Source organism: Ranitomeya imitator, chromosome 6, assembly GCF_032444005.1.
Source record: "Ranitomeya imitator isolate aRanImi1 chromosome 6, aRanImi1.pri, whole genome shotgun sequence".
Classification (NCBI taxonomy): Eukaryota; Metazoa; Chordata; class Amphibia; order Anura; family Dendrobatidae; genus Ranitomeya; species Ranitomeya imitator.
The window spans coordinates 298,599,739-298,743,917 of record NC_091287.1 but is presented as its reverse complement, the minus strand read 5'-3'; the positions used below and the strand labels follow the sequence as shown (position 1 = coordinate 298,743,917).

The 144,179-nt window shown below is 44.1% G+C and overlaps 1 long non-coding RNA gene across 1 annotated transcript; it reads left to right on the top strand.

Annotated features, from left to right (window-relative positions):
* The first annotated feature begins 33,824 nt into the window (after nucleotides 1-33,824).
* On the top strand, nucleotides 33,825-127,043 carry LOC138641381 (uncharacterized). Its single transcript, XR_011313806.1, has 3 exons — nucleotides 33,825-33,946; nucleotides 69,774-69,867; nucleotides 126,156-127,043. It is a non-coding gene; the product is annotated as an uncharacterized lncRNA (long non-coding RNA).
* The last annotated feature ends 17,136 nt before the right edge of the window (nucleotides 127,044-144,179 follow it).

Genomic DNA, 144,179 nt, shown 5'->3' with positions numbered 1-144,179 from the left:
AACCAATTTAAAAGTGCCTACAGCCAGCCCAAGTTTGTTATGTTAGGCCTTGGAAGCCTGTCTGCGGTCACTCCTTCCACTAGACTTCCACTGACCAGACCACTGCTGCCCGTGTACCCCTGGAACCAATTTAAAAGTGCCTACAGCCAGCCCAAGTTTGTTATGTTAGGCCTTCTAAGCCTGTCTGCGGTCCATTCTTTCAACTACTACTACACTGACCAGGTCACTGCTGCCCGTGTACCCCTGGAACCAATTTAAAATTGCCTACAGCCAGCCCAATTTTTTTATTTTAGGCCTTCGATGCCTGTCTGCGGTCCATTCTTTCAACTACTACTACACTGACCAGGTCACTGCTGCCCGTGTACCCCTGGAACCAATTTAAAATTGCCTACAGCCAGCCCAATTTTTTTATTTTAGGCCTTCGATGCCTGTCTGCGGTCCATTCTTTCAACTACTACTACACTGACCAGGTCACTGCTGTCCGTGTACCCCTGGAACCAATTTAAAATTGCCTACAGCCATGTGTTATTATTTTAGGCCTTCGATGCCTGTCTGCGGTCACTCCTTCCACTAGGCCTCCACTGACCACACCACTGCTGCCCGTGTACCCCTGGAACCAATTTAAAATTGCCTACAGCCAGCCCAATTTTTTTATTTTAGGCCTTCGATGCCTGTCTGCGGTCCATTCTTTCAACTACTACTACACTGACCAGGTCACTGCTGTCCGTGTACCCCTGTAACCAATTTAAAATTGCCTACAGCCATGTGTTATTATTTTAGGCATTCGATGCCTGTCTGCGGTCCATTTTTTCAACTACTACTACACTGACCAGGTCACTGCTGCCCGTGTACCCCTGGAACCAATTTAAAATTGCCTACAGCCATGTGTTATTATTTTAGGCCTTCGATGCCTGTCTGCGGTCACTCCTTCCACTAGGCCTCCACTGACCACACCACTGCTGCCCGTGTACCCCTGGAACCAATTTAAAAGTGCCTACAGCCAGCCCAAGTTTGTTATGTTAGGCCTTGGAAGCCTGTCTGCGGTCACTCCTTCCACTAGACTTCCACTGACCAGACCACTGCTGCCCGTGTACCCCTGGAACCAATTTAAAAGTGCCTACAGCCAGCCCAAGTTTGTTATGTTAGGCCTTGGAAGCCTGTCTGCGGTCACTCCTTCCACTAGACTTCCACTGACCAGACCACTGCTGCCCGTGTACCCCTGGAACCAATTTAAAAGTGCCTACAGCCAGCCCAAGTTTGTTATGTTAGGCCTTGGAAGCCTGTCTGCGGTCACTCCTTCCACTAGACTTCCACTGACCAGACCACTGCTGCCCGTGTACCCCTGGAACCAATTTAAAAGTGCCTACAGCCAGCCCAAGTTTGTTATGTTAGGCCTTGGAAGCCTGTCTGCGGTCACTCCTTCCACTAGACTTCCACTGACCAGACCACTGCTGCCCGTGTACCCCTGGAACCAATTTAAAAGTGCCTACAGCCAGCCCAAGTTTGTTATGTTAGGCCTTGGAAGCCTGTCTGCGGTCACTCCTTCCACTAGACTTCCACTGACCAGACCACTGCTGCCCGTGTACCCCTGGAACCAATTTAAAAGTGCCTACAGCCAGCCCAAGTTTGTTATGTTAGGCCTTCTAAGCCTGTCTGCGGTCCATTCTTTCAACTACTACTACACTGACCAGGTCACTGCTGCCCGTGTACCCCTGGAACCAATTTAAAATTGCCTACAGCCAGCCCAATTTTTTTATTTTAGGCCTTCGATGCCTGTCTGCGGTCCATTCTTTCAACTACTACTACACTGACCAGGTCACTGCTGCCCGTGTACCCCTGGAACCAATTTAAAATTGCCTACAGCCATGTGTTATTATTTTAGGCCTTCGATGCCTGTCTGCGGTCACTCCTTCCACTAGGCCTCCACTGACCACACCACTGCTGTCCGTGTACCCCTGGAACCAATTTAAAATTGCCTACAGCCAGCCCAATTTTTTTATTTTAGGCCTTCGATGCCTGTCTGCGGTCCATTCTTTCAACTACTACTACACTGACCAGGTCACTGCTGTCCGTGTACCCCTGTAACCAATTTAAAATTGCCTACAGCCATGTGTTATTATTTTAGGCATTCGATGCCTGTCTGCGGTCCATTTTTTCAACTACTACTACACTGACCAGGTCACTGCTGCCCGTGTACCCCTGGAACCAATTTAAAATTGCCTACAGCCATGTGTTATTATTTTAGGCCTTCGATGCCTGTCTGCGGTCACTCCTTCCACTAGGCCTCCACTGACCACACCACTGCTGCCCGTGTACCCCTGGAACCAATTTAAAATTGCCTACAGCCAGCCCAATTTTTTTATTTTAGGCCTTCGATGCCTGTCTGCGGTCCATTCTTTCAACTACTACTACACTGACCAGGTCACTGCTGCCCGTGTACCCCTGGAACCAATTTAAAATTGCCTACAGCCATGTGTTATTATTTTAGGCCTTCGATGCCTGTCTGCGGTCACTCCTTCCACTAGGCCTCCACTGACCACACCACTGCTGTCCGTGTACCCCTGGAACCAATTTAAAATTGCCTACAGCCATGTGTTATTATTTTAGGCCTTCGATGCCTGTCTGCGGTCCATTCTTTCAACTACTACTACACTGACCAGGGCACTGCTGGCCGTGTACCCCTGGAACCAACATCAGAAAATATAAAAATAAGTATTTTGCTTATAAAAAAGAAAATACTGGTGAGATATCAAATGCAGACATTTTAACATTAAAAACAAACACACAACTCTAATCTGGTACAGTACTAAAAATGGCCACCAGCTACAATTACTTTCTCCTGCAAGTAGTTAACTGAAAGTTTTTTTAAATTGAAAACACACATATGGCATCCACCGAGTGTTGTCCTGTCGCGTCTTCTTTATATTATTGCCGAGAAGATGCAAAATAATGAAAATAATAAAATCATTAATTACCAAAATAATAGAGAAAGTCAACACCACATTGCAAATAAACATTCATTCCAAATAAAGAAGCAGGGCGCGTCCGAGGGTGAGTATATACCTAATAAGAATATAATCACCCTCGGACGCGCAATGCTTATTTCCAACAGCCTTCCTTCCTAAGAATCAGCCCTTCCGTCGTGTAGAGAGACGTTGTGTTACACTCCAAGGTGTTCCCCAGGTTGCCTTTCCTGAGCTTCGATCTTCCGGCTCTCGTTTAGTAGTTCTTGGAAACTACTCTGCATTAGGCCTTCAAATTGGGTATGGGGTGTAGAGAGATGGTGTGTTCCACTCCAAGGTGTTCCCCAGGTTGCCTTTCCTGAGCTTCGATCTTCCGGCTCTCGTTTAGTAGTTGTTGGAAACTACGCTGCATTAGGCCTTCAAATTGGGTATGGGGTGTAGCGAGAGGGTGTGTTACACTCCAAGGTGTTCCCCAGGTTGCCTTTCCTGAGCTTCGATCTTCCGGCTCTCGTTTAGTAGTTCTTGGAAACTACACTGCATTAGGCCTTCAAATTGGGTATGGGGTGTAGAGAGAGGGTGTGTTACACTCCAAGGTGTTCCCCAGGTTGCCTTTCCTGAGCTTCGATATTCCGGCTCTCGTTTAGTAGTTGTCGGAAACTACGCTGCATTAGGCCTACAAATTGGGTATGGGGTGTAGAGAGAGGGTGTGTTACACTCCAAGGTGTTCCCCAGGTTGCCTTTCCTGAGCTTCGATCTTCATGCTCTCGTTTAGTAGTTGTCGGAAACTACGCTGCATTAGGCCTACAAATTGGGTATGGGGTGTAGAGAGAGGGTTTGTTACACTCCAAGGTGTTCCCCAGGTTGCCTTTCCTGAGCTTCGATCTTCCGGCTCTCGTTTAGTAGTTGTTGGAAACTACGCTGCATTAGGCCTTCAAATTGGGTATGGGGTGTAGCGAGAGGGTGTGTTACACTCCAAGGTGTTCCCCAGGTTGCCTTTCCTGAGCTTCGATCTTCCGGCTCTCGTTTAGTAGTTGTTGGAAACTACGCTGCATTAGGCCTTCAAATTGGGTATGGGGTGTAGCGAGAGGGTGTGTTACACTCCAAGGTGTTCCCCAGGTTGCCTTTCCTGAGCTTCGATCTTCCGGCTCTCGTTTAGTAGTTCTTGGAAACTACACTGCATTAGGCCTTCAAATTGGGTATGGGGTGTAGAGAGAGGGTGTGTTACACTCTAAGGTGTTCCCCAGGTTTCCTTGCCATTGCTTCGGTCTTCCGACTCTCGTTTAGTAGTTGTAGAAAAGTACACTGCATTAGGCCATACAAAATGGGTATGGGGTGGAGAGAGATGGTGTGTTACACTCCAAGGTGTTCCCCAGGTTGCCTTTCCTGAGCTTCTATCTTCAGGCTCTCATTAAATTGTGGTTAAATGGAACAACTGCATTTGGCGTACTAGTTGGTTTGGGGCCTACTATCGGTGTCTGCCACTCCTTGCTGTTCTCCTCCACTGAACAAAGCTGTGCCGCCTGTTTACTACGGTTGCCAATTTTGAACTGCATTTCGACTACTTACTGATTTGGCCCTACTCTCTGTGTCAGCCTCTCATTCCAGTTGTCCTCCACTGCAATGCCCCCTGGTTATTCCTGTGTTACCAATTTTGAACTGCATTTAGCCCACTTTCTTCTTTGGGCCTATATCTGTGTTTCCACTTCATCGTGCCCATTGCCCAGCCAGTGATAGATGAGTCTGCTGGTACATTGACCCATAACGCAACATTCCCCGTGCACGCTACACAACAACATTGTGACCCTGCTGAAAGTCAGGTTGCTCTTCCCGCATACCATACCACCTTACACGGGGACAAAGAGGAAGGTGCAGATGAAAGTGCAGGTTCCTTCATCAGGTGGGGGGAGGAATACTAGTTGGCGACGTCACTGGCACAGGGCCTCTCATAGTACGCAAAAGTGTTGCTGCCGGTGGGAGGCGCCCCCGCCGTGCAAACACACCGCTGTACTTTGAGGGGCCCTGTGCCAGTGCCAATGCCAACGAGTGGGCCCCCCCTGCTTGCTCAGGTTCACAGCACTTGCAAAGTTGAAATACTTACCTCTCCCTGCTCCACTGCCGTGACGTGGTCCAGATTTCCTGGGCCCACTAATTACTTGAACCAGCCCTACCCCCCACAACTTTAGCCAAATGACCCCCAATTTCAAATGCCTTCCAATTATTATAAGGTAAATTACGCTTGACAAGCTTCATTAAGAAGAATGGATGGTTTTGACATTAAAATGGCCACTCTAGGTGTTTTCCTGGCCCCCACTCACTGCCGACTATGCTGCCCCATTGACTTGCATTGGGTTTCGTGTTTCGGTCGATCCCGACTTTACGTCATAATCGGCCGATTTCACTCGACCCGACTTTGGACATAGTCGGGTTTCGCAAAACCCGGCTCGACTCTAAAAAGGTCAAGGTCGCTCAACTCTAGCTGTCATCGCTGGATCAGCGTGTGTGACGCCGATCCAGCGATGTGTTCACTTGTAACCAGGGTAAATATTGGGTTACTAAGCGCGGCCCTGCAGGAATGTGAGTATGTAGTGTTTTTTTTTAACTTTTACAATGATAACCAGGGTAAATATCGGGTTACTAAGAGCGGCCCTGCACTTAGTAACCCGATGTTTACCCTGGTTACCCGGGGACTTTGGCATCGTTGAAGACAGTTTCAACGATGCCGAAGTCTTTCCCCTGATCGTTGCTCGCTAGAGAGAGCTGTCTGTGTGACAGCTCCCCATCGACCACACAACGACTTACCAACGATCAAGGCCAGGTCATATCGCTGGTCGTGATCGTTGGTAAGTCGTTTAGTGTAACGGTACCTTTAGCTTCCCACATTATCTTGACATGTGCACAGATCTTTTACCTAGACGCTTTGCATAGTGTCTCTGTACATGCATTGCTTACTGAACCCCGAATCGGCATTCTGGTTATGTCTCCCTTTTTTCTTTCTATAATAGTTAATTATTTCTAATTATTTACATGTGATCTAGATTACTCAATACTATTTATTAGAAATACTACTTTACAACCTAGGAAGTCATAAGCGTGGGGATACTCTCCTCTTACTACTCCATCTTACTTGGTACAGGTTATGTGCATATAATTCTTCCTCTGTTTGTCTTCCCTATTATGGACTAATTGATTGGCTATCCATTGTTAATATATTATCTGTATCTTTAATCACTTGCATTCTTATATTAGCCACGTATACAGTCAGATCCACATATGATACTATATTTATGATTTAATTATATAGGTCAGAGCAACAAAATTATCCAATATAGACCATGACAGAAACACCCAACAACATATATAATTTGAACAGTGGAGTCAAAACTACTGTCTTTTTGATGATAAAATGTAATATTTATTCAATAGCAAAAATTAGAATATTAAAGTCACCATATACAAAAATGTAAAAAGCATATAATCATTTCAGGGTAACTACAAAAGCAAAGGATACAGATAACACCTCCACACATCCACACTAGTATCAAAAGATCCGACCTGAGGTACCAGATTCATAAAGTGTATAGGCCATATAATAACAGGCACTATATGTCCCAACAGATATCTAATCACACATATGTATAGGACTGATCCTCACCCGTCATGGTCGTAGAGTGGAAGTGGAATGCCAGCCCCCCGAAGAAGCCTACGCGAAACGCGCAAATTTTATTTTAATCTTTTTTACACATCTGAATATTTTTTTTCCGGATGCAGCCCCGTGGCCATTTTGGATCCAGGGCCTGCAGGGAGAAGAAGGTAGGAGACCCTCGGAGCAACGCGATCACATCGTGTTGCTCCGAGGGTCTCAGGGAAGCCCGCAGGGAGCCCCCTCCCTGCGCGATGCTTCCCTATATCGCCAAAACACTGCGATCATGTTTAATCACAGTGTGCTGGGGGTTAATGTGCCAGGGGTGGTCCATGACCGCTCCTGGCACATAGTGCCGGTAGTCAGCTGCGATAGTCAGCTGACACCTGGCCGTGATCACTCCCCCCGTGAGTGCGGCCGATCGCTATGACGTACTATCCCGTCGGTGGGCATACAGGCCCACCCCACCTCGACGGGATAGTACATCTAATGTCAGAAAGGGATTAAAAACAATACAGAAATAAAGTACGGTAACGACCTAAGTTTGGAGAAATTGTATTGATTAGATGAAATCTGAGTGGGTTGCAATCAAACACTGCTTGACTGCTGTCTGTGCTGGTGCTGGGATTAGGAAAGGAGAAAGACATTCAGTGTGTGAGATAAATATTGAATTCATCACCAAGTACATATATTTCTAAAGGTGATATTGACATGAAAATCTCACCAGATATTGATAACAACCCATCCAATCCTCACAGCAAAGAAATCAAAGCATAGTTGTCCATAAATTAAGTTGTGTGCAATAATGAGAAATGATATAAGGAAAAAGTATTGAACATGCTTACTGAAATTTAAATAATACTTCATACAAAAACCTTTGTTGTTGATGACATCTTCAAGACACCTCATATACCACCACCATATGTCAAGCCCTTCACTGGCTTCCTATCGCCCAGAGACTCCAGTTCAAAACCCTCACAATGACATACAAAGCCATCCACAACCTTTCTCCTCCATACATCTGTGACATGGTCTCCCGGTACCTACCTACACGCAACCTCCGATCCTCTCAAGACCTCCTTCTCTACTCCCCTCTCATCTCTTCTTCCCACAACCGCATCCAAGACTTCTCCCGTGCTTGCCCCATACTCTGGAACTCTCTACCCCAACACATCAGACTCTCGCCTACCATAGAAACCTTCAAAAAGAACCTGAAGACCCACCTCTTCCGACAAGCCTACAGCCTGCAGTGATCCTGAAGTTACTGAACCGCCGCGCAACCTGCCCTACCCTCTCCTAGTGTTTCATCACCCATCCCCTGCAGACTGTGAGCCCTCGCGGGCAGGGTCCTCCCTCCTTATGTACCCGTGTGCCTGTTATCTGCTCATGTTTAATGTATTTGTCTATATTTGCCTCGTATTCACATGTAAAGCGCCATGGAATAAATGGCGCTATAAAAATGTGTAATAATAATAATATATGGAGAAACTAGTCACATGAATTGCTCGGGTGTGATTTTGGCCCATTCTCCCACAAAAACACGCTATGAAATCAATTGTGAGCTTTCTTGGCTGTGTGTTTGAGATCATTGTCTTGCTGAAATGTCCACCCTCGTTTCGTCTTCATCGTCCTGGAAGATGACAGACATTTTTTTTCAATGGCTCAGTATATTTGTCCATTCATCCTTTCTTAAATCATATGAAGTTTGCCGATGCCATATGCTGATAAGCACCCCCACACCGTGATGTTCCCACCAACAAACTTCTCTGTTGGTATGGAATTTTTCGAGTGATATGCAGTGCCTTTTGGCCTGCAAACATGGTATGTATTTTGGCATCCAAAGAGTTACATTTTGGTCTCATCTGATCAGATTACATTCTCCCAGTATTTCACAGACTTGTCTAAATGTTGTTGAGCAAACGTTAAACGTGCTTGAACATGCTTTTTTTTCAGCAATGGAGTTTTACGTAGTGAGCATGCATAGAGGACATGGAGGATGAGTACATTACTTATTGTTTTGCTTGAAAAAAATGTATCTGCTGATTCCAGGTCTTTCTGTAGCTCTCCACAGGTGGTTCTTGAGTCTTGGACAACTCTTCTGATAATTATTTTCCTTCCTCTTTCTAAAATCTTGTAGGAAGCACCTGGTCCTGACCGGTTTACTCTGAAATTATATTCTATCCACTTCCTGGTTATGGCCACAACAATGCTCACTGGAACCTTTCTTTTTTTTTTTGTAAATCTGTATATTAGATTTTAAATTTTTCCAAAACAAACAAACAGTAGTAACAAAATGATTTTTGTAACCCATATCCCGCCCATACCCTTCCCAACCAAAAACCCTTTCTCTGCATGCGCACAACAACCAAAATGTGTTATGGAATTGGTGTATTGCCAGCTATCCGCAGTAATAAATACCATTGGGTGTTTACAAATTGCGCTCTCAACTTTTCCCTAGTCTTTAGAGGAAGAGATGGAATAAAAATAGACCATGTAGATAGGAATCTACCTGACATCTTCTCCTTGTTGGTCAATGCGTCCATCCACTCCATTCTAAATATGAACTGAATCTTGGTGTGGATAAGAGAGAGTGATGGGATTGTTGGATTCAACCATTGATGCAATATGCTTTTCCTGGTTGCCGAAGCCCATATCATGAGTGTTGCTTTGATGTGTCTGGGCAATTTGTGATGTGCCTCATCTAAAATGTTAAAAATGGCCCATTGTGGAGTAAGCGTGAAACGGATTCCACACAGTCTCTGCAGTTCATCATGAACAACACCCCATAACTCCTGAATCTTCGAACAGCTCCACAAGTGGTGGTATATATCAGTGTTGCGAGATTTGCATTTAGAACACAAGTAAATGGTGGAAGGAGACATCCTGGATTGCAGACAAGGCGTGATGTAGGCTCTGTATAATATTAAAAGTGCCATGTCAGTGCAGCTACTATATGACAAAATTTTTCTTTGCGCTATTGTAGCGTCAAGGAGATCTTCCACCCTGAGGCCCGGGAGGTCCCCTAACCACCTTGCCACTCCCGTGGTTTTCCCTTCCCATGACCATTTTTTGCATATCACCGAGTAAATGCTACTTATAGAAGCCGGTTGGGATCTTGCATTTCTGATAAACCCATCCAGGATTACCCAGGAATGGTTGATATGGGGATAGACCAGTCCTTAGTATACAGATCCTTCTACAGCGTCTCCAAGTCAGTATCGTTTGCCACAATGACGGGTGTTCCTGTATCTCCGTTGGAAGACCCTCCCCATTCAGATGTAACAAAGCCGACAATGAGATATATGGGTAGAATTGTTCCAGGCCGACATTAGCGAAATGAGAAATACCCCTTATCCAATTAATGGCATATCTAAAATTAGCTGCCAGGTTATATCTTCCTAAGTCGGGGAAATTGATTCCGCCTTCTGCCTTTGTCGCCTGCAGTTTTACAAGGCCTATGCGCGTTCTACCTCCAACCCCCCAAATAAATTTATGGAAATTTGAGTTTAATGAACTAAGATCTGTTCTAGACAGGAGGAGGGGCAGCATCTGAAAAGCATATAACAATTTAGGAAACACTATCATCTTAATTAAATGACATCTACCAGAGAATAACAATGTGAAATGTTTCCACGAATGAAGGAGACTAATTATGGAGGAAATTAGTGGTTTATAATTGACTCTAAATAAAATGGATGGGTCCGCAGGCAACCGTATCCCCAAATATTTAATAGATTCCTGACTCCAATGAAATGGGAACAAGGGATCACCCAACCTCCCAGTCCTGAAAACCGCCAGGGCCTCAGATTTGCCATAGTTAACCTTAAAACCAGAGCATTTGCCAAATTTCTCTAAAATATTGATGATAGCCGGGATTGCCTGAGCTGGGTTGGCAATGAATAAAAGAATGTCATCAGCAAAGGCTGAGATCTTTATAGATGCAGCTCCCACTCTTACCCCCTCAAATGTCGCCTCATTTTGCAGCGTCCTCAGGAATGGATCTAATGCTAAGTTAAACAGGAGGGGAGACAAAGGGCAACCCTGATGTGTCCCCCGTTGGATTTCAAAGGGCCTAGATAAAGTGTTATTTACAGACATCCTAGATATCGGGTTTTTATAAATTGATTTGACGGCCTCACAGAACCACGAGCCAAATTTTCTGAATGATAGCAAATCATACAGGTAGCCCCACGCCACCCTATTGAACGCTTTATCGGCGTCTAGGCTAACCACAATAGTTTTCATGTGTTTATGCACTCTACTATAGGATATGGCTCCCAGAGCCGTTCTGATGTTATATGTAATGGATTAAATTTGGGATAATTCTTTGTAATCTGTCAGCCAGAATTTTTGTAAAGATCTTAAAGTCCGAATTAAGTAGCGATATTGGTCTATAGCCCTCAACCTGCATGTGATCTTTGCCTGGCTTTGGAAGAACGATGACAACTGCCTCATTGAACCGATCAGGAAGGTGGCCATATTTAACTATATTGTTGCTCAACTCACACAGGTGAGAAGCTAGGCAGGTTCCCAGAATTTTATAGTGTTCATTGCTGAACCCGTCTGGGCCCGTGTCATGATTCCAATGGCAGGGAATCACAAAAGGACAAGCACCAACGAGCTCTAGGGTGATGGGACCTGAGCTGACCGCGACCCTAAACCTGAACACACAAATAACAATAGCCGGGGAACGTGCCTACGTTGATCCTAGACGTCTCGCACCAGCCGAAGATCTAAGTTCCGCTATTAGAAGAAACACAGACCTCTCTTGCCTCCAGAGAAATACCCCACAGAAATAGCAGCCCCCCCACATATAATGACGGTGAAATGAGAGGAAGGCACATACACAGTATGAAAACAGATTCAGCAAAATGAGGCCCGCTAAAACTAGATAGCAGAGGATACAAAAGTAAACTGCGCGGTCAGCAAAAAAACCCTTCAAAAAACCATACTGCAATTACTTGAACTCATGTTCCAACTCATGGAACATGAGGAGCAATTACAGCCCACTAGAGCAACCAGCAGCAAAGAAACAATTATATGCAAGCTGGACAAGACAAAAATAAAGCAAAACGTGGAACAAGAAAATCAAAAACTTAGCTTGTCCTGAAGATTACTGAAGCCAGAAGCTGAGGTAACAAAACACTCTGATAACCTTGATAGCCGGCGGGGAAATGACAAGAAAGCCCGGTTAAATAGGAAACTCCCAAATCCTAATAGAACAGGTGGACACCAGAGACAGCAGAACACAAATCACCCAGTACCATCAGTAACCACCAGAGGGAGCCCAAAAACAGAACTCACAACAGTACCCCCCCCTTGAGGAGGGGTCACCGAACCCTCACGAGAACCACCAGGGCGACCAGGATGAGCCCTATGAAAAGCGCGGACCAAATCATCAGCATGAACATCAGAGGCAACCATCCAAGAATTATCCTCCTGACCATAACCCTTCCACTTGACCAAATATTGGAGATTCCGTCTGGAAACACGAGAATCCAAGATCTTCTCTACAACATACTCCAATTCTCCCTCCACCAGCACCGGAGCAGGAGGCTCAAGCGAAGGAACAACAGGTACCTCATACCTCCGCAACAACGACCGATGGAACACATTATGAATAGCAAACGATGCCGGGAGATCCAAACGAAACGACACAGGGTTAAGAATTTCCAAGATCCTATAAGGACCGATGAACCGAGGCTTGAACTTAGGAGAAGAGACCTTCATAGGAACAAAACGAGAAGACAACCACACCAAGCCCCCAACACGAAGTCGAGGACCCACGCGGCGACGGCGATTAGCAAATTGCTGAGCCTTCTCCTGGGACAACTTCAAATTGTCCACCACATGACTCCAAATCCGATGCAACCCATCCACCACCATGTCCACTCCAGGACAATCAGAAGGCTCCACCTGACCAGAGGAAAAACGAGGATGAAACCCCGAATTACAAAAGAAAGGAGAAACCAAGGTAGCAGAACTAGCCCGATTATTAAGGGCAAACTCGGCCAGCGGCAAAAAGGTAACCCAGTCATCCTGATCAGCAGAAACAAAACACCTCAAATAAGTTTCCAAGGTCTGATTAGTTCGCTCCGTCTGGCCATTCGTCTGAGGATGGAATGCAGACGAAAAGGACAAATCAATGCCCATCTTAGCACAGAACGTCCGCCAAAATCTAGACACAAACTGGGATCCCCTGTCAGAAACGATGTTCTCCGGAATCCCATGCAAACGAACTACGTTCTGGAAAAACAGAGGGACCAACTCAGAGGAGGAAGGCAACTTAGGCAAGGGTACAAGATGAACCATTTTAGAAAAGCGGTCACACACAACCCAGATGACAGACATTTTTTGAGAGACAGGGAGATCCGAAATAAAGTCCATGGAAATGTGCGTCCAAGGCCTCTTCGGGATAGGCAAAGGTGACAACAATCCACTGGCTCGAGAACAGCAAGGCTTAGCCCGAGCACAAACCTCACAAGACTGCACAAAAGAACGCACATCCCTCGACAAGGAAGGCCACCAAAAAGACCTGGCCACCAAGTCTCTAGTACCAAATATTCCAGGATGACCTGCCAACGCAGAAGAATGGACCTCGGAAATGACTCTACTGGTCCAACTATCCGGAACAAACAGTCTCTCAGGCGGACAACGATCAGGTTTACCCACCTGAAACTCCTGCAAAGCACGTCGCAAGTCTGGGAAGACGGCCGACAAAATCACCCCATCCCTAAGGATACCAGTGGGCTCAGAATTTCCAGGGGAGTCAGGCACAAAACTCCTAGAAAGAGCATCCGCCTTCACATTCTTTGAACCTGGCAGGTATGAAACCACAAAATTGAAACGAGAGAAAAACAGTGACCAACGAGCCTGTCTAGGATTCAGACGCCTGGCAGACTCAAGGTAAATCAGATTTTTGTGATCAGTCAAGACCACCACACGATGTCTAGCACCCTCCAGCCAATGACGCCACTCCTCAAATGCCCACTTCATGGCCAAAAGTTCCCGATTACCCACATCATAATTCCGCTCAGCGGGCGAAAATTTTCTAGAAAAGAACGCACATGGCTTCATCACCGAGCAATCGGAGCTTCTCTGTGACAAAACCGCCCCCGCTCCAATCTCGGAAGCATCAACCTCAACTTGGAAAGGAAGCAAAACATCAGGCTGACGCAACACAGGAGCAGAAGAAAACCGGCGTTTAGGTTCCTGAAAGGCCTCCACAGCCGCAGGAGACCAATCAGCAACATCAGCACCCTTCTTAGTCAAATCCGTCAAAGGCTTAACAACACTAGAAAAATTAGTTATAAAACGACGATAGAAATTAGCAAAGCCCAAGAACTTCTGCAGACTCTTAAGAGATGCAGGCTGCGTCCAGTCACAAATAGCCCGAACCTTGACGGGATCCATCTCAATAGTAGAAGGGGAAAAAATATACCCCAAGAAAGAAATCTTCTGGACTCCAAAGAGACACTTTGAGCCCTTTACAAACAAGGAATTAGCCCGCAGGACCTGAAACACCTTCCTGACCTGCTGAACATGAGACTCCCAGTCATCAGAAAAAACCAAAATATCATCCAAATACACAATCATAAATTTATCCAGATATTCACGGAAAATATCGTGCATAAAGGACTGGAAGACTGAAGGAGCATTAGAAAGTCCGAAAGGCATTACCAAATACTCAAAATGGCCCTCAGGCGTATTAAATGCGGTTTTCCACTCATCACCTTGCTTTATTCGTATAAGATTATACGCACCCCAAAGATCAATCTTAGTGAACCATTTAGCCCCCTTAATGCGAGCAAACAAATCAGTCAACAAAGGCAAAGGATACTGATATTTTACGGTAATCTTATTCAAAAGACGATTATCTATACAAGGCCTCAAGGACCCATCTTTTTTGGCCACGAAAAAAAAACCTGCTCCCAAAGGGGACGAAGATGGACGGATATGTCCCTTTTCCAAGGACTCCTTAACATAATCCCGCATAGCAGTATGCTCTGGCACTGACAGATTGAACAAACGACCTTTAGGAAATTTACTACCAGGAATTAAATCTATAGCACAATCGCAATCCCTGTGAGGAGGAAGCGAACTGAGCTTAGGCTCCTCAAAAACATCCCGATAATCAGACAAAAATACAGGAACCTCAGAAGGAGTAGATGAAGCGATAGAAATCGGAGGTGCATCATCATGAACCCCCTGACATCCCCAGCTTAACACAGACATTGTTTTCCAGTCAAGGACTGGATTATGAGTTTGTAACCATGGCAGACCAAGTACTAGAACATCATGTAAATTATACAATACCAGGAAGCGAATCACCTCCTGATGAACGGGAGTCATACGCATGGTCACTTGTGTCCAGTACTGAGGTTTATTCATAGCTAAAGGTGTAGAGTCAATTCCCTTCAAAGGAATAGGGACTTCCAGAGGCTCAAGACTAAATCCACATCGCTTGGCAAATGACCAATCCATAAGACTCAGGGCAGCGCCTGAATCTACATAGGCATCGACGGAAATGGATGATAATGGACAAATCAGAGTCACAGACAGAATGAACTTAGACTGTAACGTACTAATGGCAACAGACTTATCAACTTTTTTTGTGCGTTTAGAGCATGCTGATATAACATGAGCTGAATCACCACAATAAAAGCACAACCCATTTTTCCGCCTATAGTTTTGCCGTTCACTTCTAGACTGAACTCTATCACATTGCATTGTCTCAAGTGCCTGTTCAGAAGACACCGCCAAATGGTGCACAGGTTTGCGCTCCCGTAAACGCCGATCAATCTGAATAGCCATAGTCATAGACTCATTCAGACCCGTAGGCGCAGGGAACCCCACCATAACATCTTTAATGGCCTCAGAAAGGCCATCTCTGAACTTTGCAGCCAGGGCGCACTCATTCCACTGAGTAAGCACTGACCATTTCCGAAATTTTTGACAATATATTTCTGCTTCATCTTGCCCCTGAGAGAGAGCTAATAAAGCTTTTTCAGCCTGAATCTCCTGGTTAGGTTCCTCATAGAGCAAACCCAATGCCAGAAAAAACGCATCCACATTAAGCAACGCAGGATCCCCTGGTGCCAATGCAAATGCCCAATTTTGAGGGTCACCCCGCAGGAAAGATATAATAATCTTAACCTGCTGAGCAGGGTCTCCAGAAGAGCGAGATTTCAAAGAAAGGAACAGCTTGCAATTGTTCCTAAAATTCAGAAAACTAGATCTATCTCCAGCAAAGAACTCTGGAATAGGAATTCTAGGAGCATGTACAACAAAATCTTGTATATTTTGAACCTTAGCAGCAAGATTATTCAAGCTGGAAGCTAAACTCTGGACGTCCATGATAAACAGCTAAGGTCAGAGCCATGCAAGGATTAAGAGGAGGAAAAAAAAAAAAAACAGCCAGGCTGCAATTAAGGCTAGGCAGCAACCTCAGAGGAGAGAAAAAAAAACAAAACTTCCTCAGACTACTTTTCCTCCTACTTCAGCCCAAACATTTTGGCCGGCTATACTGTCATGATTCCAATGGCAGGGAATCACAAAAGGACAAGCACCAACGAGCTCTAGGGTGATGGAACCTGAGCTGACCGCGACCCTAAACCTGCCTACGTTGATCCTAGACGTCTCGCACCAGCCGAAGATCTAACTTCCGCTATTAGAAGAAACACAGACCTCTCTTGCCTCCAGAGAAATACCCCACAGAAATAGCAGCCCCCCCACATATAATGACGGTGAAATGAGAGGAAGGCACATACACAGTATGAAAACAGATTCAGCAAAATGAGGCCCGCTAAAACTAGATAGCAGAGGATACAAAAGTAAACTGCGCGGTCAGCAAAAAAACCCTTCAAAAAACCATACTGCAATTACTTGAACTCATGTTCCAACTCATGGAACATGAGGAGCAATTACAGCCCACTAGAGCAACCAGCAGCAAAGAAACAATTATATGCAAGCTGGACAAGACAAAAATAAAGCAAAACGTGGAACAAGAAAATCAAAAACTTAGCTTGTCCTGAAGATTACTGAAGCCAGAAGCTGAGGTAACAAAACACTCTGATAACCTTGATAGCCGGCGGGGAAATGACAAGAAAGCCCGGTTAAATAGGAAACTCCCAAATCCTAATAGAACAGGTGGACACCAGAGACAGCAGAACACAAATCACCCAGTACCATCAGTAACCACCAGAGGGAGCCCAAAAACAGAACTCACAACAGGCCCGGTGCTTTGAACAGTTTGAGTTTATTTATGACCTGTAGAATCTCCGAGGGTGTTATGGGGGAATTGATGGCCTTCCTCTCATCTTCTGTGAGTGTCGGCGATAGGTGATCCTTGAGGAACTCCCCGCTCCCCTCTCCCCCCCGACTCTGATCTATACAACTCGCCAAAGAATGATCTAAATTCATTTACTATCTCCTCGTTGTTTGTTAGAATGTGACCGTTGCGTTGTTGTATTTTGTGTATTTTCGTCGCTTTCCTGTATGGACGTGTAAGGGACGCCAGCACCCTCCCTGGCTTGTTGCCCCATTTTAAATATTTATGTTTTTGATAGTCCAAATTGAACATGGCCGTCTCATGTGCCAGAGCGTCCGCCTCTTCCTTAGCCCTCAAAAACTTTTCCCTTGTCAGTGGAATGTTGTTTAGTTTAAAATCCTTGTAGGCTTGGGTTAGTGATTTTTGTGTATCTACCAACCTTTTCATTATATCTTTTCTTTTATGACTATCATAGGAGATAATTTTACCCCTTAACACAGCCTTAGAGGCCATCCAAAACAAATGTGCGTCGCCAAGCTCTCCAGCAATTTACTTGAAACTGTGCCTCAGGCGCATTAGGGGCATAGATATTAACCAGGCAGTGTATCAAGTACCTCATATTTAAGGCCATTGTGTATTAGTATGGCTACACCTCACTGTTTTTTTGAGTATGAAGCCTCGGCGCAAAGGGTATATTTCCTGCTAAGCAGAGAGGGGTGATTGTTTTTTATCCAGTGTGTTTCCTGTAGGAAAATGACGTGGAAATTTTGTTTTTGTAAAAAATTTAGAACCTTTTTCCTCTTAATTGGGGTATTTAACCCGTTAACATTCCACGAACACCATTGTAGGGAGCGGATTGTGGCACCTTTAGAACTGGCCTGATCAGCCATCAACCCACACCTTTGCGAACAACCATGTGACTTATGTACAGATGCTGTGAGTGAGACCCCCACCCATCCCAGCGAGTGAGCGTGAGATCTCCCAGAACCAGAGTATTATGTTTGCGCCTGCAGAGACCCTCCCCCCAACCCATACGCCCACACCATTTAAACTTTATAACTGTAACAAATGTGCTCAACCACAGAGTGAGCATTACATAGAAAATAAACATGCCGCATAAGGGCAAAAGAGTATCAACATAAACACGACATCACTGAAGAATGACAAGTTGGAGCAGCTCTACTCGTTCAGGTGTTGTCAGAGTTAGTATGTGCCCGGGATTCCTCCCGAAGAAATTTCAGAGCCCTTTCCAGGTTGCTGAAGGACCAATTTTTCCCCGCCATGCCAAAGCGCAAAATTGAAGGGTACTGCAAACTAAAGCGAATGTTTTTATCCACCAAGAGTTTGCAGGCAGGGTTAAAGGCTTTGCGTCTGGCAGCCAGGGCGGCCGAATAATCCTGGAACAAGAGTAGTTTGTGATTCTCATATAACAGGGAATGTTGTTTTCTGTATGCTGACAAAATGCGAACTTTATCTTGAAAGTCCAGGACTTTAAAGATGACTGGTCTTGGTCTGTCACCTTCCCCTCCCCTCGGGGGTCCCAACCTGTGTGCTATCTCAATGGCCATTGCACCTGATGTCGGTAGAACCTCAAGAGATTTTGGTAGCCATTCTTCATTTCATTTTGACCAGCTCCGAGGGGAGGATAGATTCTGGGAGGCCTATGAGTCTCAAGTTATTGCATCGAGACCTATTTTCAAGGTCATCCACTTTGTCCAGAAGGTCTGAGATGTCCTTTTCTTTGCCATCCAGTTTGTCCTTAAGGGCTTTAGCAGAGTCCTCTAAATCTGAGATTCTTTGTTCAGCATCTGCTATGCGTACTCCCTGAGTATTGACTTGTGAGACAATTGTGTCCAAGGAAGTCTGAAAAGCTGCTAGTCGGTTGTCAATCTCAGGCATCAACCATTCTATGATAGCATTTGCAATAGACTGTGGGTTCTCGGTATTAACATCAGCATTTTGTGACATAGAAGATGTGCCTGCCTAGTTACGTGTGGAACTTCTGCCAGACTTGGCATTTTTGCCCACAAATTTGTCCATGATGAGATAGATGCCTGAAGTATTAAGTGAAGTTGTCAGTGATATCGTTAGATACGTCGACTACATTTGAAGATAAATTGGGGAGTCTTGTGAATTAATACAGCTTTGCTGCCTTCCTCCACGCTAGGTGGGCCTTCCCATCAACCTCCCGCAGTTACTGTGCCAAAAGAATTTGTGGTGCCCTTCTTAAAGTTATAACAACCTCCAGCCGATAAGTAGCAGTGATCAGCGCTGGTGCAGGTTCAGGTTTGTGTTGTTGCACAATCAGCCTGTCAGAGGCTTACCAATGCCCGGCGCGCTTCCCTGCAAGATGGCGCCGGACGGCCTCCTGCTCCCACACCTTCTCCCTCTGTCACCGCTGCTATCACCTGCGGGTCAGGGATGCCGCGGTCTCTCTCCGACACCACTCACCTTCCTCCAGCAGCAGTTACAGTCCGGTGAGTCTCCTCTGTCTTCTGGGGGGGGGGGACTCGTGGCTCGCACTTCCCCCACTAGCTCCTTCTCCTGCTTCTGGCCTCTGGTGTGGCGCTGCCTGCGGCATGAGGCCTGGCGCGTTTTCCTGCAAGATGGCGCTGGACCGCCTCATCCTCCCACACCGTCTCCTTCCTTCAGCGCTGTTGTCACCTGCGGGCCAGGGACGCTGCGGTCTTTCTCCAATGCCGCTCACCTTCCTCCTGAGGCAATCCGGTGAGTCTATTCGGTCTTCTGAGGGTGCGCTTGGCTCGCCCTTCCCCCACCGACTCCCCCTGCTTCTGGCCTCTGGCCGTTGGGTATGTGCGGCGCTGCCTGCGCCTTGTGATCTGTGTTTGCTGATCCTTGTCCGGCCCTTATCCTGGCCTTTTCGTGGGTTAATTTGGCGTTTAACCGCTTGTAAAACACCCCCTGTCCAGGAGCTTTTTTAGAAAGCAGCCATCGTCAGGCTCCGCCTCCAGGAAGTCCCCCACTGGAACCTTTCACAACAATCAGATTGGGAAGGTCTTGAGACAGCTCACTGGTTTTACCCATCGCAAGATGTTTCTTGTGTGGCACTTTGGTAATGAGACACTTTTTTATAGGCTATGAGTTGAACCAGATGATGTTATTTTCACTGTGGCAGAACTGCTTTTTAATTACTGATAGATTTTAACTGGTGTCATGACTTTCCAGGGCTTTTTGCACCTCTCTTTTTCATGTGTTCAATATACTTTCTCTGCGTCATTCCTCATTATTATACATAACTTTTTTACTGACTTTATTCAAGTCAATGGGTAAAAAAAACGCTGAAAGAATTAACATGCTGCAGAATGAGACTCCAGAAATCTCATTCACTTTGCTGCTACTGTGACAAAAACAGTTTGTGGTGTTACATGGGACTACAGGTAACACTAACATCTACTACATTATTTGTACTTAACTATCACTGTGTTATCATGTTGTACATGTGGTTGCACTTCACATGCTGCTGTACAGTGCTACTCATGACACTGTGTAATGGAGGATAACAAGGTAATATGGAATCTGAAGGGACATAGCTAGTTTTCCTTTTGTCATAGCAATACAGTATCCAATAGAACATTTTCACATGCTAGGTATGAAACAAGAGCTGCCTATATTGAATATTGACAACCAGAGTTCAGTCCGGTGTTTTACACGCACCCATAGACTTAAAGGAGAGTGCGCAGTCCGAATTCTGGAGCCACTTTTTTCTTATTCCGAATTGGCATGAGAAACAAATAACAGATCTGCACTGCCCCATAGAGTAACATTGATTTGAATGCTATCCGATAAAACATTGCACAGCACTTGGCCGATGAATACGCTCGTGAGACAGAACGCTTCATTTCATGGTACCTATAATGATTCCAAACAACTGTCTACAAATCTTTCCTATGATTCAGACTTTGTATTCTGGTGATGCATAAAACTATACCAGCAATGCAAGAAGAAGAATATGGCAAAATGAATTATAAATACTACATGTACGGTAATTCTTTCTTTATTGTCGCTTTGAGATGATAAAAAAAATAACATCAGATGTACAGTATGCAACAAACGGGGAGGCATGGAAAATGTTTCAAAATAATTCTTATGGCATGGAGAATTCTGAGTGTTAATAAAGAAGATAACCCAAAGGCATCATCTGGTTTCTAAAAATAAAATTTAACGTAGAACTTTTATTAAGATGAGAAGCGGTAATGTAAACTGGTGGATTTGGTAATAAAAATGTGACAAAAATGAATAGATACCAAGCTCCAAATTAACTATGCACCGTATTTTTCGGACTATAAGATGCACCGGACCATAAGACGCACCCCAAATTTGGGGTGAAAATTGCAGAAAAAAAGATTTTTTATAAGATGGGGGTCCGTCTTATTGTCCGAATTTACAGTATCTTACCTGAGGGCTGGCGGTGGCAGAGCAGGGTCACAGGAGGCAAGGTGTTGGCAGAGGTGGGGTGATGCTGAGATAAGGAGGTGCTGGGATGAGAAGGTGCTGGGATGAGGAGGTGCTGGGATCAGGAGGTGCTGGGATCAGGAGGTGCTGGGATCAGGAGGTGCTGGGATGAGAAGGTGCTGGGATGAGGAGGTGCTGGGATGAGGAGGTGCTGGGATGAGGAGGTGCTGGGATGAGGAGGTGCGGGGATCAGGAGGTGCTGGGATCAGGAGGTGCTGGGATCAGGAGGTGCTGGGATCAGGAGGTGCTGGGATCAGGAGGTGCAGTGAGAGGTATGGCGTGAGAGGGGTCCCAGGCTTACCATGCAGGCTTACCGTGGCGGCAGAGGTGCGGTGGCAGAGGTGCGGTGGCAGAGGTGCAGCGGCAGAGGAGGCGCAGTAAGCGGGGTCCCTTTCCCCGGTATGGTGATACAGCAGCCCGGTAAGCAGCAGAGCCGGGTGAATCCTGTTGTTCCATCTGCGCACGCGCGGCCTCAGGAAAATGGCCGCCACCACCGATAACAACAGGATTCACCCGGCTCTGCTGCATACCGGGCTGCTGCATCACCTCACCGGAGAAAGGGACCCCGCTTACTGCGCCTCCTCTGCCGCCACACCTCTGCCGCCGCACCTCTGCCGCTGCACCTCTGCCGCTGCACCTCTGCCACCGCACCTCTGCCGCCACGGTAAGCCTGCATTGCGACTATTAGACGCACCCCCCATTTTCCCCCCTTTTTTTTGGGGAAAAAGTGCGTCTTGTAGTCTGAAAAATACGGTAGTTTATCTTTCCTGCATGCGGTGTTTTTTGGTAGGAGGCTGAAGGACAGGTCTGTTCACATGCTCCGCCATCAACCTCAATTGTGAGAACACTGGCTCTGAACAGTCAGTATAGAAAGCAGCAGTAACAGAGGGACACTGTAATACTTCCATATTAGTAAGTGCCCAAAAATCCTGTCCCCATCACAGTTGTTAAAACACAGAGAAAGTTACCAGCCCCCTTAAGTTTTTCTGAGCTGCCATACCAGTTCCCTCTGCCAATTTCCCTCACAACAAAAGTAGCAAATGCTTCATTGACCTCAACATTTGGTCAGGAGGCTGCTCTTGTAACATCTCTAAACATTGAAAGGTTCTCTGACATTATGAGGTTTCTTCTGACAAATGAAATTTAGTAAAATCGCAATATAAGGGTAAAAATTTTAGAATTTTATTTTTAAGATAAAATAACCATTTTTTTGTGCTGCCACCTACATGTATGTGGTATATCCTGATGAATAGGTCAATGTACCTCGAAACGCGTTAAATAAACAACACTTTAGTACGTGAACAATTCTCGATCTTCACTTATTCGGCATCGCAGATCAAATCCACGTTTTCCCATTCATCTATATAACTTTGTCACCCAGTGACTGGTGGATCTGCTGCAGCGGATAATCCTACATGCTCTAATAACCGCTCCATCTGGTGAGTACAATTTAATTGTATTAACCTTGAGTATCTCGGATAAGACCCTATTCTGCGCTATTTTCTCCAACAGCTATTATTTTATATAGTAGGTACTATTACGTGTTATTTCAGGTGCCAGTATGTGAAGTGGGCTTAGGAGTTGGACTTTCTTTTTAGGAATGTTGGTAATTTAGGGCTTATATTGGCAACTGGTCTTCTCTATGTAACAATTTACATCTGTCAGTTTAAAAAAAAGTTTTATTCTACATATTATGACTATCTACATAATTTTTTAAATCCAAATAGCACAGAATTGTCATATGAGTGAAGATCGCGGGACTCTGGTCTATAACCTAGGTCATTAGTCTTTGGCTGCTGTACAGGAAGCTTGTGAATCTCATACCTCCTGATTTCCCTGTTGCGGGTTTGATTAGTTGGGCTGATGCCACATCATCCCAGAACATAAGAGACTTGTAGATTGTAAGCTTGTGAGCAGGGACCTCACCCCTAATGTCACTGTTTAAATTGACTTAACTTATACTGAATTTATTGTCTGTACATGTCCCCGCTTAATTGTAAAGTGCTGCGGAATATGTTGGCGCTATATAAATAAAAATTATTTTTATTATTATTAGTATTTGTGAGCCTTCCATCCACTGGCCATAAACTGCTGAGCTGGCTGAAGAACAAGAGTCCTGCGATTCGATTGGCCCATCTCTAGTCAATTTATCTCTTCAACTAGAAGAGACAGACTTTCATTAATTCCTCTGCACATCATGATAAATTGTATAATCGTATATAACAACAACATAGTACAGATCTAAAGCGACGGAGTTATTGTCTGAAAATATATATTTATTCTTCAAACTTTCCAAATATAAATTCTCAAATCTAGGGGCAAATTTAGCCCCATGGCAGCTCCTCTACATGCTAAAAATAAGACTAATCAATCTACCGTATATACTCGAGTATAAGCCGAGATTTTCAGCCCAAATTTTAGGGCTGAAAGTGCCCCCCTCGGCTTATACTCGAGTCACGGTAGCGGTGGGGTCGGCGGGTGAGGGGGTGAGGGCGCTGAGGCATACTTACCTAGTCCCAGCGATCCTCGCGCTGTCCCTGCCGTCCCACGGGCTTCGGCGCTGCAGTTTCTTCCTCTCTTCAGCGGTCACGTGGGACCGCTCATTACAGAAATGAATAAGCGGCTCCACCTCCCATAGGGGCGGAGCCGCTTATTCATTTCTCTAATCAGCGGTGCCGGTGACCGCTGATAGAGAAAGAAGCTGCGGCACCGAAGACAGGAGGGGACAGCGCGAGGATCGCCAGGACTAGGTGAGTATAGCATATTCACCTGTCCTCGTTCCAGCCGCCGGGCGCCGATCCATCTTCCCGGCCGGCGCCTCCATCTTCCCGGCGTCTCTGCTCTCTGACTGTTCAGGCAGAGGGCGCGATGACGCATACAGTGTGCGCGGCGCCCTCTGCCTGATCAGTCAGAGCAGAGACGCCGGGAAGATGGAGGCGCCGGAACGAGACGCCGGGAGCTGCAATCAAGAGAGGTGAGTATGTGTTTTTTTTTCTTTATTGCGGCAGCGGCGGCACAAATTTATGTGGAACATCTATGGGGCACAGTGAACGGTGCAGAGCACCGTATATGGCACAGCACAGCTATGGGGCACAGTGAACGGTGCAGAGCACCGTATATGGCACAGCACAGCTATGGGGCACAGTGAACGGTGCAGAGCACCGTATATGGCACAGCACAGCTATGGGGCACAGTGAACGGTGCAGAGCACTGTATATGGCACAGCACAGCTATGTATGGGGCACAGTGAACGGTGCAGAGCACCGTATATGGCACAGCACAGCTATGGGGCACAGTGAACGGTGCAGAGCACCGTATATGGCACAGCACAGCTATGGGGCACAGTGAACGGTGCAGAGCACCGTATATGGCACAGCACAGCTATGGGGTACAGTGAACGGTGCAGAGCACCGTATATGGCACAGCACAGCTATGGGGCACAGTGAACGGTGCAGAGCACCGTATATGGCACAGCACAGCTATGGGGCACAGTGAACGGTGCAGAGCACCGTATATGGCACAGCACAGCTATGGGGTACAGTGAACGGTGCAGAGCACCGTATATGGCACAGCACAGCTATGGGGCACAGTGAACGGTGCAGAGCACCGTATATGGCACAGCACAGCTATGGGGTACAGTGAACGGTGCAGAGCACCGTATATGGCACAGCACAGCTATGGGGCACAGTGAACGGTGCAGAGCACCGTATATGGCACAGCACAGCTATGGGGCACAGTGAACGGTGCAGAGCACCGTATATGGCACAGCACAGCTATGGGGTACAGTGAACGGTGCAGAGCACCGTATATGGCACAGCACAGCTATGGGGCACAGTGAACGGTGCAGAGCACCGTATATGGCACAGCACAGCTATGGGGCACAGTGAACGGTGCAGAGCACCGTATATGGCACAGCACAGCTATGGGGCACAGTGAACGGTGCAGAGCACCGTATATGGCACAGCACAGCTATGGGGTACAGTGAACGGTGCAGAGCACCGTATATGGCACAGCACAGCTATGGGGCACAGTGAACGGTGCAGAGCACCGTATATGGCACAGCACAGCTATGGGGCACAGTGAACGGTGCAGAGCACCGTATATGGCACAGCTATGGGGCACAGTGAACGGTGCAGAGCACCGTATATGGCACATCTATGGGGCACAATGAACGGTGCAGAGCACCGTATATGGCACAGCTATGGGGCACAATGAACGGTGCAGAGCACTATATGGTTCACACCTATGGGGAAATATGAACGGTGCAGAGCACTATATGGCACAGCTATGGGGAAATAATGATCTATTTTTATTTTTGAAATTCACCGGTAAATGCTGCATTTCCACCCTAGGCTTATACTCGAGTCAATAAGTTTTCCCAGTTTTTTGTGGCAAAATTAGGGGGGTCGGCTTATACTCGGGTCGGCTTATACTCGAGTATAAACGGTAAGTGGTTTGTTATGGTCAATTCATAGTTTTTTTTTGTAAGCAAAATAATATGCATTTCACAATAAAAATCTTGTGTTTCACTTTAACCCGTTCACCCCGAAGCCTGTCACAATTGAAGTGACTTTGAGGGGCTTATATGACAGAAAATACCCAAAAGTGACACCATTCTAAAAACTGCAGCCCTCAAGGTACTCAAATCCACATTCAAGATGTTTATTAACCCTTCAGATGAATCACAAGAATTAATGGAATGTGGAAGGAAAAAATAAGCATTTCACTTTTTTAAACAAAAATTTTCCTTTAGACCTATTTTTTTCTTTTGCAAGGGTAATAGGAGAAAATAGACTATACAATTTGTTGTGCAATTTCTCCTGAGCATGCCGATACCTCATATGTGGGGAAAACCACTGTTTGGGCACACGGCATAGCTCAGAAGGGAAGGAGCGCCATTTCACTTTTTGAATGCAAAATTTGCTGGAATAATTAGCGGATGCCATGTCAAGTTTGGAGAGCCCCTGATGTGCCTAAACAGTAGAAACCCCCACAAGTGACCCCACTTTGGAAACTAGACCCCTACGGGAACTTATCTTGATGTGTATTAAGCACCTTGAACCCCCAGGTGCTTCACAAAAGTTTATAATGTTAAGCCGTAAAAATAAGAAAATCATATTTTTCCCACAAAAATCTTTTTAGTAGACCCAAAAATTTATTGTGCAATTTCTCCTGAGTTCACCGATACCCCATATGTGGTTGAAAACTACTTTTGAGGCACAGTGCAAAGCTCATAAGGGAAGTAGCGCAATATTACAGTGCAGATTTTGCTGCACTTGTTTGAGAGTGCTATGTTATATTGACAGAGCTCCTTAGGTGCCAGAACAGCAGAACCCCCATAAGTGACCCAATTTTACAAAGTAAACCTCTTAATTAATTCATCAGGGGTGCAGTGAATATATTGACACCACAGGTGTGTCACAGTCTTTTTTACCATTGGGCAGTGAAGAATGAATAATTTACATTCTTACCAGCAACATTGTGTGTTAGCCCCAAGTTTTACATTTTCATATTGGGAAATGGGTAAAAATGGCACCAAGGTTTATCCCACAATTTCTGCTGAATGTAAAAATACCCTATATATGGATGAACAGTTCTGATTAGCTATACGAAGAGACTCGGGAGGGACGTAGTGCTATTTGCCTCCTGGAGCATAGAGTTTCCTAAAATAATTTGTGGATTCCACATAAAGAGCCCCTAAGTGGTAGAAGAGCAGAATCCCCCCTCAAGTGATTCCATTTTGGAAATTATAACCCGTGGGAAATTTATCTACAGGTGTAGTGACAATTTTGACTCCATGGGTGTTTTCAGAAACATGCAGTAGTGGATGTGGCTGAGTGAAAATTTCAAATTGCCATTGTAGTGACCAGTACGCTGTAGTGACCAGTACGTTGCAGTCACCAGTACATTATGACCAGCTCATGCTTCTGGAGACACGCACGTGTAAATTAGGAGGGCTCTCATCACTACAGAAATGCCAAACGTGGGTGCTAACTGTGTTTAGGCACACTGGGGTTCAGAAGGGAGGGGGCATTTGGATTTGAGAGCGGAGAATTTGCTGAATTTCTTTTCGGAAGCGAGGAGTTATTTCACTTTTCCAGAGCCTTTGGGCTACCAGTAACGTGGAAGCCTACTATAATTCTGTTAACAGATGACTGACCTGAATGGGGACTTGCTTTTTTGTGAACTTAGTTGCAGCTTTTATTGGGAACATTTCACATAATGTTTGGGATCACATTTATGCAGCGCTCTACACTGACCAGTTACTTTATGTTTTCATATATACATGGTAAAATTGGTAAGGCAGCTTTATTCTTCGATTCAGTACGATTACAGCGATACCCCATTTATATCTTTTTTTATGTTTTGGCGCTTTTACACAGTAAAAACTATTTTATGCAAAAAAGTTAGATTTGCATTGCTTAATTCTGAGAGCTATAACTTTTTTATTTTTATGCTGATGGAGCTGTATGGCGGCTTTTTTTTTGCAGGACAAGATGATGTTTACAGAAGTACCATTTTTATTTAGATTCGTCTTTTTAATCGCATTTTATTGCACTTTTTGTTCAGCAGTATGATGATAAAGCATTGTTTCTTGCCTTGTTTTTTTTTTTACGGTGTTCACTGAAGGGGATAACTAGTGAGACAGTTTTATAGGTTGGACCGTTCCGGACACAGCGATACCAAATTTGTGTACTTTTTTTAGTTTAGTTTTTTTTTTTGCTTAAATAAATGTATTTATTGGAAAAATATTTATTTCTTTTTCTTTATTCTTTATTTTGGGGATTTAAAAAATATATATTTTTACACTTTTTAATATTTTTTTAAACTTTTTTACATTGTCCCAGGATGGGAAATTACTGTATAAGATCAGATCGCTGATCAGAAACTCTAAAATCCTTCTGCACTGCAGGACATCAGACCAGCATCTGACAGGCAGGGAAGAAGGTGTCCCAGGTCCTGCTCTGAGAAGGCACTGACACGCCACTTTCCTTGAAGGACCCCATGGCCATCTCCATTAGATGCGATTGCATTGTCCTGATGGAAGTGCGCATAGAACCAATTCCCTGCGCGATGCCCCTCGATGTCGCTGTCACTATTGACAGTGGCATTACAGGGGTTAAATGCCCGTGATCAGTGTTAGCATTGATCGTGGGTGTTGCTGCGGGCTTTTAGTTCTCACATAGACACCCTCACCCAATCTCCGAAGCGCTCAGCGTGAGCCTGCGTGATCGTGCCGCCGTACATATACTGTTCTTTGCGGGAATGCAGCTCCCACAAAGCAGTATATGTACAGCGCATGTCAGGAAGAGGTTAATAACACATCCAAAGTCAACCTATTCTCTAAAATCCTCTATAATCCTTTCTCTCATCTACATGTGGGGTGGAAATAGAAAGAGAAGTGACATTGCATGCGCAAAGAATCAGTTGTGCTCCCAAACCTTCAAAATCATGTAGGATATCTGCAAAGTGATGTGTATCGCTAAGATTTCATTTAATTTCCACAATATATTTTTGTAGATAGTAATCCCATTCCATACACTATAGGTCTGACAAGGGGATATATTAGGCTTTTATAGACCTTAAGTAAACTAAATTATAGGTATACTGGGGTGTTTTATTTTTCCTCGTGCGGTGATAAGGTGACATTATTATTCGGGTTGGTGCGATTACAGCGATACCAGATTTTTATTGGGTTTTTATGTTTTGCTTCTGTCACACACTAAAAGACGCTTTTTATTGTGAAAACTAGTATTTGCACCACCACATTTTGAGAGCAATCATTTTTCCATATTACAGCCGACAGAGTCATGTTATGGCTTGTTTTTTTGCGCAACGTATTGATGTTTATATTGGTACCATTTTCGGGCACATGGCATATTTTGATTGCTTTCTATTCTGATTTTTGGACTTCTGGTAAAATTGATAAGACCGCTATATTCTTCGGGTTACTATGATTACAGCGATACCCAATTTATATTTTTTTAATGTTTTGGCGCTTTTACACAATAAAAACTATTTTATAGAAAAAATAATTATTTTTGCATTGCTTTATTCTGAGAGCTATAACTTTTTTTTTGCTGATGGGAGCTTTATATGGCTTGTTTTTTGTGGGGCAAGATGCCGTTTCCAGCAGTACCATTTTTATTTAAATTTGTCTTTTTGATCGCATTTTATTGCAGTTTTTGTTCGGTGGTATGATGATAAAGCATTGTTTTTTTACTCTTTTTTACTGAAGGGATTATCTAGTGGGACAGTTTTATAGAGCGGGTTCTAACGGATGCGGTGATACCAAATATGTGTACTTTTATTGTTTTTTTATTTATATAAATAAATGTATTTAATGGAAAAATATTTGATTCTTTTTTTTCTTTACTTGGGGATTTTGTAAAAAATATTTTTAGCACTTTTTAATATTTAATTTTATTTTTTTTTTACTTTTATACATTGTCCCATCCTGGGAAATCACCGTATTACATCAGATCGCTGATTTGATGCTCTGCAATGCGTCTGCACTGCAGAACATCGGAGCAGCGATTGCTAGGCAGGGAAGGAGGCATCTCAGGTCCTGCTCTCTGAAAGCACTAGGAAGCCATCTTCTCTGCAGGACCCGGAAAGACCCCACAGCCATCTTAAGGCCTGGGGTCTCCATGGAGATCATCAGGATAACGCAATCCTATCATGTCCTGATGGAAGCGAGCAGGGAGCCCACACTCTGCGCGATGCTCATCTATGCCACTGTCACTACTAACAGCATCATCAGAGGGGTTTAATGCACGTGATCGGTGCTAGCACCGATAATGGACCTTGCTGCGGGGTGTCAGCTCTCACACAGAGCTGACACCCACCCATGATTGCCGCTGCGCTCAGCGTGAGGCCGCGCAATCATGCTGCAGTACATGTACTGCTCTTTGCGGGAACGTAGCTCCTGCATGTTGGGATAGGGTTAAAGGAACAGTCCCTTCTATCATTGCAATTACACCTATCTTTGTATCAAGTGGGGTTCTAAAGTGTAAAAAATCCATTAACCTTCTGCTATTATAATTATGTTTAATATGAACTTTTTTTAAATTAAAATAAACACATATGTGATTTACCAATGGCTGAATCGCATTGCACTCGGAGCACTGTTAAGCTATGGGGCAGCTCCCAGCAGCCGACTTTTTGTCGCCCGTTTTCCTCGGTCCCAGACAATCGCAGCATTCTGCGATTGTCTATGACCGAGGAAAACTCTCGGCTCACTCGCACCCATATAAGCCTATGGGTGCGAGTGAGACAGCGCACACCACTCGGATATCATCCGAGTGATGTGCGTTATAAGCGCACCCCAGCAATGGAGGAGATGGAGAAATTAATTTCTCTGCCTCCTCCGCAGCTGTGCTCCAATCCTCCCTGTGCGAGCGAATCAGAGCACAGACGCATGACACTCGGCTCCTGCTCTGCTGCGAGCAAGAGCCGAGTGTCATTAGCATATCGCATCCGATGATCTTGCATCGGATGCAATACGCCAGTGTGACGCCGGCCTTAGCCGGGTTTATCACAGAAAAATGACTGGCACATCCAGACTAGTGTGAATTGGTGAATACCAGGAGCAGCTACCTCCATAGACAATATACAAAAAAAGGTTGCACTCTATCGTGCCAAAGCATGTTGAATATGAAATACATGAAATATGAATAGCAAAAAGTCTTTTTGAACATTAGGAAAAAAATTTGAGAAGCTTTGCACAGAATTTGGCCAAATAGTGTGAGCCCATCAACCATCGTCAAGGTGGTCTCATTAATCTGATGGGTCCCTGACCTCCCTGTCCAAATCTGAACACTTACCGAAGGCTAATGTCTGCATGCATGGGTGAATGTGGACACCTCTCTCAGTAAATATGTATATTGTATATGGAGGTAGCTGCTCCTGACATGCATCTATTCACACTAGTTTGGATGTGCCAGTTGTTTTTCTGTCATTTCTATGTTAGCTTACTGACTGAGCACTCCTCCCGTCACCATGTGGTTTTTAATTACATCTAATCACACCTGGTTCCGGCCAACCTATATGTAGGCTTTGCTGATAGAGGTGTCCACATTCACCCAGGCATATAGACATTAGTCTTCGGTAAGTGTTCACATTTGGACAGGGAGGTCAGGGACCCATCAGATTAATGAGACCACCTTGACAATGATTGATGGGCTCACACTATTTGGCCAAATTCTGTGCAAAGCATCTCAAATATTTTTCCTAATGTTCAAAAAGCCATTTTGCTATTCATATTTCATGTATTTCATATTCGACATGCTTTGGCACGATGGAGTGCAAACTTTTTTTTGTATATTAGCCTGGTTTATGTCAGCCATCCTCCTATAAAATTCTACAGATGTTTTGCATCTTAAACTAATCCATGGGGAACATGTACATTCGAGGTTTTGTTACATATTACTGGTGTCAATGGTTGCAAAATCTAAAACAATAAATTGACAGCAAAGTCACAGGAAAATGACAGAAGCAAAGTCATGTTTTAAGGCCATTGGTATGTAACATTAAATAAAATCTATTGTCTTGAGTCTTAACTGTTGAGTAAATGCCAATGGCAGACATTGACTGTCTATTGCTATGTTGTGTAGGAACCCTGTTTCATTCTAAAGAAGTAAAACTTGAATATCACAGAAAAGGGACAACAAAATGATCAACTGGTCTACTTTCGTACAATGGTGCCTGTACTTTATCCTCTGTGACACTGTAATCTACTAACGTTCCTTACTCGATTTTTCTCTTTGCAATCTGGAAGAACAGATTCACCAGTGATTGTGCTCATTTATAAAGGCATCCAAAACAAAATTGAACCCCAAGGCTGATAAACTATAAAGATGCTGATCAGATCTGAGCGGAATTGACGACGCTTTGGGGCTTTGTCTGCTAAAGATGGCTGCAGAAGACTGATGGCTTTATAAACACAATTACAAACACCACAGCTTCATCGAATGAATAGAAAATATGATGCGTGTCCTTTATTAAGTATAGAATGGTATTTTGTGAAGATTTACTAAATTTCTTTAATCCATTTTCTGTCACATTATTTTTTCCTTTGGAAAACCTAATCAGATATTAGATTATAAAAAAAAAACTATATCATAAAATATAATATTATTATGATGTTAGTAAAGGAATAGACTTTATGATTTTTATCAGTGAGATTTACGGACTAGAAGTTGTCATCCATAACATCAACATAGAAAGGTTAATTTACTACAGTACTTCAACATGTATCTATTAATTAGATTCAAGCTACTCTTGTTACTGTTATCTATCTATCTATCTATCTATCTATCTATCTGTCCATCTATTATCTATCTATCTGTCTATCTATCTCTAGTAATAAGAAGTTTTGGCTACACAGTTTTTATTATTTATTTAGTTGAAAATTGTGTTCTTTTGAGTTGATCTTGGGTAGAAAATTTTCCAGCTCTAATAGAATGAATTGATTTCTGTTGGCATAACACGAATGTTACTTATGCCTGTAAATATATTTTGATAAGATAGAGTTTATAGAGTTTTTGGAAATTAATTTTAAGTGTAAATTATTGACAAACAGAACACATTTAATATTCAGTTAAATTAACCTTTTCAAGAATTGTTTATAGGACAGCTAAGTGGGTGCAGTGGTAGCGGCAACTCAAGAAGTACTCTCATCAAAATCTTTATCCTTTTAATTTATTGCAGTGGTCATATTATATGGCACTGTGTACTTACAATTGCTCATTTTGCCATTCTACCCAGATAATTCTTCTTTTTTCCATTAGGACATCACATGAAGGGCTATGTAGAAGTAGTTTATTTTCCCTGTATGAGTCATAAGTCACTGCAAAAGTCTCTGGCAGGGGGGAGGAAGGAGCAGCTGGGTTAGGAATAGAAGATCGGAATCATAAATGTAGGGACAAGATACCATATTTTTCTGACCATAAGACGCACTTTTTTCCCTCCAAATTTGGGAGGAAAGTGTGGGTGCTTCTTATGGTAGGGATGTAGCATGTGGGGAGGGGGGCAGCAGTGAGTGGGATCACACTGTTATCCCACTTCAGGATGTCCCAGCTGCCTGGAATCAGTGCTGGGGAAACCACATGGTCCCGATGATTAAGTGCAGTGAATATTCATTAGCTACTCCCCGCCCACCTATCAGCTGAGCAGTGAGCCAGGAAAGGCAAATGAATACTGCACTTAAGCAGGGACACACATGGCTTCCCCAGCACTGATTCCTGCAGCAGCTGGGGAGATCTGCTGGGGAGATCCGTGTGTCCGGGGGAGAGGAGGCAGCAGCAGCAGGGTCCGGGGGAGAGGAGATCGCTGTACCTTCCTGGGCTGGAGCTGAGTGCTGTGCAGTGTGCACAAGGAGGACCTGTGATGATGTCAGAAGTGGGCGGGCTGGAGCATCACATGGCAGCACAGAGCCCTCCCTCTTCTTGACATCATCACAGGTCCTTCAGACTCCCCACTAGAATCTGCTGGCTTCCATTACCTGTGCTGTGGAAAGGCAACAAGAGGGAGGGCTCTGTGTGCAGTCATGAGATGCTTTTACCTCACCACAGTGTGGCTGGCTGCCACAATTAAGAGGTTAGTCTTTCCAAAACACAATAAAGCACTCTGCCACTTCTTTAGTGAACTATAACTCCCAGCATGTCATAGGATCTGCAGGACATGCTGGGAGTTATAGTTCTCCCATTGGATTTTACAGCAGCACCCCAGTGTTATTTTGCAGTGCTGGAGTGGTGCTTTAAATATAAGCCCTGTGCCCCCATTCTTATACTCACCCTCCAGCATCTTCATATAGTACTGTACAGACACCACACTGGTCCCGCAGCTTCCAACATAATAACATACTATTATATGTGGTGTTATTATATATAATAGTATGTTATTAAATATTTTACCACATTTTTTTGCTTCAAATATTTTTTTCCCTATTTTCCACCTCTAAAACCTGGGTGCGCCTTATAGTCCGGTGCGTCTTATAGTCCGAAAAATACAATACATCCTGTTTTTACATAGAGCAGAGAAAAAGGGAATCATTTACTGAGTAGAAGGGCAAAATGAGTAATTGTAAGTACACAGTGCTATATAGTATGATAACTGCAATATATTAGGAATATAAAAATTTTGATGGGAGGAGCGCTTCTTAAAGACCATGACTTTTTGTCAATGGAAAAATGCTATTCTTTGGCAACAAGATCACAATATACCACATTTTATATTCTCTTCGAGGTTTCTTAGACCTTCTTCAGGCTATTTGCATAGCCAAATGCTTAGGCTATGTGCACAGGATGAGTTTTTGATGCATTTTCGTGGCTTTTTTTATGCACGTAAATGGTCCAAAAATGCAATGGAATACTAAAGCAAGGTAATTCAATGACATTCCTGAAGTGTTGTGCTCATGATCAGTAAATTTCCATCTGTATTTGAAGCATTTTATTTTTTGCAGCATGTCAATTCTTTTTGCTTTTCTGCAGTGATTTTTGACTCAGTGACTTCAATTGAGTCAGTCAAATCTGCAGCAAAAACACAGGTGTAAAAAGGTTTGTGTATTAGCTACAGATTTGCTGCCCAAAACGCAGTGAATTGTCAAGGGGAAATGATTTTAGAAGGAGGAAGAGTGTGTGGGCGGAGAATATATGTGTGTCTCTGTGTGTGGGCGGAAAATATGTGTGTGTCTCTGTGTGGGCGGAGAATATATGTGTGTCTCTGTGTGTGGGCGGAAAATATGTGTGTGTCTCTGTGTATGGGCAGAGAATATATGTGTGTCTCTCTCTGTGGGCGGAGAATATGTGCGTGTGTCTCTGTGTATGGACGGAGAATATGTGTGTGTGTCTCTGTGTGTGGGCGGAGAATATGTGCGTGTGTCTGTGTGTGGATGGAGAATATGTGTGTGTGTCTCTGTGTGTGGGCGGAGAATATGTGTGTGTGTCTCTGTGTGTGGGCGGAGAATATGTGCGTGTGTCTCTGTGTGTGGGCGGAGAATATGTGCGTGTGTCTCTGTGTGTGGGCGGAGAATATGTGTATCTGTCTGTGTGTGTCTGTGTATGTGTGGTGGAGAATATGTGCGTGTGTCTCTGTGTGTGGGTGGAGAATATGTGCGTGTGTCTCTGTGTGTGGGCAGAGAATATGTGTATCTGTCTGTGTGTGTCTGCGTGTGTGTGGCGGAGAATATGTGCGTGTGTCTCTGTGTGTGGGCGGAGAATATGTGCGTGTGTCTCTGTGTGTGGGCGGAGAATATGTGTATCTGTCTGTGTGTGTCTGTGTATGTGTGGTGGAGAATATGTGCGTGTGTCTCTGTGTGTGGGCAGAGAATATGTGTATCTGTCTGTGTGTGTCTGCGTGTGTGTGGCGGAGAATATGTGCGTGTGTCTCTGTGTATGGACGGAGAATATGTGTGTGTGTCTCTGTGTGTGGGCGGAGAATATGTGCGTGTGTCTGTGTGTGGATGGAGAATATGTGTGTGTGGATGGAGAATATGTGTGTGTGTCTCTGTGTGTGGGCGGAGAATATGTGCGTGTGTCTCTGTGTGTGGGCGGAGAATATGTGCGTGTGTCTGTGTGTGGGCGGAAAATATGTGTGTGTGTCTCTGTGTGTGGGCGGAGAATATGTGCGTGTGTCTGTGTGTGGGCGGAGAATATGTGTGTGTGTCTCTGTGTGTGGGCGGAGAATATGTGCGTGTGTCTGTGTGTGGATGGAGAATATGTGTGTGTGTCTCTGTGTGTGGGCGGAGAATATGTGCGTGTGTCTCTGTGTGTGGGCGGAGAATATGTGCGTGTCTCTGTGTGTGGGCGGAGAATATGTGTGTGTGTCTCTGTGTGTGGGCGGAGAATATGTGCGTGTGTCTGTGTGTGGGCGGAGAATATGTGTGTGTGTCTCTGTGTGTGGGCGGAGAATATGTGCGTGTGTCTCTGTGTGTGGGCGGAGAATATGTGTGTGTGTCTGTGTGTGTCTGTGTATGTGTGGCGGAGAATATGTGTGTGTGTCTCTGTGTGTGGGCGGAGAATATGTGCGTGTGTCTCTGTGGGTGGGCGGAGAATATGTGCGTGTGTCTCTGTGTGTGGGCGGAGAATATGTGCGTGTGTCTGTGTGTGGATGGAGAATATGTGTGTGTGTCTCTGTGTGTGGGCGGAGAATATGTGTGTGTGTCTCTGTGTGTGGGCGGAGAATATGTGCGTGTGTCTCTGTGTGGGCGGAGAATATGTGCGTGTGTCTCTGTGTGTGGGCGGAGAATATGTGCGTGTGTCTGTGTGTGGATGGAGAATATGTGTGTGTGTCTCTGTGTGTGGGCGGAGAATATGTGTGTGTGTCTCTGTGTGTGGGCGGAGAATATGTGCGTGTGTCTGTGTGTGGATGGAGAATATGTGTGTGTGTCTCTGTGTGTGGGCGGAGAATATGTGTGTGTGTCTCTGTGTGTGGGCGGAGAATATGTGCGTGTGTCTCTGTGTGTGGGCGGAGAATATGTGCGTGTGTCTCTGTGTGTGGGCGGAGAATATGTGTATCTGTCTGTGTGTGTCTGTGTATGTGTGGTGGAGAATATGTGCGTGTGTCTCTGTGTGTGGGTGGAGAATATGTGCGTGTGTCTCTGTGTGTGGGCAGAGAATATGTGTATCTGTCTGTGTGTGTCTGCGTGTGTGTGGCGGAGAATATGTGCGTGTGTCTCTGTGTGTGGGTGGAGAATATGTGCGTGTGTCTCTGTGTGTGGGTGGAGAATATGTGCGTGTGTCTCTGTGTGTGGGTGGAGAATATGTGCATGTGTCTCTGTGTGTGGGTGGAGAATATGTGCGTGTGTCTCTGTGTGTGGGCGGAGAATATGTGTATCTGTCTGTGTGTGTCTGTGTGTGTGTGGCAGAGAATATGTGCATGTGTCTCTGTGTGGAGAATATGTGGGTGTGTCTGTTTTTGGGCAGAGAATATTCGTGTGTGTCTCTGTGTGTGGGCAGAGAATATGTGTGTCTGTCTGTGTCTGTGTCTGTCTGTGTCTGTCTGTGTGTGTGTACCCATGCGATGAACAGCCCATAGTGATTGTACTTAGGCGTCGTCTGATGGGACTATTACTCCTATCCGGCTACGCCTTTTGTCACATATAACAGAGACAGCATGAGCTGATAATGGGAAAATAGTCTCATCATCCGGCGACAGTGATCAATAGTAAAAAAAAAAAAATCAAAACATTTACATATTCACATCCAAAATCCATACTCACCCAACGCATTATCCCCAATCGCCGTGACTCCTGCAAATAATTAAAAATAATAAACCAACATATACTCACCTTTCTACCTTAGTCCATTTAATACCGAGTGTCCCATGTCGATCTCAACCGGTCTCCGGCGATACACTGACAGGTGATCGGTCCCACAGTGTAACACTGAGCCACCGTGAGAGTTCACCGGAGTTCATCAGCTGATTAGCTCCAGTGCTCTCACGGCACCACTGCGTGGGAAAGTTCTCACACAGTGGTAGTGCCGTAAGTGAGAGCACCGGGGCTGATGAGCTCCGGTGAACTCTCACAGCGGCTCAGTGACACAGTGTGGGAATGATTACCTTCTGTCAGTGTATCACCAGAGACCGAGTAGAGTGGTCACATCTCCCGATGTAACTATTCTACATGTAAGATCGCCGTGGGACACTCGGTATTAAGTGGACTACGTCGGACAGGATAGTATTATATGATAGTATTATATGTTGGTTTATTATTTTTGATTGTTTGCAGGAGACGAGGGCATCAGGGATTAGGAGTTCAGTAAGTATGGTAAATTTAGATTCAGGTGTCTGTGTGATTATTTCAAATAAAGGACTTTACTTTACGTGTCTGTATTTTTATGCAATATCACTACAGGGTTAGTAATGGATAGGTGTCTTATAGACACTTCTCTAGTAATAAGCCGTTGGCTTGATGTCAGGTGACAATACAAAGCTGACATAAACCCCACAAATTTGAGTCCCACTTGCTACAGCTATAGGGCAAGTGGGAAGAGCGAGGCTAAGTGCCGGAATTGGTGCATTTATAAGATGTGCAATTTCTGGGGGGGGGGGGAAGAGCTGACAGCTGATGTTTTTAGCCTGGGGGATGCCAATATCCATGGCTCCTTCCCAGATTATTAATATCAGCCCGCAGCTGTCTGCCTACCCTTTGCTGGTTTGATTTTATAGGGGGGCCCCATATCAATTTTCTTCTGGAGTTCCCCTGTAGACTAGCCAGTAAAGGCTAAGCAAACAGCTGTGAGCTGATATTAATAGTCTGGAAACCTTTGGCTATTGGCTCCTTCCCAGAATATTAACATCAGCCATCACATACCCTCTGCTGGTTATGAAAATGAGGTGGGAGCCCACGCAATCTTTTTTTTTAAATTTTTTGAAAAATAAACAGATATTGCATTTCATGCAGATTTCTGACAGTTGCTTTTTTGTTACAGCATATGTAGGTTAATTATGCTAATGCTCCCACATAGGCTAGTGTGTGTTTGTGTGTGTGTGTCTTTATTTAATAATAATGAGGGTATCTGGCTGAAGAGGTAATTACATCACTATTCTTTTTTGTATTAATAATATATCTTTATTTAGCTCTATGGATTTACAAAAACGCATGAAAAAAACTCATTAAAAAATTGCGTATTTTCTGCTGTTTTTCTGCCAAGAGATGCAGAAACCTTGCAGAAATTTCTGCAGGCAAATACGCAATATGTGCACATAGCCTTAGGGTATGTGCACACGTTGGGGATTAGCCTGCGGATTTTTCTGCAGAGAATCCGCATCTCTTGGCAGAAAATGAGAGAGAGAGAAAGAGAATTTTTTTTCATGGAAACCGCTACTGCAGATCCGCAAAAAGAATTGACATGCTGTGGATGATAAAGCGCTGCCATTCCGTGCGAATGTTCCGCAGCATGTGCAAAGCATTTTTGCATTTCCCATTCATTAACATTGTGTGCACACATCCAAAAATGCTGCGGAAATGCATCAAAATCCGCAACGTGTGCACATACCCTAACTCTACTCAACAGCTCTCTGATTGCCCCCCAAAAACATGAATGCACAGATTGGCTGTCTATCTAAAGAATTATCTGCTTAACTTGGGGCATGCAACAACCATTGCTTGGAAGAGAACTGAACCAAATAAACCAAAGAGGTCATAAAATACAGATTACATAGGAATTGCATGCACTTACTGTATGTAAAGAGGTATACAGATGCAAAGGAGCAGAAGATGAAGACTCAGTGGTAATGGTAACATGAACCAAATTAATATTTTTTTTTACAAAAAGCAATTTAGATGAACATAAATTATACTAATTCACAATACTGGGGGTTATTATTTTAGGTATGTAAACAGTATCTTTGTTTCACAACACAGTTTTGAATCACAAAATTAACTAATATATATATATATATATATATATATATTAGCTGTTAACTATTATCTATATATAATAGTAACTAATATAGTAAATGACATTTCTACTGGTACCTTAGTCCATGGTTTGTCAATGTCCGTGTGGTAGTTGCCACCGTCGACACCTAAACGCTAAGTCTGTCATGGTAGTTACTGTAACAAGCCTCAACGAGAGTCACTTCTATTTCTTCATTAAGCCACAAGTCTATTGCTGTAGCATACTGATGACTCACTTCACCAACTTGGTTTCCACCCCCATCACTCAACTGAGACTGCCCTGACCAAAATCACTAACGACCTACTTACCGCCAAAGCTACTGGACAATACTCTGTACTCCTCCTTCTAGACCTGTCCTCTGCTTTCGACACAGTTGACCACTGCCTCCTACTGCAGATGCTCTCCTCCTTTGGCATCAAAGACCTCGCCCTATCCTGGATCGCCTCGTACCTTTCCAACCGCACATTCAGCGTCTCCCACTCCCATACTACCTCCTCATCCCACCCTCTCTCTGTTGGAGTCCCCCAAGGCTCTGTTCTAGGACCCCTACTCTTCTCAATCTATACACTTGGCTTGGGACAACTCATAAAGTCCCATGGATTCCAGTACCACCTCTATGCTGACGACACTCAGATCTACCTCTCTGGCCCAGACGTCACCGCTCTGCTGTCCAGAATCCCAGAGTGCCTATCAGCCATCTCCTCCTTCTTCTCCTCTTGCTTCCTCAAACTCAATGTGGTCAAATCTGAACTCATCATCTTTCCTCCATCCCACAAATCTTCCTTACCTGACCTATCTATCGCAGTCAATGACATCATGCTTTCCCCTGTACCCGAAGTCCGCTGCCTCGGAGTAACCTTCGACTCTGCCCTGTCCTTCAAACCACACATCCAAGCTCTTTCCACCTCCTGTCGCCTCCAGCTCAAAAATATCTCCAGGATCCGTCCCTTCCTCAACCCCCAATCTACTAAAATGCTTGTGCACGCCCTCATCATTTCCCGCCTTGACTACTGCAACATCCTATTCTGTGGCCTTCCTGTTAACACCCTTGCACCTCTCCAGTCTATCCTTAACTCTGCTGCCCGACTAATCCATCTCTCTCCTCGCTACTCCTCCGCTTCCCCCCTCTGCAAATCTCTTCACTGGCTCCCATTCCCTCAGCGTATCCAGTTCAAATTACTAATACTGACCTACAAAGCCATCCACAACCTGTCTCCTCCATATATCTCTGAACTAATCTCTCGATATCTTCCCTCACGTGATCTCCGGTCCTCCCAAGACCTCCTTCTCTCCTCCACACTTATTCGCTCCTCATCCAATCGCCTCCAAGACTTCTCCCGAATATCCCCCATCCTCTGGAACCCTCTGCCCCAACACGTCCGACTATCAACCACAGTCGGATCCTTCAGACGGAACCTGAAAACTCATCTCTTCAGGAAAGTCTACAGCCTGCACTGACACCGCTGCTGCCAAATCACTATCGAAGCTACCGCCTCACCAACACCGGAGCTACCGCCTCACCAACACCGGAGCTCCTGCAACCCTCAACCTACTGTTTCCTTCCCCATAATCCTGTAGAATGTAAGCCCGCAAGGGCAGGGTCCTCGCCCCTCTGTATCAGTCCGTCATTGTTAGTTTGTTTACTGTATGTAATATTTGTAACTTGTGTATGCAACCCCTTCTCATGTACAGCACCATGGAATCAATGGTGCTATATAAATAAATAATAATAATAATAATAATAACTTGTTGCTTCTGCTGCCTCCATCTCCTAAAGCGCAGCTCAGGTCCTCTCCATCTCATCACCTAGATCTCGATCTCCGGGTTTCAGCTCACCAGGTCTTCCAAATCTTCAACCACTCACTCGATTGTCCTTATCTCTTTAACAGATCAATGGATTTTCTGTTTCTCTTTAGAAGGCTTCCTGAACTTCACACTCACATGACCATCCCTTTAAAAAGGCTTCCTGCACTTCCAGCTCACACAATCATCCCTGTAAGAAGGCTTCCTGTACTTCCCACTCATATTACCATCCATTAAGAAGCCTTCCTGGGCTTACCGCTTGCATGACCATACTTTAAGAAGCCTTCCTGACCGTCCGTACCTTTAATAAAGCCTTCTGCCTTTAACTGGTCACAAGATAATCTTTTCCTTTAAGTAGACTTCCTGCCTTTAAACAGGCTTCTTCTTAGTCTTGGCCAGGGGTCTCATCCTGCTATTCTCAACTCTCAGGGGCTTTCATATTTTCTTAGTGCGACACAGCTTGTCACATGACCTTGTCCTATTGCATACCCCAACAGTGACAAACCACTGCCAATTAAGCCAATTATATTCAGGATGAAAAAGTTGAGTTGTCCTCTTTTGTATATCAGGTTGTCAGCTTAACCCTCACATAGAACCAAATAAAACCTGAATAACTAAGCTATAAATGTTCTCCAAATTTGTCATTTACATTTCGTCAGCATTTTAGAGTGGTCCATAAAACACAAATGACTGTGCACCCCTAAAAATGTATATATCTTTCTTTTTTTTTTTATAATTGTGTATTATATTGTAACAAATATATACTCTAACGAAAAATAACACTGGTTATGTAACTAAAAAAGACCTTCTAGATTTCTTTTCTTTTAAGATTTTGCCATCCAAATCATGTAAATTAAGAAGCTAATGGCCTGATCCCTTTTCCTTTGGCAGAAACCCGATAATGTACATTTTATCTTTGCTAGGACTGTGTGCCCCTATACATAATGCCACATACAGAATTGGACGGTCACACTGGCAGCAAAATCCTTTACTGGGACAAGGGACTGGAATCATCAGTTCCCCTGCTAAAGTGGACTCATACATACAGTAGGAATCTGTTGTATCCTTTCAGTGACCATGCTCTTACTAGCTAATGTACAACAATTTTCTTGTGTAATTTTGGCTACTATGAGGACAGACATATAGCTATAATAAAGTGCCTAAAATAACAATAAAACATGGTGGTGGCAGAGTCCTTATCTGGGGCTGCATGAATGCTACTGGTGTCAGGGAGCTACATTTCATGAATTCAGATGTCCTGCTCTATATTGAAAGAGAAGATGTTACCATCACTCCGTGCCCTTGATAGACGTGCACTTTTCCAAGAGGACAATGGTCCAAAACACACATCTACGGTCACATTTGCATTTCTGAAGAATAAAAAGGTGAAAGTGATTCAGTGGCCAAGTATGTTTCCTCATCTGAACCCAAACGAACACCAATGGGGTGAGTTCAGAAGAGATAAATTGAGCTTCACTCTCCATCCACCATCCAGGCTCTAAAAGAAGTTGTTATTGAAGAATGAAAATAGATAGATGTCTCAATATGACAGGAACTTGTCCATTCCAAGCCTAGTAGACTTGATGCTGTCCATACAAATCATGGAGGTTATACAAAATACTAGATGTAGTAGTTTTTGATGTGGGGTGTATTCACTTTTACATCAACTACAGTACAGACCAAAAGTTTGGACACACCTTCTCATTCAAAGATTTTTCTGTATTTTCACGACTATGAAAATTGTACATTCACACTGAAGGCATCAAAACTATGAATTAACACGTGTGGAATTATATACTTAACAAAAAAGTGTGAAACTACTGAAATTATGTCTTATACTCTAGGTTCTTCAAAGTAGCCACATTTTGCTTTGATGACTGCTTTGCACATTCTTGGCATTCTCTTGATGAGCTTCTAGAGGTAGTCACCTGGAATGGTTTTCACTTCACAGGTGTGCCCTGTCAGGTTTAATAAGTGGGATTTCTTGCCTTATAAATGGGGTTGGGACCATCAGTTGTGCTGTTCAGAAGTCTGGTGGATACACAGCTGATAGTCCTACTGAATAGACGGTTAGAATTTGTATTATTGCAAGAAAAAAGCAGCTAAGTAAAGAAAAGAGTGGCCATCATTACTTTAACCCCTTCATGACCCAGCCTATTTTGACCTTAAAGACCTTGCCGTTTTTTGCAATTCTGACCAGTGTCCCTTTATGAGGTAATAACTCAGGAACGCTTCAACGGATCCTAGCGGTTCTGAGATTGTTTTTTTGTGACAAATTGGGCTTCATGTTAGTGGTAAATTTAGGTCAATAAATTCTGCGTTTATTTGTGATAAAAACGGAAATTTGGCGAAAATTTTGAAAATTTCGCAATTTTCACATTTTGAATTTTTATTCTGTTAAACCAGAGAGTTATGTGACACAAAATAGTTAATAAATAACATTTCCCACATGTATACTTTACATCAGCACAATTTTGGATACAAAATTTTTTTTTGCTAGGAAGTTATAAGTGTTAAAATTTGACCAGCGATTTCTAATTTTTACAACGAAATTTACAAAACCATTTTTTTTAGGGACCACCTCAAATTTGAAGTCAGTTTGAGGGGTCTATATGGCTGAAAATACCCAAAAGTGACACCATTCTAAAAACTGCACCCTCATGGTGCTCAAAACCACATTCAAGAAGTTTATTAACCCTTCAGGTGCTTCACAGCAGCAGAAGCAACATGGAAGGAAAAAATGAACATTTAACTTTTTAGTCACAAAAATGATATTTTAGCAACAATTTTTTTATTTTCCCAATGGTAAAAGGAGAAACTGAACCACGAAAGTTGTTGTCCAATTTGTCCTGAGTACGCTGATACCTCATATGTGGGGGTAAACCACTGTTTGGGCGCACGGCAGGGCTTGGAAGGGAAGGAGCGCCATTTGACTTTTTGAATGAAAAATTGGCTCCACTCTTTAGCGGACACCATGTCACGTTTGGAGAGCCCCCGTGTGCCTAAAAATTGGAGCTCCCCCACAAGTAACCCCATTTTGGAAACAAAACGCCCCAAGGAACTTATCTAGATGCATAGTGAGCACTTTGAACCCCCAGGTGCTTCACAAATTGATCCGTAAAAATGAAAAAGTACTTTTTTTTCACAAAAAAATTCTTTTAGCCTCAATTTTTTCATTTTCACATGGGCAACAGGATAAAATGGATCCTAAAATTTGTTGGGCAATTTCTCCTGAGTACACCAATACCTCACATGTGGGGGTAAACCACTTTTTGGGCACATGGTAAGGCTCGGAAGGGAAGGAGCGCCATTTGACTTTTTGAATGAAAAATTATCTCCATCGTTAGCGGACACCATGTCGCGTTTGGAGAGCCCCTGTGTGCCTAAACATTGGCGCTCCCCCACAAGTGACCCCATTTTGGAAACTAGACCCCCCAAGGAACTTATCTAGATGCATATTGAGCACTTTAAACCCCCAGGTGCTTCACAGAAGTTTATAACGCAGAGCCATGAAAATAAAAAATAATTTTTCTTTCCTCAAAAATGATTTTTTAGCCTGGAATTTCCTATTTTGCCAAGGGTAATGGGAGAAATTGGACCCCAAATGTTGTTGTCCAGTTTGTCCTGAGTACGCTGATACCCCATATGTGGGGGTAAACCACTGTTTGGGCACACGGCAGGGCTCGGAAGGGAAGGCACACCATTTGGCTTTTTAAATGGAAAATTAGCTCCAATCATTAGCGGACACTATGTCACGTTTGGAGAGCCCCTGTGTGCCTAAACATTGGAGATCCCCCAGAAATGACCCCATTTTGGAAACTAGACCCCCAAAGGAACCAATCTAGATGTGTGTTGAGGACTTTGAACCCCCAAGTGCTTCACAGAAGTTTATAACGCAGAGCCATGAAAATAAAAAAAAAAAATTATTTTCTCAAAAATGATCTTTTAGCCTGCAATTTTTTATTTTCCCAAGGGTATCAGGAGAAATTTGACCCCAAAAGTTGTTGTTCAGCTTCTCCTGAGTACGCTGATACCCCATATGTGGGGGTAAACCACTGTTTGGGCACATGCCGGGGCTCGGAAGTGAAGTAGTGACGTTTTGAAATGCAGACTTTGATGCAATGCTCTGCGGGCGTCACGTTGCGTTTGCAGAGCCCCTGATGTGGCTAAACAGTAGAAACCCCCCACAAGTGACCCCATTTTGGAAACTAGACCCAGAAAGGAACTTAGCTAGATGTGTGGTGAGCACTTTGAACCCCCAAATGCTTCATAGAAGTTTATAATGCAGAGCCGTGAAAATAATAAATACGTTTTCTTTCCTCAAAAATATTTATTTAGCCCAGAATTTTTTATTTTCCCAAGGGTTACAGGAGAAATTGGACCCCAAGAGTTGTTGTCCAGTTTCTCCTGAGTACGCTGATACCCCATGTGTGGAGGTAAACCACTGTTTGGGCACATGCCGGGGCTCGGAATTGAAGTAGTGACTTTTGAAATGCAGACTTTGATGGAATGGTCTGCGGGCGTCACGTTGTGTTTGCAGAGCCCCTGGTGTGCCTAAACAGTAGAAACCCCCCACAAGTGACCCCATTTTAGAAACTAGACCCCCCAAGGAACTTATCTAGATATGTGGTGAGCACTTTGAACCCCCAAGTGCTTCACAGACATTTACAATGCAGAGCCGTGAAAATAAAAAATCATTTTTCTTTCCTCAAAAATGATGTTTTAGCAAGCATTTTTTTTATTTTCACAAGGGTAACAGGAGAAATTGGACCCCAGTAATTGTTGCGCAGTTTATCCTGAGTATGCTGGTACCCCAAATGTGGGGGTAAACCACTGTTTGGGCACACGTCGGGGCTCGGAATTGAGGGAGAACCATTTGACTTTTTGAATACGAGATTGGCTGGAATCAATGGTGGCGCCATGTTGCGTTTGGAGGCGCCTGATGTGCCTAAATAGTGGTAACCCCTCAATTCTACCTCCAACACTAACGCCAACACACCCCTAACTCTAATCCCAACTGTAGCCTTAACCCTAATCACAACCCTAACCCCAACACACTCCAAACCACAACCCTAACCCCAACATACCCCTAAACCTAACCACAACCCTAATTCCAACCCTAACCCTAAGGCTATGTGCCCACGTTGCGGATTCGTGTGAGATTTTTCAGCATCATTTTTGAAAAATCCGCGGGTAAAAGGCACTGCGTTTTACCTGTGGATTTTCCGCAGATTTCCAGTGTTTTTTGTGCGGATTTCACCTGCGGATTCCTATTGAGGAACAGGTGTAAAACGCTGCGGAATCCGCACAAAGAATTGACATGCTGCGGAAAATACAACGCAGCGTTTCCACACGGTATTTTCCGCACCATGGGCACAGCGGATTTGGTTTTCCATAGGTTTACATGGTACTGTAAACCTGATGAAACACTGCTGCGAATCCGCAGCGGCCAATCCGCACTGTGTGCACATAGCCTAATTCTAAAGGATCCGCAGCAGTTTCCCATTAGTTTACAGTTCAATGTAAACCTATGGGAAACAAAAATCGCTGTACACATGCTGCGGAAAAACTACACGGAAACGCAGCGGTTTACATTCCGCAGCATGTCACTTCTTTGTGCAGATTCCGCAGCGGTTTTACAACTGCTCAAATAGAAAATCGCAGTTGTAAAACCGCAGTGAAATGCGCAGAAAAAACGCGGTAAATCCGCCATAAATCCGCAGCGGTTTAGCACTGCGGATTTATCAAATCGGCAGCGGAAAAATCCGCAAAGAACCAGAATACGTGTGCACATACCGAAACCCTAGCCCTAACCCTAGCCCTAACCCTAGCTCTAACCCTACCCCTAACCCTAACCCTAGCCCTAGCCCTAACCCTAACCCTATTCTAACATTAGTGGAAAAAAAATTCTTTATTTTTTTATTGTCCCTACCTATGGGGGTGACAAAGGGGGGGGGGGGGGTCATTTATTATTTTTTTTATTTTGATCACTGAGATATAATCTATCTCAGTGATCAAAATGCACTTTGGAACGAATCTGCCGGCCGGCAGATTCGGCGGGCGCACTGCGCATGTGCCCGCCATTTTGGAAGATGGCGGCGCCCAGGGAGAAGACGGACGGACCCCGGCAGAATCGGTAAGTATGATGGGGGGGGGATCGGAGCATGGGGAGGGGATCAGAGCGTGGGGGGAGGGATCGGAGCGCGGGAGGGGGGGAACGGAGCATGGGGGGGTGGAACGGAGCACGGAGGGGTGGAACGGAGCACGGGGGGTGGATCGGAGTGCAGGGGGAGTGATTGGAGCACGGGGAGGGTGATTGGAGCATGGGGGGAGCGGACAAGAGCACGGGGGGAGCGGAGCACTGGACGGAGGGTGTTATGATTAGGTAATTCAGTACCACAATGTACATAGAAGTCAGATCACATACAGTGACCTGACAATAACCCAAAAACATAGAACGAGCTCTGAGACGTGGGAACTCTGCTGACCGCAATCCCTAATCCTCTCCAACCACACTAGAGGCAGCCGTGGATTGCGCCTAACGCTCCCTATGCAACTCGGCACAGCCTGAGAAACTAGCTAGCCTGAAGATAGAAAATAAGCCTACCTTGCCTCAGAGAAATACCCCAAAGGAAAAGGCAGCCCCCCACATATAATGACTGTGAGTTAAGATGAAAAGACAAACGTAGAGATGAAATAGATTTAGCAAAGTGAGGCCCGACTTTCTGAACAGAGTGAGGATAGGAAAGGTAACTTTGCGGTCAACACAAAACCCTACAAACAACCACGCAAAGGGGGCAAAAAGACCCTCCGTACCGACTAACGGCACGGAGGTACACCCTCTGCGTCCCAGAGCTTCCAGCAAGCAAGAAAAATCAAATACGCAAGCTGGACAGAAAAAACAGCAAACAAAAATAACACAAGAGCAACTTAGCTATGCAGAGCAGCAGGCCACAGGAACGATCCAGGAGGAAGCAAGTCCAATACTAGAACATTGACTGGAGGCCAGGATCAAAGCACTAGGTGGAGTTAAATAGAGCAGCACCTAACGACTTCACCACATCACCTGAGGAAGGAAACTCATAAGCCGCAGTACCACTCTCCTCCACCAACGGAAGCTCATAGAGAGAATCAGCCGAAGTACCACTTGTGACCACAGGAGGGAGCTCTGCCACAGAATTCACAACAGTACCCCCCCTTGAGGAGGGGTCACCGAACCCTCACCAGAGCCCCCAGGACAACCAGGATGAGCCATATGAAAGGCACGAACAAGATCGGGAGCATGGACATCAGAGGCAAAAACCCAGGAATTATCTTCCTGAGCATAACCCTTCCACTTAACCAGATACTGGAGTTTCCGTCTTGAAACACGAGAATCCAAAATCTTCTCCACAATATATTCCAACTCCCCCTCCACCAAAACCGGGGCAGGAGGATCAACAGATGGAACCATAGGTGCCACATATCTCCGCAACAATGACCTATGGAATACGTTATGGATGGAAAAAGAATCTGGAAGGGTCAAACGAAAAGACACAGGATTAAGAACCTCAGAAATCCTATACGGACCAATGAAACGAGGTTTAAACTTGGGAGAGGAAACCTTCATAGGAATATGACGAGAAGACAACCAAACCAAATCCCCAACACGAAGTCGGGGACCCACACAGCGTCTGCGATTAGCGAAACGTTGAGCCTTCTCCTGGGACAAGGTCAAATTGTCCACTACATGAGTCCAAATCTGCTGCAACCTGTCCACCACAGTATCCACACCAGGACAGTCCGAAGACTCAACCTGCCCTGAAGAGAAACGAGGATGGAACCCAGAGTTGCAGAAAGACGGTGAAACCAAGGTAGCCGAGCTGGCCCGATTATTAAGGGCGAACTCAGCCAAAGGCAAAAAGGACACCCAGTCATCCTGATCAGCAGAAACAAAGCATCTCAGATATGTTTCCAAGGTCTGATTGGTTCGTTCGGTCTGGCCATTAGTCTGAGGATGGAAAGCCGAGGAAAAAGACAAGTCAATGCCCATCCTTGCACAAAAGGCTCGCCAAAACCTCGAAACAAACTGTCAGAAACGATATTCTCTGGAATGCCATGTAAACGAACCACATGCTGGAAGAACAATGGCACCAAATCAGAGGAGGAAGGTAATTTAGACAAGGGTACCAAATGGACCATCTTAGAGAAGCGATCACAAACCACCCAAATGACTGACATCTTTTGAGAGACGGGAAGATCTGAAATAAAATCCATAGAGATATGTGTCCAAGGCCTCTTCGGGACCGGCAAGGGCAAAAGCAACCCACTGGCACGAGAACAGCAGGGCTTAGCCCGAGCACAAATCCCACAGGACTGCACAAAAGAACGCACATCCCGCGACAGAGATGGCCACCAAAAGGATCTAGCCACTAACTCTCTGGTACCAAAGATTCCAGGATGACCAGCCAACACCGAACAATGAACCTCAGAGATAACTTTATTCGTCCACCTATCAGGGACAAACAGTTTCTCCGCTGGGCAACGATCAGGTTTATTAACCTGAAATTTTTGCAGCACCCGCCGCAAATCAGGGGAGATGGCAGACACAACTACTCCCTCTTTGAGAATACCCGCCGGCTCAGATAAACCCGGAGAGTCGGGCACAAAACTCCTAGACAGGGCATCCGCCTTCACATTTTTAGAGCCCGGAAGGTACGAAACCACAAAGTCAAAACGGGCAAAAAACAGCGACCAACGAGCCTGTCTAGGATTCAACCACTTGGCAGACTCGAGATAAGTCAAGTTCTTATGATCAGTCAAGACCACCACGCGATGCTTAGCTCCTTCAAGCCAATGACGCCACTCCTCGAATGCCCACTTCATGGCCAGCAACTCTCGATTGCCAACATCATAATTTCACTCAGCAGGCGAAAACTTCCTGGAAAAGAAGGCGCATGGTTTCATCACCGAGCAATCAGAACTTCTCTGCGACAAAACAGCCCCCGCTCCAATCTCAGAAGCATCAACCTCGACCTGGAATGGAAGCGAAACATCTGGTTGACACAACACAGGGGCAGAAGAAAAACGACGCTTCAACTCTTGAAAAGCTTCCACAGCAGCAGAAGACCAATTGACCACATCAGCACCCTTCTTGGTCAAATCGGTCAATGGTTTAGCAATACTAGAAAAATTGCAGATGAAGCGACGATAAAAATTAGCAAAGCCCAGGAACTTTTGCAGACTTTTCAGAGATGTCGGCTGAGTCCAATCATGGATGGCCTGGACCATAACAGGGTCCATCTCAATAGTAGAAGGGGAAAAAGTGAACCCCAAAAATGAAACCTTCTGAACACCAAAGAGACACTTTGATCCCTTCACAAACAAAGAATTAGCACACAGGACCTGAAACACCGTTCTGACCTGCTTCACATGAGACTCCCAATCATCCGAGAAGACCAAAATATCATACAAGTATACAATCAGGAATTTATCCAGGTACTCTCGGAAGATGTCATGCATAAAGGACTGAAATACTGATGGAGCATTGGCAAGTCCGAATGGCACTACTAGGTACTCAAAATGGCCCTCGGGCGTATTAAATGCAGTTTTCCATTCATCGCCTCGCTTAATACGCACAAGATTATACGCACCACGAAGATCTATCTTGGTGAACCAACTAGCCCCCTTAATCCGAGCAAATAAATCGGATAACAGCGGCAAGGGGTACTGAAATTTAACCGTGATCTTATTTAGAAGGCGGTAATCTATACAAGGTCTCAGCGAACCATCCTTCTTGGCCACAAAAAAGAACCCCGCTCCCAATGGCGACGATGACGGGCGAATATGCCCCTTCTCCAAGGACTCCTTCACGTAACTCCGCATAGCGGCGTGCTCAGGCACAGATGAATTAAACAGTCGACCTTTTGGGAATTTACTACCAGGAATCAAATCGATAGCACAATCACAATCCCTATGCGGAGGTAGGGTATCGGACTTGGGCTCATCAAATACATCCCGGTAATCAGACAAGGACTCTGGAACCTCAGAAGGGGTGGATGACGAAATAGACAGAAATGGGACATCACCATGTACCCCCTAACAACCCCAGCTGGACACAGCCATGGATTTCCAATCTAATACTGGATTATGGACTTGTAGCCATGGCAACCCCAACACGACCACATCATGCAGATTATGCAACACCAGAAAGCGAATAAACTCCTGATGTGCAGGAGCCATGCACATGGTCAGCTGGGTCCAGTACTGAGGCTAATTCTTGGCCAAAGGCGTAGCATCAATTCCTCTCAATGGAATAGGACACTGCAAGGGCTCCAAGAAAAACCCACAACGTCTAGCATACTCCAAGTCCATCAAATTCAGGGCAGCGCCTGAATCCACAAATGCCATAACAGAATAAGATGACAAAGAGCAGATCAAGGTAACGGACAGAAGAAATTTTGACTGTACCGTACCAATGGTGGCAGACCTAGCGAACCGCTTGGTGCGCTTAGGACAATCAGAGATGGCATGAGTGGAATCACCACAGTAGAAACACAGCCCATTCTGACGTCTATGTTCTTGCCGTTCAACTCTGGTCAAAGTCCTATCGCACTGCATAGGCTCAGGTTTATGCTCAGATAATACCGCCAAATGGTGCACAGATTTACGCTCACGCAAGCGTCGACCGATCTGAATGGCCAAAGACATAGACTCATTCAGACCAGCAGGCATAGGAAATCCCACCATGACATGCTTAAGGGCTTCAGAGAGACCCTTTCTGAAAATCGCTGCGAGCGCACCTTCATTCCATTGAGTGAGTACGGACCACTTTCTAAATTTCTGACAATATACCTCTATCTCATCCTGACCCTGACACAGAGCCAGCAAATTTTTCTCTGCCTGATCCACCGAATTAGGTTCATCGTACAGCAATCTGAGCGCCAGGAAAAACGCATCAATATTACATAATGCAGGATCTCCTGGCGCAAGAGAAGATGCCCAGTCCTGAGGGTCGCCACGTAAAAAAGAAATAATGATCCTAACTTGTTGTACTGGGTCACCAGAGGAGCGAGGTTTCAAAGCCAGAAATAGTTTACACTTATTTTTGAAACTCAGAAATTTAGTTCTATCTCCAAAAAACAAATCAGGAATAGGAATTCTTGGTTCTAACATAGAATTCTGAACCACAAAGTCTTGAATATTTTGTACTCTTGCCGTGAGCTGATCCACACATGAAGACAGACCTTTAATGTCCATCGCTACACCTGTGTCCTGAACCACCCAAATGTCTAGGGGAAAAAAAAGGCAAAACACAGTGCAGAGAAAAAAAAATGGTCTCAGAACTTCTTTTTTCCCTCTATTGAGAATCATTAGTACTTTAGGCCTCCAGTACTGTTATGATTCGGTAATTCAGTACCACAATGGACATAGAAGTCAGAGCACATACAGTGACCTGACAATAACCCAAAAACATAGAATGAGCTCTGAGACGTGGGAACTCTGCTGACCGCAATCCCTAATCCTCTCCAACCACACTAGAGGCAGCCGTGGATTGCGCCTAACGCTCCCTATGCAACTCGGCACAGCCTGAGAAACTAGCTAGCCTGAAGATAGAAAATAAGCCTACCTTGCCTCAGAGAAATACCCCAAAGGAAAAGGCAGCCCCCCACATATAATGACTGTGAGTTAAGATGAAAAGACAAACGTAGAGATTAAATAGATTTAGCAAAGTGAGGCCCGACTTTCTGAACAGAGCGAGGATAGGAAAGGTAACTTTGCGGTCAACACAAAACCCTACAAACAACCACGCAAAGGGGGCAAAAAGACCCTCTGTACCGACTAACGGCACGGAGGTACACCCTCTGCGTCCCAGAGCTTCCAGCAAGCAAGAAAAATCAAATACGCAAGCTGGACAGAAAAAACAGCAAACAAAAATAACACAAGAGCAACTTAGCTATGCAGAGCAGCAGGCCACAGGAACGATCCAGGAGGAAGCAAGTCCAATACTAGAACATTGACTGGAGGCCAGGATCAAAGCACTAGGTGGAGTTAAATAGAGCAGCACCTAACGACTTCACCACATCACCTGAGGAAGGAAACTCAGAAGCCGCAGTACCACTCTCCTCCACCAACGGAAGCTCATAGAGAGAATCAGCCGAAGTACCACTTGTGACCACAGGAGAAAGCACTGCCACAGAATTCACAACAGGAGGGGAGCCGGAGCAGTGTACCGGACTGATCGGAGGGCTGGGGGGGCGATCGGTGCGGTGGGGCGGGGGCACATTAGTGTTTCCAGCCATGGCCAATGATATTGCAGCATCGGCCATGGCTGGATTGTAATATTTAACCAGTTATAATAGGTGAAATATTACAAATCGCTCTGATTGGCAGTTTCACTTTCAACAGCCAATCAGAGCGATCGTAGCCACAGGGGGGTGAAGCCACCCCCCCTGGGCTAAACTACCACTCCCCCTGTCCCTGCAGATCGGGTGAAATGGGAGTTAACCCTTTCACCCGATCTGCAGGGACGCGATCTTTCCATGATGCCACATAGGCGTCATGGGTCGGATTGGCACAGACTTTCATGACGCCTACGTGGCGTCATGGGTCGGGAAGGGGTTAAGAAATGAAGGTCAGTCAGTCTGAAAAATTGGGAAAACTTTGAAAGTGTCCTCAAGTGTAGTGGCAAAAACCATCAAGCGCTACAAAGAAGCAGGCTCACATGAGGACCTCCCCAGGAAAGGAAGACCAAGAGTCACCTCTGCTTCTGAGGATAAGTTTATCTGAGTCACCAGCCTTAGAAATTGCAGGTTAACAGCAGCTCAGATTAGAGACCAGGTCAATGCCACACAGCAGCAGACACATCTCTACAACAACTGTTAAGAGGAGACTTTGTGCAGCAGGCCTTCATGGTGAAATAGCTGCTAGAAAACCACTGCTAAGGAAAGGCAACAAGCAGAAGAGACTTGTTTGGGCTAAAGAACACAAGGAATGGACATTAGACCAGTGGAAATCTGTGCTTTGGTCTGAGGAGTCCAAATTTAAGTTTTTTTTTCCAACCACTTTGTCTTTGTGCGACGCAGAAAAGGTGAACGGATGGACTCTACATGCCTGGTTCCCACCATGAAGCATGGAGGAGGAAGTGTGATGGTGTGGGGATGCTTTGCTGGTGACACTGTTGGGGATTTATTCAAAATTGAAGGCATACTGAACCAGCATGGCTACCACAGCATCTTGCAGAGGCATGCTATTCCATCCGGTTTGCGTTTAATTGGACCATCATTTATTTTTCAACAGGACAATGACCCCAAACACACCTCCAGGCTGTGTATGGGCTATTTGACCAAGAAGGAGAGTGATGGCCTGGCCTCCACAGTCACCAGACCTGAACCCAATCGAGATGGTTTGTAGTGAGCTGGACCGCAGAGTGAAGGCAAAAGGGCCAACAAGTGCTAAGCATCTCTGGGAACTCCTTCAAGATTGTTGGAAGATTGTTGGATTGCTACTTCCAACAGGTGGCGCTATAGAGTTTAAGTCCTCTTTTTCTCAGAAGAGGCAATTTGCATATTTAATTTCCCAGAGGAGCATTGCACGGCAAATAAGCCTCCTTACCTTGACAAGCCAGCTTGTATGTCACTCTCCACAAGGAGAAATGTTACCCCTTAGACCCCAGTCCAGAGCCTCTCACCCAGCCAAATCAGTTCTCATGCTTCGCACTGACGAGGGCCAATAGCCCAAAACACCGAGTCTGCAAATTGAGATTCTCATTTGGCTTTTATCCTAAGTCATATTGCACGACTCGTTAAAGGGTTGATTGTGACTTGTAGGATCACTACTTCCAACAGGTGGCGCTATAAAGTTTTAGTCCTCTTTTTCTCAGAAGAGGCAATTTGCATACAAAACACTAAGATCAGTGATTTGCTGTAGCCGTCATATGGATGCAGTTATGTGACAAAGTCCGGCTGGGAGTACCAGACCATCAGTGTTGGGAAAACGCCGAATGTAGTCAGTGTTAGGGGTCGAGTTCCCGCCTCTGCACAGGGGGAATCTCGGGCTGTCTCCGCTGCGGTCTCCTATTCTTCTCCTGCCACAGTGGAGCCTGCTCAGCGGAGACGTCGGTCCCAGCGTCTCGCTCAGTCTGACTCTGTGCAAAGGGTTACTGCTGCTTTCCCAGTTTCTGCCATTGAAGCCAGTGCTGGGCAGCGGCGAGCAGACGCTTTTGGGACTACGTCCTGCTTCTCCTTTTCTGAGCATGCCCAGGGTAAGATCTCTCATTGGAGATCAAGGGTCACATGCTTAGATACTGCAGCAAAACCTATTGGTTCTCCAGGAAGGTCCTGAAGTTGCTCAGGCTCTGTGTGGAGCCTCTCATTGGTCCTTCTAGGAAGGTCCTGTACTTGCTGCAGCTATAAAAGGTTCACAAGGCCACATGGCCATGCGCTAGTATCAATCCAAGTATGTGCTTTGCGCCAGTGTGGTTATGTATGAATGTATTCAGAGACCCGGCTGAAATAAGCCCCTAGAATACCGACACTTCTGACGAGGAGATAGTATGAATGTATTCAGGGACCCGGCTGAAATAAACCCCTAGAATACCGGCACCTCCGGTGAGGAGATTGCGTTTGTGCATAACTACTGACTGCTATCAGTTCGGCAGTAGGCTTGTGCTCCTGTGAGGCTAACAGGGCGCATGATTTCCTCTCACGGCTACTCTGTGAAGTAACAGAGCTAGTCTATACCGCCAAACAGTGCCACCATTCACTAGCAGCAGGTTCCTCCTGAACGGTGGACCCCGGGCTGCGAACGCACCAATTATCATAAACATCTATATTTACTTGGTGCGTTTCGCTAGCCCTAACAGTCCGTATTGGTTATTTATTTGATTTTATCAGCATTCCTGCAATTTCTTTTTCAATACCAGCAAAGTCCTTCATGAATCTATAGCCACTACATAAGGATTCTGTGAGTAACTGTACAGACATTGCTCATGAGGTCTAAATTCTGACTGCAGACTCTAGCCAAGATACCACTAGGTAAGCCACAGGATCTCTAAATAAAAGTTAAACATGCATTTTTTAGCTGTTCTTTAATTATTTTAGATGTATTTGCAATACACAAAGTTAGGATGGCTAAGTGAAATATGTTTTACCACTTTAGTTTATATTTGGCCTTTCAATTATTTCCAAATATTATAAATAAATGGTATTTTTGAATTGGTGTAAAAAATGTTTTTATTCCCCTTATTTTTTTTTCTATCTACTTAAATGATGGTAATTTTTTCCTGTTGGCATTAGAGAAAATGGAAATAAGGGGCATGGGTGTCATTACAAAGAAACATGGAAATTGAACAAAAGGGGCTAATTATTTAATTAGCAAATGTCTGCCTGGTTAATGACATATTAATGAGTTTTTGAAATGGTCATATAATTTAACATGAAAGACCCATGTGTGTAGCACAACATTCAATGAATGATTTTGTAATGTGTCTCAAGAGACCACCATACACCATTTAAAATTCCTCTCAGCTATCATACTATCTTTTTCATCAACATGTATGGTAATGTCTTAGAAGGCGATAAGTTTAAGTACTGATGATTGCTGATAATAGCTTATAGAAATGCAATCCTTTACTTTATGAGGTTGGGAGTTTTCAATGAATTGTGCAATCCATATGTGTTTAGACCTTAAATAGGTGAGAAACAAGGTTCAAAGTTCTGAGAAATTATCTGCCTGTCTGCAATAAGTTCTGTATTGTACGATGAAGAATAAAAGATTTACCAAAGTAATAACGATAAGTGAAACGTTCTTGATAAGAGAAGATATTTTGAACTTATTAAAAAAAAAAAGGTATCCCCGTCTACAAACTTTATTTCAATGCCAAAGAGGAGGGTCCCTATAGCATATATTTGGCAAGCGGAAAAATCATTATGGACTCCACCGAATATTGGTTTTCTTAACCTCTTAACCCCCAAGAGTTATTTTCGTTTCTGCGTTTTCGTTTTTTGCTCCCCTTTTTCCCTGAGACATAACTTTTTTATTTTTTGGTCAATATGGCCATGTAAGGGCTTGTATTTTTTGCAGGACAATTTGTTCTTTTGAATGACACCATTGGTTTTAGCATATCGTATACTGGATAACGGGAAAAAAATTCCAAGTGCAGTGAAATTGCAAAAAATGTGCAATTCCACAAATTGTTTTTTGTTTTGCTTTTTTATTATGTTCACTAAATACTAAAACTGACCTGCCATTATGATTCTCCAGGTCATTACAAGTTCACCAAACCATAGACACCAAACATGTCTAGGCTCTTTTTTATCTAAGCGGTGAAAAAAAATTCCAAAGTCTGTTAAAAAAAGTTGCAACATTTTCCGATACCCGTGGCATCTCCATTTTTCACGATCCCGGGTCGTGAGGGCTTATTTTTTGAGTGCCAAGCTGATGTTTTTAAAGATACCATTTTGGTTCAGATACGATCTTTTGATTGACCGTTATTGCATTTTAATTCAATGTTGCGGCGACCAAAAAAAGTAATTCTGGCATTTTTACTTTTTTTTCTAATTATGCTGTTTAGTGATCGGATTAATTATTTTTCTATATTGATAGATCAGGCGAATCTGAATGCGGCGATACCAAATATGTGTATGTTTGATATTTTTTTTAATCATTTTATTTTGAATGGGGCAAAAGTGGGTGATTTGAACTTTATATTTTTTTAATTTTTTTAATTTTCTTAAAAACATTTTTTTTTACTTTTTGCATGCTTCAACAGTCTCCACAGGAGACTAGAAGCTGCAGTTGTCCGATTGCCTCTGTTACATACAGGTGATGATCAATTTTCCTGTATGTAGCAGAATTGATCATCACCGGGCAGCGCTCATAGCAATCCGGCGGTGACAGCTATAGAGGTCTGCTGGAGATTTCTGGTTGTCATGCTAACCCATTTGGCGACCCACGGTCATGTGACACTGGTGCCGATAGGCGAGATTTCCAGCACGCTTGCCAGAAGTGCGTGTTAGATGCCGCTGTCAGAGTTTGACAGCGGCATTTATCAGGTTAAACACCACGGGTGGATCACGAGTTCACCCACGGCTGTTAGAGGCACATGTCAGCTATTCAAAACAGCTGATATGTGTTGGAAAAGATGTAGCTCAGCGCCGGAGCCCACATCAAAGGGAGGGTGTCCAACATCAGCGTACTATTACACCCGATGTCAGAAAGGGGTTAAGCTAAAGTGTGATTGGTTGTAAAAAGTATTAATAACTAGAGATGAGCGGATTGCATCACCCAACCGTGATTCATGGCACAGATCAGTGCTCTCAGGCCGTAGACAGAAGCTGTTCGAATTTCCTTACTCTCAGGATCCCAGTCTTAGCTTATTATTATTCGCTTGATGAGATGTCACCTAACTGCTGCACAACGTACAGACGATTCATGCCAGGCTGACAAATCAAACCATAAGCCTGGAAGCTCAGAACATTTGTGCAGCTCCTGTCCTCGGACAAAGAGCACTGACCCTGACCATGGACCAGGGTTATGCAAAGCGTTTGGCTCATCTTTATTAATAATGGTTTTGAAGTCATGTTTCCCAGGACAGGTTTTGATGTATTTTGCAAGCCAAAGATTGGTTGCATCCTGATGCTGTTCTCACATATTGTTTTTCAGAAACATTTTTAAGACACATTTAGCAGTTGTTTCCTTTTTTGCAGTCAAATGGTGCTTTAAATTCTATTTTGAAATGTAGAACATGCTAAACATTACCTTATGTACCTTTAATTCATATGAATCATCATGTAAATTATGTACAGTATTTTCTTGTAAAAGGTGTACAGCAAATACATTTGGGGCATATTTATTAAGCTAAATGCATCAGAATTTGAAAAAAAGTGTTTTTCATGACTTGCATCCTATTTATAATGTGTTTTCTGGGCCTTGACCAACAACAGGCGGAGCGGCCTCATTGAAATGGGGTATCACCTTGTAGAAAAGGCCAAGATCAAATGTGCCACAATTTTGCCTCAAGTTTCTTGCAGAAAGTATGACAATTTATAGGTGGTATGTACTTAGACACAACAGTCCTAAAATTAAGTTAATCAAACAACATGACCCACTATGATAAATGCGGAGTATTTTAAGAAGTCCCAGATGTGCTTGATGGGAGACAAGGCTGTGGTGACACATTCAGGCCATGCAGACTGCTCATAATAGCACAAGCAACATGTGGCCTTGCACTGATGTATTGAAAAATTGCTCCTGGGACACATTGGAGAAATGGCTGGTTCCACGACCAAATCAATGTAATGGCAGCTGTTAGGGTATCTGGAATGTAGATAAAGGGTCCATCTACCTTCTATTATTCCATTCCACACCATAATTCCTTGGAGTGGGACTGATGTGACAATCCCTCATAAAGGCTTATTAAAGGTGTTGGCATGTTATCTCCAAATCAATTTTTTGGTGTCACTGCATCCAAGAACTCCATTCAGCCTCCATTACCGTCTTTCTCTGTACCAGGATAGCTTTTGAGGTCGGTGGTGTAAAGTCAATGGAACACCTATACCTAGACATCAGGCCTAATCTTAGCCTAATGTAGTGCAAATGCCTTCTGATGGTTTGTTCAAATACTTTTTGACACTTTAGGCTTGGTATGTGATGTCTTATTTCACTTGCAGTACAGAATGGATCAATCGTGGATGCAGTGGCATGGCCATTTCTCCAAAGTGTCCCGGGAACTGTTTTTCAACACAACACCAGGCCACATGCTGCTTCCGATTCTGTGATCAGCCTTCAAAGCCTAAGTGTGCTACAATGGCCTGATGCATCTATGGACTTATCTCCCACTGAGCACATCGGGTCATCATTCGTCGGTGTCAAAGAGGACACTTGGGGAGTTGCACAGATACCACCACTGTCACCAATATGTCAGGGAGAGAGCAGGGGGAGTCACGCAGATCCCATCCATGCCACCAGTATGTCAATGATGACAGCTTGGGGGGGTCACACAGACATAATATTCACACAGAGCTACTGCAAACTTATTGGTTTGGATCAAATTACCCCTTTAATCTGGAAATGTAGGCAGTGTTCATAAAGAATATAAAAGAAGATACAAAATGGGAACAAAATAATACAGTATACACAATTACATAGAACAAAAAGGAACAACAAAAGAAAATTACTAAACCTTATGTCATGGAAATGGCTCAGAGCTTAGTAGAGGGTGGAACTCATTAGGAAAATGGAGAGAAACCACAGCAAGCTGTATCTTCCAGGACTGAGAAAATACACAAATCCAAATTCTGCTTTTTATTAGATCAAGGCTACGCCCATATACCTTCCCTTGGTGAGCTCTTGTGGGGGCTGTTTGTGGAATGTGCTAGATCTGTTAGAATTTTATGAGAACCCCATCATACAGAATATCTTTAACCCTGGAGGTCCCAGGTAGTAGATATTGTTGTCATGTTTTGTATCATTATTTGACTTTTATATAGAGACTAGCTGAAGAGCCCGGCGTTGCCTGGGCATAGTAAATATCTGTGGTTAGTTATAGCACCTCACTTCTCTTATTTTCCCATCACGCCTCTCATTTTCCCAATCACATCTTTCATTTTCCCCCTCACATCTCTCATTTTCTCCCTCACATCTCTCATTTTCTTCCTCACTCCTCTCATTCCCCCCTAACACTTGTCATTTCAACCTCACATCTGTCATTTTCTGATCACTCCACTATTTTTCCTCACTCCTCTCATTTTGCACTCACACCTTTTCATTTTCACCTCACACCTCTCATTTTCACCTCATCACCTCAGTATATACATGTTTGTCATCTCCCTTATATATAGTATACATCTGTATGTCATCTCCTGTATATAGTATATACCTGTATGTCATCTCCCTGTGTATATTATATACCTGCTGTGTGTCATCTCCCCTATATATAGTATATACCTGAATGTCATCTCCTTCTATATATAGTATATACCTGTATGTCATCTCCTCCTGTATATAGTATATACCTGTGTGTCATCTCCCCTGTATATAGTATATATCTGTGTGTCATCTCCTCCTGTATATAGTATATACCTGCATGTCATCTTCTATATATAGCATATACCTGTATGTCATCTCCTCCTGTATATAGTATATACCTGTAGGTCATCTGCTCCTGTATATAGTATATACCTGTGTGTCATCTCCTCCTGTATATAGTATATACCTGTATGTTATCTCCTCCTGTATATATATGTACCTGTATGTCATCTCCTCCTCTATATAGTATATACCTGTGTGTCATCTCTTCTGTATATAGTATATATCTGTGTGTCATCTCCTCTGTATATAGTATATACCTGTGTGTCAGCTCCTCCTGTATTAGACCTCGTTCACACGTTATTTGCTCAGTATTTTTACATCAGTATTTGTAAGCTAAATTGGCAGCCTGATAAATCCCCAGCCAACAGGAAGCCCTCCCCCTGGCAGTATATATTAGCTCACACATACACATAATAGACAGGTCATGTGACTGACAGCTGCCGTATTTCCTATATGGTACATTTGTTGTAGTTTGTCTGCTTATTAATCAGATTTTTATTTTTGAAGGATAAGACCAGACTTGTGTGTGTTTTAGAGCGAGTTTCGTTTGTCAAGTTGTGTGTGTTGAGTTGCGTGTGGCGACATGCATGTAGCGACTTTTGTGAGATGAGTTTTGTGTGGCAACATGCGTGTAGCAACTTTTTGTGTGTCGAGTTGCATGTGACAGGTTAGTGTAGCAACTTGTGTGCAGCAAGTTTTGCGCATGGCGAGTTTTGCGCGTGGCGAGTTTTGTGTGGTGCCTTTTGAGTATGTGCAAGTTTTGTGTGAGGCGAATTTTGCATGTGTTGCAACTTTTGTGCATGTGGCAATTTTTCCGCCTGTGCAAGTTTTGCGTGTGGCGAGTTTTCCATGAGGTGAGTTTTGCACTTGTGGCGAGTTTTGCAAGAGCCTAGTTTTTGCATGTGGCGAGTTCTGCGCGTGGCGAGTTTTGAGCGGCGACTTTTGTGTTTCGACTTTTATGTGGCGAGGTTGGCGTATGTGTGGTGAAATGTGTGCTGAGGGTGATATGTGTTCAAGCACGTGGTAGTGTGTGGCGCATTTTGTGTGTGTGTTCATATCCCCGTGTGGGGTGAGTATCCCATGTCAGGGCCCCACCTTAGCAACTGTACGGTATATACTCTTTGGCGCCATCGCTCTCACTCTTTACGTCCCCCTTGTTCACATCTGGCTGCTGTCAATTTGCCTCCTACACCTTTCCTTTCATTTTTTTCCATTATGTAGATAGGGGCAAAATTGTTTGGTGAATTGGAACGCGCGGGGTTAAAATTTCGCCTCACAACATAGCCTATGATTCTCTCGGGGTCCAGACGTGTGACTGTGCAAAATTTTGTGGCTGTAGCTGCGACGCCTCCAACAATTTTCCTTTCACTTTTCCCCATCATGTAGATAGGGGCAAAATAGTTTGGTGAATTGGAACGCGCGGGGTTAAAATTTCACCTCACAACATAGCCTATGACGCTCTTGGGGTCCAGACGTGTGACTGTGCAAAATTTTGTGGCTGTAGCTTCGACGCCTCCAACGCTTTTCCTTTCACTTTTTTCCCCATTATGTAGAGAGGGGCAAAATTGTTTGGTGAATTGGAATGCGCGGGGTTAAAATTTCGCCTCACAACATAGCCTATGATGCTCTCGGGGTCCAGACGTGTGACTGTGCAAAATTTTGTGGCTGTAGCTTCAACGCCTCCAACACTTTTCCTTTCACTTTTTTCCCCATTATGTAGATAGGGGCAAAATTGTTTGGTGAATTGGAACGCGCGGGGTTAAAATTTCACCTCACAATATAGCCTATGACGCTCTCGGGGTCCAGACGTGTGACTGTGCAAAATTTTGTGGCTGTAGCTACAACGGTGCAGATGCCAATCCCGGACATACATACACACATACACACATACACACATTCAGCTTTATATATTAGATGAAACATGGCATGGATAGCACCATCCATTGGACCAACATTAAGTTGCAGGGGTTTTGCTGGCCTTACGAACATATGAATGAATGAATGCATTATATTTGTCCCTTTGCTACGACACTGAAAAAACATCTCCCATAAATATCAAATTGATTCACATCCCAATATTCATCACTGACCACTGGCTTCAAAACGCCACAGTGATTTGATCAGAAAAAGCTTTTGCCTAGGAAGCATTCACCACCTCTGCGCAAACGAATCTCAGTCTTGGTGTCTTTTCACCCAGAACAAATCTCCTGTTGTCATTACCTGTTCAAGAGGCCCCCACTTCAATGGAGGTTGAATTGTCAGCTTCCTCCTTCATCCCCAGTTATAATTAGTTTTACTCTTCCCAGGCTATAATTAATCCTGTTCAATGCAGAGTCCTACTTCTATGAAGATTGAAGTGTAAGTTATTTATCTCTTCCCCAGCTTCAATTAATCCCATATGCTCAATTTGAGGGTGATTTGTCACCTCTCTGGAGATGTCTTATGGTCCATAAGACATCTCCAGAGAGGTGACAAATCACCCTCAAATTGTTATGGATTTTAATTTTTCTCTATGAGAGTCGGCAATTCAAAAGGGAAATATCACCAGTCAATTTTGATGATTTACTTGCCCAAAAGCATTTGGTGTGGCAGAACATTCCTCAGACAACAATTACTAACCTCATTGATAGCATTGACTAGGCGTGTAAGTGGGGGCATTTCTGTGCATGGTGCTCATAGTCCATACAGGAAAAAAATAATATTTTATATATACGATATATTTATACAGTTTAGGAAAAAAAGTATTTGATACACTTCTAATTTTTCAAGTTTTCTCACATAAAAAGAATTGAGAGATCTGTAATTTCTATTGTAGGCACACTTCATCTGTAAGATCTAGAATATTAAAAAAATCCAGAAAATCACATTGTATGATTTTTACATGATTAATTTGCATTTTCTTGCATAAAATAAGTATTTGATACAGTAGAAAAACAGAACATGTTATTTAGTACCGAAACCTTTATTTGCAAATACAAAGGTCAGACATGTCCTGTAGTTCTTGACCAAGTTTGCACACACTGCAGCAGCAATTATGGCCCATTCCTCCATACAGATCTTCTCCAGATCTTTCAAGTTTAGGGACTGTCGTTGGCCAAAATTAAGTATCCGCTCCCTCCAATGATTTTCCATTGGGTTCAAGTCTGGAGTCTGGCTAGGCCACTCCAGAACCCTTTTGCAAAACAATGGGGAGACATAGAGCGCAATAGGGTCTTATCCATGTTACACAGAGGAGAATATACACCAAATTTGCTCACCTGGTTAGGATGAGATTAGAGCATATAGATAGCGGCTGCTGCAGATCCACAGGTCTTCACCCACCAGAGAAAATAATGTCTTCAAAGGGAGATTCGTAGGTAAAATTCTGCGCTGCTGCTGAGGTGAATTTCAGGAGAGTATAGTTGATTCACAGTGGTTTTATTCAACGCGTTTCAGGGGTCTCATGCTTCCTTCATCGGGAAATACCTTCATCAGGTAGTATTTCTTGATGAAGGCGGCATGAGACCCCTGAAACGCGTTGAATAAAACCACTGTGAATCAACTATATTCATCTCAGCGGTAGCGCAGAATTTTAACTACAAATCTCCCTTTGAAGACATTATACTCCAGAACCTTGAATGCTTCTTACGGAGCCACTCCTTAGTTGCCCTGACTGTGTGTTTCAGGTCATTTTCAAGCTGTAAGACTCAGCCATGACCCATCTTCAATGCTCTTACTGAGGGAAAAAAGTTGTTAGCCAAACTTTTGTGATGCATGACCCTATCCATCATCCCATCAATATGGTGCAGTCGTCCTGTCCCCTTTGCTTAGAAGCACCCCCCAAGTATGATTTTTCCTCCACAATGCTTCATGATTGGAGTGATGTTTTTGGTGCTGTACTCATCCTTCTTCTTCCTCCAAACACAGTGAATGGAGTTGACACCAAAACGTTCTGTTTTAATCTCATCTGACCACATGAAATTCTCCCATGTCTACTCTTGATCATACAGATTTTTATTGGCGAACTTCTAATGGGTCTGGACATGTTCTGTTGTGAGCAGAGGGACCTTGCATGCCCTGCAGGATTTTAATCCATGATGCCATAGTGTGTTACTAGCGGTAATGTTTGAGACTGTGGTTCCAGCTTTAGTCAGGTTATTGACCAGGTCCTCTCATGTAGTTCTGAGCAGATTCCTGACCTTTCTCAGAATCATCCTTACAACACAAGGCGAGAGCTTGCATGGAGTCCCATACCGAGGAATATTGACAGTCATCTTTTGTTTCTTCCATTTTATAATAATTGTGCCACATTTGTTGCCTTCTCACCAAACTGCTATCCTATTGTCCTGTTGCCCATCTCAGCCTTGTGCAGGTCTACAATTTTGTACCCAGTGTCCTTAGATAGCTCTTTGTTCTTGGCCATGGTGGAGAGGTCAGAATGTGATTGATTGAGTGTGTGGACAGGTGTTTTTTATACAGGTAACTATTTCAAACAGGTGCAATTAATGCAGGTAATGAGTGCAGTGAATATTCATTTCTCTTTAGCAGCCGGCAGAGAAGTTAGCCTCAGCAGCTGGCTCCTGCCTCCTGTGACCCGCTTGCTCCGCCGCTGCAGCTCCTCTCCATCTTCTGGGACAATGACTTGACTATAAGCCGAGGGGGGAATTTTCGGCACAAAAAAATGTGCTGAACAACTCTGCTTATACTTAAGTATATACGGTATTTAAAAATCATACAATGTGATTTTCTATTTTTTATTTTTAGCTTCTGTCTATCACAGCTGAAGCATACCTACAATAAAAATTACAGACATCTGCATTCTTGTATACTAGATGGTGGCCCGATTCTAAGGCATCGGGTATTCTAGAATATGTATGTATGTATGTATGTATATAGCAGCCACATAGTATATAGCACAGGCCACGTAGTATATAGGAGCCATGTAGTATATAGCAGACAAATACGATGTGGCCTGTGCTATATATTATGTGGCTGCTATATACAAACATACATACATATTGTAGAATACCCAATGCGTTAATACAGGCCATGCAATATATAACACAGCCCAAACAGTATATAACACAGCCCACGTACTATGTAACACAGCCAACGCAGTATAAATCAGCCACGCAGTATATAACACAGGCGACGTAGTATATAACACAGGCCACGCAGTATACAACACTGACCACGTAATATATAACACAGGCCACGCAGTATATAACACTGGCCACGTAATATATAGCACAGCACATGCAGTATATAACACTGGCCAGGTAGTATATAGCAGCCACACATTATATTACACAGCCCATGCAGTATATAACACTGGCCACGTAATATATAACACAGCCCACGCAGTGTATAACACTGGCCACGTAATATATAACACAGCCCACGCAGTATATAACACTGGCCACGTAATATATGGCACAGCACACGCAGTATATAACACTGGCCATGTAATATATAGCACAGCACATGCAGTATATAACACTGGCCAGGTAGTATATAGCAGCCACATGGTATATTACATAGCCCACGCAGTATATAACACTGGCCACGTAATATATAGCACAGCCCACGCAGTACATAACACAGCCCACATAGCATCTAACACTGGCCAGGTTGTATATAGCAGCCACGCGGTATATTACACAGCCCACGTAGTATATAGCAGTGTGGGCACCATATCCTTGTTAAAAAAAAATATTAAAATAAAAAATAGTTATATACTCACCTGCCAGGATCCAATCCAGCGAAGCTGTGGCGCAGGCGATGAGCTCGCGGCTGCCGCCATCTTCCGTTCCCAGGATGCATTGCGAAATTACCCAGATGACTTAGCGGTCTCGCGAGACCGCTAAGTCTTCTGGGTAATTTTGCAATGCATCCTGAGAACGGAAGATGGCGTAGGCCGTGCGCGGCTCGGCAGACTACAGAGGGTGAGTATAGCAGGTTTTTTGTTTTTTTAATTATTTTTAACATTATATGGGGCAGGACGGTGGCGCAGTGGATAGCACAGCAGCCTTGCAGCGCTGGAGTCCTGGGTTCGAACCCCACCAAGGACAACATCTGCAAAGAGTTTGTATGTTCTCTCCGTGTTTGCGTGGGTTTCCTCCGGGTACTCCGGTTTCCTCCCACATTTAAAAGACATACTGATAGGGAATTTAGATTGTGAGCCCCATCGGGGACAGTGATGATAATGTGTACAAACTGTAAAGCGCTGCGAAATATGTTAGTGCTATATTAAAATAAAGATTATTATTACATCTTTTTACTCTTGTAAAAAGTTGGGGACACACAGGGTTAATAGCAGCGGTTACGGAGTGCGTTACCCGCGGCATAACGTGGTCCATTACTGCTGACATTAACCCTATGTGAGCGGTGACTGGAGGGGACTATGCGGGGGCCGGGCACTGACCGCGGTGACTGGAGGGGAGCATGCAGACGACGGGTGCGGGTGCCGAGCACTGACTGTGGTGACTGGAGGGGAGCATGCGGGCGCCGGGCACTGACTGCGGTGACTGGAGGGGAGCATGCGGGCATCGGGCACTGACTGCAGGGGAGTAGGGAGGGACTAATCGGACTGTGCCCATCGCTGGCGAGACCAATTAGCGACGTGGGATTTCCATTACGGAAGTTGCAGACAGAAAGACGGAAGTACTCTTTAGACAATTATATATATACTAGATGGCAGCCCGATTCTAAAGAATCGGGAGTCTAGAATCCATATATACTTTATTTATTCAAATGTAAGAATAATACAATTAATAAATAATAGTAAGAAAGAACAAAAATAATAGGCAGTATATGGAGAAAACACCAAACAAAAGTTCAAAATTGGTGTGAAAATGTCACTGAACCACTTCACAACTAAATATATATAGTTTTGGTAAATGATATTATCATTTTTTTGACGAAATTCGGCAGGAGCTTGAAGAGCAACGTCACTGGGCCCGCCTCCACGCAGTAGAAACTTGCTGTGAGGTAAAAATTCAAAAATCACACCAAAATGGCGGGCGGAGTGTGTCACAGTACGGCACGTTTCTGATTGGTCGCTCGCAGCAGGCGGCAACCAATCAGACACTGGACACTGTTGACGTCACTTATCTCCGGACATTAGCTCCGGACATTAGCTCCGGACATTAGCTCCGGACATTATCTCCGCACATTAGCTCCGGACATTAGCTCCGGACATTAGCTCCGGACAAAGCCACGGAAGTTGGCACAAATTGCAGGAAGTAGTATTCTAGGCAATTAATCTCCGGACATTAGCTCCGGACATTAGCTCCGGACATTAGCTCCGGACATTAGCTCCGGACAAAGCCACGGAAGTTGGCACAAATTGCAGGAAGTAGTATTCTAGGCAATTATATATTAGATATATAGTTTTAACCCCTACCCTGCCCTTTATAATCCAGCAAAATTCTGGCCAGCTGTCATTTTGTGGATTTGTGCGAATCTAAATTTAGGACCAGGGGAATGAGATCGCGCTATTGACTAGTTGGACAGGCACGTCCCCAGCGCCTGTCCGACTAGTCTTGGTCTCCAGCAGCCATTAAAGTATGTTTGCGCAGCTGCGTTTTGAAGACAAAGATGCATGACTGATAACATACAGGCAGTTCCTGTTGTCAGGATCAATTTAAATATAGCTGCTTCATGAACTCCACTGATAAAATCCTAAGCATTGGGGTTCTGTAAGAGAACATAAATTACTGATCAGCTCTCCGGACAAGATTTAATCAGATTCTTTGTTGAGAAATACGAGCACTCCATGTGCTCTTCAGGCTTCTCTTTCTATTTGGTCAACATCGCGAATAGTTTTATGATACAGATATGCAGGTTTCATCATATACTTTTACTACATGAGACCATTATCAGGCATTCTCGTCCCTCACTAATAATTTACCTGCAATGATATATTTATCTTACACCATGGACAAACTTGATTTTTTTTTGCAGTGCAATTAGTAATAGTTGAAAAACAACCCATGTTCGTTGGCACTAATGTGTTTTCTATAGATTTTGGTGACAAAACTCGGGATATAAATGTTGTCAAGCTGTGCCACTGCTGGAAGGCACATTGTACACTAAAAGGTTGCATTTAAAATTATGAAAAACGGTTTTAACAAATGTTCTTTATTCTCTTGATTTTGTTTTTCTAGTGCAAAACCGAATTGGCAGAAAACAACAGCACCTCTAGGGCTTGTGTGGTTGTCAGCTGATGCAGATACATGGCTTTGTACTTAACCAAACAGAGTAAGGGTCTACTTGACATTTTAATTACAAAAAATTATACATTTTATTGTGTTTGCAGCAGTAAATTTTACCTGAAAACATTTTGCCATTGGATTTCTTGAATGATTCATAGTTTTTGATTGCTGCATATATATTATATTGGAATGTCTTTGGGGCAAACATGTCTCACTTATTATTGTGTATATAGGCAGAGATATTTATAAATAATTGCCATGTGTTCCCTATGAATCACTATATACTGGGATAATAATGATATAAGATTGAAACTTATATCATTATGTACCGTTAAAATGTGTATGTATATTATGGCTAAGTATCATGTTAATGAATCATTCATCAGTAGGGTTGAGCGAAACGGGTCGAACATTTTCAAAAGTCGCCGACTTTTGGCTAAGTCGGGGTTTCATGAAACCCGATCCGACCCCTGTGCGGGGTCGGCCATGCGGTACGCGACTTTCGCGCCAAAGTCGCGTTTCAATGACGCGAAAAGCGCCATTTCTCAGCCAATGAAGGTAAACGCAGAGTGTGGGCAGCGTGATGACATAGGTCCTGGTCCCCACCATCTTAGAGAAGGGCATTGCAGTGATTGGCTTGCTGTCTGCGACGTCACAGGGGCTATAAAGAGGCGTTCCCGCCGACCGCCATCTTACTGCTGCTGATCTGAGCTTAGGGAGAGGTTGCTGCCGCTTTGTCAGAAGCAGGGATAGCGTTAGGCAGGGTCCATTAACCACAAAACCGCTTGTGCTGCAGCGATTTGCACTGTCCAACACCACCCTCGGTGTGCAGGGACAGTGGAAGTTTTTTTTTTTTTTTTTTTTCCCCCTCAGCGCTGTAGCTCATTGGGCTGCCCTAGAAGGCTCCCTGATAGCTGCATTGCTGTGTGTACGCCGCTGTGCAAACCAACTGCTTTTTTCAAAGCACAAATCCTCTTGTTCCTTCCTTTCTGCACAGCTATCTTTTTTGTTTGTCCACACTTTTTATTTCATTTGTGCATCAGTCCACTCCTTATTGCTGCCTGCCATACCTGGCTGAGATTACTGCAGGCAGGGAGATAGTAGCTGCCTGCCATACCTGGCTGAGATTACTGCAGGCAGGGAGATAGTAATTGTAGGACATTCCCTGTTTTTTTTTTGTTTTTTTTTTTGGTGGGAGATTAAGATTGGCAATTTGGCATTTCTGCTAGAGTGCCATCCCTGTGTGTGCCATCTCTCTCACATAGTGGGCCATAGAAAGCCTTTTCATTTTTCTGTATTTTTTTTTGTGGGGTGTATAAATTCTCCCTGATAAAAATACAGTGGGAGATTAATATTGGCCTTTGGGCTTGTGTGCCAGTCCTGAGTGTGCCATCTCTCTCACAAATAGTGGGCCATAGAAAGCCTATTTTATTTTTTTTGGGGTTTTATAAATTCTCCCTGAAAAAAAGGGAGATTAATATTGGCCTCTGGGCTTGTGTGCCAGTCCTGAGCGTGCCATCTGTGCCAGCCCTGAGCGTGCCATCTCTCTCACAAATAGTGGGCCATAGAAAGCCTATTTAATTTTTTTTTTTGTTTTATAAATTTTCCCTGAAAAAAGGGAGATTAATATTGGCCTCTGGGCTTGTGTGCCAGTTGTGAGCGTGCCATCTGTGCCAGTCCTGAGCGTGCCATCTCTCTCACAAATAGTGGGCCATAGAAAGCCTATTTAAATTTTTTTTTGGTTTTATAAATTCTCCCAGAAAAAAAGGGAGATTAATATTGGCCTCTGGGCTTCTGTGCCAGTCCTGAGCGTGCCATCTGTGCCAGTCCTGAGCGTCCCATCTCTCTCACAAATAGTGGGCCATAGAAAGCCTATTTTATTTTTTTTGGGGGTTTTATAAATTCTCCCTGAAAAAAAGGGAGATTAATATTGGCCTCTGGGCTTGTGTGCCAGTCCTGAGCGTGCCATCTGTGCCAGCCCTGAGCGTGCCATCTCTCTCACAAATAGTGGGCCATAGAAAGCCTATTTATTTATTTTTTTTGTTTTATAAATTTTCCCTGAAAAAAGGGAGATTAATATTGGCCTCTGGGCTTGTGTGCCAGTTGTGAGCGTGCCATCTGTGCCAGTCCTGAGCGTGCCATCTCTCTCACAAATAGTGGGCCATAGAAAGCCTATTTAAATATTTTTTTGGTTTTATAAATTCTCCCAGAAAAAAAGGGAGATTAATATTGGCCTCTGGGCTTCTGTGCCAGTCCTGAGCGTGCCATCTGTGCCAGTCCTGAGCGTCCCATCTCTCTCACAAATAGTGGGCCATAGAAAGCCTATTTTATTTTTTTTTTGGGTTTTAGAAATTCTCCCTGGAAAAAAAAAGGGAGATTAATATTGCCCTTTGGGCTTGTGTGCCAGTACTAAGCGTTCCATCTCTCTCTCTCTCTCTCTCTCAGTCAGTGGGCCATAGAACGCCTATTTTTGGTTTTATTTGTTTTATAAATTCTCCCTGAAAAAATCATTTTATTTTATTTGGTTTCTAAATTCTTCCTGATAAAATCTTTTTTTTTTTATTATTTTTTTTTCTAAAGTCTCCCTGAAAAAAAAAAAAAAAACAGTGGGAGATTAATATTGGCCTTTCTGCTTGTGTGCCAGTCTTGACTCCTGGGTGCGTCATCTCTCAGTCAGTGGGCCATAGAACGCCTATTTTTGGTTTTATTTGTTTTCTAAATTCTCCCTGAAAAAATCATTTTATTTTATTTGGTTTCTAAATTCTTCCTGATAAAATCACATTTTTTTTATTATTTTTTTTTCTAAAGTCTCCCTGAAAAAAAAAAAAAAAAACAGTGGGAGATTAATATTGGCCTTTCTGCTTGTGTGCCAGTCTTGACTCCTGGGTGCGTCATCTCTCAGTCAGTGGGCCATAGAACGCCTATTTTTGGTTTTATTTGTTTTCTAAATTCTCCCTGAAAAAATCATTTTATTTTATTTGGTTTCTAAATTCTTCCTGATAAAATCATATTTTGTTTATTATTTTTTTTTCTAAAGTCTCCCTGAAAAAAAAAAAAAAAAAACAACCAAAAAAACAGTGGGAGATTAATATTGGCCTTTCTGCTTGTGTGCCAGTCTTGACTCCTGGGTGTGCCATCTCTCTCTCTCTCTCTCTCTCTCTCTCTCTCTCTCTCTCCAATTGTGGTCCATAGAAAGCCTATATTTTTTTTCCTTGATTTGGGTTCTAAAATCTACCAGAGAAAATAACTACATCAATCATTGGTAGAAAAATATTGGCCTCTGGGTTTGTGTGCCACTCCTGACTCCTGTGTGCGTCATCTCTCAGTCAGTGGGCCATAGAACGCCTATTTTTGTTTTTATTTGTTTTATAAATTCTCCCTGAAAAAATCATTTTATTTTATTTGGTTTCTAAATTCTTCCTGATAAAATCATATTTTTTTTATTATTTTTTTTTCTAAAGTCTCCCTGAAAAAAAAAAAAAAAAACAGTGGGAGATTAATATTGGCCTTTCTGCTTGTGTGCCAGTCTTGACTCCTGGGTGCGTCATCTCTCAGTCAGTGGGCCATAGAACGCCTATTTTTGGTTTTATTTGTTTTCTAAATTCTCCCTGAAAAAATCATTTTATTTTATTTGGTTTCTAAATTCTTCCTGATAAAATCACATTTTTTTTATTATTTTTTTTTCTAAAGTCTCCCTGAAAAAAAAAAAAAAAAACAGTGGGAGATTAATATTGGCCTTTCTGCTTGTGTGCCAGTCTTGACTCCTGGGTGCGTCATCTCTCAGTCAGTGGGCCATAGAACGCCTATTTTTGGTTTTATTTGTTTTCTAAATTCTCCCTGAAAAAATCATTTTATTTTATTTGGTTTCTAAATTCTTCCTGATAAAATCACATTTTTTTTATTATTTTTTTTTCTAAAGTCTCCCTGAAAAAAAAAAAAAAAACAGTGGGAGATTAATATTGGCCTTTCTGCTTGTGTGCCAGTCTTGACTCCTGGGTGCGTCATCTCTCAGTCAGTGGGCCATAGAACGCCTATTTTTGGTTTTATTTGTTTTCTAAATTCTCCCTGAAAAAATCATTTTATTTTATTTGGTTTCTAAATTCTTCCTGATAAAATCATATTTTGTTTATTATTTTTTTTTCTAAAGTCTCCCTGAAAAAAAAAAAAAAAAACAACCAAAAAAACAGTGGGAGATTAATATTGGCCTTTCTGCTTGTGTGCCAGTCTTGACTCCTGGGTGTGCCATCTCTCTCTCTCTCTCTCTCTCTCTCTCTCTCTCTCTCTCTCCAATTGTGGTCCATAGAAAGCCTATATTTTTTTTCCTTGATTTGGGTTCTAAAATCTACCAGAGAAAATAACTACATCAATCATTGGTAGAAAAATATTGGCCTCTGGGTTTGTGTGCCACTCCTGACTCCTGTGTGCGTCATCTCTCAGTCAGTGGGCCATAGAACGCCTATTTTTGTTTTTATTTGTTTTATAAATTCTCCCTGAAAAAATCATTTTATTTTATTTGGTTTCTAAATTCTTCCTGATAAAATCATATTTTTTTTATTATTTTTTTTTCTAAAGTCTCCCTGAAAAAAAAAAAAAAAAAAAAAAAACAGTGGGAGATTAATATTGGCCTTTCTGCTTGTGTGCCAGTCTTGACTCCTGGGTGTGCCATCTCTCTCTCTCTCTCTCTCTCTCTCTCCAATTGTGGTCCATAGAAAGCCTACATTTTTTTTCCTTGATTTGGGTTCCAAAATCTACCAGAGAAAATAACTCCATCAATCATTGGTAGAAAAATATTGGCCTCTGGGCTTGTGTGCCACTCCTGATTCCTGTGTGCGTCATCTCTCACTCAGTGGCCCATAGAAAGCATATAGTTTGTTACATTTGTTTTCTAAATTCTCCCTGCAAAAATCTTTTTTTTTTTTTTTGGGGGGGTTTCTAAAGTGTTCCTGAAAAAAATAAAAATAAAAAAAAAATAATAGTGTGACATTAATATTAACATTTGTGCTTCAGTGACAGTCCTGCGTGTGGGGCATCTCTCTAATTTGCAGCCACCAAAAAAAGAGTGTGTAACATTGGGCCTGATTTTCGCTGTGGTCTCACCAACCTGTAAAGGGGTAGCTAAATCATACTGAAGTTATAGCTCACCGTGTAAGTTGTGTGACTGCAACAAATAACGTTAGTTTGGTTACGTTTTTAAAACAATGAGGAAGTCTAGTGGAAGAGGTCGTGGCCGGGGGCGTTCATTGTCAGCTGGTAATGAGGGTAGTGGTAGTGGTGGAGCATCAGGTGGTCGTGGGGGAAAAAATATTGCACCTAAGTCTGGAGCTGTGGAGCCAGGTTCGTCGTCCGGCTACACAAGGCCTCGAACGCTCCCTTTTCTGGGATTAGGAAAACCGCTTTTAAAGCCGGAGCAGCAAGAGCAAGTTTTGGCTTATCTTGCTGACTCAGCCTCTAGCTCTTTTGCCTCATCTCGTGAAACTGGTAAAAGTAAAAGCAGCGCGTCGTTAGTGGATGTTCACGGTCAGGGACAAGTCACTTCCTTGTCCTCTTCAGCAAAAACAACAACAGAGAAGAATGCAGCAGGCGACACAACGGGTTACTCCATGGAGCTCTTTACACATACCGTCCCTGGCTTAGAAAGTGAAGCAGTTAACAGTCCATGCCCATTACAAATTGAATCTGACATGGAGTGCACTGACGCACAGCCACAGCCAGACTACTATGCTGGTCCTTTGACTCAGACCACAACATTGCCCTCGCAGGGTGCTGATCAAGAATCAGACCCTGATGAGACTATGTTGCCCCATCACGAACGCTATACCACCGAACGACACGGTGACACAGACGAAGTTGCGCAGGAGGTACAAGAAGAGTTATTAGATGACCCAGTTCTTGACCCCGATTGGCAGCCATTGGGGGAACAGGGTGCAGGCGGCAGCAGTTCTGAAGCAGAGGAGGAGGAGGGGCCGCAGCAGGCATCAACATCGCCACAGGTTCCATCTGCCGGGCCCGTATCTTGCCCAAAACGCGTGGCAAAGCCAAAACCTGGTGGAGGACAGCGTGGCCATCCGGTTAAAGCTCAGTCTGCAATGCCTGAAAAGGTATCCGATGCTAGAAAGAGTGCAGTCTGGCATTTTTTTAAACAACATCCAATTGATCAGCGCAAAGTCATCTGTCAAAAATGTTCTACTTCCTTAAGCAGAGGTCAGAATCTGAAAAGTCTCAATACTAGTTGCATGCATAGACATTTAACCACCATGCATTTGAAAGCTTGGACTAACTACCAAACGTCCCTTAAGGTTGTTGCACCCTCGGCCAATGAAGCTAGTCATCAACGCAACATCCCTTCCGGCAGTGTAGGACCACCATTTAGCGCACCACCTGCTGTATCTGTGCAGGTATCTTTGCCAGGCCAAAGCAGTCAGGGTCAGGGAATCACCAGTTTCGTAGTAGGAAACACTGCATCTAGGGCACCGGCGGCAACAATACCATCTCCCACCGTCTCTCAGTCTGCCATGTCCACCGGCACCCGCGCTAGTTCCACAATCTCCAGCTCTCCAGTCCAGCTCACCCTACATGAGACTATGGTTAGAAAAAGGAAATACTTAGCCTCGCATCCGCGTACACAGGGTTTGAACGCCCACATAGCTAGACTAATCTCGTTAGAGATGATGCCCTACCGGTTAGTTGAAAGCGAAGCTTTCAAAGACCTGATGGACTACGCTGTACCACGCTACGAGCTACCCAGTCGACACTTTTTTTCCAGAAAAGCCATCCCAGCCCTCCACCAGCATGTTAAAGAGCGCATCGTCCATGCACTCAGGCAATCTGTGAGCACAAAGGTGCACCTGACAACAGATGCATGGACCAGTAGGCATGGCCAGGGACGTTACGTGTCCATCACGGCACACTGGGTAAATGTGGTGGATTCAGGGTCCACAGGGGACAGCAAGTTTGGGACAGTTCTGCCTAGCCCACGGTCTAGTAAACAGTTGTCTGTAGCCGTTCGCACCCCCTCCTCCTCCTCCTCCTCCTCCTCGTCCTCCTGCAGAAGCAAGAGCTCGTCCACAGACCGCAGTCGCACAAACACTCCATCCGCACCTGCCACTGTTGCACACCAGGTCTCCCATTATGGGGCAGCTACTGGCATACGTCAGCAGGCTGTATTGGCTATGAAGTGTTTGGGCGACAATAGACACACCGCGGAAGTTCTGTCCGAGTTCTTGCAGCAAGAAACGCAGTCGTGGCTGGGCACTGTAGATCTTGAGGCAGGCAAGGTAGTGAGTGATAACGGAAGGAATTTCATGGCTGCCATCTCCCTTTCCCAACTGAAACACATTCCTTGCCTGGCTCACACCTTAAACCTGGTGGTGCAGTGCTTCCTGAAAAGTTATCCGGGGTTATCCGACCTGCTCCTCAAAGTGCGTGGACTTTGCGCACATATCCGCCGTTCGCCTGTACACTCCAGCCGTATGCAGACCTATCAGCATTCTTTGAACCTTCCCCAGCATCGCCTAATCATAGACGTTGCAACAAGGTGGAACTCAACACTGCACATGCTTCAGAGACTGTGCGAACAGAGGCGGGCTGTTATGTTTTTGTGGGAGGATACACATACACGGGCAGGCAGTAGGATGGCAGACATGGAGTTGTCAGGTGTGCAGTGGTCGAAGATTCAAGACATGTGTCAAGTCCTTCAGTGTTTTGAGGAATGCACACGGCTGGTTAGTGCAGACAACGCCATAATAAGCATGAGCATCCCCCTAATGCGTCTGCTGATGCAAAGTTTGACGCACATAAAGGATCAGGCGTCTGCACCAGAGGAAGAGGAAAGCCTTGATGACAGTCAGCGATTGTCTGGTCAGGGCAGTGTACATGACGAGGTACCGGGCGAAGAGGAGGTGGAGGATGAGGAGGATGATGGGGATGAGTATATTTTTAATGAGGAAGCTTTCCCGGGGGCACGGGAAATTGGTGGCGTGGCAAGGCCGGGTTCTGGTTTTTTGAGGGACACAAGTGACGTAGATTTGCCTGCAACTGCCCCTCAACCAAGCACAACCGCAGATTTGACAACGGGAACTTTGGCCCACATGGCGGATTATGCCTTGCGTATCCTCAAAAGGGACACACGCATTACAAAAATGATGAACGATGACGATTACTGGTTGGCCTGCCTCCTTGATCCTCGCTATAAAGGCAAATTGCAAAATATTATGCCACATGAGAACTTGGAACTAATATTAGCAACAAAACAATCAACTCTTGTTGACCGTTTGCTTCTGGCATTCCCTGCACACAGCGCCCGTGATCGTTCTCACACGAGCTCCAGGGGCCAGCAGACCAGAGGTGTTAGAGGGGCAGAAATCAGAAGTGGCGTTGGCCAGAGGGGTTTTCTGACCAGGTTGTGGAGTGATTTTTCTATGACCGCAGACAGGACAGGTACTGCAGCATCAATTCAAAGTGACAGGAGACAACATTTGTCCAGTATGGTTACAAACTGTTTTTCATCCCTTATCGACGTTCTCCCTCAACCGTCATTCCCATTTGATTACTGGGCATCCAAATTAGACACCTGGCCAGAATTGGCAGAATATGCATTGCAGGAGCTTGCTTGCCCGGCAGCTAGTGTCCTATCAGAAAGAGTATTCAGTGCTGCAGGTTCAATACTAACAGAAAAAAGGACTCGTCTGGCTACCCAAAATGTAGATGATCTAACCTTCATTAAAATGAACCACAACTGGATTTCAAAATCTTTTGCCCCACCCTGCCCGGCTGACACCTAGCTTTCCTATGAAAAGGTCTTGCCTGTGGACTATTCTGAATGACTTTTCCAATCTCGTAATTTTCTTCACCTGATTGTCCAGCATACGACATGTTTCCACCTCACGAAATGGCCAAACTCCCCACACGGGGCCGTGCTATCGCCACTTTGCGCTTGGACCCTTGAGAGTGCTGTTTGTCTGAAGAGGTGGGTGTGGCCGCTTTTGGTCGACGGCACTGCCACTGGGTCCCTCATAGTACAATAAAGTGTCTCTGGCGGTGGTGGTGCGCACCCAACGTCAGACACACCGTTGTAATATGAGGGGCCCTGTGCCTGTAACGCCGGCCACAAGACAGTTCCCCCCCCCAGCTCAAACAGTGCTCTACCACTAGCAAAATTATCTCTCACAGCTTCACCAATGTGTAGTCTAGGCGCTGACATCCTTCAATGCCTGGCACTGACAATACCATTGTTTTGACATTTTTGTTATGTTAGGCCTTCGAAGCCTGTCTGCGGTCCCTTCTTTCTACAACTACTACACTGACCAGGCCACTGCTGGCCGTGTTACCCTGGAACCAATTTAAAAGTGCCTACAGTCAGCCCAATTTTGTTATGTTAGGCCTTCGAAGACTGTCTGCCGTCACTCCTTCCACTAGACTTCCACTGACCATACACTGCTGCCCATGTACCCCTGGAACCAATTTAAAGTGCCTACAGCCAGCCCAATTTTGTTATGTTAGGCCTTCGAAGCCTGTCTGCGGTCACTCCTTCCACTAGACTTCCACTGACCAGACCACTGCTGCCCGTGTACCCCTGGAACCAATTTAAAAGTGCCTACAGCCAGCCCAAGTTTGTTATGTTAGGCCTTGGAAGCCTGTCTGCGGTCACTCCTTCCACTAGACTTCCACTGACCAGACCACTGCTGCCCGTGTACCCCTGGAACCAATTTAAAAGTGCCTACAGCCAGCCCAAGTTTGTTATGTTAGGCCTTGGAAGCCTGTCTGCGGTCACTCCTTCCACTAGACTTCCACTGACCAGACCACTGCTGCCCGTGTACCCCTGGAACCAATTTAAAAGTGCCTACAGCCAGCCCAAGTTTGTTATGTTAGGCCTTCGAAGCCTGTCTGCGGTCCATTCTTTCAACTACTACTACACTGACCAGGTCACTGCTGCCCGTGTACCCCTGGAACCAATTTAAAAGTGCCTACAGCCAGCCCAAGTTTGTTATGTTAGGCCTTGGAAGCCTGTCTGCGGTCACTCCTTCCACTAGACTTCCACTGACCAGACCACTGCTGCCCGTGTACCCCTGGAACCAATTTAAAAGTGCCTACAGCCAGCCCAAGTTTGTTATGTTAGGCCTTGGAAGCCTGTCTGCGGTCACTCCTTCCACTAGGCCTCCACTGACCACACCACTGCTGTCCGTGTACCCCTGGAACCAATTTAAAAGTGCCTACAGCCAGCCCAAGTTTGTTATGTTAGGCCTTGGAAGCCTGTCTGCGGTCACTCCTTCCACTAGACTTCCACTGACCAGACCACTGCTGCCCGTGTACCCCTGGAACCAATTTAAAAGTGCCTACAGCCAGCCCAAGTTTGTTATGTTAGGCCTTGGAAGCCTGTCTGCGGTCACTCCTTCCACTAGACTTCCACTGACCAGACCACTGCTGCCCGTGTACCCCTGGAACCAATTTAAAAGTGCCTACAGCCAGCCCAAGTTTGTTATGTTAGGCCTTCGAAGCCTGTCTGCGGTCCATTCTTTCAACTACTACTACACTGACCAGGTCACTGCTGCCCGTGTACCCCTGGAACTAATTTAAAAGTGCCTACAGCCAGCCCAAGTTTGTTATGTTAGGCCTTGGAAGCCTGTCTGCGGTCACTCCTTCCACTAGACTTCCACTGACCAGACCACTGCTGCCCGTGTACCCCTGGAACCAATTTAAAAGTGCCTACAGCCAGCCCAAGTTTGTTATGTTAGGCCTTGGAAGCCTGTCTGCGGTCACTCCTTCCACTAGACTTCCACTGACCAGACCACTGCTGCCCGTGTACCCCTGGAACCAATTTAAAAGTGCCTACAGCCAGCCCAAGTTTGTTATGTTAGGCCTTGGAAGCCTGTCTGCGGTCACTCCTTCCACTAGACTTCCACTGACCAGACCACTGCTGCCCGTGTACCCCTGGAACCAATTTAAAAGTGCCTACAGCCAGCCCAAGTTTGTTATGTTAGGCCTTCGAAGCCTGTCTGCGGTCCATTCTTTCAACTACTACTACACTGACCAGGTCACTGCTGCCCGTGTACCCCTGGAACCAATTTAAAAGTGCCTACAGCCAGCCCAAGTTTGTTATGTTAGGCCTTGGAAGCCTGTCTGCGGTCACTCCTTCCACTAGACTTCCACTGACCAGACCACTGCTGCCCGTGTACCCCTGGAACCAATTTAAAAGTGCCTACAGCCAGCCCAAGTTTGTTATGTTAGGCCTTGGAAGCCTGTCTGCGGTCACTCCTTCCACTAGGCCTCCACTGACCACACCACTGCTGTCCGTGTACCCCTGGAACCAATTTAAAATTGCCTACAGCCATGTGTTATTATTTTAGGCCTTCGATGCCTGTCTGCGGTCACTCCTTCCACTAGGCCTCCACTGACCACACCACTGCTGTCCGTGTACCCCTGGAACCAATTTAAAATTGCCTACAGCCAGCCCAATTTTTTTATTTTAGGCCTTCGATGCCTGTCTGCGGTCCATTCTTTCAACTACTACTACACTGACCAGGTCACTGCTGCCCGTGTACCCCTGGAACCAATTTAAAATTGCCTACAGCCATGTGTTATTATTTTAGGCCTTCGATGCCTGTCTGCGGTCACTCCTTCCACTAGGCCTCCACTGACCACACCACTGCTGCCCGTGTACCCCTGGAACCAATTTAAAATTGCCTACAGCCAGCCCAATTTTTTTATTTTAGGCCTTCGATGCCTGTCTGCGGTCCATTCTTTCAACTACTACTACACTGACCAGGTCACTGCTGCCCGTGTACCCCTGGAACCAATTTAAAATTGCCTACAGCCATGTGTTATTATTTTAGGCCTTCGATGCCTGTCTGCGGTCACTCCTTCCACTAGGCCTCCACTGACCACACCACTGCTGTCCGTGTACCCCTGGAACCAATTTAAAATTGCCTACAGCCAGCCCAATTTTTTTATTTTAGGCCTTCGATGCCTGTCTGCGGTCCATTCTTTCAACTACTACTACACTGACCAGGTCACTGCTGCCCGTGTACCCCTGGAACCAATTTAAAATTGCCTACAGCCATGTGTTATTATTTTAGGCCTTCGATGCCTGTCTGCGGTCACTCCTTCCACTAGGCCTCCACTGACCACACCACTGCTGTCCGTGTACCCCTGGAACCAATTTAAAATTGCCTACAGCCAGCCCAATTTTTTTATTTTAGGCCTTCGATGCCTGTCTGCGGTCCATTCTTTCAACTACTACTACACTGACCAGGTCACTGCTGCCCGTGTACCCCTGGAACCAATTTAAAATTGCCTACAGCCATGTGTTATTATTTTAGGCCTTCGATGCCTGTCTGCGGTCACTCCTTCCACTAGGCCTCCACTGACCACACCACTGCTGCCCGTGTACCCCTGGAACCAATTTAAAATTGCCTACAGCCAGCCCAATTTTTTTATTTTAGGCCTTCGATGCCTGTCTGCGGTCCATTCTTTCAACTACTACTACACTGACCAGGTCACTGCTGCCCGTGTACCCCTGGAACCAATTTAAAATTGCCTACAGCCAGCCCAATTTTTTTATTTTAGGCCTTCGATGCCTGTCTGCGGTCCATTCTTTCAACTACTACTACACTGACCAGGTCACTGCTGCCCGTCTACCCCTGGAACCAATTTAAAATTGCCTACAGCCATGTGTTATTATTTTAGGCCTTCGATGCCTGTCTGCGGTCACTCCTTCCACTAGGCCTCCACTGACCACACCACTGCTGTCCGTGTACCCCTGGAACCAATTTAAAATTGCCTACAGCCATGTGTTATTATTTTAGGCCTTCGATGCCTGTCTGCGGTCACTCCTTCCACTAGGCCTCCACTGACCACACCACTGCTGTCCGTGTACCCCTGGAACCAATTTAAAATTGCCTACAGCCAGCCCAATTTTTTTATTTTAGGCCTTCGATGCCTGTCTGCGGTCCATTCTTTCAACTACTACTACACTGACCAGGTCACTGCTGCCCGTGTACCCCTGGAACCAATTTAAAATTGCCTACAGCCATGTGTTATTATTTTAGGCCTTCGATGCCTGTCTGCGGTCACTCCTTCCACTAGGCCTCCACTGACCACACCACTGCTGCCCGTGTACCCCTGGAACCAATTTAAAATTGCCTACAGCCAGCCCAATTTTTTTATTTTAGGCCTTCGATGCCTGTCTGCGGTCCATTCTTTCAACTACTACTACACTGACCAGGTCACTGCTGCCCGTGTACCCCTGGAACCAATTTAAAATTGCCTACAGCCAGCCCAATTTTTTTATTTTAGGCCTTCGATGCCTGTCTGCGGTCCATTCTTTCAACTACTACTACACTGACCAGGTCACTGCTGCCCGTGTACCCCTGGAACCAATTTAAAATTGCCTACAGCCAGCCCAATTTTTTTATTTTAGGCCTTCGATGCCTGTCTGCGGTCCATTCTTTCAACTACTACTACACTGACCAGGTCACTGCTGCCCGTGTACCCCTGGAACCAATTTAAAATTGCCTACAGCCAGCCCAATTTTTTTATTTTAGGCCTTCGATGCCTGTCTGCGGTCCATTCTTTCAACTACTACTACACTGACCAGGTCACTGCTGCCCGTGTACCCCTGGAACCAATTTAAAATTGCCTACAGCCATGTGTTATTATTTTAGGCCTTCGATGCCTGTCTGCGGTCACTCCTTCCACTAGGCCTCCACTGACCACACCACTGCTGCCCGTGTACCCCTGGAACCAATTTAAAATTGCCTACAGCCAGCCCAATTTTTTTATTTTAGGCCTTCGATGCCTGTCTGCGGTCCATTCTTTCAACTACAACTACACTGACCAGGTCACTGCTGGCCGTGTACCCCTGGAACCAATTTAAAATTGCCTACAGCCATGTGTTATTATTTTAGGCCTTCGATGCCTGTCTGCGGTCACTCCTTCCACTAGGCCTCCACTGACCACACCACTGCTGCCCGTGTACCCCTGGAACCAATTTAAAATTGCCTACAGCCAGCCCAATTTTTTTATTTTAGGCCTTCGATGCCTGTCTGCGGTCCATTCTTTCAACTACTACTACACTGACCAGGTCACTGCTGCCCGTGTACCCCTGGAACCAATTTAAAATTGCCTACAGCCATGTGTTATTATTTTAGGCCTTCGATGCCTGTCTGCGGTCACTCCTTCCACTAGGCCTCCACTGACCACACCACTGCTGTCCGTGTACCCCTGGAACCAATTTAAAATTGCCTACAGCCATGTGTTTTTATTTTAGGCCTTCGATGCCTGTCTGCGGTCCATTCTTTCAACTACTACTACACTGACCAGGGCACTGCTGGCCGTGTACCCCTGGAACCAACATCAGAAAATATAAAAATAAGTATTTTGCTTATAAAAAAGAAAATACTGGTGAGATATCAAATGCAGACATTTTAACATTAAAAACAAACACACAACTAAAATCTGGTACAGTACTAAAAATGGCCACCAGCTACAATTACTTTCTCCTGCAAGTAGTTAACTGAAAGTTTTTTTAAATTGAAAACACACATATGGCATCCACCGAGTGTTGTCCTGTCGCGTCTTCTTTATATTATTGCCGAGAAGATGCAAAATAATGAAAATAATAAAATCATTAATTACCAAAATAATAGAGAAAGTCAACACCACATTGCAAATAAACATTCATTCCAAATAAAGAAGCAGGGCGCGTCCGAGGGTGAGTATATACCTAATAAGAATCTAATCACCCTCGGACGCGCAATGCTTATTTCCAACAGCCTTCCTTCCTAAGAATCAGCCCTTCCGTCGTGTAGAGAGACGTTGTGTTACACTCCAAGGTGTTCCCCAGGTTGCCTTTCCTGAGCTTCGATCTTCCGGCTCTCGTTTAGTAGTTCTTGGAAACTACTCTGCATTAGGCCTTCAAATTGGGTATGGGGTGTAGAGAGATGGTGTGTTCCACTCCAAGGTGTTCCCCAGGTTGCCTTTCCTGAGCTTCGATCTTCCGGCTCTCGTTTAGTAGTTCTTGGAAACTACACTGCATTAGGCCTTCAAATTGGGTATGGGGTGTAGAGAGAGGGTGTGTTACACTCCAAGGTGTTCCCCAGGTTGCCTTTCCTGAGCTTCGATATTCCGGCTCTCGTTTAGTAGTTGTTGGAAACTACACTGCATTAGGCCTTCAAATTGGGTATGGGGTGTAGAGAGAGGGTGTGTTACACTCCAAGGTGTTCCCCAGGTTGCCTTTCCTGAGCTTCGAAATTCCGGCTCTCGTTTAGTAGTTGTTGGAAACTACACTGCATTAGGCCTACAAATTTGGTATGGGGGAAACATTGGCGCATCTGCGGTCCCTCCTTCCTCTAGGCCTCCACTGACCTGTCTACTGCTGCCCGTGTTCCCCTGGAACCAATTTTAAATTGCCTACAGGCAGCCCAATTTATTATGTTAGGGCTTCGAAGCCTGTCTGCGGTCCCTCCTTCCACTAGGCCTCCACTGACCTGTCTACTGCTGCCCGTGTACCCCTTGAACCAACATCATAAAATAAAAAAAAAAGGATTTTGCTTATAAAAAAGAAAATACTGGTGAGATATCAAATGCAGACATTTTGACATTAAAAACAAACAAACAGCTAAAATCTGGTACAGTACTAAAAATGGCCACCAGCTACAATTACTTTCTCCTGCAAGTAGTTAACTGAAAGGTTTTTTAAATTGAAAACACACATATGGCATCCACCGAGTGTTGTCCTGTCGCGTCTTCTTTATATTATTGCCGAGAAGATGCAAAATAATGAAAATAATAAAATCATTAATTACCAAAATAATAGAGAAAGTCAACACCACATTGCAAATAAACATTCATTCCAAATAAAGAAGCAGGGCGCGTCCGAGGGTGAGTATATACCTAATAAGAATCTAATCACCCTCGGACGCGCAATGCTTATTTCCAACAGCCTTCCTTCCTAAGAATCATCCCTTCCGTGGTGTAGAGAGACGTTGTGTTACACTCCAAGGTGTTCCCCAGGTTGCCTTTCCTGAGCTTCGATCTACCGGCTCTCGTTTAGTAGTTGTTGGAAACTACGCTGCATTAGGCCTTCAAATTGGGTATGGGGTGTAGAGAGATGGTGTGTTCCACTCCAAGGTGTTCCCCAGGTTGCCTTTCCTGAGCTTCGATCTTCCGGCTCTCGTTTAGTAGTTCTTGGAAACTACACTGCATTAGGCTTTCAAATTGGGTATGGGGTGTAGAGAGAGGGTGTGTTACACTCCAAGGTGTTCCCCAGGTTGCCTTTCCTGAGCTTCGATATTCCGGCTCTCGTTTAGTAGTTGTCGGAAACTACGCTGCATTAGGCCTACAAATTGGGTATGGGGTGTAGAGAGAGGGTGTGTTACACTCCAAGGTGTTCCCCAGGTTGCCTTTCCTGAGCTTCGATCTTCATGCTCTCGTTTAGTAGTTGTCGGAAACTACGCTGCATTAGGCCTACAAATTGGGTATGGGGTGTAGAGAGAGGGTTTGTTACACTCCAAGGTGTTCCCCAGGTTGCCTTTCCTGAGCTTCGATCTTCCGGCTCTCGTTTAGTAGTTGTTGGAAACTACGCTGCATTAGGCCTTCAAATTGGGTATGGGGTGTAGCGAGAGGGTGTGTTACACTCCAAGGTGTTCCCCAGGTTGCCTTTCCTGAGCTTCGATCTTCCGGCTCTCGTTTAGTAGTTCTTGGAAACTACACTGCATTAGACCTTCAAATTGGGTATGGGGTGTAGAGAGAGGGTGTGTTACACTCTAAGGTGTTCCCCAGGTTTCCTTGCCATTGCTTCGGTCTTCCGACTCTCGTTTAGTAGTTGTAGAAAAGTACACTGCATTAGGCCATACAAAATGGGTATGGGGTGGAGAGAGATGGTGTGTTACACTCCAAGGTGTTCCCCAGGTTGCCTTTCCTGAGCTTCTATCTTCAGGCTCTCATTAAATTGTGGTTAAATGGAACAACTGCATTTGGCGTACTAGTTGGTTTGGGGCCTACTATCGGTGTCTGCCACTCCTTGCTGTTCTCCTCCACTGAACAAAGCTGTGCCGCCTGTTTACTACGGTTGCCAATTTTGAACTGCATTTCGACTACTTACTGATTTGGCCCTACTCTCTGTGTCAGCCTCTCATTCCAGTTGTCCTCCACTGCAATGCCCCCTGGTTATTCCTGTGTTACCAATTTTGAACTGCATTTAGCCCACTTTATTCTTTGGGCCTATATCTGTGTTTCCACTTCATCGTGCCCATTGCCCAGCCAGTGATAGATGAGTCTGCTGGTACATTGACCCATAACGCAACATTCCCCGTGCATGCTACACAACAACATTGTGACCCTGCTGAAAGTCAGGTTGCTCTTCCCGCATACCATACCACCTTACACGGGGACAAAGAGGAAGGTGCAGATGAAAGTGCAGGTTCCTTCATCAGGTGGGGGGAGGAATACTAGTTGGCGACGTCACTGGCACAGGGCCTCTCATAGTACGCAAAAGTGTTGCTGCCGGTGGGAGGCGCCCCCGCCGTGCAAACACACCGCTGTACTTTGAGGGGCCCTGTGCCAGTGCCAATGCCAACAAGTGGGCCCCCCCTGCTTGCTCAGGATCACAGCACTTGCAAAGTTGAAATACTTACCTCTCCCTGCTCCACTGCCGTGACGTGGTCCAGATTTCCTGGGCCCACTAATTACTTGAACCAGCCCTACCCCACACAACTTTAGCCAAATGACCCCCAATTTCAAATGCCTTCCAATTATTATAAGGTAAATTACGCTTGACAAGCTTCATTAAGAAGAATGGATGGTTTTGACATTAAAATGGGCACTCTAGGTGTTTTCCTGGCCCCCACTCACTGCCGACTATGCTGCCCCATTGACTTGCATTGGGTTTCGTGTTTCGGTCGATCCCGACTTTACGTCATAATCGGCCGATTTCACTCGACCCGACTTTGGACATAGTCGGGTTTCGCAAAACCCGGCTCGACTCTAAAAAGGTCAAGGTCGCTCAACTCTATTCATCAGCTTTACTAATTTTTTCAAAATGGAAATTATTTTCTTATCATTATAGAAGCAGTTATTAATACATCTTAAAATGGAAAAAAAAGGTTGTTCTGTAAAATAGTGGAGAGACCCAGTACAATTTATTAATGTAATTTGACACATACTATACATCAGCACTTTGCAAACATTGTGTACATGAATTCCACTTTTGTTACATATGAAGATGTTTGGTGGTTTGCACATATTTTGATAAAAGCATCTGACAATGATAAGGTGACCTCCTTTAGTTTGGAGCCTATATTAAAGATTCATCTCTCTCTGTGCCTAAGCCTCAAATGAACTTCGAAAGCATCTATACTTCACTCTACTTACTAATTTTTAATTAATCAATTAAAAAATGCAAAGTGAATGAGCAAAAGACAAATCTATACTGAATTAACATTTGGTGTCGCCACCAGTGATGGGTGAACCCCGCCGATGTTCCGGATCGGTGGGTTCTCCCAAGTTTTTTGTAAAGTTCGAGTTCGGGGCAGGACATGACATGAACTTGCATCCGAACCCCGAACCCGGACTTTACAGATATAGGATGGGGTGGAGGGGGGGGGGGCTGTAAAAAAACAGAAAATATAGTAGAATTATACTTACCTGCCCAGCGACGTGTCCTTTCGTCCTGCTGTCTCCTGGCCACATCTGCTTCCAGGGTCGCTCATTAACTGCCGGAAAAAGCCAAAGACTGCCGAGTACAGTGAATACTGCCAGCAGTTAATGAACGGCCCCAGAAGCAGATGCGGCTGGGAGACAGCGGGACGGGAGGACACGTCGCTGGACAGGTAAGTATAATTTGAACCTTTATTATAAATTTTCTGAGTTTTTTTTACAGCCCGAACTGGATCCAAACTTTAACATGGGTTTCCCATGGAAATCTGTGTTCGAGACAGTGTGACCGAACACTATGTATTCAGTACGGTCCCAAACTTTACAGTTCGGGTTCGCCCATCCCTAGTCACCACCTTTTGCCTTCAAAATAGCATGAATTCTTCTAGGTGCACTCGCACAAAGTCAGTGAATTTGTAGGAATATTTTCAGGTTTATAAATAACCAATTATACCAAACAACTGACAATGATTATCAGTTTCATATGTAGGTTGAAACAGTTATTAACAGACACAGATGTGTATGAGGCTAAAAAATGAGTGAGTGAGAAACTGGCCAACTCTCCTACAAAAGTGAGGTTGTGGAATACAGTTTTATGTCACAAGTCAAGTACCATGGCAAGACTGACCACAGCATCAAAACACAAGGTAGTTATACTTCATCAGCAAGGTCTCTCCCATGCAAAGATTTCAAACCAGGCAGGAGTTTAAAGATGTACTGTTCAAACATTTTTGAAGAAACACCAACAAACAGGCAATGCTTATGCTGGAGATGCAGTAGATGGCCAAAGAAACTTAGTGCAAGAGATGGAAAACACATCATGCTTACTTCCTTTTTAAATTGTAAGGTGCCCAGTAGTGGCCAACTGCTCACAAGTGGCAGCAACCAGTGGAACTCAGCTACACCCATCTACTGTTTGGAGAAATTTGGCCAGAAATTGTCTTCATGCAAGAATTGCATCCAAAAGCCATACCTTTGATATGGAAACAAGGTCAAGCAACTCATCTATGCATCAAAGCATAGGAACTGGGGTGCAGAAAAATGGCAGCAGCGACGCTGGACTGATGAGTCCAAGTTTTAAATAATTGGTTGCCTGTAACAGAAGGCAGTTTTTTCACTGATGGGCTTGAGAGTGGTCCAATAATCAGTTTCTGCAGGCAACCGTGAAGCATGGGGGAGGTCGCTTGCAAGTTTGGGGCTGCATTTTAGCAAAGCTGTGAGTTTGGTCAAGATTAATCATATCCTCAATATTGAGAAATACAGGCAGATACTGATCCATCTACCATCAGGGAGACGTCTGATTGGCTCTAATTATTTTTGTACAGCCTGACAATGGCCATGAACATTCAGCCAATGTCATTATGAACTATCCTCAGCATAAAAAAAAAAACATGAAGCAATGGAAATTTTGAAATGTCTTGCACGTTGCCATAATCTCTTAACATCATCAAGTCTGTCTGGGTTTACATGAAGAGACAGAAGGATTTGTGCAAGTCTACATCCACAGAAGATTTGTAGTTAGTTCTAAAAGATGTTTTGGAAAAAACACCTTGCTGATTTACTTTAACCCCTTAGTGACAGAGCCAATTTGGTACTCAATGACCGAGCCAATTTTTACAATTCTGACCACTGTCAATTTATGAGGTTATAACTCTGGAACGCTTTAACGGATCCCGTTGATTCTGAGAGTGTTTTCATGACATATTGTACTTCATGTTAATGGTAACATTTCTTCAATATTACTTGCGATTATTTATGAAAAAAATGGAAATATGGCAAAAAAATTTAAAATTTTGCAATTTTCAAACTTTTAATTTTTATGACCTTAAATCAGAGAGATATGTCACACAAAATAGTTAATAAATAACATTTCCCACATGTCTACTTTACATCAGCACAATTTTGGAAACAATATTTTTTTTTGTTAGAAAGTTATAAGGGTTAAAATTTGACCAGCGATTTCTCATTTTTACAACAAAATTTACAAAACCATTTTTTTAGGGACCATCTCACATTTAAAGTCACTTTAAGGGGTGTACATGACAGAAAACACCCAAACTTGACACCATTCCAAAAACAACACCCCTCAAGGGGCTCAAAACCACATTCAAGAAGTCTATTAACCCTGTATGTGCTTCACAGGAACTGAAACAATGTGGAAGGAAAAAATGAACATTTAACTTTTTTTTGCAATCATTTTACTTAAGAAACAATTTTTTTTATTTTCACAAGTGTGAAAAGAGAAAATGAACCACGAAAGTTGTTTTGCAATTTCTCCTGAGAACGCCGATACCCCATATGTGGGGGTAAACCGTTGTTTGGGCGCACGGCAGAGCTTGGAAAAGAAGGAGCACCGTTTGACTTTTTCAATGCAGAATTGGCTGGAATTGAGATTGGATCCCATGTCACGTTTGGAGAGCCTCTGATGTGCCTAAACAGAAATCCCCACAAGTGACACCATTTTGGAAACTAGACCCTTTAAGGACCTTGGCTAGATGTCTGCTGAGCACTTTAAACCCCCAAGTGCTTCACAGAAGTTTATAATGTAGAGCCATGAAAATAAAACATTGCATTTTCCTACAAAAATGATCTTTTCGCCCCCAAATTTTTATTTTCACAAGGGTAACAGGAGAAATTAGACCACAAAAGTTGTTGTGCAATTTGTCCTGAGTACTCCGATACCCCATATGTGGGGGCAAACCACAGTTTCGGTGCTTGGAAGAGAAGGAGTTCCGTTTGACTTTTTCAATGCAGATTGGCTGGAATTGAGATCGGACGCCATGTCGCGTTTGGAAAGCCTCTGATGTGACTAAACAGTGGAAACTCCCCACAAGTGACCCGATTTTGGAAACTAGACCCATTACGGAACTTATATAGATGTGTGGTGAGCACTTTGAACCCCCAAGTGCTTCACTGAAATTTATAATGTAGAGCCGTGAAAATAAAAAATCCTTTTTTTTCCCTCAAAAATGATTTTTTAGCTTGCAATTTTTTATTTTCTCAAGGGTAACAGGAGAAATTGGACCCCAAAATTTGTTTTCCAGTTTGTCCTGAGTACACCGATACCCCATATATGGGGGGGGGGAGACCACTGTTTAATAATATAATAATTTTTTATTTATATAGCGCTAACATATTCCGCAGCACTTTACAATTAGGTGGGGACATGGATAAAAAATTCAATACGAGTTAAGACAATTTAAAAAGTGACATTAGGGGTGAGGTCCCTGTTCGCAAGCTGTGTGTTTGGGCACACATCGGGGCTCGGAAGGGATGTAGTGACATTTTAAAATGCTGACTTTGATGGAATGGTCTGCGGGAGTCATGTTGCATTTGCAGAGCTCCTGATGTACCTAAACAGTAGAAACCCCCCACAAGTGACCCCATTTTGGAAACTAACCCCCCATCTTATCTAGATGTGTCGTGAGCACTTTGAACTCCCAAGTGCATCAAAAAGTTTATAATGCAGAGTCAAGAAATTTTTTTTCCACAAAAATGATTTTTTAGCCCCCAATTTTTTTATTTTCCCACGGGTAACAGAAAAATTGGACCCCAAAATTTGTTGTCCAATTTGTCCTGAGTACGCTGATACCACATATGTGGGGGGGACCACTGTTTGTGTACACATCAGGGCTCAGAAGGGAGCTTATCTAGATATGTTGTGAGCATTTGAACGCCTAAGAAGTTTGACACAGTGTTAGGGGTCGAGTTCCCGCTTCTGCACAGGGGGAGTCTCGAGCCACCTCCGCTGCGGTCTCCCATTCTTGTCCAGCCGCAGTGGAGTCTGCTCAGCAAAGACGTCGGTCCCAGCGTCTTGCTCATTCTCACTCTGTTCTGAGAGTTACTGCTGCTTCTCCAGTCTCTGCCATTAAAGTCAGTGCTGGTCAGCAGCGAGCGGACTTCTCTGGGACTAAGTCCTTGTCTGCATGTACTGAGCATGCCCAGGGTAAGATCTCCCGTTGGAGATCGAGGGTCATGTGCTCAGGCTCTGCAGCACATTCCATTGGTCCTCTTGGCAGGTCTTGGAAGGGCAAAGGTGCTGTGGCCACTTCCTGTGCTGCTGCTATATAAACTGCGCATGACCGCACGGCCATGCGCTAGTATTGTCTTTCAATCGCTAATGTGTGTATGTTGTGAGTGCAAGTCGTCCTTGGATACCCCTACCCTATTGAATGACTGTTCGCGGAAGGTGTATGGCTGCTACCTAGTGCCCGACTTATCCTACAGCACTAGTCACACATTATAGCGTCCAGTTGCTGTGACCGCCAGTACGGCGCCGTGCACTTCCTCTGTGCTTTCCTTACCCAAGCCTGGGTGGTTAGTGGCGTTCGTCAGTGCGGCACTGCATGCACTCTTGTGCCTTAATATTGCTCTTCAGTTTCCTACACACCCAGTTGCGGTGTTGTGCCAGCAAGGGTCTAATCGGACTTTAATCCTAGTTGGGGTTGAGTTCGCTGACTACTTGCTCGCACTTTAGGTACGGTACCGCGGTCCTGTGCCTTAACAGGATTGCTTCTTTCACGCTGGGTGAGGTTAACCCACGCGTGTATACTTTAGTGTACCGCCATATAGTCTGCTAATTGCTAGCAGCAGGTTTTCACCTGCACGGTGGACCCCGGACTGCGAACGCATCTATACCATCTGTCTTGGTGCGTTCCGCCAGTCCTAACACACAGAGCCATGAAAATAAAAAATCATTTTTTCCACAAAAATGATTTTTTAGCCCCCAATTTTTTTATTTTCGCAAGGGTAACAGGAGAAACTGGATTGCAAAAGTTGTTGTCCAATTAGTCCTGAGTACACTGATACCCCATATGTGGGGGTAAACCACTGTTTGGGCGCACGGCAGAGCTCAGAAGGGAGGGAGCACCATTTGACTTTTTGAGTGCAAAATTGGCTGTCACGTTTGGAGACCCCCTGATGTACCTAAACAGAGGACCAACCAGGCAGAGGACCAACACTTCCAAAGGAACATTGACTACTGGCAAGGACTAATGAGACTATTTTTTTCCCACAAAAATCGGAGCAGTGTTTTATTTTTTCATCGCAGAATTGGCTGGAATTGAGATCGGACATCATGTCGCATTTGGAGACCCCTTGATGTGCCTAAACAGTGGAAGCCCCAATTCTAACTGAAACCCTAACCCAAACACACCCCTAACCCTAATCCCAACTCTACCCATAACTGTAACCACACAGGTAACCCGAACATGCCCTTAACCCTAACCCAGCCACACCCCTAACCCCAATACACCCCTAACCCCAACAGACCCCAAACCCTAATCCCAAACCTAACCATACCCCTAACACCAACAGACCCCTAACTCTAATCCCAAGCATAATCATAACCACACCCCTAACCCTGACACACTTCTAACACTAATCCCAACGTAAATGTAATCCAAACTCTAACTTTAGCCCTAACTCTAACCCTAACTTTAGCTTCAACCCTAAACTTAACTTTAGCCCCAACCCTAACCCTAACTTTAGCCCCAACCCTAACCCTAACTTTAGCCCCAACCCTAACCCTAACTTTAGCACCAACCCTAACCCTAACCCTAGCCCTAACTGGAAAATGGAAATACATACTTTTTTTTTTTCCCTAACTAAGGGGGTTATAAAGGAGGGGGTTATTTATTATTTTTTCTATTTTGATCACTGTGAAAGGATCTCACAGTGACCAAATTAGAGCAAGAAGAAGAATCTACCTCTGCTGGCTGGCAGATCACGGCGGGCGCACGGCGCATGCGCCCACCATTTTCATCCTGGAGGAAGAAGCCGGCGGCCAGGAGAGGACGCAGGAGGACCCAGGGACACCGGTAAGTATAACAGGATCCCTGATCCCCCTATTTCTCTGTCCTCTGATGTGCGATCACATGAGAGGACAGAGAATGAGACACCGCTTTTTTTGCGGTCGCCGGTAAACAGTTAATTATCGGTGATCGCAAAACAGGGGTCAGTAAAATCCGACCCCGATCATGTTCTTTGGGGTCTTGGCTACCCCTGGCAGCCAAGACCACAAAGATCTGCCGGGTGCCAGCCAGCGGGCGCACTGCGCATGCGCCCACCATTTTTTTCCCAGAAAAAGATTGCGGTGCCCATCAGGAGCCACGAGGAACATTGGGGGAGATTGGTGAGTATCGGAGGAGATCGGGGTCTCATTTCTCTGTTCTATGATGTGCAATCACATCGGAGGACAGAGAAATTAAATGGGAAATCGCGGGGTTTTTTTGCGGCCGTCGGTAAACGGTTAACTACCGGCGATCGCAACCCGGGAGTCGGTAAAAACCGACCCGAATCATGTTTTCTGGGGTCTCGGCTACCCGGCAATTGAGACCCCAGAGAAAATCCAACTCTGGGGGGGTGCTATACACTTTTTCCTCAGCGCCGTTAATTAACGGCGCTGTGGTTTAAGTACCCTTAACTGCCGCCGTTAAAAGGTGTATCGGCGGTTGTTAAGGGGTTAAAAAAAACTGAGTGCAAGTGCACCTAAAAGAATTGATGCCGTTATTTAATTTTCTATTTTGTTCACTTTTTTTGCATTTTGTTAATTGATAAAAATACACTATTAACACTTCTGTTTGTGAAAGCATTCATACTTAGCAGCATTGTTTCCAACCTTGCCTAAAACTTTTGCAGGATACTATATATAAACACTATACAACAGAACTTGTGAAACAAGAAGATAAACTCCCTGCTTATAGGGTCCCACCTAAATAAGATCCCCTTTTTTGTACATAGGCTTACACACTTTGATCAAACTTTGATCAGATGTCTTCATCAGGCAGATGCCTGATCAAATGAAAATGTGTACTATGTTTTAAGATATTAAAAAAAAATTGTAATCCTCTGTTTACTCCAACTGGTTCATGCAGCTTTACATGAACACCCGAGCCTTACACTATGGCTGGTCCGAATAACTAAAGCAATTGTTACCATCCACCTCTCGTGTCTCCCCTTTTCCTTATAGTTTGTAAGCTTGCGAGCAGGGCCCTCATTCCTCTTGGTATCTATTTTGAACTGTGATCTCTGTTATGCTGTAATGTCTATTGTCTGTACAAGTCCCCTCTATAATTTGTAAAGCGCTGCGGAATATGTTGGCGCTATATAAATAAAAAATTATTATTATTATAACTGCAGTGCTCCTACTATTCCTGCTTCTTTTTTTCCTTGCACTTCCAAAACTCTAAAAATTTGGCTAAGTCAGACCCAATGTTCTGGTTTTCTAAGTAAAAGAGCATTGGAAAACTGAAAGTGAAATGTAGGGTGTTTGCCTAATTTCTTATATGCACTAGTACATGTACAACGCTCCTATTTTTTTTAGTTCAGGTTTTGAAGCCACAGTCATTGCAAACAGGTGAAAATCAAGTGTCTAGCTTAAATATCGAAGCTGAATGTATAATAATCAATGAGTGAAGTTATTGCAGTACAGAAAAGTGCTCATTGTGACAAAGGAGATGAAATGACACATAGCTGTGATTGACAGCTGGCCTCCCATGGCAGATCTGAAGAACATACCCCAGTGGTAACCTTACAACAATCAGCAGATATCATGCATGCATCTTATTAATTAGAACTGTGTTCCCCAACTCCAGCTTTCAAGAGCCACCAACAGATCATGTTTTCAGGATTTCCTTAGTATTACACAGGTGATGGGATTATTGGTCATCCAACTGTTTCAAGTATCACCTGTGTAATACCAAGGAGATCCTGAAAACATGACCTGTTGGTGGCTCTTGAGGACTGGAGTTGGGGAACACTGAGTTAGAGTATTTAGCACAGACACTCAAGCACAGAGAAACATCGGTAGTAGTATGGGTAATGCTAAGGAGTCCAGAGACTTTAAACATAGAGCAGTGATTAGATGCCACCTTTGCCTTAAGCTGGTTCATGTCATTCTTGATCTGCTATATCTATCCAGATGAACTGTAAGTGCAAATACTGTGAAGTGATGGCATTTAGGGCTACGATCAGCTCAGCTATGATATAGTACACCGTGCAAACTCACAGAACAGGTTGCCAAGACCTAAGGCATGTAATGCTTGAAATAGTCTATCTTCTGTTGCATCACTAACTACAAAGGTCCATACTACCTCTGCAAGTGACACTTGGTGCTCTCATTGGATGTCACCTTTGCCATCATCAGGTTAATGACATTTTTCCTCTCTTATGCTGTATCTATCTATTTAAACTTTAAGTGCTAATGCTGTGAAGTGATGGCATCTACAGCTATGAACAGTTCAGCTATAAAATGCTACACTGCAAACTCTCATACCAGGCTGCTGAGAGATAAAGCATGCAGTGGTGAAAAACAGCCTATTTTCTATTACCTCGCTTACTGAAGAAGTCCACACTACCTCTGTAAGTGACACCAGCGCAAGAAGTGTACAGCTCTGGGAAATGGGTTTCCATGATTGATCACCTGCCAATAAACTTTAGATGACAATTGGCACTGCACATGCTGTTGTTAAAGACTCATCACTTTATTCCATCTTCAAATAATATTCATGGCCGGGGGAGTGAACATAGGAGCTGGTGTGAGCAGGGATAGATGAGGGCCATTTCGTGCTGTGCTTGCGCTTCCACGGGTGACTGACTATGTTCACTCCCCTGGCCATGAACATTATTTGAAGATGGAATAAAGTGATGAGTCTTAGACCGGTGAGTGCCTTCCTTCTTTGTTGTTGCATATGGATCAGACTTACATGTTATTTTCGGAAGAGCACCTGGAGTCACATTGTACGGCTGTGACACTGAATGACACCTAAGTCCTGGTCTCAGAAGAGCCTCTTGAATTTGAGTCGGTGCCGTCCCGTTTTTTCTTTGCTGTTTTTTGACAGTTGTGGGAAGGTCGTTCCCTTTACCGGGTTAATGGCGCCTAAGTGATTGGGTCTGGAGTGATTTGAGTAGTCTATACAGGTCCCATCAAACAACTTTGGGATTATTATAAGCCAGACCTTTTTGACCTCACAAACAATCTTTTGGAAAAAATGTTTTATGGAGAGTCTGCCAAGAAGAGTGGGGCACTTTTGAAGCAGCAGAAGTGGAACTAAATTGAAGTCAATGCCCTTGGTTTTGAATTTGGGTGTCCAACAATCTCATTTGTTGTAGGAGTGATGGTCAAGTGTGCACTTACAAATAGTATTTACACAATAGTATTTATACATACATGGATTTATACCACAAATATCTCATAATTTAAAGTTATGTAATTCTACATTACAGTGATTTTACTTGTTTTTATAACAATTTGACTCACTTTAGCGGTCAAGCCTTGATTACTTTATTATACATTATTTTTTATATTATCATCAATAGATATTATGCATTTAACCATTTCCAATACTAGGTTTTTTTTATTGTCTATAAGATTTAGAATTCTGAAACATTTTATTGGTCATCTGACACCTCTTCTGTCTGTTCACCAAGTTTAGTTAATGAAATATTATTTACATATAAGGCTAGATGTTAAAACACACAAGCAGTTGGTCTAATAATTTTCTTATTGATTTGGTTCTGTTTCTTATATTCATACTACTATGCCTGATTTACCACACCAGACTCACCCATAGGGGTGTTACTACGTAGATAGATTCTGTGTCCTGTTTTATACGTACCACATATTTTCTACTCTGCTGAGCCCCATGATGTATATTTTCTGTTGCTAAAAAGAAAAAATAAGTGATGAAAAAGATAAAAGACGTGAGCAAAAATAACTCTTCATGGATAAGCATCTGCTGTAGGATACAGTGGGACTTATCTGTAGGTATGTAGCTACTTTATAACATTAATCCCTATCCCATATTTAGCAATCCTTGCCAGATAGCAAGAGGAGATAATGTATTTCTACTACAGGTGCAAATCAATAAAACATCAGTTGTGTATGTAATGTTAAATGAAATAAATGTAGGTTTCCTTGGGCTATTCAGTTTGTTTTTTCATGTTTCAATAGTTCAAACCTTCAATTAAAACTGATATTGTTAGAAGCCAGAAATATGCCATATCCCCTCACTAGCCACAGGCTTTGCACTCTACTTTTAGTACAAAATACCCTTACATGAACAGAACTCTCGATCTACTTTACTCTATGTTTAGAAGGAGTTCATGGAAGAAGAAAACTCAAAAGAAAATGTAGCGGTATTATGCCATAGGATAGCATCTTTTGGCACTTTCCTTCCTCTCATTGGCAACCTTATTACATTCAATAACTCATTACATTCTGTGCTTTTACAAATTATTTTAGAAATAGGTTCTGATCTTCTTTGTTTCATCAAAATATGGTAAATCATGAAATCCTGTCTTCGGCATGAAACAATTTGTTTTAAGTATGCTGTTTCATGCACTAAAAACCTGCTGGAGCAAAATTCTACATTTTTTTTTACGAACAGCAGGACTTCAAATAAATGTGTCTATGCTAGAAAAATTACCATGAGCTGGTATAAATTTCAGGTATACTGTAAGCCTATTTCTGGCCTAAATTGTGTATGTCACCTCAAAACTGGCTTATTAACCCCTTAATCCCATATGACGTACAATCCCGTCGAGGTGACCTGGGACTTAATTCCCAGTGACGGGATAGTACGTTATATGCGATCGGCCACGCTCACGTGGGGAGCGTGGCCGATCGCGGCCAGGTGTCAGCTGACATCCGGCACTATGTGCCAGGAGCGGTCAGTTAACCCCCGGCACACTGCGATCAAGAATGACCGCAGTGTTCCGGCAGCATAGGGAAGCATCGCGCAGGGAGGGGGCTCCCTGCGTGCTTCCCCGAGACCCTCGGAGCAACGCGATGTGATAACGTTTCTCCGAGGGTCTCCTACCTCCTCCTCCCTGCAGGCCCCGGATCCAATATGGCCGCGGAGCTGCTTCCGGGTCCTGCAGGGAGGTGGCTTGCATGCGCCTGCTCAGAGCAAGCGCTTGCAAGCGTCCCTGCAGTGCCTGTCAGATCGCTGATCTGACACAGTGCACTGCAATGTGTCAGATCAGCGATCTGACCCTATAATATGATGCCCCCCGTGGCAATATTATAAAGTAAAAAAAAAATCACGTATATATATATATATATATATATATATATATAAAATATATATATATATATTGTTCCCATAAATACATTTCTTTATAAAAAATAAAAAATAAATAAATATACGTACACATATTTAGTATCGCCGCGTCTGTAATGACCCAACCTATAAGGCCGGGGTCACACTAGCGAGTTTTACGGACGTATGAGAGGCGCAAAAACTACGCTTTGCACACGGACCAATGATTCTCTATGAGGCAGCTCCTATCTGCCATATATTTATCTGCCGTATTTTACGGGCGTAGAAAATCGCAGCAAAAAATCTGCCAATGAAAGTCAATGAGGGCGAGAAAAATACGGATTACACACAGAACAACAGTGTGACTTGTGAGAAATACGCATCGGTGTTCTATAGAAAAGCCGGTAATTCAGTGCGGTGTACAGTAAAATCACACTGACGGGTTAGAATAGAATAGCTAAAATAAATGTCTACACATAGTATAGGGCTATATATATATATATATATATATATATATATATATACAGAATATATATATATGTATATATATATATATATATGTCAGTGAGACACATATATATATATATGTATTTATATTTCATACAGCGCTAGATAGAAGAAAAGCCAGTAATTCAATTGCCGGCTTTTCCTATGTCCTTATCAAACCCGACAGGATATGAGACATGGTTTACATACAGTAAACCATTTCATATCCCTTATTTTTTAACATATTCCTCACTAATAATGTTCCAAGTGTCTGTTTGCAAAATTTGGGGGCTCTAGCTGTTAAAATAAAGGGTTAAATCACGGAAAAAATTGGCGTGGGCTCCCGCGCAATTTTCTCTGCCAGAGTGGGAAAGTCGGTGACTGAGGGCAGATATTAATAGCCTAGAGAGGGACCATGGTTAGAGAGGCTAAGTGCCAGAATAGGCGCTTCATACAGATGTGGCTTTTCTGGGGTGGCTGGGGGGCAGATGTTTTTAGCCAGGGGGGTCCTATAACCATGGTCCCTCTCTAGGCTATTAATATCTGCCGTCAGTCACTGGCTTTCCCACTCTGGCGAAGAAAATTGCGCGGGAGCCTGCGCCAATTTTTTCCGTGATTTAACCCTTTATTTTAACAGCTAGAGCCCCCAAATTTTGCACACAGACTCTTGGAACATTATTAGTGAGGAATATGTCGAAAAATAAGGGAATTGAAATGGTTTACTGTATGTAAACCATGTCTCATATCCTGTCGGGTTTGGGAAGGAGATAGCTATCTAGCGCTGTATTAAATATAAATATATATGTGCCTCACTGACTATATATATATATGTGTATATATATATATATATATATATACATATATATATATATATATAGACTGTATATATGTTTTCATGAATATTTGAGCCCATGGATCCATTGCATGTCCGTTTTGCAAGCCAGCGAGAAAATCTCGCTGTACGGATGCCATACGGATTACATACGGAGGTTTACATGTGCAAAATACGCTGCCACACCCTGCCTACGGATGACATATGGATCACTATTTTGGGAACATTTCTGCGTATTACGCATGTGAAATACGGACCGTATTTCCCTACGCTGAGTGTGACTTCGGCCTAAAACTGTCCCACTAGTTAACCCCTTCAGTGATCACTGTAAAAAAGAGGCAAAAAACAACGCTTTATTATCATACCGCTGAACAAAAAGTGGAATAACACGCGATCAAAAATACGGATATAAATAACCATGGTACTGCTGAAAACGTCATCTTGTCCCGCAAAAAACGACCTGCAATACAGCGTCATCAGTGGAAAAATAAAAAAGCTATAGTCCTCAGGATAAAGCAACGCAAAAATAATTATTTTTTCTATAAAATAGTTTTTATCGTATAAAAGCGCCAAAACATAAAAAAAAGATATAAATGAGGTATCACTGTAATCGTACTATCCCGAAGAATAAAACTGCTTTATCACTTTTACCAAACGTGGAGTGGTATAAACGCCCCCCTAAATAGAAATTCATGAATAGCTGGTTTTTGGTCATTCTGCATCACAAAAATCGGAATAAAAAGCGATCAAAAAATATCACATACCTGAAAATAGCACCAGTAAAAACGTCAACTCGTCCCGCAAAAACAAGACCTCACATGACTATGTGGACCAAAATATAGAAAAATTAGAGCTCAAAATGTGGAGACGCAAAAACTATTTTTGAAATAAAAAGCATCTTTTAGTGTGTGACAGCTGTCAATCACAAAAATCAGTTAAAAACCCGCTATAAATAGTAAATCACACCCCCTTCATGACCCCCTTAGTTAGGGAAAAATAATGAACAACATTTTTTTTATTTATTTCCAATTTCCCATTAGGGTTAGGGTTGAGTGTTGTGATAGGCAATTCAGTATCACAATGGACATAGCGGTCAGAGCACATACAGTGATCTGACAATAACCCAAAATAATAGAATGAGCTCTGAGACGTGGGAACTCTGCAGACCGCAATCCCTAATCCTCTCCAAACAACACTAGAGGCAGCCGTGGATTGCGCCTAACTCTGCCTATGCAACTCGGCACAGCCTGAGAAACTAACTAGCCTGAAGATAGAAAATAAGCCTACCTTGCCTCAGAGAAATACCCCAAAGGAAAAGGCAGCCCCCCACATATAATGACTGTGAGTTAAGATGAAAAGACAAACGTAGGGATGAAATAGATTCAGCAAAGTGAGGCCCGACTTTCTTAACAGAGCGAAGATAGGAAAGATAACTTTGCGGTCTACACAAAACCCTAAAGGAAACCACGCAAAGGGGGCAAAAAGACCCTCCGTACCGAACTAATGGCACGGAGGTACACCCTTTGCATCCCAGAGCTTCCAGCAAAACAATTAGACTAGCTGGACAGAAAAAATAGCAAACAAATAGCAAAGAAGAACTTAGCTATGCAGAGCAGCAGGCCACAGGAATGATCTAGGGAAAAACAAGTCCAACACTGGAACATTGACAGGAAGCATGGATCAAAGCATCAGGTGGAGTTAAGTAGAGAAGCACCTAACGACCTCACCAGATCACCTGAGGGAGGAAACTCAGAAGCCGCAGTACCACTTTCCTCCACAAACGGAAGCTCCCAGAGAGAATCAGCCGAAGTACCACTTGTGACCACAGGAGGGAGCTCTGCCACAGAATTCACAACAGTACCCCCCCCTTGAGGAGGGGTCACCGAACCCTCACCAGAGCCCCCAGGCCGACCAGGATGAGCCACATGAAAGGCACGAACAAGATCGGGAGCATGGACATCAGAGGCAAAAACCCAGGAATTATCTTCCTGAGCATAACCCTTCCATTTAACCAGATACTGGAGTTTCCGTCTTGAAACACGAGAATCCAAAATCTTCTCCCCAATATACTCCAATTCCCCCTCCACCAAAACCGGGGCAGGAGGGTCAACAGATGGAACCATAGGTGCCACGTATCTCCGCAACAATGACCTATGGAATACAGTATGTATAGAAAAAGAATCTGGGAGGGTCAGACGAAAAGACACAGGATTAAGAACCTCAGAAATCCTATACGGACCAATGAAACGAGGTTTAAACTTAGGAGAGGAAACCTTCATAGGAATATGACGAGAAGATAACCAAACCAGATCCCCAACACGAAGTCGGGGACCCACACGGCGTCTGCGATTAGCGAAACGTTGAGCCTTCTCCTGGGACAAGGTCAAATTGTCCACTACATGAGTCCAAATCTGCTGCAACCTGTCCACCACAGTATCCACACCAGGACAGTCCGAAGACTCAACCTGTCCTGAAGAGAAACGAGGATGGAACCCAGAATTGCAGAAAAATGGCGAAACCAAGGTAGCCAAGCTGGCCCGATTATTAAGGGCGAACTCAGCCAAAGGCAAAAAGGACACCCAGTCATCCTGATCGGCAGAAACAAAGCATCTCAGATAGGTTTCCAAGGTCTGATTGGTTCGTTCGGTCTGGCCATTAGTCTGAGGATGGAAAGCCGAGGAAAAAGACAAGTCAATGCCCATCCTACCACAAAAGGCTCGCCAAAACCTCGAAACAAACTGGGAACCTCTGTCAGAAACGATATTCTCTGGAATGCCATGCAAACGAACCACATGCTGGAAGAACAATGGCACCAAATCAGAGGAGGAAGGCAATTTAGACAAGGGTACCAGATGGACCATCTTAGAAAAGCGATCACAGACCACCCAAATGACTGACATCTTTTGAGAAACGGGAAGATCTGAAATAAAATCCATAGAGATATGTGTCCAAGGCCTCTTCGGGACCGGCAAGGGCAAAAGCAACCCACTGGCACGAGAACAGCAGGGCTTAGCCCGAGCACAAATCCCACAGGACTGCACAAAAGTACGCACATCCCGCGACAGAGATGGCCACCAAAAGGATCTAGCCACTAACTCTCTGGTACCAAAGATTCCAGGATGACCAGCCAAGACCGAACAATGAACCTCAGAGATAAATTTATTCGTCCACCTATCAGGGACAAACAGTTTCTCCGCTGGACAACGATCAGGTTTATTAGCCTGAAATTTTTGCAGCACCCGCCGCAAATCAGGGGAGATGGCAGACACAATTACTCCTTCCTTGAGGATACCCGCCGGCTCAGATAAACCCGGAGAGTCGGGCACAAAACTCCTAGACAGAGCATCCGCCTTCACATTTTTAGAGCCCGGAAGGTACGAAATCACAAAGTCAAAACGGGCAAAAAACAGCGACCAACGAGCCTGTCTAGGATTCAAACGCTTAGCAGACTCGAGATAAGTCAAGTTCTTATGATCAGTCAATACCACCACGCGATGCTTAGCTCCTTCAAGCCAATGACGCCACTCCTCGAATGCCCACTTCATGGCCAGCAACTCTCGGTTGCCCACATCATAATTTCGCTCAGCAGGCGAAAACTTCCTGGAAAAAAAAAGCGCATGGTTACATCACTGAGCAATCAGAACCTCTCTGCGACAAAACAGCCCCTGCTCCAATCTCAGAAGCATCAACCTCGACCTGGAACGGAAGAGAAACATCTGGTTGACACAACACAGGGGCAGAAGAAAAACGACGCTTCAACTCTTGAAAAGCTTCCACAGCAGCAGAAGACCAATTGACCAAATCAGCACCCTTCTTGGTCAAATCGGTCAATGGTTTGGCAATACTAGAAAAATTGCAGATGAAGCGACGATAAAAATTAGCAAAGCCCAGGAACTTTTGCAGACTTTTCAGAGACGTCGGCTGAGTCCAATCATGGATGGCTTGGACCTTAACAGGATCCATCTCGATAGTAGAAGGGGAAAAGATGAACCCCAAAAATGAAACCTTCTGCACACCAAAGAGACACTTTGATCCCTTCACAAACAAAGAATTAACACGCAGGACCTGAAAAACCGTTCTGACCTGCTTCACATGAGACTCCCAATCATCCGAGAAGATCAAAATGTCATCCAAGTACACAATCAGGAATTTATCCAGGTACTCTCGGAAGATGTCATGCATAAAGGACTGAAACACTGATGGAGCATTGGCAAGTCCGAATGGCATCACTAGATACTCAAAATGACCCTCGGGCGTATTAAATGCAGTTTTCCATTCATCGCCTCGCCTGATTCGCACCAGATTATACGCACCACGAAAATCTATCTTGGTGAACCAACTAGCCCCCTTAATCCGAGCAAACAAATCAGATAACAATGGCAAGGGGTACTGAAATTTAACAGTGATCTTATTAAGAAGGCAGTAATCTATACAAGGTCTCAGCGAACCATCCTTCTTGGCTACAAAAAAGAACCCTGCTCCTAATGGCAACGATGACGGGCGAATATGCCCCTTCTCCAGGGATTCCTTCACATAACTGCACATAGCGGTGTGCTCAGGAACGGATAAATTAAACAGTCGACCTTTTGGGAATTTACTACCAGGAATCAAATTGATAGCACAATCACAATCCCTATGCGGAGGTAGGGCATCGGACTTGGGCTCATCAAATACATCCCGGTAATCAGACAAGAACTCTGGAACCTCAGAAGGGGTGGATGACGAAATTGACAGAAATGGAACATCACCATGTACCCCCTGACAACCCCAGCTGGACACCGACATGGATTTCCAATCCAATACTGGATAATGGGCTTGTAGCCATGGCAACCCCAACACGACCACATCATGCAGATTATGCAACACCAGAAAGCGAATAACCTCCTGATGTGCAGGAGCCATGCACATGGTCAGCTGGGTCCAGTATTGAGGCTTATTCTTGGCCAAAGGCGTAGCATCAATTCCTTTCAATGGAATAGGACACTGCAAGGGCTCCAAAAAAACCCCACAACGCTTAGCATATTCCAAGTCCATCAAATTCAGGGCAGCGCCTGAATCCACAAACGCCATGACAGAATACGATGACAAAGAGCAGATCAAGGTAACGGACAGAAGAAATTTTGACTGTACTGTACCAATGGTGGCAGACCTAGCGAACCGCTTAGTGCGCTTAGTACAATCAGAGATAGCATGAGTGGAATCACCACAGTAGAAACACAGCCCATTCAGACGTCTGTGTTCTTGCCGTTCAACTCTGGTCATAGTCCTATTGCATTGCATAGACTTAGGTTTAATCTCAGGTAATACCGCCAAATGGTGCACAGATTTACGCTCACGCAAGCGTCGACCGATCTGAATGGCCAAAGACATAGACTCATTCAAACCAGCAGGCATAGGAAATCCCACCATGACATCCTTAAGGGCTTCAGAGAGACGATCTGAATATAGCTGCCAGCGCAGATTCATTCCATTGAGTGAGAACGGACCACTTTCTAAATTTCTGACAATATACCTCTATCTCATCCTGAGCCTGACAAAGAGCCAGCAAATTTTTTTCTGCCTGATCCACTGAATTAGGCTCATCGTACAGCAATCCAAGCGCCAGGAAAAACGCATCGATATTACTTAATGCAGGATCTCCTGACGCAAGAGAAAATGCCCAGTCCTGAGGGTCGCCACGCAAAAAAGAAATGACGATCCTAACCTGTTGAACTGGGTCACCAGAGGAGCGAGGTTTCAAAGCCAGAAATAGTTTACAATTATTTTTGAAACTTAGAAATTTAGTTCTATCTCCAAAAAAACAAATCTGGAATAGGAATTCTCGGTTCTAACAAAGAATTCTGAACCACAAAATCTTGAATATTTTGAACTCGTGCCGTGAGCTGATCCACACATGAAGACAGACCTTTAACCCCTTCCCGACCTTTGACGCATACGCTGCGTCATGAAAGTCGGTGCCAATCCGACCCATGACGCAGCATATGCGTCATGGAAAGATCGCGTCCCTGCAGATCCGGTGAAAGGGTTAACTCCCATTTCACCCGATCTGCAGGGACAGGGGGAGTGGTAGTTTAGCCCAGGGGGGGTGGCTTCACCCCCCCGTGGCTACGATCGCTCTGATTGGCTGTTGAAAGTGAAACTGTCAATCAGAGCGATTTGTAATATTTCACCTATTATAACTGGTGAAATATTACAATCCAGCCATGGCCGATGCTGCAATATCATCGGCCATGGCTGTAAATACTAATGTGCCCCCACCCCACCCCACCGATCGCCCCCCCCAGCCCTCCGATCTGGCCGGTACACTGCTCCGGCTCCCCTCTGTCCTGTGCTCCGGCTACCCCCGTGCTTTTGTCCGCTCCACCCGTGCTCCAATCACCCTCCCCATGCTCCAATCACCCCCCCTGCACTCCGATCCACCCCCCCGTGCTCCGTTCCACCCCCCGTGCTCCGTTCCACCCCCCGTGCACCGTTCCACCCCCCGTGCTCCGATCCACCCCCCCATGCTCCGATCCCCCCCCCGTGCTTCCCCCACCCCATCATACTTACCGATCCTGCCGGGGTCCGTCCGTCTTCTCCCCGGGCGCCTCCATCTTCCAAAATGGCGGGCGCATGCGCAGTGCGCCCGCCGAATCTGCCGGCCGGCAGATTCGTTCCAAAGTGCATTTTGATCACTGAGATATAATCTATCTCAGTGATCAAAATAAAAAAATAATAAATTACCCCCCCCCCTTTGTCACCCCCATAGGTAGGGACAATAAAAAAAATAAAGATTTTTTTTTTCCACTAATGTTAGAATAGGGTTAGGGGTAGGGGTAGGGTTAGGGGTAGGGTTAGGGGTAGGGGTAGGGTTAGGGGTAGGGTTAGGGCTAGGGTTAGGGTTAGGGTTCGGGATGTGCACACGTATTCTGGTCCTCTGCAGATTTTTCCGCTGCAGATTTGATAAATCCGCAGTGCTAAACCGCTGCGGATTTATGGCGGATTTACCGCGTTTTTTCTGCACATTTCACTGCGGTTTTACAACTGCAATTTTCTATTTGAGCAGTTGTAAAACCGCTGCGGAATCCGCACAAAGAAGTGACATGCTGCCGAATGTAAACCGCTGCGTTTCCGTGCAGTTTTTCTGCAGCATGTGTACAGCAATTTTTGTTTCCCATAGGTTTACATTGAACTGTAAACTCATGGGAAACTGCTGCGGATCCCCAGCGTTTTCCGCAGCGTGTGCACATACCTTTAGAATTAGGCTATGTGCACACGGTGCGGATTTGGCTGCAGATTCGCAGCAGTGTTCCATCAGGTTTACAGTACCAAGTAAACATATGGAAAACCAAATCCGCTGTGCCCATGGTGCGGAAAATACCGCGCGGAAACGCTGCGTTGTATTTTCCGCAGCATGTCAATTCTTTGTGCGGATTCCGCAGCGTTTTACACCTGTTCCTCAATAGGAATCCGCAGGTGAAATCCGCACAAAAAATACTGGAAATCAGTGGAAAATCCGCAGGTAAAACGCAGTGCCTTTTACCCGCGGATTTTTCAAAAATGATGCTGAAAAATCTCACACGAATCCGCAACGTGGGCACATGGCCTTAGGGTTAGGGTTGGAATTAGGGTTATGGCTACAGTTGGGATTAGGGTTAGGGGTGTGTTGGGGTTAGGGTTGTGATTAGGGTTATGGCTACAGTTGGGATTAGAGTTAGGGGTGTGTTGGGGTTAGTGTTGGAGGTAGAATTGAGGAGTTACCACTGTTTAGGCACATCAGGGGTCTCCAAATGCAACATGGCGCCACCATTGATTCCAGCCAATCTCGTATTCAAAAAGTCAAATGGTGCTCCCTCACTTCCAAGCCCCGACGTGTGCCCAAACAGTGGTTTACCCCCACATATGGGGTACCAGCATACTCAGGACAAACTGCGCAACAATTACTGGGGTCCAATTTCTCCTGTTACCCTTGTGAAAATAAAAAAATGCTTGCTAAAACATCATTTTTGAGGAAAGAAAAATGATTTTTTATTTTCACGGCTCTGCGTTGTAAACGTCTGTGAAGCACTTGGGGGTTCAAAGTGCTCACCACATATCTAGATAAGTTCCTTGGGGGATCTAGTTTCTAAAATGGGGTCACTTTTTCGGGGGTTTCTACTGTTTAGGCACACCAGGGGCTCTGCAAACGCAACGTGACGCCCGCAGACCATTCCATCAAAGTCTGCATTTCAAAAGTCACTACTTCCCTTCTGAGCCCCGACGTGTGCCCAAACAGTGGTTTACCTCCACACATGGGGTATCAGCGTACTCAGGAGAAACTGGACAACAACTTTTGGGGTCCAATTTCTCCTGTAACCCTTGGGAAAATAAAAAATTCTGGGCTAAATAATTATTTTTGAGGAAAGAAAACGTATTTATTATTTTCACGGCTCTGCATTATAAACTTCTATGATGCACTTGGGGGTTCAAAGTGCTCACCACACATCTAGATAAGTTCCTTTCGGGGTCTAGTTTCCAAAATGGGGTCACTTGTGGGGGGTTTCTACTGTTTAGCCACATCAGGGGCTCTGCAAACGCAACGTGACGCCCGCAGAGCATTCCATCAAAGTCTGCATTTCAAAACGTCACTACTTCAATTCCGAGCCCCGGCATGTGCCAAAACAGTGGTTTACCCCCACATATGGGGTATCAGCGTACTCAGGAGAAATTGGACAACAACTTTTGGGGTCAAATTTCTCCTGTTACCCTTGGGAAAATAAAAAATTGCAGGCTAAAAATCATTTTTGAGAAAATATTTTTTTTTTTTATTTTCATGGCTCTGCGTTATAAACTTCTGTGAAGCACTTGGGGGTTCAAAATCCTCACCACACATCTAGATTAGTTCTTTTGGTGGACTAGTTTCCAAAATGGGGTCATTTCTGGGGGATCTCCAATGTTTAGGCACACAGGGGCTCTCCAAACGTGACATGGTGTCCGCTAATGATTGGAGCTAATTTTCCATTTAAAAAGCCAAATGGCGTGCCTTCCCTTCCGAGCCCTGCCGTGCGCCCAAACAGTGGTTTACCCCCACATATGGGGTTTCAGCGTACTCAGGACAAACTGGACAACAACATTTATAGTCCAATTTCTCCTATTACCCTTGGCAAAATAGGAAATTCCAGGCTAAAAAATCATTTTTGAGGAAAGAAAAATTATTTTTTATTTTCATGGCTCTGCGTTATAAACTTCTGTGAAGCACCTGGGGGTTTAAAGTGCTCAATATGCATCTAGATAAGTTCCTTGGGGGGTCTAGTTTCCAAAATGGGGTCACTTGTGGGGGAGCTCCAATGTTTAGGCACACAGGGGCTCTCCAAACGCAACATGGTGTCCGCTAACAATTGGAGCTAATTTTCCATTCAAAAAGTCAAATGGCGCGCCTTCCCTTCCGAGCCCTGCAGAGTGCCCAAACAGTGGTTTACCCCCACATATGAGGTATCGGCGTACTCGGGAGAAATTGCCCAACAAACTTTATGATCCATTTTATCCTATTACCCATGTGAAAATGAAAAAATTGAGGCGAAAATAATTTTTTTATGAAAAAAAAGTACTTTTTCATTTTTACAGATCAATTTGTGCAGCACCTGAGGGTTTAAAGTGCTCACTAGGCATCTAAATAAGTTCCTTGGGGGTCTAGTTTCCAAAATGGCGTCACTTGTGGGGGAGCGCCAATGTTTAGGCACACAGGAGCTCTCCAAACACGACATGGTGTCCGCTAACGATGGAGATAATTTTTCATTCAAAAAGTCAAATGGCGCTCCTTCCCTCCCGAGCCTTACCTTGTGCCCAAACAGTGGTTTACCCCCACATATGAGGTATCAGTGTACTCAGGAGAAATTGCCCAACAAATTTTAGGATCCATTTTATCCTGTTGCCCATGTGAAAATGAAAAAATTGAGGCTAAAAAAATTTTTTTGTGAAAAAAAAGTACTTTTTCATTTTTACGGATCAATTTGTGAAGCACCTGGGGGTTCAAAGTGCTCACTATGCATCTAGATAAGTTCCTTGGGGCGTCTAGTTTCCAAAATGGGGTCACTTGTGGGGGAGCTCCAATTTTTAGGCACACGGGTGCTCTCCAAACGTGACATGGTGTCCGCTAAAGAGTGGAGCCAATTTTTGATTCAAAAAGTCAAATGGCGCTCCTTCCTTTCCAAGCCCTGCCGTGCGCCCAAACAGTGGTTTACTCCCACATATGAGGTATCAGCGTACTCAGGACAAATTGGGCAACAACTTTCGTGGTTCAGTTTCTCCTTTTACCATTGGGAAAATAAAAAAATTGTTGCTAAAAGATAATTTTTGTGACTAAAAAGTTAAATGTTCATTTTTTCCTTCCATGTTGCTTCTGCTGCTGTGAAGCACCTGAAGGGTTAATAAACTTCTTGAATGTGGTTTTGAGTACCTTGAGGGGTGCAGTTTTTAGAATGGTGTCACTTTTGGGTATTTTCAGCCATATAGACCCCTCAAACTGACTTCAAATGTGAGGTGGTCCCTAAAAAAAATGGTTTTGTAAATTTCGTTGTAAAAATGAGAAATCGCTGGTCAAATTTTAACCCTTATAACTTCCTAGCAAAAAAAAATTTTGTTTCCAAAATTGTGCTGATGTAAAGTAAACATGTGGGAAATGTTATTTATTAACTATTTTGTGTCACATAACTCTCTGGTTTAACAGAATAAAAATTCAAAATGTGAAAATTGCGAAATTTTCAAAATTTTCGCCAAATTTCCATTTTTATCACAAATAAACGCAGAATTTATTGACCTAAATTTACCACTAACATGAAGCCCAATATGTCACGAAAAAACATTCTCAGAACCGCTAGGATCCGTTGAAGTGTTCCTGAGTTATTACCTCATAAAGGGACACTGGTCAGAATTGCAAAAAACGGCAAGGTCTTTAAGGTCAAAATAGGCTGGGTCATGAAGGGGTTAATGTCCATTGCTACACCTGTGTCCTGAACCACCCAAATGTCTAGGGGAAAAAAAAGGCAAAACACAGTGCAAAGAAAAAAAAAAGGTCTCAGAACTTCTTTTTTCCCTCTATTGAGAATCATTAGCACTTTTGGCTTCCTGTACTGTTGTGATAGGCAATTCAGTATCACAATGGACATAGCGGTCAGAGCACATACAGTGATCTGACAATAACCCAAAATAATAGAACGAGCTCTAAGACGTGGGAACTCTGCAGACCGCAATCCCTAATCCTCTCCAAACAACACTAGAGGCAGCCGTGGATTGCGCCTAACTCTGCCTATGCAACTCGGCACAGCCTGAGAAACTAACTAGCCTGAAGATAGAAAATAAGCCTACCTTGCCTCAGAGAAATACCCCAAAGGAAAAGGCAGCCCCCCACATATAATGACTGTGAGTTAAGATGAAAAGACAAACGTAGGGATGAAATAGATTCAGCAAAATGAGGCCCGACTTTCTTAACAGAGCGAGGATAGGAAAGATAACTTAGCGGTCTACACAAAACCCTAAAGAAAACCACGCAAAGGGGGCAAAAAGACCCTCCGTACCGAACTAACAGCACGGAGGTACACCCTTTGCGTCCCAGAGCTTCCAGCAAAACAATTAGACAAGCTGGACAGAAAAAATAGCAAACAAATAGCAAAGAAGAACTTAGCTATGCAGAGCAGCAGGCCACAGGAATGATCCAGGGAAAAACAAGTCCAACACTGGAACATTGACAGGAAGCATGGATCAAAGCATCAGGTGGAGTTAAGTAGAGAAGCACCTAACGACCTCACCAAATCACCTGAGGGAGGAAACTCAGAAGCCGCAGTACCACTTTCCTCCACAAACGGAAGCTCCCAGAGAGAATCAGCCGAAGTACCACTTGTGACCACAGGAGGGAGCTCTGCCACAGAATTCACAACAGTTGAGCTAGGGTTAGAGTTGGGGCTAGGGTTGAGGCTAGGGCTACGGTTGGGGCTAGGGCTAGGGTTAGGGTTGGGGCTCGGGTTAGGGCTAGGGTTAAGGCTAGGGTTGGGGCTAGGGTTGGGGCTAGGGTGGGGGCTATGGTTATGGTTGGGGCTAGGGTTAGGGTTGGGGCTAAAGTTAGGGTTAGGGTTGGGGCTAAAGTTAGGGTTAGGGTTGGGGCTAAAGTTAGGGTTAGGGTTGGGGCTAAAGTTAAGTTTAGGGTTGAAGCTAAAGTTAGGGTTAGAGTTAGGGCTAAAGTTAGAGTTTGGATTACATTTACGTTGGGATTAGTGTTAGAAGTGTGTCAGGGTTAGGGGTGTGGTTATGATTATGCTTGGGATTAGAGTTAGGGGTCTGTTGGTGTTAGGGGTATGGTTAGGTTTGGGATTAGGGTTTGGGGTCTGTTGGGGTTAGGGGTGTATTGGGGTTAGGGGTGTGGCTGGGTTAGGGTTAAGGGCATGTTCGGGTTACCTGTGTGGTTACAGTTATGGGTAGAGTTGGGATTAGGGTTAGGGGTGTGTTTGGGTTAGGGTTTCAGTTAGAATTGGGGCTTCCACTGTTTAGGCACATCAAGGGGTCTCCAAATGCGACATGATGTCCGATCTCAATTCCAGCCAATTCTGCGATGAAAAAATAAAACACTGCTCCGATTTTTGTGGGGAAAAAATAGTCTCATTAGTCCTTGCCAGTAGTCAATGTTCCTTTGGAAGTGTTGGTCCTCTGCCTGGCCTCTCCTGCTTGCTGCCAATTCAGCAAAGATAAGTGTTATACCGCATAGAACTGTAGAGCAGGACGGCACTAGAGCGATACCGCTTTCAGAAACCAGGACGAAAAATGCAGGATCCAGAGCGCTAGGCGTCACGCATGCTAGGGGGTATTGGTGCTCAGCATACTAAATGAAATCCAATAGTTCGTATATACACATAAAAAAGAAAATATGCGGCACTCACCCCAATTCAGCAGTGGAAAGCGTGAATTTTAATGGAAAACATAAACAGATAAAAATCCGTTACAACATCAGGTAAGCAGGAGGGTGCGGTGTTGGAGCTTGGACAAGTGTTTGCTTCATTTTTTAGACACACGGCTGTGTGTTTATTTTCTGTGCTGATCTTGTTTCTATTTTGTTGCTGCTAGACTGTGCCTGATGTTTTTCTCAGTCTAGTTGGATTAGCTGGAGTCGCAGATATACTCTCCACATCTTTAGTTAGGTGGTGGAGTTTTTGTATTTTTCTGCTGTGGATATTTTGTAGTGTTTTATGCTGACCGCATAGTATCCTGTACTATCCTTTCCTATCTAGGTAGAAGTGGCCTCCTTTGCTTATCCCTGTTTTCTGTCTGCGTGTGTCTTTTCCTCTCCTACTCACAGTCATTATTTGTGGGGGGCTACCTATCCTTTGGGGGTCTGCTCTGAGGCAAGAGAGTTTTCCTATTAACATCTTTAGGGATATTTAGTGTTGTGATAGGCAATTCAGTATCACAATGGACATAGCGGTCAGAGCACATACAGTGACCTGACAATAACCCAAAATCATAGAACGAGCTCTGAGACGTGGGAACTCTGCAGACCGCAATCCCTAATCCTCTCCAAACAACACTAGAGGCAGCCGTGGATTGCGCCTAACTCTACCTATGCAACTCGGCACAGCCTGAGAAACTAACTAGCCTGAAGATAGAAAATAAGCCTACCTTGCCTCAGAGAAATACCCCAAAGGAAAAGGCAGCCCCCCACATATAATGACTGTGAGTTAAGATGAAAAGACAAACGTAGGGATGAAATAGATTCAGCAAAGTGAGGCCTGACTTTCTTAACAGAGCGAGGATAGGAAAGATAACTTTGCGGTCTACACAAAACCCTAAATAAAACCACGCAAAGGGAGCAAAAAGACCCTCCGTACCGAACTAACGGCACGGAGGTACACCCTTTGCGTCCCAGAGCTTCCAGCAAAACAAATAGACAAGCTGGACAGAAAAAATAGCAAACAAATAGCAAAGAAGAACTTAGCTATGCAGAGCAGCAGGCCACAGGAATGATCCAGGGAAAAACAAGTCCAACACTGGAACATTGACAGGAAGCATGGATCAAAGCATTAGGTGGAGTTAAGTAGAGAAGCACCTAACGACCTCACCAGATCACCTGACGGAGGAAACTCAGAAGCCGCAGTACCACTTTCCTCCACAAACGGAAGCTCCCAGAGAGCATCAGCCGAAGTACCACTTGTGACCACAGGAGGGAGCTCTGCCACAGAATTCACAACAGTACCCCCCCCTTGAGGAGGGGTCACCGAACCGTCACCAGAGCCCCCAGGCCGACCAGGATGAGCCACATGAAAGGCACGAACAAGATCGGGAGCATGGACATCAGAGGCAAAAACCCAGGAATTATCTTCCTGAGCATAACCCTTCCATTTAACCAGATACTGGAGTTTCCGTCTAGAAACACGAGAATCCAAAATCTTCTCCACAATATACTCCAATTCCCCCTCCACCAAAACCGGGGCAGGAGGGTCAACAGATGGAACCATAGGTGCCACGTATCTCCGCAACAATGACCGATGGAATACGTTATGTATGGAAAAAGAATCTGGGAGGGTCAGACGAAAAGACACAGGATTAAGAACCTCAGAAATCCTATACGGACCAATGAAACGAGGTTTAAACTTAGGAGAGGAAACCTTCATAGGAATATGACGAGAAGATAACCAAACCAGATCCCCAACACGAAGTCGGGGACCCACACGGCATCTGCGATTAGCGAAACGTTGAGCCTTCTCCTGGGACAAGGTCAAATTGTCCACTACATGAGTCCAAATCTGCTGCAACCTGTCCACCACAGTATCCACACCAGGACAGTCCGAAGACTCAACCTGTCCTGAAGAGAAACGAGGATGGAACCCAGAATTGCAGAAAAATGGCGAAACCAAGGTAGCCGAGCTGGCCCGATTATTAAGGGCGAACTCAGCCAAAGGCAAAAAGGACACCCAGTCATCCTGATCGGCAGAAACAAAGCATCTCAGATAGGTTTCCAAGGTCTGATTGGTTCGTTCGGTCTGGCCATTAGTCTGAGGATGGAAAGCCGAGGAAAAAGACAAGTCAATGCCCATCCTACCACAAAAGGCTCACCAAAACCTCAAAACAAACTGGGAACCTCTGTCAGAAACGATATTCTCTGGAATGCCATGCAAACGAACCACATGCTGGAAGAACAATGGCACCAAATCAGAGGAGGAAGGCAATTTAGACAAGGGTACCAGATGGACCATCTTAGAAAAGCGATCACAGACCACCCAAATGACTGACATCTTTTGAGAAACGGGAAGATCTGAAATAAAATCCATAGAGATATGTGTCCAAGGCCTCTTCGGGACCGGCAAGGGCAAAAGCAACCCACTGACACGAGAACAGCAGGGCTTAGCCCGAGCACAAATCCCACAGGACTGCACAAAAGTACGCACATCCCGCGACAGAGATGGCCACCAAAAGGATCTAGCCACTAACTCTCTGGTACCAAAGATTCCAGGATGACCAGCCAACACCGAACAATGAACCTCAGAGATAACTTTATTCGTCCACCTATCAGGGACAAACAGTTTCTCTGCTGGACAACGATCAGGTTTATTAGCCTGAAATTTTTGCAGCACCCGCCGCAAATTAGGGGAGATGGCAGACACAATTACTCCTTCCTTGAGGATACCCGCCGGCTCAGATAAACCCGGAGAGTCGGGCACAAAACTCCTAGACAGAGCATCTGCCTTCACATTTTTAGAGCCCGGAAGGTACGAAATCACAAAGTCAAAACGGGCAAAAAACAGCGACCAACGAGCCTGTCTAGGATTCAAACGCTTAGCAGACTCGAGATAAGTCAAGTCCTTACGATCAGTCAATACCACCACGCGATGCTTAGCTCCTTCAAGCCAATGACGCCACTCCTCGAATGCCCACTTCATGGCCAGCAACTCTCGGCTGCCCACATCATAATTTTGCTCAGCAGGCGAAAACTTCCTGGAAAAAAAAGCGCATGGTTTCATCACTGAGCAATCAGAACCTCTCTGCGACAAAACAGCCCCTGCTCCAATCTCAGAAGCATCAACCTTGACCTGGAACGGAAGAGAAACATCTGGTTGACACAACACAGGGGCAGAAGAAAAACGACGCTTCAACTCTTGAAAAGCTTCCACAGCAGCAGAAGACCAATTGACCAAATCAGCACCCTTCTTGGTCAAATCGGTCAATGGTTTGGCAATACTAGAAAAATTGCTAATGAAGCGACGATAAAAATTAGCAAAGCCCAGGAACTTTTGCAGACTTTTCAGAGATGTCAGCTGAGTCCAATCATGGATGGCTTGGACCTTAACAGGATCCATCTCGATAGTAGAAGGGGAAAAGATGCACCCCAAAAATGAAACCTTCTGCACACCAAAGAGACACTTTGATCCCTTCACAAACAAAGAATTAGCACGCAGGACCTGAAAAACCGTTCTGACCTGCTTCACATGAGACTCCCAATCATCCGAGAAGATCAAAATGTCATCCAAGTACACAATCAGGAATTTATCCAGGTACTCTCGGAAGATGTCATGCATAAAGGACTGAAACACTGATGGAGCATTGGCAAGTCCGAATGGCATCACTAGATACTCAAAATGACCCTCGGGCGTATTAAATGCAGTTTTCCATTCATCGCCTTGCCTGATTCGCACCAGATTATACGCACCACGAAGATCTATCTTGGTGAACCAACTAGCCCCCTTAATCCGAGCAAACAAATCAGATAACAATGGCAAGGGGTACTGAAATTTAACAGTGATCTTATTAAGAAGGCGGTAATCTATACAAGGTCTCAGCGAACCATCCTTCTTGGCTACAAAAAAAAACCCTGCTCCTAATGGCGACGATGACGGGCGAATATGCCCCTTCTCCAGGGATTCCTTCACATAACTGCGCATAGCGGTGTGCTCAGGCACGGATAAATTAAACAGTCGACCTTTTGGGAATTTACTACCAGGAATCAAATTGATAGCACAATCACAATCCCTATGCGGAGGTAGGGCATCGGACTTGGGCTCATCAAATACATCCCGGTAATCAGACAAGAACTCTGGAACCTCAGAAGGGGTGGATGACGAAATTGACAGAAATGGAACATCACCATGTACCCCCTGATAACCCCAGCTGGACACCGACATGGATTTCCAATCCAACACTGGATTATGGGCTTGCAGCCATGGCAACCCCAACACGACCACATCATGTAGACTATGCAACACCAGAAAGCGAATAACCTCCTGATGTGCAGGAGCCATGCACATGGTCAGCTGGGTCCAGTATTGAGGCTTATTCTTGGCCAAAGGCGTAGCATCAATTCCTCTCAATGGAATAGGACACTGCAAGGGCTCCAAGAAAAACCCACAACGCTTAGCATATTCCAAGTCCATCAAATTCAGGGCAGCGCCTGAATCCACAAACGCCATGACAGAATACGATGACAAAGAGCAGATCAAGGTAACGGACAGAAGAAATTTTGACTGTACTGTACCAATGGTGGCAGACCTAGCGAACCGCTTAGTGCGCTTAGGACAATCAGAGATAGCATGAGTGGAATCACCACAGTAGAAACACAGCCCATTCAGACGTCTGTGTTCTTGCCGTTCAACTCTGGTCATAGTCCTATCGCACTGCATAGGCTCAGGTTTAATCTGAGGTAATACCGCCAAATGGTGCACAGATTTACGCTCGCGCAAGCGTCGACCGATCTGAATGGCCAAAGACATAGACTCATTCAAACCAGCAGGCATAGGAAATCCCACCATGACATCCTTAAGGGCTTCAGAGAGACCCTTTCTGAATATAGCTGCCAGCGCAGATTCATTCCATTGAGTGAGGACGGACCACTTTCTAAATTTCTGGCAATATACCTCTATCTCATCCTGAGCCTGACAAAGAGCCAGCAAATTTTTTTCTGCCTGATCCACTGAATTAGGCTCATCGTACAGCAATCCAAGCGCCAGGAAAAACGCATCGATATTACTTAATGCAGGATCTCCTGACGCAAGAGAAAATGCCCAGTCCTGAGGGTCGCCACGCAAAAAAGAAATGATGATCCTAACCTGTTGAACTGGGTCACCAGAGGAGCGAGGTTTCAAAGCCAGAAATAGTTTACAATTATTTTTGAAACTCAGAAATTTAGTTCTATCTCCAAAAAACAAATCTGGAATAGGAATTCTCGGTTCTAACAAAGAATTCTGAACCACAAAATCTTGAATATTTTGAACTCTTGCCGTGAGCTGATCCACACATGAAGACAGACCTTTAATGTCCATTGCTACACCTGTGTCCTGAACCACCCAAATGTCTAGGGGAAATAAAAGGCAAAACACAGTGCAAAGAAAAAAAAATGGTCTCAGAACTTCTTTTTTCCCTCTATTGAGAATCATTAGCACTTTTGGCTTCCTGTACTGTTGTGATAGGCAATTCAGTATCACAATGGACATAGCGGTCAGAGCACATACAGTGACCTGACAATAACCCAAAATCATAGAACGAGCTCTGAGACGTGGGAACTCTGCAGACCGCAATCCCTAATCCTCTCCAAACAACACTAGAGGCAGCCGTGGATTGCGCGTAACTCTACCTATGCAACTCGGCACAGCCTGAGAAACTAACTAGCCTGAAGATAGAAAATAAGCCTACCTTGCCTCAGAGAAATACCCCAAAGGAAAAGGCAGCCCCCCACATATAATGACTGTGAGTTAAGATGAAAAGACAAACGTAGGGATGAAATAGATTCAGCAAAGTGAGGCCCGACTTTCTTAACAGAGCGAGGATAGGAAAGATAACTTTGCGGTCTGCACAAAACCCTAAATAAAACCACGCAAAGGGGGCAAAAAGACCCTCCGTACCGAACTAACGGCACGGAGGTACACCCTTTGCGTCCCAGAGCTTTCAGCAAAACAAATAGACAAGCTGGACAGAAAAAATAGCAAACAAATAGCAAAGAAGAACTTAGCTATGCAGAGCAGCAGGCCACAGGAATGATCCAGGGAAAAACAAGTCCAACACTGGAACATTGACAGGAAGCATGGATCAAAGCATTAGGTGGAGTTAAGTAGAGAAGCACCTAACGACCTCACCAGATCACCTGAGGGAGGAAACTCAGAAGCCGCAGTACCACTTTCCTCCACAAACGGAAGCTCCCAGAGAGAATCAGCCGAAGTACCACTTGTGAACACAGGAGGGAGCTCTGCCACAGAATTCACAACAATTTAGTTCTCCGGCTGTGTCGAGGTGTCTAGGTCTGGTTAGGCACACCCCACGGCTAATTCTAGTTGCGGTGATAGGATCAGGGTTTGCGGTCAGTAAAGTTACCACTGCTCCAGCGAAGGTTATTTCATGCTGCTCCAAGGCCACCGGATCATAACAGTACTACTGGCCAACAATGAGTTAATTGCATCTCAGAAGAAGGGAGGAAAGATCTTGAGCCATTTTTTTTCTCCAGTCTGCTTTGTCTTCTCCTCCCTCTTAATCTCTGGGTGGCTGAAGAGCCTTATGCTAGCATGAATGTTCAGGAATTAGCTTCTCGTATAGACCAGCTGGCTGCTAGAGTACAGGATATTTCTGATTATATTGTTCAGACTCCTGCTTTAGAACCGAAGATTCCTACTCCTGATTTGTTTTTTGGTGACAGGTCCAACTTTTTGAGTTTTAAAAACAACTGTAAACTGTTTTTTGCATTGAAACCTCGATCCTCCGGTGATTCCATTCAACAAGTTAAAATCATCATTTCCCTGCTGCGGGGTGATCCACAGGATTGGGCATTTTCCCTGGAATCTGGGGATCCTGCTTTGCTTAATGTAGACTCCTTCTTTCAGGCGTTAGGATTACTGTATGATGAACCTAATTCAGTGGATCAAGCTGAGAAGACCTTGTTGGCCCTGTCTCAGGGTCAAAAGGCGGCAGAATTGTATTGTCAGAAATTCAGAAAATGGTCTGTATTGACTAAATGGAATATTGATGCTTTGGCGGCAATTTTCAGAAAGGGTCTTTCTGAATCCGTTAAAGATGTTATAGTGGGGTTTCCCACACCCTCCAATCTGAGTGATTCTATGTCTCTGGCCATTCAGATTGATCGGCGCTTGCGGGAGCGCAGAACTGTGCACGCTATGGCGTTATCCTCAGAGCAAATTCCTGAGCCTATGCAGTGTGATAGGATTCTGTCTAAAACAGAACGACAAGGTTTCAGACGTCTCAATAGGTTGTGCTATTATTGTGGCGACGCTTCCCATGTCATTTCTGTCTGCCCTAAGTGGACCAAGAGGATCGCCAGTTCATTTACCATCAGTACTATACAACCTAAATTTCTGTTATCTGTGTCCTTGATCTGTTCATTGTCATCATTTTCTGTCATGGCGTTTGTGGATTCAGGCGCCGCCTTGAACTTAATGGACTTTGACTTTGCCAGGCGTTGTGGTTTTCCCTTGCAGCCTTTGCAAAACCCTATTCCTTTAAGGGGCATTGATGCTACACCCTTGGCTAAAAATAAGCCCCAGTTTTGGATACAGGTGACCATGCGCATGGCGCCAGCCCATCTGGAAGATTGTCGATTTCTGGTGTTGCATAATTTGCATGATGCTATCGTGCTGGGTTTTCCATGGTTGCAGGTACATAATCCTGTTTTGGATTGGAAGTCCATGTCTGTGACTAGTTGGGGTTGTCAGGGGGTTCATAATGATGTTCCTCTAATGTCTATCGCCCCTTCTCCCTCTTCTGAAATTCCAGAGTTTTTGTCTGATTTTCAGGATGTATTTGATGAGCCCCAGTCCAGTTTCCTTCCACCACACAGGGACTGCGATTGTGCTATTGACTTGATTCCAGGCTGTAAGTTTCCTAAGGGCCGACTTTACAACCTGTCTGTACCTGAACATACCGCCATGCGGAGCTATATTAAGGAGTCTTTGGAGAAAGGGCATATTCGGCCATCTTCTTCACCGTTGGGAGCGGGGTTTTTTTTGTTGCTAAAAAAGATGGTTCCTTAAGACCCTGTATCGATTATCGCCTCTTGAATAAGATCACGGTCAAGTTTCAATATCCTTTACCTTTGCTTTCCTATTTATTTGCTATGATTAAGGGAGCTAGTTGGCTTACTAAGATTGACCTTCGGGGGGCTTATAATCTTGTTCGTATTAAGCAGGGTGATGAATGGAAAACTGCGTTTAACATGCCCGAGGGCCATTTTGAATACCTTGTGATGCCATTCGGACTCTCTAATGCTCCATCTGTTTTTCAGTCCTTCATGCATGATATATTCCGGTATTATCTTGATAAATTCCTGATTGTATATTTGGACGATATTTTGATTTTTTCCGATGATTGGGAGTCTCATGAGCAGCAGGTTAGGATGGTATTTCAGATCTTTCGTGACAATGCCTTGTTTGTGAAAGGGTCTAAGTGTCTTTTTGGGGTGCAGAAGGTTTCCTTTTTGGGCTTTATTTTTTCTCCCTCGTCTATAGAGATGGATCCGGTTAAGGTTCAGGCCATTCATGATTGGATTCAGCCCACATCCGTGAAGAGCCTTCAGAAATTTTTGGGTTATGCTAATTTTTATCGCCGTTTCATTGCTAATTTTTCCAGCGTGGTTAAACCCTTGACTGATTTGACGAAGAAGGGCGCCGATGTGGCGAATTAGTCCCCTGCGGCTGTCTCTGCCTTTCAGGAACTTAAACATCGTTTTACTTCTGCTCCTGTGTTGCGTCAACCGGATGTTTCTCTTCCGTTTCAGGTTGAGGTTGACGCTTCTGAGATTGGGGCAGGGGCTGTTTTGTCTCAGAGGGATCCTGTTGGTTCCTTAATGAAACCGTGTGCCTTCTTTTCCTGTAAGTTTTCGCCTGCTGAACGCAATTATGATGTCGGCAATCGGGAGTTGTTGGCTATGAAGTGGGCGTTTGAGGAGTGGCGACACTGGCTTGAGGGAGCTAAGCACCGTATTGTGGTCTTGACCGATCATAAGAATCTGATTTACCTCGAGTCTGCCAAACGGTTGAATCCTAGACAGGCTCGATGGTCCTTGTTTTTTTCTCGTTTTGATTTCGTGGTCTCGTACCTTCCGGGTTCTAAGAATATTAAGGCTGATGCCCTCTCTAGGAGTTTTTTGCCTGATTATCCTGAGGTCTTGGAACCAGTCGGTATTTTGAAAGAAGGGGTGGTCCTTTCTGCCGTTTCTCCTGATTTACGACGGGTTCTTCAGAAGTTTAAGGCTGACAAACCTGATTGTTGTCCTGTGGGGAAGCTGTTTGTTTCTGACAGATGGACTAGTAGAGTGATTTCTAAGGTTCACTGTTCTGTGTTGGCTGGCCATCCTGGCATTTTTGGTACCAGAGACTTGGTTGGTAGGTCATTTTGGTGGCCTTCTTTATCGCGTGATGTGCGGTCTTTTGTGCAGTCCTGTGGGACTTGTGCGCGGGCCAAGCCTTGTTGCTCCCGTGCTAGTGGGTTGCTTTTGCCATTGCTGGTCCCTGAGAGGCCCTGGACGCATATTTCTATGGATATTATTTCTGATCTTCCTGTTTCCCAGAAGATGACGGTTATCTGGGTTGTTTGTGACCGATTCTCTAAGATGGTTCATTTGGTGCCTTTGCCTAAATTGCCTTCTTCTGATTTGGTTCCGTTGTTTTTTCAGCATGTGGTCGGTTTGCATGGTATTCCTGAGAATATTGTGTCCGACAGAGGTTCCCAGTTTGTTTCTAGGTTTTGGCGGGCCTTTTGTGCTAGGCTGGGCATTGATTTGTCTTTTTCTTCTGCATTTCATCCTCAGACAAATGGCCAGACCGAGCCTACTAATCAGACTTTGGAGACTTATTTGAGATGCTTTTTGTCTGCTGATCAGGATGATTGGGTGGCTTTTTTCCCATTGGCAGAGTTTGCCCTTAATAATCGGGCTAGTTCGGCTACTTTGGTTTAGCCTTTTTTTTGTAATTTTGGTTTTCATCCTCGTTTTTCTTCTGGGCAGGTTGAGTCTTCTGACTCTCCTGGTGTGGATTCTGTGGTTGACAGGTTGCAGCAGATTTGGGCTCAGGTGGTGGACAATTTGATGTTGTCTCAGGAGGAGGCTCAACGTTTTGCTAACCGACGTCGCTGTGTTGGTTCCCGGCTTCGGGTTGGGGATCTGGTTTGGTTATCTTCCCGTCATGTTCCTATGAAGGTTTCTTCTCCTAAGTTTAAGCCTCGGTTTATTGGTCCTTATAGGATTTCTGAGATTATTAATCCGGTGTGTTTTTGTCTGGCGCTTCCGGCCTCCTTTGCTATCCATAATGTCTTCCATAGATCTTTGTTGCGGAAATATGTGGAGCCCGTTGTTCCCTCTGTTGATCCTCCGGCCCCTGTGTTGGTCGATGGGGAGTTGGAATATGTGGTTGAGAAGATTTTGGATTCTCGTTTTTCGAGGCGGACGCTTCAGTACCTTGTCAAATGGAAGGGTTATGGCCAGGAGGTTAATTCTTGGGTTTCGGCCTCTGATGTCCATGCCGCTGATTTGGTTTGTGCCTTTCATCTTGCTCGTCCTGATCGGCCTGGGGGCTCTGGTGAGGGTTCGGTGACCACTCCTCAAGGGGGAGTACTGTTGTGAATTCTGCTCTTGGGCTCCCTCCGGTGGTTGTTGATGGTAGTGCAGTTATTCCTGAGCAGAAGTCTTGGACAGGTGTTTCTGCTAATTGCAATTCTGACTGGGGTATTTAGCTGTGCAGGACTCATTAGTCCTTGCCAGTAGTCAATGTTCCTTTGGAAGTGTTGGTCCTCTGCCTGGCCTCTCCTGCTTGCTGCCAATTCAGCAAAGATAAGTGTTTGCTTCATTTTTTAGACACACGGCTGTGTGTTTATTTTCTGTGCTGATCTTGTTTCTATTTTGTTCCTGCTAGACTGTGCCTGATGTTTTTCTCAGTCTATTTGCATTCGCTGGAGTCGCAGATATACTCTCCACATCTTTAGTTAGGTGGTGGAGTTTTTGTATTTTTCTGCTGTGGATAATTTGTAGTGTTTTATGCTGACCGCATAGTATCCTGTACTATCCTTTCCTATCTAGGTAGAAGTGGCCTCCTTTGCTTATCCCTGTTTTCTGTCTGCGTGTGTCTTTTCCTCTCCTACTCACAGTCATTATTTGTGGGGGGCTACCTATCCTTTGGGGGTCTGCTCTGAGGCAAGAGAGTTTTCCTATTAACATCTTTAGGGATATTTAGTTCTCCGGCTGTGTCGAGGTGTCTAGGTCTGGTTAGGCACACCCCACGGCTACTTCTAGTTGCGGTGATAGGATCAGGGTTTGCGGTCAGTAAAGTTACCACTGCTCCAGCGAAGGTTATTTCATGCTGCTCCAAGGCCACCGGATCATAACAACCATCCACAGTGCGGGCTGTCTCAGTGGGCCAGTTCCTGCGAATCAGGCATCTCTGATCTACGGAGGGACGTTTTGAGGAGCAGGCAGCTGACCTTCGTGACAGATTTAGCGCACGTGGATATAGCAAGCACAGTATCAAGAAGGGCTACCAACGTGCTAAGGCATCCGACCGTTGCCATCTCCTTTCCGGCTCGGGGGGAAGAAGGAATAACGATGGGTCTCAGGAAGTTAGATTCATTTCCACTTATAATAACAGGTGGGGTGCTATTAGGAACATTTTAAATAGACACTGGTCTATTTTGAAAACTGAACCGGTTTTGGGTAAACTGTTACCTGATAAAACCTTATTAACAGCAAGAAGAAGTAGTAATTTAAAAGACCTTTTTGGTTAGAAGTCATTATGTTGCTCAACCATCTTCCTCTTCTTCATTTCTCTCCAACTGTCGACCACGGTGTGGTTGTTTCCCATGTGGTTCTTGCGTAGCCTTCCGTAATATTGAGCGGACTACTACTTTCTGTTCATCAGATGGACGACGGACATTCCAGATTAGGGAATATATATCCTGTACTAGTGATTTTGTTATTTATTATGCCACGTGCCCGTGTGGCCTCATTTATGTGGGCCTCACTTCTCGTAAGTTACAAGTTAGAACAAGAGAGCACGTTAGGGACATTATGGTGGCCTTGACCACTGAGGATATAGCGTCATTGAAGACCATCCCTCGCCATTTCAGGCTGAGACATGCGTGTAACCCCGACTTACTTAGGGTACGAGGGATTGATCGTGTCCACGGTGGGATTAGAGGTGGTGACCTTAAAAGCAGGCTGTCTCAGCTTGAATGTAGATGGATAGTGAAATTAGATACAATGACCCCCAAAGGTCTTAATGAGAAATTGAGTTTTGCGTCTTTTCTTTAATAAGGTTTGACTCTTCAGCTTTCCTGTCTGTTTGACCCCCTTGGAGTATTGATTTTTATTCTAATTGTGTGTTTGTGTCTTTTTTTTTGTCATTTTAGTTCTACTTACGGAGGATTACTTCTGCTTTGGATGTGCCTATCTCCTAAACCTGATTCTTTCTAGCAGCGGCTGACAGGATGAAGTTCCCATATGTATCATCATTGTGAAATCATAATTGTTTATTGTATTTCACATATTATTATTATTTTTTGTCACTGATGATTTTGTTGTATGTCACTCTGGGTCTATGTGATAATTTGTGGGACCATTGCTAGTCATGTTAGGCGACATATGCCTTTGCCTGTATATACCAGCTGTGATTTTCATTTCGTGCCTTTGTTCACACGTGTTTTAATGTAGGATACGAAGTTATGTGAGGCATTGGTACATACGTGGTGGCCACTGGTTGAGCGTGATGCTGGTCCTTCACGCTTGCCTCCGCACCTGATGGTGTCCTTATGGATGCCATGGGCATCTTTGACATCACTGAAACATTTGTTCCTTGTGCTCATCGCACCCGAGACACTGGAAGTGGTGGACCGGTACCGGAAGTCCCGCCATCCCGCGCTGATTCACCACGTGCTGCCACCCGTGCCTCTGAGTGTCTGATTGGCATGATCTTCAGACCGGGAGATATTTGAGATCTCCATTCAACATAGGCACACAGCCCCCCGAGGAAGCAACAGCGAAACGTGCGTCGGGGCCTCGGCGCGACGCACTGGCATTCATACTACTGAACCATGGGTAAGAGACTTGGTGATGTATATTCATGGTAGCATTAAGGGATTTTGTTACATATTACTGTCTAGGTTATGTGGTGTACGAGTCTTTGCCCCATATATATACAGACAGTGGGAGTATATATAATATATATACAAATACGTTTTTACATGGAGTGGCTCAGACTCATTACTATATACTGATTTTTGCTCCCCCTCTTTCCCATAGGTCTTTAGGTCAGAACATTTAATATGGCTTTTATGCCTTTCTAATGATACTTATTCCTGTCCTAAATTACTGTTTTTGCATGTGTGATCGCTCCATAGCTGCATTGTCATTCTCTGGTTTTTAATTATTGCTACTATTTTGTGTGATGTAATTTATTCATATTGTAAAAATAATTTTTGGATTTTTTTGCTCTGTTGTAATTATAAGAAATAAAGGTCTTTTTGTACTTTTGCACCAACTGGGCAGTCATGATATATCTTTCATTTATAGATAAAGATGTTTAATAGATTAAACATTTAAGTTCCCATAGGTTCTTTATTGCTCACTAGTGTTGTATGAGAGTGCTCTCTAAATATGTTCCTTTTATTCCATTCTGGATCTTGTCATGTTCTCAAATGCAATGTGGCACCTGCAGACCAATCCATCTGCATTCCAAACGGCGCTCCTTCCCTTCCGAGCTCTGCCATGCGCCCAAACAGTGGTTTACCCCCACATATGGGGTATCAGTGTACTCAGGACAATTTGGACAACAACTTTTAGGGTCTTCTCTCACCCTTGGGAAAATTAAAAATTGGGGGCGAAAAGATCATTTTTGTGAAAAAATATGATTTTTTATTTTTACGGCTCTGCATTATAAACTTCTGTGAAGCCCTAGGTGGGTCAAAGTGCTCACCACACATCTAGATACATTCCTTATTGTGTCTACTTTCCAAAATAAATAGCAAAAAACAATAGCAAGGTGACATTAACCCTTTATTACCCCATATGCCAATGCCATAGGGCAATGGGAAGAGAGAGGCTAAGTGCTGGAATAGGCCTATCTTACAGATGCGCCTTTTCTGGGGTGGCTGGGGGCAGATGTTTTCAGCCCAGGGGGTCAATAACAATGGTCCCTCTCTAGGCTATTAATATTTGATCTCCAGTCACTGGCTTTCCCTCTCTGGCACAGAAAAATGTGTGTCAATGACATATATATATATATATATATATATATATATATATACCTATACTATGTGTAAACATTTACTCGCATTTTCCATTGACTAACATTGGACTCGCTACTCGTACCGAATATTCGAGTATTACGGTATACTCGGTACGAGTACAGCGAGTCTGAATATTTCACTACTCGCTCATCCCTACTTCTAATCAAAGATCCCTGAACCTCTTCTTATACTCATCTGCTGCTGTCTGCCCCTTCTATTTCCATGGTTCCCGTCTGTCTCTGGCAGTTTGTGAACTGCCAGATGGTTCCAGGGTTTCATGGAGCACGTCGGAGGTCAAAATTCAATACAAATCTTTAAGAGCCTCGATCTGGCTCTTATAGACTTGCAATGAGTGCTTGTCACTGTTACTTCTGAATTCCATCCAGTCGGAAGCTGCGATCATAACGTGGCTCATTGGGACCGGAATGGCAGAGAAGAAATGTGAAGATGTCGGACTGTGAGCAGAAGACTGAGGGCAGAGACTTTGCAGCAGAAGCAGCACTCCAGTGCTGAAATAAACAATACACTGTAGTAATGCTTTGACCCCTTAATGATCGCCAATACGCCTTTTAACGGCAGCAATTAAGGGTACTTAAACCACAGATCCGCTTTTTAATGGCGCTAAGGTTTAAGTGTATAGCGCCCCCCAGCTTCGGAATTTGCTCGGGGTCTTGGCTACCGGGGATAGCTGAGACCCTAGAGAGCATGATTCATGCCATTTTTATCCGACCCCGGTGTTGCGATCACTGTTATTAACGGTAAAATGACGACCGAAAAAAAAGTCTGATTTTCCATTTAATTTGTCTCTTCTCTGATGTGATAGCACATTAGAGGAGAGAGAAATAGAATCCCCCCGTCCCTCGATCACTCTTATGGTACCTCTGGTGTCCAGGCATGCCCCATGAAGTCCCCTGGGCCGCCAGTATCTTCTTCCGGGAGAAAATGGCAGGCGCATGCGCAGTGCACCCGCCGAGACCTGCCGGCCGGCACCCGGAGACAATAGGAAATTTTTCCTATTGGTTCTTTTTGATCACTGTGCTAGACACTAACACAGTGATCAAAATATAATAAATAGTAAATAAAACCCCACTTTATCACCCCCTTAGGGAAAAATAATAAAAAATAAAAATATATATTTATTTCCATTTTTCCATTAGAGTTATAGTTATGCTAAATTGAGTTTGGCTAAAGTGAGATGAACTAAAGGTAGGGCTAGGGTTAGGGTTAGGATTACTGTTAGAGCTGGGTTTACTGTTAGGAGTGTGTTAGGGTTACGTTTGTGGTTAGGGTTACTGTTAGGTGTGAGTTAGGGTTAGGTTTGTGGCCAGGGCCGGACTGGCCATTTGGCAATTCTGGCAAATGCCAGAAGGGCCTGTCTGGTCATGGGCTGCCTTGTCTGCAATGTTGTTAACAGAATCAGTGTTTTCAAGACACCCATAGTGTTAAGAATTATGATGGAGCACAAAGTCGCTTACTCCATCACTTACCCTAGCAGTTCATGGGTATCACTAGAAATATTGGTCATGTAGAAAATCTTACTTTCCTCCATCCATGGAAATATTAGTAATATTTCCCATCTGGTGCTTGAGGATGGGGACAACATGGGCCTGTGTGATTTCAAATGCCAGGACTGAATTTCAGCCCCAGTCCGTACCTGTTTGTGGCTAGGGCTATGGTTAGGATTAGGGTTAGGGGTGTGTTGGGGTTAGGGTTGTGGTTAGAGTTATGGTAAGGGTTGGGATTAGGGTTAGAGGTGTGTTGGGCTTAGGGTTGGAGTTAGAATTGGGGGGTTCTTCTGTTTAGGTACATCAGGGGGTCACCCAAACGTGGCATGGCGCCACCATTGATTTCAGCCAATTTTGCATTTAAAAAGTCAAACGGTGATCCCTCCCTTCTGAGCTCTGCCACGCACCCAAACAGTGCAATTTCCCCACATATGCAGTATCGGTGTACTCAGGAGAAATTGCACAACAAATTTTGTGGTCCATTTTCTCCTTATACCCTTGTGAAAATAAAAAAAATAGGTTCCAAAGTAAATTTTTTTTGAATAAAGTAAAATGTTCATTTTTTTCCTTCCACATTGCGTTGGTTCTCATGAAGCACCTGAAGGGTTAATAAACTTCTTGAATGTTGTTTTGCGCACCTTGAGGGGAGCAGTTTGTAGAATGGTGTCTAACTAATAGTGTTGAGCGATACCGTCCGATACTTGAAAGTATCGGTATCGGATAGTATCGGCCGATACCCGAAAAATATCGGATATCGCCGATACCGATATCCGATACCAATACAAGTCAATGGGACATCAAGTATCGGAAGGTATTCTCATGGTTCCCAGGGTCTGAAGGAGAGGAAACTCTCCTTCAGGCCCTGGGATCCATAGGGATGTGTAAAATAAAGAATTAAAATAAAAAATATTGATATATTTACCTCTCCGGCGGCCCCTGAACTCAGCGCGGGTAACCGGCAGGCTTCTTTGTTCAAAATCAGCGCTTTTAGGACCTGAGAATCACGTCCCGGCTTCTGATTGGTCGCGGGCCGCCCATGTGACCGCCACGCGACCAATCACAAGCCGCGACATCACCGCAAGCTATTAGCGCGCTCATTTTTGAAAAATGAGCGCGTTAATGACTTTCAAAGACGTAGCGGCTTGTGATTGGTCGCGGCCACGCGACCAATCACAAGCCGCGACGTCACCGCAAGCTATTAACGCGCTCATTTTTAAAAATGAGCGCGTTAATGGCTTTCAAAGACGTAGCGGCTTGTGATTGGTCGCGTGGCCGCGACCAATCACAAGCCGCGACGTCACCGCAAGCTATTAACGCGCTCATTTTTAAAAATGAGCGCGTTAATGGCTTTCAAATACGTAGCGGCTTGTGATTGGTCGCGTGGCCGCGACCAATCACAAGCCGCGACGTCACCGCAAGCTATTAACGCGCTCATTTTTAAAAATGAGCGCGTTAATGGCTTTCAAAGACGTAGCGGCTTGTGATTGGTCGCGGCCACGCGACCAATCACAAGCCGCGACGTCACCGCAAGCTATTAACGAGCTCATTTTTAAAAATGAGCGCGTTAATGACTTTCAAAGACGTAGCGGCTTGTGATTGGTCGCGGCCACGCGACCAATCACAAGCCGCTACGTCTTTGAAAGCCATTAACGCGCTCATTTTTAAAAATGAGCGCGTTAATAGCTTGCGGTGACGTAGCGGCTTGTGATTGGTCGCGTGGCCGCGACCAATCACAAGCCGCTACGTCTTTGAAAGTCATTAACGCGCTCATTTTTCAAAAATGAGCGCGCTAATAGCTTGCGGTGACGTCGCGGCTTGTGATTGGTCGCGTGGCGGTCACATGGGCGGCCCGCGACCAATCAGAAGCCGGGACGTGATTCTCAGGTCCTAAAAGCGCTGATTTTGAACAACGAAGCCTGCCGGTTACCCGCGCTGAGTCCAGGGGCCGCCGGAGAGGTAAACCATCATTGGTTTTAGCATGTCGTGTACTAGAAAACGGGAAAAAAATTCCAAGTGCGGTGAAATTGCAAAAAAAGTGCAATCCCACACTTGTTTTTTGTTTGACTTTTTTGCTAGGTTCACTAAATGCTAAAACTGACCTGCCATTATGATTCTCCAGGTCAGTACGAGTTCATAGACACCAAACATGTCTAGGTTATTTTTTACCTAAGTGGTGAAAAAAAAATCCAAACTTTGCTAAAAAAAAAACAAAACAAAATGCGCCATTTTCCGATACCCGTAGCGTCTCCATTTTTCGTGATCTGGGGTCGGTTGAGGGCTTATTTTTTGCGAGCTGAGATGACGTTTTTAATGATAGCATTTCGGTGCAGATACGTTCTTTTGATCGCCCGTTATTGCATTTTAATGCAATGTCGCGGCGACCAAAAAAACGTAATTCTGGCGTTTTGAATTTTTTTCCCACTACGCTGTTTAACGATCAGGTTAATGCTTTTTTTTAGTTGATAGATCGGGCGATTCTAAGCGCGGCGATACCAAATATGCATAGATTTTATATTTTTTTTATTGATTTATTTTGATTGGGGTGAAAGGGGGGTGATTTAAACTTTTATATTTTTTAATTTTTTTAACATTTTTTTCAACTTTTTTTTTTTACTTTTGCCATGCTTCAATAGCCTTCATGGGAGGCTAGAAGCAGGCATAGCACGATCGCCTCTGCTACATAGCAGCGATCTGCTGTTCGCTGCTATGTAGCTGAAAATCAGATGTGCTGTGAGCGCCGACCACAGGGTGGCGCTCACAGCCACTGGCGATCAGTAACCATAGAGGTCTCAAGGACCTCTATGGTTACAATGGAGATGCATCGCCGACCCCCGATCATGTGACGGGGATCGGCGATGATGTCATTTCCAGCCGCCCGGCCGGAATCGGTAGTTAAATGCCGCTGTCTGCGTTTGACAGCGGCATTTAACTAGTTAATAGGTGCGGGCAGATCGCGATTCTGCCCGCGCCTATTACGGGCACATGTCAGCTGTTCAAAACAGCTGACATGTCCCGGCTTTGATGCGGGCTCACCGCGGAGCCCTGCATCAAAGCAGGGGATCTGACCTTGGACGTACTATCCTGTCCGAGGTCAGATAGGGGTTAATGACCTTGTGGATGGGATTGAGAGTGAAGTGTATGTCTTTGCTGACAAGACCAAACTATGCAGAATATTAAAATTTGACCTTGACATTACAATATTGCAAAACGATCTGAATAAGATAACTGAATGGGCAACCAATTGGCAAATGAGGCTTAACGTAGATATATGTAGAGTATTGCACCTAGGATGGAGTAATCCTTTTTGCTGCATATACATTAAATGGGAGTATACTCGGGACTACAGAACAGAAGGACTTGGGTATTCACAAGTAAGCTGAGCAGCAGTACTCAATGTCAAGCAGCAGCCGCAAAAGCAAACAAGATTTTAGGATGTATAAAAACAGAGATAAAATCCCGTGATCCCAACGTATTATTACCCCTTGATAAATCACTGGTGAGGCGACATCTAGAATATGGGATCCAGTTTTGGGCTCCACATTTTAAAAAGGATATTCAGAAGTTAGAATCGGTTCAACGACGGGCAACAAGATTATTACAAGGGATGGAAGGCCTCTCATATGAGGAGAGGTTGGAAAAGCTGGGCTTGTTTAGCTTAGAAAAAAGACGCCTCATGTGTGGTCAGTACAATACACTGGCACATGACTTATTCCTTCCAAAGACCATACATAAGACCAGGGGGCACTCATTATGGGAGGAAGAAAGGTGATTCCTGCAGCTAAACAGGAAAGGGTTCTTTACAGATAGAGCAGTCAGACTGTGGAATGCCGACCACAAGAGGTAGTAATGGTAGACACTATAACAGCTTTTAGAAAGGGCTGGATGATTTCCTTGATACACATAACATTGTGGGTTATAGTGAATTTAGTGACAAAATGCACATTTGGTGGAGAAAGATTGAACTTGATGGACCTAGGTCTTTTTTCAACCTACATAACTATGTAACTATGTATAATGGGCCTCATATAATGCTCCATACAGAATAATGGACCCCATATAATGCTCCATCCAGATGGGAAAATCTGTTTTCTGATAAGATATATTACAACGTTGCTTCTTTTCGTGTGTATTATTGATTTCTGAAACAAAAGTTCAAACAATTGTTAATGATTAAGGTTTTGAGCACTGCTTCAAAGCTGGCTAGCATCCTTAGAGGACACTGTTGCCTCCTAATCCTGTCCAGCTCTGGGGTCAGCAGTGGTCGGTCTCTTAGGCATCAAGATGTTAACAAAAGTGTTAATATCTCAAGAATGGATGCAAACTTTAATAAACAGCAAAATGCTTGCAAGATTGCTATGCTCTCCTCAGAATCCATCTATGTATCTATGTAGATGGGAAAATCCCTTTAAACTTAATTGTTTTGTTTGGGGCATTTTTAAATCTAATTTTTTAGAGATTAAAACATTTTTTTAAATAGGATCCCTGGACGGACTCATGAACAACCAAATGAGGTGTAAAAGCCCCTTGGTAAATTTACATCCATTTCGTTTTTATTTTTGACCTAGAGGGCGACAGTGCTGCAAATAGAAGATACTTTTATGAAAGTAAGTGAATACCCTCTGCTGAATGAATAAAAATGGATCTTTAACTCTTTCACTGCCAGTAGTTTTTGGTCATATTTCACTGCCCATCTCCTGAGAACAATTTTCACACTTTCGACATATACAAATAAATCCTAAGTTATAAAAAGACAAAAATGACACTAAACTCGCATACCAATATATTTTCTGACATTAACTAATTGATACAGTCCGCCAAAATGCCACTCAGTCCTTTATACGCATAGGCACCTTTATGCAATGTTGTATCAATGTCTAATTTTTCATGAGACATGTAAACAAATTCATATTTGTGGCTAAAAGTGTAATCTAAGCAGAAAATTAAAAGCTAAACATTTCCTAGAAAAAGAAGCTAAAGATGTGCAGAACTCATTCATGCCAATTATACTATATGTCTCCCTAGGCAAAAACAGAGGTAAAATCCTGGATTTTATTACAAATTTAATGTAATGAAAACGTGTAAGGGGTGCAATCCTCAGTGAAAATCCAAAGCAGGCAATGAAGCAATGAGTTTCAAATCTGCAAACCCACTTCATTAAATATGCATTTAAAAAAAAAAAATATCCACTGTGCTGTTACTGTAATATTGTGCTGTGTGTGAGTGTGCGTATATATATATAAATATATATATTTATACATACACTGCTCAAAAAAATAAAGAGAACACTTAAACAACAGAATATAACTCCAAGTTATAAACTGTCCACTTAGGAAGCAACAGTGTTTGACAATCAATTTCACATGCTGTTGTGCAAATGGAATAGACAACAGATGGAAATTATTGGCAATTATCAAGACACACTCAATAAAGGAGTGGTTCTGCAGGTGGGGACCACAGACCACATCTCTGTACCAATGCTTTCTGGCTGATGTTTTGGTCACTTTTGAATGTTGGTTGTGCTTTCACACTTGTGGTAGCATGAGACGGACTCTACAAACCACAGAAGTGGCTGAGGTAGTGCAGCTCATGCAGGATGGCACATAAATGCGAGCTGTGGCAAGAAGGTTTGCTGTGTCTGTCAGTGTAGTGTCCAGAGGCTGGAGGCGCTACCAGTAGACAGGCCAGTGCACCAGGAGATGTGGAGGGGGCCGTAGGAGGGCAACAAATCAGCAGCAGGACCACTACCTCAGCCTTTGTGCAAGGAGGAACAGGAGGAGCACTGCCAGAACCCTGAAAAATGACCTCCAGCAGGCCACAAATGTGCATGTGTTTGCACAAACGGTTAGAAACTGACTCCATGAGGATGGTCCGACGTCCACAGATGGGGGTTCTGCTCACAGCACAACACCATGCAGGACGCTTGGCATTTGCCATAGAACACCAGGCTTGGCAAATTCACCAGTAGTGCACTGTGATCTTCACAGATGAAAGCATGTTCACACTGAGCACATGTGACAGATGTGACAGAGTCTGGAGATGCCGTAGAGAGCGATCTGCTGCCTGCAACATCCTTCAGCATCACCGGTTTGGCAGTAGGTTAGTAATGGTGTGCGGTGGCATTTCTTTGCAGGGCCGCACAGCCCTCCATCTGCTCGCCAGAGGTAGCCTGACTGCCATTAGGTATCAAGATGAGATCCTCAGACGCCTTGTGAGCCTATATGCTGGTGCAGTTGGCCCTGGGTTCATCCTAATGGAGGACAATGCCAGACCTCATGTGGCTGGAGTGTGTCAGCAGTTCCTTCAAGATGAAGGCATTGAAGCTATGGACTGGCCCACCCATTCCCAAAACCTGAATCCGATTGAACACATCTGGGACATCATGTCTCGCACCATCCACCAACATCATGTTGCACCACAGACTGTCCAGGAGTCTTAGTCCAGGCCTGGGAGGAGATCCCTCAGGGGACCATCCACCACCTCATCAGGAGCATGCCCAGGCATTGTAGGGATATCATACACGCACCTGGAGGCCACACACACTACTGAGCATCATTTTCTTGTCTTGAGACATTCCCACTGAAGTTGGATCAGTCTGTAACTTCATTTTCCACTTTGATTTTGAGCATCATTCCAACTCCAGACCTCTGTGGGATATTAGCTGTGATTTACATTAACCATTTTAAGGTCTTACTGTTCTCAACATATTCCACTATGTAATGAATAAAGATTTACATCTGAAATATTTCATTCAGTGATATCTAGGATGTGGGATTTCAGTGTTCCCCTTATTTTTTTGAGCAGTATATATATATATATATATATATATATATATATATATATATATATATATATATGTATGTATATATATAATATATATATAGTGCCATGAAAATGTATTTATACCACATTAACTTTTCCCAATTTTTCACATTATACCCACCAACGTAAATGTTTTTTATTTGGATATTATGTGATATATTTTAGAAATATAAATCTGGAAATTGTGACATGCATTTGTATTCAGACCTCCTCCCAAGTGAATACTTTTTAGGACCCCCTTTCACTGCAGTTACTGCAATATTTTGAGGTATGTCTCTACCACTTTTGAACATCTAAAGACTAACATTTTTCACAATTTTTCTTTATATTTCCAGAAGAAAGGGCCATACATTATAAGGTCATCCATATAGTCTTTAATTCGGCTGCCCCCTATAGGAGTTATATGTGCATATTTACATGTCTGTGGTTTAATTATACCTTTTCAAACATACCAACTGTTTTTGGACATGGCACCAAGATGTCGCCATACCCTTTTTCTGTTTTGTTCCTATTTATTTATCTATTTTTATGATGATAAAATTGTCTTGTTATAATCATCAATAAAAATGTATTTTTTAATATTGCTCTGAGATACATTTTTTGCTTTTTTTGGTTTCATTTTTCTTTATAGGCCAAGCTCACGTGTTCAGTATTTGGTCAGTATTTTACCTCAGTATTTGTAAGCCAAAATCAGGAGTGGAATAATCAGAAGAAAAGTAGAATAGAAACACCTCACCACTTTTGTATTTATCACCCACTCTTGGTTTTGGCTTACAAGTAGTGTTGAGCGATACCGTCCGATACTTGAAAGTATCGGTATCGGATAGTATCGGCCGATACCCGAAAAATATCGGATATCGCCGATACCGATATCCGATACCAATACAAGTCAATGGGACATCAAGTATCGGAATGTATCCTCATGGATCCCAGGGTCTGAAGGAGAGGAAACTCTCCTTCAGGCCCTGGGATCCATATTAAAGTGTAAAATAAAGAATTAAAATAAAAAATATTGTTATATTCACCTCTCCGGCGGCCCCTGGACATCAGCGGGAGGATCCGGTGTCCGGCACGGCTTCTTTCTTCAAAATGCGCGCCTTTAGGACCTGTGGAATGACGTCCCGGCTTCTGATTGGTCGCGTGCCGCCCATGTGACCGCCACGCGACCAATCAGAAGCCGCGACGTCATTCCTCAGGTCCTAAAAGGCGCTCATTCTAGGACTTTAGCTGAGGAATGACGTCGCGGCTTCTGATTGGTCGCGTGGCGGTCACATGGGCGGCACGCGACCAATCAGAAGCCGGGACGTCATACCACAGGTCCTAAAGGCGCGCATTTTGAAGAAAGAAGCCGTGCCGGACGCCGGTTCCTCGCGCAGATGTCCAGGGGCCGCCGGAGAGGTGAATATAACAATATTTTTAATTTTAATTCTTTATTTTACACTTCCGATACCGATACCCGATATCACAAAAATATTGGATCTCGGTATCGGAATTCCGATACCGCAAGTATCGGCCGATACCCGATACTTGCGGTATCGGAATGCTCAACACTACTTACAAGTATTAAAGTGAAAAAACTGACCAAATATTGAATGTGTGAACGTGGCCTTAAGCTAGAGCTCAGTCAGATTGGATGGAGAGTGTCTGTGAAAAACAATTTTCAAGTTTTGTCACAGATTCATAATGGGATTTAGGTCTCGACTATGACTGGGCTATTCAAATACATGAATATGCTTCTGGCAGTATATTTAGGGTGATTGTCCTGCTGGAAGGTGAACCTACACCCCAGTCTCATGTTTTTTCTAGCCTCTAACAGGTTTTCCTCCAGGATTGCTCTATATTTAGTTCCAACCATCTTCCCATCAACTCTGACCAGTTTCCCTGTCCCTACTGAAAAGCCTTTTCCATAGCATGATGCTGCCACCACCATGTTTGAGTTAGTTTTCTACCACACATAGCGTTTTACACTTGGCTCAAATAATTTTACTTTGTTCTCATCTGACCAAAGCACCTTCTTCCATATGCTACCTGTGTCCCTGCAAATGGAACTTTTTATGACTGGCTTTCAAAATTGTCTTTTTTTCTTGCTACTGTTCCATAAAAGCTAGCTTTGTGGAGTATATGACTCATAGTTGTCCTCTGGACACATTCTCCCACCTGACCTATTGATCTCTGCTGCTCCTCTTGAGTGATTATGGGCTTCTTGGTTGCTTTTCTGGTTTGTCAGTTACAATATGGCTCAGTGGTTAGCACTGTTGATTTGCAGCGTTGGGTTCCTGGGTACAAATCCCACTATGGACAACCTTTGTAAGGAGTTTGTATGTTCTCCCTGTTTTTGTGTGGGTTTCCTCCCACACTCCAAAGACATACTGATAGGAATTGGAAACAATGATAATAATGTCTGTAAAGCTCTGCAGATTATGATTGCGCTTTAAAAGCTATACATAATAAAAAAATAATAGTGGATGGCAATGTTTTGAAGTTGTGACATACTCCTTCCATTTTGGATGATGGATTCATCAGTGCTCCTTGAGATGTTCAGAGCTTGGGCTATTTTTTTTATAACCTAATCCTGCTTTTCTCCAGAACTTTATCCCTGACCTCTCTGGTGTGTTCCTTGGTTTGTATAATGCTGTTTAATTCTACATTTTTTTCAAACAAACCTCTGAGGCCTTCAAAGAATAGTTATAGTATACTGATAATAAATTACACACAGGTGGACTGAATTTACTAACTTTGTGACCTCTGGAGGCAATTGGCTACACAGGATTTTATTTAGGGGTATTAGACTACAGGGGCTGAGAATCAAATGCACATCACAAGATTCAGATTTAATTTTTTTAAATAATTAGAAAACCATGTATCATTTCCTTTACAATTTGCAAATATTTGCTAATTGGTGTTGGTATATCACATAAATCTCAATAAAATAAATATAAGTTTGTGAGTGTATTGTGGTAAAGTGTGGAAAAGTTCACGGTGTATGAATACTTATACAAGGCTTCTGTATATATACTGTATAATAGTAAAATAGTGCACACATTGATTCTTGATTCAAAAACTTGCTATAAAGTATAATAACACAATTATACTTATTTATCCAACTGTTTTCTGCTCTCATTGCTTCTCAAATCCTATAACTATTGCTATTATAATTAACTAGCATGAGAAATATCTTGTAGCCAGTAGGTGGCAGTGGATGAGTGAGTAATAGATGCCCTACAGTCTGCTGGATGACATTGTTTGGCCAAGAATATGTTAGACTAGAACACGTTCACTTCTGTCAGTTCATTGTTAGCTATGCCTAGACCCCGAAAAGTGTCCGGAAAACCACAGGTGTAGCTCTGCAAGTGCTTTATCTAAAACACAACCACTACTGCTCTTACAGCAAAGAAGGGGAACATATGTTTGTTATTCATTTATTCAAAGCTATACTTTCTGTCAATCATCCTTGAAATCACTGCATGCCGCAGGAAAGGCTCCTCGTACGAAAACAATTGCTGGTACACAGGAGATTCTAACATGTGCTTCCTTGGTGTCATACTGACAAAGTATGAAACATTTTTGCTGCAGATCTCAGTATGTATAAATCAATTTGCAAGCGAGCTGAGACTTCTGCCTTTCTAGAGACCTTTTTGGCCGAGAGGGAAAAAGTGTAACGTGATAAACACAACTCTAGCACTTGAGTTTATTCATCACTTTTGTTGATATACTGTATCGCCGGCTTTGACATAGAATGGACAACTGAGGTCCTTTGAAAGTTCCTCTTTTCTGTTAGTATGTTTGTTTTATCAATTAATCATACTTGTTATAAAATGTCGTGCAATGTTTATAGTAAAAATATTTGTGAGATTTTATTTTATCACCCTTTTTAGATTGTTAACTAAACTGGAATATGCACAAATGTGCTTTATGGTGGCTCAGTGGTTAGCACTGTTCCTTTGTATGGCTGGGTCCTGGGTTTGAGTTCTACTAAGGAAAACTTTCTGCATAGAATTTGTATGTGGCGGCAGTGGAGGGGGTCACAGGAGCCAGGGTCGCTGTTTCAGGAGGTCAGCGGCGGCAGCAGGAGTGGGGAGATGCTGCAGGCCCCGTTCTCTCAGAAGAGTCGCTATTTCAGGAGGTTGGCGACTGCAGCAGGAGGAGTGGGGCGATGCTGCAGGCCCCATCCTCTCAGAAGATGTCGGCGCATCTGGCAGCCATTTTCCCAAAGACCACCTCATGGATATGTATGGGAGAGGGGACTTCCGCTCACTGGAACAAACTTCTTCTGTGAGGACGGCGCCCACAGCATCGCCTCACTCCTCCTGCCGCCGCCGACCTCCTGAATTAGCAACCCTGGCTCCTGTGACCCCGCTCAACCGCCACCACAACCCCAGGTAAGATATCTTCAGATTATAGGACACACCCCCTTTTTCTTCCCAAATTTTTTATGAAAAAAGTGTGTCTTATAATCTGAAATACACGGTAATAACGTTTAACTGCACATAATAATATGTGAATAAAAATATAACACCATGATATGACAGGATGGCTTTCATAGCTTAAATTACAGTTAAAGACCAACATCAACTCAGAGATGCCCCTGCTTGACCTATGGAACTTCAGGAAGTAGCCAAGTGCTGCACTTGGCTTTCTCCTGCAGTTCCATATTAAATAAATGGAATGGAGATCTCATATATAGAGCTCAGATATAGTGATACAGAGCCCTTTTCTTAGAAACTCTGGACTTCGGAGTGGCCAGACCCCCAGCAATCAATAACTTATCATCTATCTTATGAACACGCATATGTTCAGTTACAACTTTATTGGGGTTGTCAACTTTACTTTGAGTAATATATCAGGGACATGATTTTCTCATTGGTGAAGTGTCACCAGCTTGTTGACCACTGCCTCCTACAACAGATCCTCTCTTCCTTTGGCATCAAAGACCTCACCCTATCCTGGATCTCCTCGTACCTTTCCAACTGCACATTCAGCGTCTCCCACTCCCACACTACCTCCTCTCTCTGTTGGAGTCCCTCAAGACTCTGTCCTAGGACCCTTACTCTTCTCAATCTATACCATTGGCCTGGGACAACTCATAAAGTTCCATGGATTCTAGTGCGACCTTTATGCTGATGACACTCAGATCTACCTCTCTGGACCCGACATCACCTTTCTGCTGTCCAGAATCCCGGAGCGTCTATCAGCCATATCCTCCTTCTTCTCCTCTCTCTTCCTCAAACTCAATGTGGACAAATCTGAACTCATCATCTTCCCTCCATTTCACAGATCATTCTTACCTGATCTATCTATCACAATAAATCACATCACTCTTTTCCATGTACCAGAAATCTGCTGCTTCGGAGTAACCCTTGGCGCTGCCTTGTCCTACAAACTTCACATTCAAACTCTTTCTACCTCCTGTCACCTACAGCTCAAAAGTATTTCCAGAATCCATCCTGTCCTCTACCCTAAAATCTAATAAAATGATTGTGCATGCAATCATCATCTCCTGCCTCGACGACTGCAACATCATCTTCTGGGGCCTCCCTGCTAACAGTCTCGCACCTCTCCAGTCCGTCCTTAACTCTGCTGCCTGACTAATTTATCTCTTTCCTCGCTACTTCTCAACTTCTCACCTCTGCAAATTTCTTCACAGGCTCTCAATTCCTCAGCGTATCCAGTTAAAATCACTAATACTGACCTACAAAGCCATCAATAACCTCCGTATATCTTCAAACTAATCTCCCGATATCTTCCATCATGCAATCTCTGTCCTCCCAAGACCTCTATCTCTTCTCCACGCTTGCTAGTTCCTCACCCAATCACCTCCAAGACTTCTCCTGAATATCCCCATCTTCTCGAATTCTGTGCCCCAATATGTCCAATAATAAACTACATTTGGATTATTTTTATTTTCTGTTTATATATTTCTATTACACTCTTCCCACATGGCAATTTTACATTTTTCGTTTTTTTTTTCACTGTCCTCCAAGGTTCTTAACTTTTTTATTTTTTTTGTTGTAATAAACATGGTAATTGGAAGTCAAATAATGACCTCCGGGTCTGTCAGTTATGGTGACCTGTTAGACCATGCCAGGAGAATGGCCTAATAGGCGTTTTGTCAGTGCAGCACTGACAGGCATAATGCATTGGAGTACATGTATATTGCAATGCAGTACAACTGTGATCAAAGTAGTAAAAGCAGAAGTCCAGCAGAGGGACTAAGTAAAGTAGTAAAAAATATTATTTTCTTAATAAATATAAAAAGAAAACCCCACAAAATAAACAACAAAAGAATTGTCAATAAAATATTACACACATTTATGTAAAAACAAAATTAAATGGAAAAAGTACACATATTTGGTTTTTGCCGTGTCCAATACAACCTGATTTATAAAACCATCATATTATTTAACCCCTTCAGTGAACACCAAAAAGAAAATAAATAAAAACACAGCAAAAATTATATTTTTTCATCATACAGCTGAACAACACGTAGAATAAAATGACATCTGAAAAGCATCTGTAAATAAAAATGGCATAGCTGAAAACATAATCTTGTCCAACAAAAAACAAGCAGAATTTAAAAAAAAAAACAACATGTTTGTGCTGTTCTAGCACTTTTTCACTGTGTGAAAATGAAAAATCTGAGGTTAAAACAATATTTCAGTTATAAAAAGTTAGGCTGTTTCACACTTACCATATGGAAAATGGGTCAGAGTCTCCCTGCCGAGAGTCGCACAAGTGTTGGTAATCCGTGTGTAATGCGTTTGCAATGCGATTATGCAATTTTCTCGCCCCTATGTATCTGTATGGCATCCGTATGACATCTGTACGGCTTTACATTTCTCACTGATTTTCCTCATTAAATTCAATGGCTCAAGGGGCTGAAATAAGGAAAATGTGTGTGTTTTTCTGGCAAGCTACACTGATGGTCCATGTGGTGTCAGATTTGTTTCTCGCATAGAACTTGTCCATATTCTATGCTAGTGTGACCCCGGCCATAATGTCATTTCTTCACCACCCAATGGTAAAAAAATCCTGTGATACATCTGTGATGTCAATATCCTCAATGCTTTTCTAGATGAATTCACTAAAGTGTGCTATTTGTAAAATGGGGTCACTTATGGAGGGACTGCTGTTCTTGCACCTCCGGGGATCTGCCAATGTGACACTCGCAAAACTTTCAAGTAAAATCTGCATTTCAACATGGTGCTTCTTTCATTCTGAGCTTTGCACTGTGCCTGAAAAATCGGTTCCGAAAACTAATGAGGTATTGGATGGGGTTGTATTTAGAGTTTATGCTGCCCTAGGCACTTTCAGTGCTGCCTCCCCCATTGGTGAGTATGACTAATGCAGGCACTGTCGGCAGTGACTTAGGCTACTTTCACATCAGCGATTTTTGGCATGCAGATCCAGCAGTTTTTCCACATCTGCCACGTAACGGAACACTTACAGCAACACTGCTTTCAGCCTCATTCATTTCCTATGGGGGAATTAATTAATTTTCAGGCCCCCTTGAGACGCTGCCTAGGCTTCACCCCAGCTCCGCCTCCACCATCACACCGCCAACTCTTGGAAAGACTCAACTTCCCCACCATGTCCTCACCTATGAGATATTAACAGTTCCCATCAAACACCAGATCACACATATAACCAGCAGCTTTTGTTCTGGCCAAAATAATTTTTTAGCTGCCACCATGACACAGTAGACTCTTTTGGCCAGGCCCTACTCTACTGTAAACTATTAAAAATAAATATATGTTTATGTATTTTTCTTTAAGGGAACAAGTCACATACATTTTTTTAAATGACCATTAATACCACATACAAGGGA